Source organism: Gymnogyps californianus, chromosome 9, assembly GCF_018139145.2.
Source record: "Gymnogyps californianus isolate 813 chromosome 9, ASM1813914v2, whole genome shotgun sequence".
NCBI lineage: Eukaryota > Metazoa > Chordata > Aves > Accipitriformes > Cathartidae > Gymnogyps > Gymnogyps californianus.
This window is the reverse complement of record NC_059479.1, coordinates 11,194,519-11,330,540: the sequence shown is the minus strand read 5'-3', so window position 1 is coordinate 11,330,540 and position 136,022 is coordinate 11,194,519. Positions and strand designations below refer to the sequence as shown.

The 136,022-nt window shown below is 49.7% G+C and overlaps 10 protein-coding genes and 1 pseudogene across 18 annotated transcripts in view; 8 read left to right on the top strand and 3 right to left on the bottom strand.

Moving 5' to 3' along the window:
* MED12 (mediator complex subunit 12) overlaps positions 1 to 23,985 on the bottom strand; it is a 37,574-nt gene extending 13,589 nt beyond the window's left edge. For both annotated transcript variants that reach the window (XM_050901610.1, XM_050901611.1), the window contains exons 1-26: positions 23,887 to 23,985; positions 23,380 to 23,484; positions 22,353 to 22,544; positions 20,438 to 20,597; positions 18,955 to 19,130; positions 18,561 to 18,671; positions 17,733 to 17,987; positions 15,410 to 15,556; positions 15,018 to 15,117; positions 14,446 to 14,582; positions 13,472 to 13,603; positions 12,938 to 13,064; positions 12,057 to 12,286; positions 11,533 to 11,613; positions 10,451 to 10,624; positions 10,029 to 10,173; positions 8,950 to 9,068; positions 8,656 to 8,799; positions 7,698 to 7,861; positions 7,307 to 7,438; positions 4,827 to 5,054; positions 4,482 to 4,626; positions 4,071 to 4,191; positions 3,293 to 3,394; positions 2,460 to 2,573; positions 2,025 to 2,188 (exon numbers count right to left, since the gene is read on the bottom strand). In XM_050901610.1, coding sequence (XP_050757567.1) covers positions 2,025 to 2,188; positions 2,460 to 2,573; positions 3,293 to 3,394; positions 4,071 to 4,191; positions 4,482 to 4,626; positions 4,827 to 5,054; positions 7,307 to 7,438; positions 7,698 to 7,861; positions 8,656 to 8,799; positions 8,950 to 9,068; positions 10,029 to 10,173; positions 10,451 to 10,624; positions 11,533 to 11,613; positions 12,057 to 12,286; positions 12,938 to 13,064; positions 13,472 to 13,603; positions 14,446 to 14,582; positions 15,018 to 15,117; positions 15,410 to 15,556; positions 17,733 to 17,987; positions 18,561 to 18,671; positions 18,955 to 19,130; positions 20,438 to 20,597; positions 22,353 to 22,544; positions 23,380 to 23,484; positions 23,887 to 23,985 — 3,804 coding nt within the window. The remainder of the gene's footprint in view (positions 1 to 2,024; positions 2,189 to 2,459; positions 2,574 to 3,292; positions 3,395 to 4,070; positions 4,192 to 4,481; positions 4,627 to 4,826; positions 5,055 to 7,306; positions 7,439 to 7,697; positions 7,862 to 8,655; positions 8,800 to 8,949; positions 9,069 to 10,028; positions 10,174 to 10,450; positions 10,625 to 11,532; positions 11,614 to 12,056; positions 12,287 to 12,937; positions 13,065 to 13,471; positions 13,604 to 14,445; positions 14,583 to 15,017; positions 15,118 to 15,409; positions 15,557 to 17,732; positions 17,988 to 18,560; positions 18,672 to 18,954; positions 19,131 to 20,437; positions 20,598 to 22,352; positions 22,545 to 23,379; positions 23,485 to 23,886) is intronic.
* A 1,082-nt stretch (positions 23,986 to 25,067) lies between these two features.
* Positions 25,068 to 29,326, top strand: IL2RG (interleukin 2 receptor subunit gamma). The gene is made up of 8 exons (XM_050901749.1): positions 25,068 to 25,155; positions 27,066 to 27,156; positions 27,371 to 27,555; positions 27,692 to 27,834; positions 27,944 to 28,094; positions 28,554 to 28,662; positions 28,734 to 28,818; positions 28,922 to 29,326. The coding sequence occupies exons 1-8, from the start codon at positions 25,068 to 25,070 to the stop codon at positions 29,123 to 29,125; spliced, it is 1,056 nt and encodes a 351-aa protein (XP_050757706.1). The 3' UTR covers positions 29,126 to 29,326.
* A 1,268-nt stretch (positions 29,327 to 30,594) lies between these two features.
* C9HXorf65 (chromosome 9 CXorf65 homolog) lies at positions 30,595 to 33,222 on the top strand. Its single transcript, XM_050902018.1, has 6 exons — positions 30,595 to 30,610; positions 31,816 to 31,902; positions 32,081 to 32,215; positions 32,319 to 32,387; positions 32,473 to 32,591; positions 33,109 to 33,222. The coding sequence occupies exons 1-6, from the start codon at positions 30,595 to 30,597 to the stop codon at positions 33,220 to 33,222; spliced, it is 540 nt and encodes a 179-aa protein (XP_050757975.1).
* A 445-nt stretch (positions 33,223 to 33,667) lies between these two features.
* LOC127019735 (sestrin-3-like) lies at positions 33,668 to 41,500 on the top strand. 2 transcript variants are annotated; one of them, XM_050901922.1, is made up of 9 exons: positions 33,668 to 33,758; positions 36,841 to 37,044; positions 37,260 to 37,442; positions 37,565 to 37,801; positions 37,886 to 37,997; positions 38,253 to 38,371; positions 38,798 to 38,988; positions 39,311 to 39,455; positions 40,018 to 41,500. In XM_050901922.1, exons 1-9 carry the CDS (start codon positions 33,693 to 33,695, stop codon positions 40,105 to 40,107), a joined length of 1,347 nt encoding a protein of 448 aa, XP_050757879.1. In that variant the 5' UTR covers positions 33,668 to 33,692; the 3' UTR covers positions 40,108 to 41,500. The 2 variants fall into 2 exon arrangements, with proteins under 2 accessions (XP_050757879.1, XP_050757878.1); XM_050901921.1 differs by having other exon boundaries at positions 37,565 to 37,997; positions 38,235 to 38,371.
* Positions 41,501 to 47,398: 5,898 nt separating this feature from the next.
* Positions 47,399 to 68,818, bottom strand: FOXO4 (forkhead box O4). The gene is given in 4 exon segments (XM_050901601.1): positions 47,399 to 51,171; positions 56,068 to 57,309; positions 68,367 to 68,569; positions 68,572 to 68,818. Coding segments are annotated over 3 exon segments (1,620 nt in total). The 5' UTR covers positions 68,765 to 68,818; the 3' UTR covers positions 47,399 to 51,171; positions 56,068 to 56,085.
* A 974-nt stretch (positions 68,819 to 69,792) lies between these two features.
* SNX12 (sorting nexin 12) lies at positions 69,793 to 72,955 on the top strand. Of its 4 annotated transcripts, none has more exons than XM_050901924.1 (4): positions 69,793 to 69,909; positions 71,817 to 71,912; positions 72,126 to 72,250; positions 72,768 to 72,955. In XM_050901924.1, exons 1-4 carry the CDS (start codon positions 69,793 to 69,795, stop codon positions 72,868 to 72,870), a joined length of 441 nt encoding a protein of 146 aa, XP_050757881.1. In that variant the 3' UTR covers positions 72,871 to 72,955. The 4 variants fall into 4 exon arrangements, with proteins under 4 accessions (XP_050757881.1, XP_050757880.1, XP_050757882.1 ...); XM_050901923.1 differs by having other exon boundaries at positions 69,793 to 69,957; XM_050901925.1 differs by lacking the exon at positions 71,817 to 71,912 and having other exon boundaries at positions 69,793 to 69,957.
* Positions 72,956 to 74,832: 1,877 nt separating this feature from the next.
* LOC127019790 (translation initiation factor IF-2-like) lies at positions 74,833 to 78,947 on the top strand. The gene is made up of 6 exons (XM_050902017.1): positions 74,833 to 75,475; positions 75,552 to 75,665; positions 77,320 to 77,420; positions 78,222 to 78,294; positions 78,510 to 78,581; positions 78,762 to 78,947. Exons 1-6 carry the CDS (start codon positions 74,833 to 74,835, stop codon positions 78,815 to 78,817), a joined length of 1,059 nt encoding a protein of 352 aa, XP_050757974.1. The 3' UTR covers positions 78,818 to 78,947.
* Positions 78,948 to 83,517: 4,570 nt separating this feature from the next.
* Positions 83,518 to 90,433, top strand: SLC7A3 (solute carrier family 7 member 3). Of its 3 annotated transcripts, none has more exons than XM_050901543.1 (12): positions 83,518 to 83,591; positions 85,013 to 85,421; positions 85,627 to 85,785; positions 85,929 to 86,052; positions 86,154 to 86,266; positions 87,231 to 87,453; positions 87,645 to 87,784; positions 87,867 to 87,969; positions 88,274 to 88,485; positions 89,151 to 89,317; positions 89,598 to 89,706; positions 89,813 to 90,433. In XM_050901543.1, exons 2-12 carry the CDS (start codon positions 85,052 to 85,054, stop codon positions 89,944 to 89,946), a joined length of 1,854 nt encoding a protein of 617 aa, XP_050757500.1. In that variant the 5' UTR covers positions 83,518 to 83,591; positions 85,013 to 85,051; the 3' UTR covers positions 89,947 to 90,433. The 3 variants fall into 3 exon arrangements, with proteins under 3 accessions (XP_050757500.1, XP_050757499.1, XP_050757501.1); XM_050901542.1 differs by having other exon boundaries at positions 85,872 to 86,052; XM_050901544.1 differs by lacking the exon at positions 85,627 to 85,785 and having other exon boundaries at positions 85,872 to 86,052.
* Positions 90,434 to 91,455: 1,022 nt separating this feature from the next.
* On the top strand, positions 91,456 to 95,006 carry LOC127019789 (serine protease 23-like; annotated as a pseudogene).
* A 2,839-nt stretch (positions 95,007 to 97,845) lies between these two features.
* LOC127019610 (nuclear cap-binding protein subunit 2) lies at positions 97,846 to 100,841 on the bottom strand. 2 transcript variants are annotated; one of them, XM_050901746.1, is made up of 4 exons: positions 100,728 to 100,841; positions 100,295 to 100,476; positions 99,346 to 99,484; positions 97,846 to 98,662 (listed from the first exon to the last, which is right to left on the bottom strand). In XM_050901746.1, exons 1-4 carry the CDS (start codon positions 100,812 to 100,814, stop codon positions 98,564 to 98,566), a joined length of 507 nt encoding a protein of 168 aa, XP_050757703.1. In that variant the 5' UTR covers positions 100,815 to 100,841; the 3' UTR covers positions 97,846 to 98,563. The 2 variants fall into 2 exon arrangements, with proteins under 2 accessions (XP_050757703.1, XP_050757704.1); XM_050901747.1 differs by having other exon boundaries at positions 99,346 to 99,467; positions 100,437 to 100,476.
* Positions 100,842 to 101,118: 277 nt separating this feature from the next.
* Positions 101,119 to 134,814, top strand: TEX11 (testis expressed 11). Its single transcript, XM_050902050.1, has 29 exons — positions 101,119 to 101,176; positions 101,281 to 101,393; positions 103,566 to 103,650; positions 104,871 to 104,950; positions 105,415 to 105,495; positions 105,578 to 105,697; positions 108,288 to 108,368; positions 109,264 to 109,349; positions 110,841 to 110,898; positions 111,731 to 111,826; positions 113,409 to 113,490; positions 115,307 to 115,385; positions 116,137 to 116,288; positions 117,029 to 117,114; positions 118,292 to 118,429; positions 119,234 to 119,336; positions 120,448 to 120,572; positions 121,341 to 121,426; positions 122,072 to 122,125; positions 122,858 to 122,898; positions 124,124 to 124,210; positions 125,852 to 125,922; positions 126,480 to 126,596; positions 127,483 to 127,555; positions 129,061 to 129,210; positions 130,227 to 130,335; positions 131,346 to 131,466; positions 133,194 to 133,358; positions 134,395 to 134,814. Exons 1-29 carry the CDS (start codon positions 101,146 to 101,148, stop codon positions 134,467 to 134,469), a joined length of 2,745 nt encoding a protein of 914 aa, XP_050758007.1. The 5' UTR covers positions 101,119 to 101,145; the 3' UTR covers positions 134,470 to 134,814.
* The last annotated feature ends 1,208 nt before the right edge of the window (positions 134,815 to 136,022 follow it).

Genomic DNA, 136,022 nt, shown 5'->3' with positions numbered 1-136,022 from the left:
CTAGATCTTCAGCTTCATCCCAGATGAAGTTTCCACTTTGCCAATACACGTGATCTGGTGATTTCTGCAACGCCTATTGCATTTCTCCCTTTCCGTGTCACTACATCATAACCTCTTGAAACTTCTCTTCCTTGCATACATAATATGCATATCCTTGGAAAGACCCTTTTTGCCACTTGTTCAGCTTCCTACAAGAATCCAGACTTCGTCTCTGATCCACTTTATCAGTATAATCTCACAAATAAGTATGAAGTCAACTACCTTCTTCAACCCTGAGGGACTTCTAGCCTCTCTCTCTCTGCAACATTTCTTTACAAAAACAGCCACCATCTCAGGCTTCATATTACTGAAACAGAGCCCCTCATCTCCCTCTTCACAGGAGAGCACTATGAACATGTTTTCCAAGCACTATGGAAAACTCCACCATCCCAATCACCAGATTCAGGTTAGCACCTTTGACTCAAGCCTCCCTCTTGGTTCCCACTGTGGTTTATTACAGCTCTATGAAATTAACCTTTTAAAAAGGCCAGTCACAATTACATTTATTAATTTAAACAGGCTAAAGGGCAGACCACCAACTACGTCATAATCATTTGCACCTAAGAAACCTTTAACTTAATTCTATAATCTGCTCCTTTTCCCTACCCCCTCATGACAAAGTCTATTACAAAATATACACCTGAATATGCGATGCAACATTTTCTGAGTTTGAGAAATCACAACCTATAGTTTAAGGCATTCTATAGACATTTCAGAATTGATAGTGTGAGTTCTCTACTATCCACTGCTCACACTGGAGGTGCTAATATTAAGCACATCATTTTCCCAGCCCTTTACAGCTGCAGGAACCCTGCAGGAGCTCTGGCACAATTTGGTGGTACTCACTCCTACATAACCAGTGCTGCCAACAATTGGTATGAGTAGTGATACCTGACACTGCTACTCCCTCCTGTACACACACACACACACACTTTCTACCTATTATGAGTCCTTCCTACATAGACTGGGACCAGCAAGGGAATATCTACTTCTGTCAATGCTACAGTCAGGTTTCAGTAACACCAAGTATGTTGAATTTATGCTCATAAATAGGTGGCTCCAATTCTTCTTTGGTAGGCTGGTAACATTGCTACATAGCGAGTCAATTAATAAACAATAGCATCACAAAGCATGAGGACAAGACAGCACTAATGTGTTGTGTTTACACATTAGTAACATGGAATACAGGTTTCAAATTGTAACATGGAATACAGGTTTCAAATTGTAACATGGAATACAGGTTTCAAATTGTAACATGGAATACAGGTTTCAAATTGTAACATGGAATACAGGTTTCAAATTGTAACTCTGCATCTTTCTTTTGACAGAATAAATTTGCAACCAAGGCCAAGGACACCCTTCAACGCCCATTTTCATACAGTAGTGGTAACAGCCACTCCACTCTGCAACTAAGTACAGGTTTCAGTTCCTCCTTCAGTTTTATTAGCCAGGTTTCAGTTCCTCCAATGTCAATTTTCCACAAAGGAACAGAAATATTGGTGCTGTCAGATTAGGCTAAGCAAAAGATTTTTGGTTTTGTTCCTTTAATTAACTAAACAGGGCACTGCAAAGCCCAGCGATACATTAACAGCCTAGCTGCAAGCAACACTTAAGCTGCATTCTGAAAGGCACCATTTATCACTTCAACAAGCTGTCTTTCTCATGCTTATCTTCTTTGCCTCTAGCACACATCTCAGCAAATCACTCCCAGCACTCCCCTCCTTGGACATGAGCCCTGTGCTGTTGCCAAAGCAAAGGGGATGTGCAGTCCCTGCATACTGCAACACCTAATTCTTGACAACTGTTTGCCTCTATTTTTTTGCTAATGGTGAGCAATCCTTAGCGCCATCACGTGGCAGAACCATCCCAGGTTCTTTACTGATCTTTCAAAGAAATACCTGCCAAACCCAATCTGCAGAAAGTCACGTGGGATATATCTGTCTGCAGAAGGGATAAGGACAAACCTAGAGATGGGACAGACTCACCTGTTGACATATACTCCTTAGTACATACTTGGCATAAATATCCAAGCTAGCTGTTTCTACAGTTACTACCCGACCACCGGCCTTCCTGGTGCCCAGCTCATCATCCATGAGATCATCAACACCTCCAGGGTGGGAAAAGCCAGAGCCTTTCAGTTCTGCATCTCCTACAAGGAAAGCACAAGTGTCAGTTAATCACCAATGCTAAACGCAAAGCCTGACCCACAAAACATGCCGAGCTGTTGTAAACTCTCTCTGCAGCTAAGATATATGAAGCATGTTTACAGCTCAACCAAAGGGCTTCAGACAAGCCACATATCCACCAAAGCAGGTCTCCTCTGGACTTCTGTACAGCCAACACATGCAATACAGTGCCTTTCTCCCACCCCCACCCCCCAAAAAACATTCTTACAGGTTCAGGCTAACACAGGTACACACCCAGAACAAAGACTGCCTTCAGCACTGCAAAAACCGCTCCATCCACAATACGATTCTGGGAAGCTGCCAGTAAGTGACGGTCACAGGAAGAGCGGATTCCCACTGTGGGTTTGTCTGCAAAGAGGACAATGGGGAAGGGCAGTGCCCAGTAAGAGAGAAAGTCGCAGGCTCCAGAGCTGCCTGAATTACGTGCCAGCCAGTACTGTAGAATCCAGCTCAGAGAATCCTGAGGCTAGTCCTTTTCCCAACTGTAACATGGGGTCAATTCAATTAAGTTTCACAAAGCATAGGGCCAATCACGCTGTAACAACTGAACCATGAAATCCAAATGGGGAGCCATGCCTATGTCATGAACTCCAAGCTCCAACAGTACCCTAACCTAGAATACAGGCTGGGTTTAGAGATCTGAGCTATCAGGATACTGACGAGGAGCCAAGAACAGAGCTTCCTGGACTGTTTCCATCATCAGACAAAAAGGGAGTGCTGTAAAATAGCAGCTTCTAGCACCAAGTTAAGAGGCTACACAAAGCTCAAGACATAAAAAAAGAAGTGATCATTACTCTAATGACTTAAGTGACGGCAATGGTACCTCTACTGGCTGGTTTCCTGCCTCCAAGGGCCTCCTCCCCAACATGCCTGGCTACCATGGAGTGACATAAATGGAAGGATATTGTTCTTTGTCCTCTGCAGAAAGCAGTGTATCAGGCTTCGCCTGCTTTATTCAACGCAAGCAGGTCATGATCTCTAATCAGAGGGTCCAGTATCTCTTTTCTTGGGGTGCAAGAGCCTCAGTACTTTCACAATAAAGAAAGGCTCTACTTTCATTCACTTACTGCCATCTTGCTGGCATGGGTTCAGCTGCGGAGTCTTAAACAGATGGAGTAAAATCCGGCAGGTCAGACGTGCTCCTGGTTCTGAGTCCTGTTCACTGCAGGCTATGTAAAGAAAACAGTCAACTGAGATTTCTTAAGCACTGGGACAGCTGACTCTCAATCCAAAAGCTATTCACAGTGCACTGCCCTGGAGCAGCCAGTTGAGAAGCTGCAGCAGCCTTATTGTATTTACAAATATGGAGCATGTGTAGCAATTAACATGCAACTGAGCGAATCCATGAGTGTTATCCCCAATGACATGCACTGCATTCTGTTTGCTCCATCTTCCCAACTTCACCCTGTCAGAGTCTGGATGCTGCAATCCCCAGAGCAAAGCTAGGAAGACTGGTGGCAGAGTAAAGGCAGAGTGACCCAGGTGCTGTAGGCCCAGTTGGCTGCTCTAGCCAAAATGCTAAGCTGAACCATATCAGCAGTGGGAGGTGTACTGCTGGAGTGGAGCTGAGTACACTGGTCAGGTAGAGTGGCTGATAACATCTCTCCATGCTTATTGCAGCTTGCACACAAACTCCAGAGAGCAAAACATTGAAAAACCTTAGCACAACCAGTTTTTGATAGAAACCAAAAGGCCAGAAACTCTCTAAAGCAAAACGTTCAATTCTTAAGTACCATACTATAAAAGAAGTATTGGAGGCGTGTTTCACAACTATGGGGTTCACAAAGCACAGGCCTTTGGGCCAGAACCGAGACTAAGACCAGCTTTCTGCAGGGATGCACTTACCAGCATTGAGGAGTGAGGGGATAGCAGCACAGCGAATCAGGTCCTCCAGCAGCAAGCACTGCCGGGCAATGAGAATGGCAACAAAGGTGGCCAAGGAATCATGGAAAGATAAGTCACTGACCTGGAAGAGAGGAGATCAGCCAGTGATCACAACAGCCTCTGCCTCATTCCCTCTGTCAGCAATTCCTCAGCTTGCCTAGGAGCTGGGGGGTAGAAGGGCCCATAACCCAAGGTCAATGTCCATGATCAGCCCAGGCTGCAACAAACACCAAAAGGTAGCCCTGGTATTCAAAGCCTTTCCCCTGTCCTCAGAAGACAAAGCCTCCATCCCTTGCTCATTTCTGCCTTCTCCCAAGGGATCCCTCCACTCCTGCTTCAATTCCTTTTCCCCTTTTGAATGTTTGCACTTGCATCAACATTGCAGAGGAGATCATTGAAGCCACAGGTCCCGTTATTGGAGGAACAGCACAAAGCTTTGAGCACACCCAGCCACTCGGCACTTAGAGACTTGCAGTAGCCAGTTAGCTCGGCACACAGGATAGCAATGTCGTTCACCCTGTTAAATAAATAATGAAAAAAGCAGAGGGTCAACTTTGCTACTCATGCACGCCATCAGGTCAGTGATTCTCTAAGGGACCCCAGCCTTGGCTCCTTCTTCCTCACACCCCAAGACAGCCAAAGAATGGCTACTGGCTTTCTTACCCTCACCTAAAGATTTTACTATCTCAGTAGAACCATGAAAGTTCTGCCTCTCACCTGTCTGGATCGTGGTGTCCCACACACACATGCATAAGTGCATTACAGACGAAACTGTAGCGGTTGGCCGGGTTTTCATTGAGGCTCTTGCCCAGGTTGGTGTATGTAAAGTTATGTGCAGATGGATTTTCAATAGTGTCAATCATGAACTCTGGTTCCCATAGCATGTTGGAGTCAGATGGCTCAACATTGCAGTAGATTGTGTTCTTCACCTTGGAGCAGAAGTCACTAAACAGGACAGGAAAGAGAGATTAGGAACACAAAAAACTAAGCTTCTACTGAACTCTGATAAACAAAGCAATCCTGTGCAAGACAAGCCCTCCCTGGGCAAGAACACATGGAAACAAGATCACTGTGTACCAACACTGACTCTCCCAAAAGAGTCAAGCTGGTTCTTTGTTGTGGAAGCACCTGGAAGTTACCTGTGGGCTCAGTGAACATAGCATGGGAATGGCTATTCCAGGTCAGATCAGGGAAACACCGAGCTCAGCCCTTGGTGTCAGAACAGTTGATGCCCAGAGAAGAGTTTAAGAGCAAGGCACGCATGTGGCAATACTGCTCCAGCATCCTTCCCCACCCTGCTGCAACCCAGGGCTCAGAGGTTTTCAGAGTTAAAGATAATGCTCTCCTCAATAGATTTTCCTCCTGCAAATTTGTCCACCTACTTTTTGAATCCAGTAGATTTTTGATGCTCACAACATGGAATGAGTTCCATGTTAACTATGAGAACTATGAAGTTTATTCTTTTGTTCTGAACCTACCATTTGTTATTTTCTATTCATTCCTTTTTGTGCTTGTATTGTAAGACATATTGAACATTCAAACTTCTATCATTCCCCCTCAGTCGTCCTCTTCTGTGGGGATGAGATTCAGTTCCTCATAAGTAAGTCATTCCAAACCTCTGGTCATCTATCCACTCACTCTTCTTTGGGCCTGACTCCACTACATGCTTTTTGGAGTTTGTTGCCCCAAACCACAAGGCACAGTTGTACCATGACTTAAATGGTGGCCTAATGACGCTGTCTGGTCTGTTTTCCATTCCTTTCCAAAAAACACCTAACATTTAATTTGCTTTTTGACTGTTACTGAACACTATGATGACATTGTCAATTATTTATCTGTTACAGCTCAAAGATCCTTTATCCAACCGGTAGTATATATCCCTGTCACTACATACTGTTTAGAAGGGAACAAGGACAAACCTATGTGCATTATTTTATGTTTAACAACACTAAACTTCATCTGCCAGTTTATCACCTGGTCACCGTCACTGCACCCTACTACAACAACCTGCAGCCAACTTCTATTGTTATATGCAGTTACATGAAAAGTTTTGATATCATCACTCATACAACTTTCGATACGTAGAATACCACAGGCGCTAGTAGATTCCTCAGGGAGGGATAACCCTCAAAATACAAACTCTTTCCCACTCCTTGTCACCATCTCTAACCTATTGTTTGCCTACTAGAGGATATTCCCTTTTATCTGTGGGCATTTACTTTGAAGCCTTGCTGAACAGCTTTTGGGAATTTAGTTAGACTAATATCAGGTTTCTCATTTCCGTATGTGTGACGACTCCTTCAAAGAACTCCAATGCACCTGTGACCACAGCACTCCCTCTTGCTCTCAATTCAGTCCAGAGAGAGACTTAAAGGCTCTCAGCAGCCACAAGTTTAGCCAGCTGACACCAAGGCACAAGCCACTCTCACAGCCCCTCAATGGGGGGTAACACCAAGGGTTAGACGTCCCTACAGCACACCTGCACTGGCAACACTAACAGAGAGCAGGGGCTGCGAGAGAAGACAAAGTGAAGCACTGTACTGGGAAACAGGGCTGTCACGAGAATTACCCCTTCACAGGATCACGTAAACAAAAAAGCCAGGGAGATCTGTGCACTCCATCTCTGGGCTGCTAACGGAGGAGCTCCACAGGGAGCTGGTGGGGGGACAGTTCCAAGAGAAGAACCGCAAAGGGCAGAAGGCCACAGAGTAAAGTAAGCCCACAGGACAGAGCCTGGGGGCAACATCCGCAGAGCAGAACCTAAAGAGCCAACAGGGGTAGAACAAGGATAAGGAGTGCAAAGTAGCACAGGAACAAACCCAGAACCAAGCAGAGCAGGTTCAGAAGCAGTCCAAGGATTATTAGGGAGCTGAGCACAAGCAGAGAACAACCTTTAGGATGAACTGCTCAGAGTTTGGTAGCAACAGACCTCTCTACTTCTAGGAGTGGGGTAAGAACAGACCTGTGGAGGTGCAAAGGACTACTGAAGGCAATTTACCAAAACCAACTTGACGATCTAAGAGTGAAGATTACACGCTGGGTCATTACTGCCTGTAAAACAGGCACTACTCCCAAGACTTCAGTTCCCCATTGACAGGATCTCAGGAACAACCCCATCAAACAAGATCACAAGCAAAGTTTAAGCCAAAGTGCTATACTAGTCAGTACCCACTGCATCCCACCTGCCTCAGACTCACCTAAAGAGCTCCCCAAATTTACTTTTGAGGTGACTGCAGGAGGTATACAGGTCGTAGAGATAGGCCAGGATACAGCGCTCTGCTGAGGAGCCATCTGAGCGGTTCATGCCATGTTTCACCACCCCACACAGACTGTATAGAGACAAAAAAAATGCTGCAGCAACACGAAAAGAAAATCTGAAGGAATAACCTCATTACATAGATATCTTCCTGAGCTCACAGCAACAGTGCTCACTGGGTAACATATCCCGTCCCCCGCAAATTCCGTGAGCTGAACCCTCAGGCACAAAGTTGCTGCCTTTTAGGAAGGTCACAGGTATATCCTTGCCTCTTACAAGTCCCCAGAAGATATGTTGCTTCCGTCCACATAGTGAGGGGAAGATTCTCTTACCCTTCAAAGACCTGAGCCATCTGGTCCTGGTTCAGTATAAGGCAGGAGTGGTAGTGCCGCAGCACAGCCACGATGCACAGGCACAAGCTGGTGGTGTAGCTGCCAACAAGGTCGGAGGATTTCAACAGCAGTTCTGCCTCCACCACGCTCAGTTCATTCAGCAACTGCACCCAATGACAGAAAAACCCTTCAACAGCCACAGGGGTAAGGTATGGTCAGAAATGGAGCAGGCACACCACACCCACAGCCTATAGGACCTGCGAGGAAACGGACTGGCAGGCACTTTCTGCCTATAGATGTACCCCTGGAATAGTTAGCATCCCATACCTAGGCACAATTCCTCATTCAGGCAGTACAAGGGGCTGTCAGTGCTTGGGTATCAGAGGGCGACTGGGATATGGCCACACATAGTAGCAGGCAACTTGTTCGGTAATTCTGTCCTGCATAAGTGTTGCTTGGCTCCCTTTTTAAGGCTAACAGCCTCAATTCCATCAGCAACCATAGCAAGGCTTCAAGAGACACCTGGCACAGGCTGCAGTAACAGCAACAGGATTTTAGCAGGATCCAGAAGGCAGCCTGCACTGCCATGTGCCAAGGATCCTTCCAGGGGAGCGAGGTGGAAGAGCTGCCAGAGACAGACGATCCCCTTCTCACTTGGAACAAAGCCTTGCTGCAGCCAGGGACAGAGATGCAATGCAAGTCCTCTGGAGACAACCCTGAAGCCTCTGGAAGAATAATCCTCAGAACAGAACATGTAAGAGTACCTGCCACAAACAACCTATTCCTAACAGCTGCAGCCCAGGAGCACCACAATGACCACCCAATCTGACTACCTCCATGACACAGGTCAGAGGGTCACCAATGATCCCAGGAGCAGCCCAACTATCGCAGTACAGATCTGCTGCCTTTCAGGCTGATGAACCCCTCCCCAGGAAGCATTTGAGCACACTGCACTTACCTGGATGGCAAAGTCAATAAGACCACTGATATTGAGTGAATACTCCATCAAGTCAAATATGAACTGCACGTGCTGTACCAGAGGCAAGTGGTATGACATTCCCAAGGCAAAGCTGGTGATCTGTTCCAAGACATTGCGAGATACCTGCAAGTGCAAGACAACACACAATACTATTTCCCCTTGCAGAAGTCCCTCAGCAGGCCCATCTCCCTTTCCCTCCAGGAAGCTGCTCTCAGTAACGCAAAGGGACACAGTCAGGGCCCAAGAAGGACAGCAGTCTTGAAAGTTTCACACCTGAGACGTGACTTGGTGCTGATCAAAGTGAGAAAGGTGCTGGAACTTTGCAAAGATATCTTCAGCTGTTGGGAATGCTTCTGGCTTGCTCTTTTTTCTCTTCTGGCCTTCCTCTCCACCTACCAAAGTTGGAAGGATCAGAAAACAGTATTAGGCTACCTTCCTCATCAGAGGAGGACTAGATATCAGCCATCAGCACCTGCCAGTCCCTCAGTAAGACCAGCCCCTGCCATGCAGCACACCCAAAAAGCCTGAGTCCCAGACCTTAAGCTGATAAAAGACCATCCTGAATTCAAAACAATAAACTGCTGAGGAAGAAATTCCTAACCTGAGAATGACAGCAGGGTTAACATCTAGTTTATCCCAAGTGAAGGTACTCCTTGGAGGGGGAAAATACTTTCTCTCTCGATTTAGAGGTACACTGATTCCCTGATGAGAACAGACGTTCTGCATTGAAGATGTTCAGCCTCAAAATTTCTTTGTCAGAGCACCTCATCTTTTAAAGAAACATCTTTCTACCACATTCCAACTTGCCTTTCAGGAATCAGACTGAGAGAGAAAAAAAAATTGTAGCCAGATTCTCAGCTGATGAAAGTCAGAGGCTTTCTACTGATTTTGACACAGCTATCCAAATTTCCCATCCTATGCATTTAGCCTGTGCTAACGCCTGTGCCCCAAGCATAACGGCATGCTACATTTAATCAAGGTCTTTGCCAAATATGCATAGGCAAAGACCTCTTTGTTTCTTGTGCAAGGATCTAAATGCAAGAACTAAAGAAAATAAAATTTGAAAAGCCAAAGTTTTGGCCGGGGTCTCACTCTGAACCTGGTATGACTTAATTCTCGTCTCAGTAAAAGTTCAATCAAACAGATATTGTCAGCAGGAAACCTTGCCTTGTCTTACTTGCCGGTTACTATGTTTGGGAACAGAGCACCATTCCAGACTCTCAGTGACTGATACAGCTTACCAGGCACTGTAGATTATATAAAACCCTTTCACTGTGAGACTCCAGACAAAGGAGCCAGCCAACTGGAAAGATGCTCCTACTTCAGAAAGGAATGGCTCAAGCTCTACTAACCCGTCTCTGCAGTGCTCTTTCTGTTTAAGACTTTTAGAATGTCTTTGGTTATTTTCTTGATTGTATGCCGAGCATCATCCCGTTGTTTTCCAACCCCAAAAAGAACTACCAACCGCTGGTTACACTCGTGACTGCATGACTCCTCCTAGGGAACGAAAAGAGACAACTGCATTAGCAACTACGAGGCTGAACGCTTTATTCTTGTTTCACATCTGGATCTCTTAAAGGAAAGGGAAAGCTTCATCTCAGAAGTTGCTCTAGGAGTAAGCAAGGAGACATCTTGAGTAGACTACCTCCTGCAGCAGTGCAGGAAATCATGACTGCTCCTTACCCACCCACAGCAGTACCGCAGGGAAACGCAGCAGCCTCATGACCAGAGCACAAGGCAGCAACAAGGGAGCGGTTATGAGCAGGTCTCGTACCTGAGGAATAGGAAAGTGTGTTGCATACTGGATGTGCCGAGGCTGGTCATACAGGGATGCTAGCATTCCTTCTACAGACTTATCCTTCAGCAGAGGCTTTGCTTCTTTTTCAGGATCTGGTTTCTCAGGGGAAGGGCTGGCTTTAGATTCACAATGCATTGGAGGAGAAAACATCTAGGGAGACATAAGAATAAGAAAAGGTAGTTAGGGAACGTGGTCATGCAACAGTGAAGATTGCTGAAGGAAGGCCTGCTCAGGCCTAAAAAGGAACAGGAAGAGGGAGGGTTAGAGAAACATCCGGTTCTTAGGGCAATGACCAAGGCAATGTGCTAAGACACTATTCCCATTTCTGCTTCTGGTCCATGTTGTATATTGAGTTAAAAACAATAGGAAATAAATAACCATGACTTAGGATTTTGGGAACAACCACCTCCACAGAACAAGCGAGGATCCTGGGAAAGCCACAGGAAAGCCACATAGCTGTGCACATCATACCTGCCTAACATGTACCTGGAAAGGCCAGAAATGGCTGGAGGAATGTATGTACCTAGGCATTTTTCAACCACCACAAGTTATTTTTATTACTAAGTGCTTCAAAGCATTCTGCAACCATGCACTATGCCCACAAATATTATGAAGAACTGTAAAACTGAAGAAGTACGGAAGGCCACACAGTACAATGATAGCAGACCTGTGTCTTCTCCCAGGTGATGAAGAAAACCCCTGCCAACAGTAACTGGTCACTCCCAAACTCCTGGTGCTATCATGGTCATCCATTTCCCATTCAATTCCAAGCAGCCCACTTCCTACCCTGCCCAAACACTGGGCTGGCAGTGGCCAGAGTGTCAGAGATCCCAGGAATGACTGGGACTCACTCTGCTCTGATGGACCTCGACTTGCATAAACAGGTTATATGGACCTTTTTACAGTGTAAGTTGCCTTATGACCCAGCCACTTCCAGCATACTGGCTCTACAGTAGAGAGGGAATACTCACACAAAAGCGAGACACGTGCTGTCCCTGGTCCCACTACAACATACTGACCTACTTACTAAGTAGCAGGTAGAAAATGCAGGAACATACCGAAAAGTCTGTCTTTTCCATGTCATCAAAGAGCATGCTGGAGTTGTGGTCAATGTCCATGGGCTCAGAAAGACCTGTGTCCTGGGAACAGACAGAGCAGCTTTACATCTCAGTGATGCACCAGGGAACAAGAGAGTATTTGTTTACTACAGCTCTCGATGTCCATGTTGGACAGTGACAGCAATATGCCAACACACCCATTGTGCCTGGCAAGTTGGAGCCTAATACACTGCAAACATCATGGACAGGCCTCACACAGCACCTCATGATATGCTGCCCTGCTCTGAGCAGTGCAAGATTTTCCTGTCTACCCCTTTACATTCTGCAGGCCCTTTCCACCCACTTAGAACATAGCCTTCTACTTTTGAAACTGAAATGCTAAGGAAATAGGTTGGGGGAAGGAGAAGCAGGAGTCACTGGCACATCCTCCAGCAGGTAGTAGCAAGGAGGCTGCAAAGCTGGTAAAAACAGGCAAGCACAACACGGGGGTATGTACAGGAGGGCCACGGTGCTTGTGCTCTCACCTCTAGCTTGATGCCACTGTTTCCCTCAGTCTCCTTCCTGTCGTGCTCCTCAGCAGGGTCATCGAAGGGTGAGGGTGGGCGAGGCCCATGAGAATCCATGGCAAGATCACCCCGGGAGATGAGCGTGCACATGTAGATGTTGTGAGAGAAGACATCATGTCGGATTAGCTCACAGAACAGCAGCACCAGGTTAAAGAACTCCACCTTCTCATTTTCCTTCCCAGGATCAGCTGAAAGGACAGCACAGACAGTCAGGGCTATCAGAGTTCTTCTGCAACTCTCTGAGCAAAACCAGCCACCTAACCTATGGCTAGCAAAAGTGTTTCCAGAGATACCAACACAGTAAGTGACCGATACACAGTTCTGAGATTACAGCAGGGACTAAAAGCAGAAAGCCCAGTTTCAACAGGTGGCAATTAATTAAGTCAAAAGCTCTTCAGTTAGTCTCACAGACCAGAGGCATAGGACTTTAGCCTGGAAGTGCCATTCCCGGGCGTACAGTTGCCTGCATCATTCAGAGTTGTATCCTGTCCCTCTTAATCTGTTTGCAGTACTTGCACTGAGAGACTATTCCAGAGCTTTGTCACTTACTAGTTAGAAACCTCCCTCTAGTTCTCAGCCTGAATTAATTCCTGATTAGGCTATACTCATTTATTCTTGGCCAATGCTCTGTTAACAGAAAGCTTCTGCATTATCTTTCTGTCATCTGGCCCTCCAGGCTGCTTTTCCCTCCCTGTCCAAGGTATGCTCTGGATTGCAAGAAGCCAGAGAGAGAATTTAGGTACATCCAAGACCTACACACAAGAGAACAGCACACAAATTCAAAGTTTGCAGGAGAGGGAAAGCTAGAAACTGGGAGACCACAAGTTCTTATTACATACTTAGCATAGGAGCTTGAGTGTCAAGGAACTGCATAAGGACATCCTGAAAGACAGGAGCGCTGGCTGCTGAGAGAGAGCCCGAGGAGATGGAGCCCTTCTCATCCACAACTTCAGAGTCCCCACATCTCTGCAGAAACAGAAAAAAGTACCGACTGCTGTCACAGAGGAGAAACTCACTAATCATAAATTCAAAAAAAAAAAAAAAAGTCTTCAAGAGAATTTTCCTATCTTGCACTTATGGGAAAGCCACCACACAGGTTTCTGTAAGCTACTTCAGTCTCCAAATATGCCAGTATTTCCACACTGCAATCACCTGTCTTCAAATGTATCCAAGAAATGGGATACACACCATCCCACAGGCTCATTTATGACCTACTTTGGGTTAGACAGAGCAAATGCCATAATTAACAGCACCAGTGTTAACAGGCATTGTGCTGATCAGCCTTTGCCTTTCAGTGTAATAGTTAGATAATCATAGTTAGGTAACCTCTGCTCTCCTTTACCGCTGCTAACCTTCCAGGAATAAGGACTTACCTCAGCCTCTATCTCTGCTTGACGCTTCTCCAGGAGTTTGGCCACCACCATAGCCCTGTGGCGTCCAGAGCGTTTATAGCTGACAGCCCACTCACACAGCAAGGCCACCACTGCATCATCATCTGGGGAGATCTGTTGAGATATAAGCACTACAGTGAGAACCTCAGCCAAACAGAACAGGTAAGCAGTCCTAAGGCCTCAGGTTGGATATAACAGTGAGTCTACTTCTAGTAGAGTACAGCCTGAAGACTGCTACAATCCTCTCTTCCTAACATGGAGATGTGAAGCTAGAGCCCTCCTGCTTTGTCTCTGCTTTCACTCCACTTTGCAACATGAGGTGATTCACAGCCCTTGACAAATCCACAGGCTGGCTTTGCTTCAGAAAATCATCTCTCTTCCAGTAGCACATCTATGGAGTGCTAATCTTAGCACAGAGTGAAACACAGCTTCTCAACAGCATTATACAAAGTATGCAAACTACCAGTCCTGCAGCTCACTGCCAGGAACCAATGCACTATTGGTTGCACTATGGTCCTACACATCATAAGCATGTCGCCTCCCAGGCTAAGAGGTACTTGAACTGCGAACTCCCAGACTCCCAGGAAGCAGCTGCCAGCCCAGAATTTGACAAGGCTAGCATTTACTTCTCTGGGACACATAACGTGTCTTTATCATCAATCTGCTATCTGGACTGACGTCTTCCATCAGGAGACTCTCCTCAGTTAGCTGTGTGGATTCTCTCAAGCTTACACGTATTTGTTAGCATAGATTTTGTAGAGCACAGACCTCCCATTCTCACTTTAGTACCTCCCTAACTTAAGGCTGCATGAAATCCTTTTCAATGGAGATCGCATCTCTTGGCCAAAGGCCACTACCTAGTCAGCTCTCTGCAGACACAGGACAGTAACTGTGGACTACAAACAAGAACACAGCCACATCCAAGACCAGGGCCCAGCAGCAAAGTCCCAAGGCACCTCATGACTGTCTTTGGTTGGACCCAGCCCAAATATCCTGTTATACAAGGAATCCAAAGAGTTGCTGAAGTCAGATCTTTCAAAGCTGTGACTGTCCAGAACTTCTAAAGTGTGCAAGACACGGCCAATAGTGAAACCTGGAAGAGAACAGAGAAGAGAAATGCATATTTGGCAACTGGTACTCTGGAGCAAAAGCTTCTGTGAGCTCAGGAGACTGCCTAAGGAAAGCTGTACCAGTCAGGCAATGGTCCACCTAGCTTAGTATCCTGACTCTCACAGCAGCCAACAGCACATGTTAGGGGAAGGCATCAGAACATAGCACGTATACAAGAGTACACGTTTGGTACACATTTCCAGCTTCCAATAACAGAAACTCCCCCCATACCTGGGGAAACGGACCCATGCAAGATTTCGCACTGGAAAGAAAAAGAGCCATATGGTTTTTTTCAGGGCTGACAGTGTAAACACCAATGGCAGCAAATAGGAAAAATCAAAGAAAATAGCCAGACAGGAAGTTTCTCAGGGTAACACATGGAACAGGGGGAGAGAAACTTTAACCTACAGCAAGTTACCTGCTGTGGTTTCCTGGCACTTGTCAAATGACCAGCGAACCTCCACAGCCTGGCCACGTTCCTTTATCTGCTGCTCAATTTCACGCAGCTTTGCCCGAACCTAAAAGCAATGGACTTGCGTAAACATACAAAAGGATGCCTTAGAAGTCCTGTATACAAAATTATCAGAAAACAAAGAGCAATGACAGTAATTTTACTCAAGGTTAGATTCTGCTCGCCTTCCAAGGACATCACTGTCTTTCTTATAGCAGAATGGGAGCAGTTAATTCCTTGAGAGCGAGACAGCACCTCCAGCTCTGCTTATCACATAACATGAAAAGAAAATCCTGAAAGAGCTAAGATACAGCTATTATCCTGGACCACAAGAGCTCCCTTTTTTGAAGGCTGCTCACCTGCTGTGTAAAGGCTGAATTCCCTCCTGGCATGGGCAAGTTGGATGGGGCTATAGGAAGGTGGTCCAATGGAGAGCCTGTCTTTATCCTGCTATCAGTCAATGAGTAATGCCACACAAGGGCACTTGGGCAACACAAAATTATACTCTGCAACAGACAGAAGTATCAGTATCATTGAGCAAATGAAGGTCAAAACAATTAAGTTAGATTATTTTCTACAGAAATAACCATTCCTTTATCCTACTGCCAGGGCATTCATCATCCTGTATACATATTTACTATTTGGGGTTTTTTTTCTTCTAAGCTCTGAAAGAGCCTTTGGGCTAGAGACCATACTAGAGTAGAAAGGAGTAAACTAGTGTTTTTGCTGCACTGAGTTTCTTGCCCTAGGTATGCTTAGGAAGCCAAGACCAGAGTTCCACTTTACCCAAAAGCAGCAATATGTTGCCGCAGAGCTCCCTGCTGCTTCTAAACAGAACTTATTTTGTACAACTCACACGGTCAATGCACAATCCAACTCTCGTGGTCCAGGAGCAGCATTTACATTAGCGCCTTACAGCCCTCATCAAGAGTAAAGTGTGAGAAGAAATATGAGTCAACAGACCCAAACTCATTATACTGTATTATTTAATAACTACAAGTATGATTACAGTAATGATTATAACAATACTATTATATATGCATTTTCATTCTTTTATGATCTTGTACAGACACCCACACAAACACAGACAAAATTTCACTGAACGATTCCTAGGATACACCCCTACAGCTGCTGGCTCACAAGGAGCCAGACATTAAGACAGACAACCAAGGCTGTTTTAAACACTCAAACCAAAGAATCCATCATATGTCAAGAACATTTGAGCAAAGGTTAGTTATGTACACTGTTAGAAATGCATGTTTCCAGCCTGAATTTATCCAGCTCCAACTTCCAACCACTAGATCTTATTCTGCTCTAGCCTTATCTACTATCCGCAGATCAGAAGATCTGTAGATCTTCTATCAGAAGAGCTCTTCTGAGACATACTAAAAAAGATCAGATGATCATTAACCAGTTTGAACTTTTTAAGCAGGTTGTGTTCAAACTCCAAATCAGCCAAATCTTTGAGGTGTATATGCTCATATATTTTCCCTAAAGTAAGCTCCCCAAACAAAGGATTTCTATATTTAAAAAGACATGTTTTATCACACAGAAATGAGAAAAAAAAACCTAAACTTTTTTAACTGGGGTTATGTATAACTCCTGCATTGCTCTCTAGCCCTTGCAGACTGATCCTTACTTCTAGCCAACTGTACTCCAGGAATTTTCTTTCTACCCTGTCTGAGAGCTGGCTAGCTGCTTCTCGATCTTGTCAGGGCTCCCTGATCTCAAATTTTTCTATTGAGCTGCAGGTTCTCAAGCTCTGTGGTCTCTTCCTCTCCATCTCCTGCTCTATCCTGCACTCTCTGGAATCTCCTCTGCTTTAATGTGCTCCTTTCCTCCCCTGGAAGGGGCAATCTCCACGCCTTCTGCAGCGACCCACCCAACCTAGTCACTCTCTTCGTGAAGGAGAAAAACACAGCCATGACACACACACTGAACAAGAACTCACCTATCTCCCTCTGACACAAGGACAGTATGGACTGAGTCCCACAGTGATACAACAGCATTTGCCCTTCAAACATCTATCAATAAGGCTTCAGCAACCTTGCTCTTTTACCACAAGGTAAGGTTTAATCAATTCCCAGTATAAAGATTATGAGTTTAGAGTCATTCCTTTTCATAGCCTGCTGCCACTCCTGAGAAGAGTGGTCTGCCTAAACCATTAAAGCTCTTCCATAGAGAAGTGGGAGGGGTTGGTTTTTGTGTGTGCTGGTTGTTTGGGGTTTTTTTGTTGTTGTTCTATGGGGGTGGGTTTTTCTGATGAGGGGTTGTTTGCTTTTAAGAGCTCACAAAATTACAAAGCACTCTTTCATTTCTGGCGTAATTTCCTTTCCTAGATGACAACCTGTTACTGACATATGCAAGATGAAATAACCCTTTCTTTCTCATCCCCCCTTCTGCAAAGCTTTCCCAGCCATCTGAGGCACCTGTGAACAGAGCAGAAGGCTCTATTCCAACCCATTTTTCTTATGCAAGTCAGTCAAGGGCACTGCTACAGCACTGATGTCTGGTACAAAAGCTCTGTAACACATCAGCAAAGACCTACCCTTTGACAATCACGGTTTGATATTTCTGTACTCGGGAAGTTGCTGACTCAGACTGCAATGATTTTTCTGTGATGGCATACAATATAAACTGTCCCTGTTGACCCCACTATCACCAACCACTACTCAAACCTACCTGGAGGATGCAGCTGAGACCATATACCACTGGCCGGTGCTGGGGGCACAGCAGTAAGTCGCTGAAAGGGCTGGGAGGAGGATTCCCTGCAGCTGGCTGAGGGGTGGGAGTTGAAGGAAGAGCGTTCCCTGTCTGGGCAGACAGGATGTGGGGTGGGTGCCCGCCAGCACCATCCAGCTGCATAGCAAGCCTGCGCGTACAGAAGTAGGCCAGACGTCTGGACAGGTATGCAGACTGCACAAACTCTCCAGAGTACTGTAGGGAAGAGGGAGGGGGGAAAACATCCTCATTACAAGCAACACAAGAGAAACCCCTGACCCTCCCAAAGTAGTATACTGTGTGGCATTGCCTTGTAGAGACAGTCCCTTTTTACAGAGAGCTCCTTAGCATCATTGACCACCCACTGGCTACTAAGCATCAGAAAAACCCTTTAAATGCTCTATGGCAATGAGCCATGTATCAAAATGTACCCACACCCAGCCTTCCCAGGGCTTCAAAAGGTCTGCCTAGAATCTGTTGCAACAGAAAGAAAGAAAAGCAGTTTCCATGTAGTGGTGCACAATGAGTCCAACTATCACAGCTATGGGGTTTACCAAGGGATATACAAAGATTACCAAGTCCAGTGCAGGGAAACAGGGTAAAGGAGAAAGAAACAGAAGAGAGCAGGACTAAAAAGGTACCCTTGCATGAGCTAAGAAGGATGCTCAGAGGGACACTCCCTAGTGCTCTCAGTGCAAAATAGCTCACCATCCCTTATGCAATAGGAAGGGGACTGACAACAGTGAAAGTCAGCGCTCTCATGAAGCAAGCCGGGTACATATTTCTCACCCGCAGCAGCAGGGGTAGGAGCATTTTCAGAAATTCATCTTCTCCTGACCGTATCTTCTCAAAGCACTCGAGGACCCACGTCAGGAATTCATGGCGGTCCAGCATGCCATCCTGCACACAGATAAAGGCAGAGCAAACGGACAAAAGCTGAAGCAACATCCGCTAGGGAAAGGCAGAGGAGCAGCAGCTGCTGGCTTTCTAACAGTGGAAATAACTCTAGAAGTTTGCACAGTTCTGTACTACACCTGTTCTATTACTGAGCTCAAAACTGCATCCAGCCCTAACGGTCTATTCACAGAAAGAGAATATTCTGCAAAAATAAATCACTTTGCATCCACTTCCCCTAGCCCTCCTCTGCTACGCACCCACCCAGCAGCCCCCTCCAGTCCCTCACCTGGAACATGAACATAGCTAGTTTCTCATTGTAGTCCCACTGCTTCAAAGCTTGTTCCACCTCTTGGGGCATTGGCCCAGACGGTGAACCACAGCCTTGCCCTGGGAGCTGTCTATAGAACTCCGCAATTTTCTGCAGCTGCTCTGACAGGTACTTGGTGATGATCTGCGTCCATTCTGGAGAAGAGGAAACAGGTTAGCAACGAGTGCCGTGGTAAATAGAAGCAGGAAAGAACTAGGCTGGTGCACAGGTAGAAACCCAAAAAAGTTCCTGTCATTTGAAAAGGACAGAAAGACAAAGAAAGAAAAGTGCCACAATATTAGCTTTGCTTGTGGCCTAGGGGTGGTAGGGAGGAAGAGGTGTCCACAGAAAAGGGGAAAGACGTTTATGTTTGGGGGCAGGGTTACTTTGTACAAGAAAAGTTTGGAAGGAAGATTCCTCAACTGCAGTTATTGAGAATCAGCAGGTGGAGAGAAGAGGCTTTCCAGCAGGGAGCAGTGTTAGGGCAGCCTGGTTTAGCATCCTCAGACAGCAGAAATGCTGGAAACACTTCAACTCTGAACTTGTTCTTAATCTCTTTCAGATATCAGTGTAAAGCCACGATCAATGATTTTTTTTAAATAATTGTTTTTACTAAAACCTAACTGTATAAGAGACAAACTCAATACACGAAGTGACAGCATGATGACACTCCTCTGGGACAATGCAGATGGCAAAACCCAAGGCAAAATATGCAAGAACATGAAACAAACAACACGTACAGGGTCAGCAGTAGGACAAACACCCAAAGGAACAGGAAAGTAAATGGAATAAATATATCTAACAAATCAATCAACCTCCAGAAACAGAGCTAAGAAGCCTGTGTAATTTTTATACCAAAAGATAAAGAAAAAGGAAAAAAAAAAAAAAAAAAATCCATGGACTTCAGCTGCTAATGCTGCTTTTCAAAGGAGCGTAGTCAGGTCCTGTAGTCACAGCCATACAAACCAGAAAACAGCCAGAGGAGCTCTCCTAGACCACAGTAATCTGGAGCAGGCCAGGATGCAAAGGATGTTAGACATGGGATCCAGTAAGGCTTAATGAAATTGGAAACACAAACAGGGAGTAACATACCGGAATTCTCTGGGAAACGTTCTTACTCACTTGAGAAGAAGCTAATCAGTCATCACTAAATTATAACATTTACAGTCTTTGCAGGGTAAGAAAAAAACAGGTTATACAGCAGAGGAGCACAGTAGAACTTAACAGGGAGAAAGAAAAGGTAGGCTCTCAGGAAGTATTTGTGGCTAAGACTTATTTTTCAACAGTATACTCTCACAGGTGGGCCCTGTTGTTTTAGGCAGTTATGCATGTCAGAGCACTAGGACTTATCAGCAGGAAACAAGCTGACATGGATTTCCAGGCTACCTCTTACTATTCAAGAGCAGGCCGAGAAGGAAACAACTGGGACGGACAAAACCAGTGCTCCACACAAAGTGCTTACCAATGAAGGGATCAATGACATGACGCTTTTTCACCTTGGTTTCCGTGATGGCAGCATAATAAGCACAAGTCATTTTGATTAGCCAGGCTGCTCTCATTACTGGAACAGTGTATTTCGCCAAATAACCAAAGACCTCTTCCTTCTTGCTAAAGATGGGCACCTGTAACAGAATTGAGAGGGAGAATTGCAGCCAAGGACTTAGATGGGAACTATTCCAAAGCAACTACACACGCTGTAGGCGCTGCAAGCTGTGAAAAACAAAAAAAAGGAAAAGGTACTGTGTTGCTCTGTATTTCAAAAAACCTACTGCAAGAATTTACCGCTAGTCAGAAAGCAACAGTACCAGAGCTGCATTTCAGTATAAACAGAAACAAAACAAATTGGAAGAAGACAGAAAACATAATTACATCACTGTAAATCCACACCCTGAATCCTGCAAATAGCTTTGAGGATATTCTCCAGAGAGGATATAAACAACTACAAAAGGTACAGACTAAGGACTGAGTCAGAAACACAGAGTATCTACTATACAGACTGAAGACAGGACTCTTCATTTTGTAAACAAAACAGAGTGGTTACAGAAGTCTTGTAATATCATGAGTAGCCAACAGGGAACTGAGTACCATAGTAGGATGGAATTCATTAATCCAAGATTGAGAAATCAAGCTATAACATGGGACGATACCGGTGAAATCATCAGACTGCAGATCTATAAACCAGGAAGCAATAACACATCACGGGAAAAAGTACAGCTGTGGGGCTCATTTCCACAGGACACTATGGAAAGCAAAAGTATGTGTGTTCACAGAGGAATGAGACAAATTCACAGAGAATAGGTCCATTGGTAGGCATCTCAAAGCGCTCAAAACTAGCAACAATTCAATCACTTACTTGCTATGTTTCTTATATTCTTCTCAACTATTCTCTGACGCCTCAAAGACACAAAGACACAGGCTACTTGGCTACCGACAGTCGCCGCTTTCATGTCTGAGTCCATGAAAACTGATGGAGCCCATTGCAGGAAACTGGGGAAGGCCTTGAAAAGTTCAAGCTTTCACAATGACCTCAGGAAACTGACAGCCAACATGCAAAGAAGGACACAAGGACTAAGTTTATAGAGACAGATTCTGGGAAAATCTGATTACTTTATTTTCCCCCAAGAGTGACTCAGAACACCAAGGACCAGACAAACTCCAGCTTCTAAACTACGCCCTCTGCTACCATTTCACAACTGGGAGTTATGTTTTTCAACAATGCATACTGGATTCCCGAGTTCTTTGTTTATAGGCCCACGCTGACAGAGAGTTAGCTCCCCTTGCTATCGGGCCCCATAAAATGGCAGAGTAAGACCCCTCCTTCTTCTTTCATACTCTACAGAATTCAATGCTACCAGGGAAATATCTAGCCCTAGACCCCAGGGCACAGAAATGCCCTGGCTGAGACCAACCTATAATACACATACTCTTCTCGGCTTAAAACCAGAAACGTGTCACTGCAACAGAAGTCTGGGAAGCCACTCAGCTGATTATTTCCAGTAATTCTCACTATGACTTTTGAGAACTTCAAAAACCCTCCACAATAGGAACGGTCCTAATCTAAACAACAGACCAAAGGCAAGAGCGGCAGCTCTTCTGAAAAACATCCAAACCTTAAAATAAATCAGTCACATCATACAAGCCAAAAGGCAAAGCCGAACACAACGTCCAAACAACAGATGATGGACCAGTTCTTTGAGTGGGGATGACTACAGCCAGTGCACTACAAATCCTGAATATGCTCTTCAAGCTGAAAGCTTCAAGAGATGTAGAGAGAAGAAACTTCTCCAAATAGTAAAAACCTTCTACTATACAAACACTTAAGAAACAAGCACAGATTAAATGCTCTGCCCTGCCAGGCAGCCTCTCCTGTAACACACCTTCTTAGCGAGATGAGTGAGGGGCTTAGTTCCAGCCAGATCTGTGAACCAGTTGTTTATGGCACTCTGAGAACGTGCTGTCACCAGCCAAAAGTTATCCTTCTGATTCACCTGGGGTTTCCGTCTTCCCGTGTCAGGCAGTGTATTGCACCGCAGCTTTTCTGCGATAATACTGCTAAAATTTGAACTGATCTGGAAAAAAAGAAAAAAAAGATTAATTACATTTCACAGGTCAAAGATCTATTCTATGTGCTTAAAAATCGCATTTACCATTCCTACCAGAAATTTCACCAGTATCAACTTTTGAAACACAAAAAATCTGCCAATAATTTCCTGTGTTATACTGCAAAAAGGAATGCTTCTAGACAGCTCATACAATAACCAAGCAGGGACTCAAGTTGAGACAGACACAACTCTTTATAAATACTTGTCAAACCAGACAGAAGGCTTCTCAGACAGATGTCAGTGAAGGAAAACAAATATACTGTGCTTATTGATTGCCTTCCATCCCAGGTCATTACTAGTTCTCTTGTCGGCGAGGCCAGGAAGTTAACATCTTGATTTTAGAGACTGGAAAAAATTGAGTTGAAGCCTGTTATATAACTCCCATGTTTAAATTGCCAGATGTTTCAAGGAATCTTACTACTTTTCTACTATGGCCATAATGTAACCAAACCAATAAAAACAAGTTTCCTGCTTCTGGTATCCTAGTCTTCTGCTTTAATTGCAGAATATAAAGGTTCTAGATGCTGGTTTAACAGAGACTGCAGATACAGACCTGCCCCTAAGATGCATGGAGCAAGACCAGAACCTGCTCTCTCAGAGGTGGGACACAGTTCCAAAAGAATGCAGAACTTCGATTCTACAGGGACAGAGAACAGGTTCTAAAACACCCTTCCTAAAGGGAAGGGTCTCCTGGTTCTGAACACAGGGAAAGAATGAGACCCAGGACTGTCCAAGACCCAGCAGCCTGCCTGTACAAGCACCAGGCCCTGCCAAACCCCCACACCGTCCCAATGGCTCTCACCTTTGCTGGGTTGAAATTGACATTTTTGGCACTGCCGTGCTCATCCCCAGAGACCGCCGGCTGGTTATTGAAGCCTTGTTTGACGTTCAGAGCAGTCAGCTCATCCTGCAGGGGAAGGACGATCAGCAGGGCCCAGCAAGGCCCCTCCACGTCAAACGTCCGCAGCCTCTGTCCCCGCCACGGCAGCTCAGCCAGCGTGGGGACAGGGCAAGGTGAGGGCCCGGCGGGTCCCTGCCGGCCTCCTCCAGGCCCTCGCTGCCAGGCAGCGCCCCAGGCAAGTGCCGGGACACAGGAACCAAGAGTCCCTCAGCCAGGCCCCCCACCCACAACCGGGGGACCCGGCAGGACGGGCCCCTCACGCCCAGCCACCACGGGGACGCAGGGCTCCCTATCCCCACCCCAGGCCCTCCCCGGGGGGCTCCCAGCGCACCTCCGGGGCCTCCTGACGGCCAGCCCCGGCACGGCGGCCCCGCACCCCGGGTCCCCCCACGCTCCTGGCCCTCGCACCTCCTTCTGCTTGGGATCCTGCGGGTAGACGTCGGGCGGGCCGAGGCGTGGGCGCTTGAGCGGGCGGTGCTCGTAGCTGAGGACACCGAAGGCCGCCATCCCGGGCCGGCCGGCGGTCGGGCAGAGGCGGCCGGGCCACAACAAGAACCGCCGCGGCGGCCCGCGCCTGCGCCCTGCGCCGGGGCCGCCCGAGCGCCGCCGGAGAGGCCCGAGCGACGCGACGCTGTCACGGGCGTCACCGAGAGAAGCCGGAGCGTCCCGAAGTCTGGCCGAGGAAGGACGAAGAGTCCCGAGCGCCCCCGAGGCGGGCCCGAGTCTGTGCCGAGCAGAGGCGGAAAGTGTCGAAGACGGACGGGGCGGCCCGAGGGGCGCGCGGCGCCCCCTGGCAGAGGCGCTGCGCCGGCGGCGCGCCGGGCTGATGTCACGTGACCACCCCCTCCGGACCGTACCCCCTCAGGACCGTACCCCCCCCCGGCTACTTTCATCATTGCCCCCAGCACTGCCCCGCAGCCCACCGCCCCAGCTGCCCCCGCTGTCCGGGACACCTCTCCCTGCGGCCCCACGGCCACCGTCCCCCCGACCACACCCTCATCGCTGCACCCATGACCGTCCCCCCCGTCATTGCCCCCATCACTGGCACCATCACTAGCCCCCACGACCACCTCTCATAACTGCCCCCAACTCCCTACAGCTGCCCCCATGAGCCACTTCGTGACTGTCTCTCCATAGCTGCCCCCCAGGACTCCCCCAGTGTTTCCCAGTTCTGCCCAGTTCTCAGGGACCCAGCCCAGGACACCCATGGTCGGCCGTGGGTTGGGATTCCCACACCGGCCCTGCTCCTGGGGGCGAAGCCTGTGGGGGTGACCCCTGTGGCATGGCGAGGTAAGCTGTGGGAACACGGCGGGATGAAACGGAGGGTCCTGGTGGGGCAGGCCCGGAGGGGTGAGCTGTGGGGCCTGGGCAGGAAGGGTGGCGGGGCCCCAGTGCAATGAGCCATGGGGCCCCACTGGGGTCAGCCATGGGACCCCATTGGAGTGACCCGTGGGGTGCCGCGTGGGGTGGGCCCCTTGGCAGCAGGCGGTGCCGTGGGGCAGGAAGCGGCGCGGGTGCGGAAGCTGGCAGCCCTGCGCGGTGGGCTGTGCGCAGAGGCTGTTCGCATGCGCCCCACGGCTCGCCTCACCATGGCGGTGCCTGGCACCTTCCTTGCGCCCATCCTCCTCCTCCTCTGTGGGCTGGGTCCCTACCTTGCTGCTGCCCACAGCCCCCCAGGTAAGAGGGCACATGGGCCCCAGGGGGGGCGGGAGGCCACAGTGCCCCAAGGGTGGTGGGGCTGGGGGATGTCACTCACCAGTGATGGCGGGCGAGGAGGACAGGATGTGGGGCTGTGTGGGCCAGTGAGCCGTTGGGGCATGCGCCAGAGACCCCGCAACCCCCCAGTGCGCCCCGGGACCCCTGGCACCTACATGGCCCCTTGCAGTGAGGCTGCCGGGAGAGCCGGGCTGTGCCAGGGAGCCACGTTGGGTGTCCTTGCTCCCACCCTGGCACTGGAGCATCGCTGGCACCACTGGCCCCATGGCTACCGGCCCTGCAGCTCTCCTGGCTCCACAGCTCCTGGCCCCATGGCTCTACTGGCCCCACAGCTCCCAGCCCCGCAGCTCTGCTGGCTCTGGGGCTGCCAGCCCTGCAGGCAGCGCTGCCGGGAGGGACCGTGGCCATGGGGGTCCCCCGTGGCAGGCCAGGGTGGGGGGCAGCGGCAGGATGCGATGCGCAGATCCTGTCGGCCCTGTGCATCAGCCGGGCAGGGCAGCAGCTGGCGGATCTGCACCAGCCACCCTTTCCATCCTGGTCATGTCAGCGGTGCCGCGCACAGGCAGGGGACAGGGGACGGGGGACAGCGGCTCCTTTTTCCACCTAGCACCCTTGCCCCAGCTGTCATTTTCCAAGAAAAAATCAACTTCTTGTCTGGCTGTCAGTAAAACACTAGCTTTCTGTGGAAATGCAGCCCCTCCGTATCCCTGGACTTCCTGGGCTGCCGGGAAGTTACCCTCCATCTTCACATGTGGAAACAGCCGGAGCGCAGCCTGTTTGTTCCGTTGCATTACAACCCAGGAAAGCCCAGCTCTGGCTTTCTCCTGCCCCCGCAGTGCTGGCTGATGAGTTTGGACCTCGGAAGTGACCAGGTATCCCATTGCCTGATTTTTAGGGGGAAAAATCCCATTTTCTGGGAGCCTCCAGGACAGCTCTCAGCCGCCAGCAGCTGGTTTGGCACTTGCAAGGGCTCTGCGAGGCACCTCAGTCCATCGGAGGAGCTCGTCCCGCAGCGAGCCGTGCCCGCGGCCGCCAGAGCGGACTGCGGCATCATAACTGACGTGGGGACCGGCACCACCCCGGTGGCCCTGCAGCCCCCAGCCAGCCCAGGATGTGGCCTCTGGCTGCGTGGGCAGGATCGGGCTGGCACAGCGCAGCGGAAGGAGGGGGCAGAGGAGCTGGCGTGGGTGCCTGGAGCGGCTGCTTAGCCTCCTGGGGCTCGGCGGTGTTTCCTGCAGAGATCAAACCGCCAGGGCTCGGCCCCTGGCCCTGTGGTGGAGGGGCTGTGGTGGGAAGCACAGCCCAGCATAGCCCCCATCACCCAGACACAGGGACACATGGGCACCTGCAAGCACCCAAAAGGGTAACAGCAAGATGAATTTCGCCAGGATGGAGACATCAGGCACAAATCCTGGAAACCCTCTGATTTTCTCATGGGACAAGCAAAATGGGTTGGCAGGGAGCGGTTTCCATCCTGTCTCACAGTGCCAGGGGCTGCAAACAGCAGCCATGGGGTGACTAAGGGGAGTGGATGGAGGAATCAGGGTGAAACACCACATCCACAGCATGAGGAGCCAACAGGATGGATGCAGGAGGGACAGCTGCTTGGTCCTTTGGAGGAAGGTGTGGGGCTGCTGGCAGCCCAGACATCACTGGCACAGCATGTGTGAACGGGGTGGTGGGGGCCCGGCATTACAGGCAGGCTGCACTGCAGCTCCACTGGGAAGAGCTGGGCTTGTTTGGCTCACACAGAAGAAGGCTGACGGGGATGTGTAGGGACCCTTGGCATGTGGCGTGTCTCCCCAGTGCACCCCTGGGCCCTGGCACAGCCGCCCACCACCGTGGTCCCCAGTGGTGTCTGTCCCCTGCAGGGGTGGAGTGTGTCCTCTTCAACGAGGAGTACATGACCTGCACGTGGGGGAGCAGAGAGACGCTCACAGCCAACTACTCCCTCTACTACTGGTAGGTGCCCCTGCGCCATGGCCAGCCCCCCTGCACGGGAGGCTCCTGCCAGCATTGCTGGTCCCAGCATCAGCCTGCTCCTCTTCCCTGAGCTGAGGGTGGGAGAGGCTCTGTCTTGAGGGCAAGTGGGATGGGATGTGCTGGGGAGAGGGGTCCCAGGGAGGGCTGGGGCGTGCAGGGTCTCGGGGAGCCCCGGTAACCTGCTGCGGCACAGGTACGAGAACAGGTCCCCCGTGGTGGAGTGCAAGCACTACCTGCAGGACCGGGGTGTCAGCATTGGCTGCTACTTCAACCAGAGCGAGATCATCCAGTTCCAGCCTTTCCATGTCCTCGTCAATGCCAGCGTCGGCGGCAGGACCCTGGAGATCCCCAGTGAGCGTATGGAGCTGCAGGACCTGGGTACGGAGTGGTGGGGGGCACCCACTCTCCTCTGTGGGGCTGTGGGTCCCCAGGGCTGCCCCATCATGTCCCGGCTGGTGGTAGGGCCACCAGGGCATGGGGACGGCACTCACCGGGCATCACCTGTGCCTTGCAGTGAAACCGGAGGCGCCTGTCAACCTGACCATCCGCAACATGAGCAGCAACCAGCTGCAGCTGACCTGGAGCTCCCCGTACCCCAAAGCCCAGTGCCTGGAGCACGCCGTCAAGTACAAGAGCAACAAGGACACCAGCTGGACGGTGAGAGCCCCCTGGATGCGGCACCCTCACGGTTGTGCCTAGGGACGAGCCATGCACCAGTCTCCACAGCAGTGCTGGCCCTCATCGCATGGCCTACGTCTCTCTGCAGGAGCACCGGGTGAAAGGAGACGTCTTCTCCTTCCCCAGCGTGGACTATGAGAAGTACTACACCTTCTACGTCCGCAGCAAGATCAACAGCTACTGCGGCAGCACCCAGCTGTGGAGCGAGTGGAGTGTCCCCATAGTATGGGGCAGCAAGGGTAGGTCCTGGGGGCTGTGGTGGGATGGGATGGGCTGGGGCATGGTGGGGCTCAGCAGGCAACGGATGGCCAAACAAGTGGAAAACTGGCCCGAGGTAGCAGCTGTAGGGGCGAGACCCATCTGGGTGCCTGGGGCGCAGGCAGCGGCATTGGCCCCTGCATCCTTTGCACTTCTGGAAGCTGAACACCCCCAACCAGCGGGACCTGCTTACTTTTGCCAGGGGTTTCTTAGCCCTGGGGGGCTGCTCTGGCATGGCTGGTTCAGGACAGGGTCACCAGCCAGTTGTGGTGACAGCGCGGCAGGGCTTGGGGATGGGCCCTTTCTCCATCCTGCGCTTCCAGCTGAGCCATGGACAATGTCGAGCTCCCATGGCCACCCATGAAGGGCCACCAGTGTGTCTACCCCACTGCTGTGGCAGTGCACTGGCCGGAGGTCCGTGTAACCCTGGATCTTTCCAGGCGCGGCGGAGGAGCAGCTGCACTGGTTCTGGATCCACACGGTCTTGATCCCCATTGCCTTCTGCCTGCTCTTGCTGGTCCTTGTTGTCCTGCTGGTGCGCATGGAAAGGTGAGTGTGGGGGGCTGGTGGGGGGCAGCAGCGCTGCGGCTCTTCCCCTCCAACACATCTCTCCCACGCAGGGTGTGGGTCATCCTCATGCCCCAAATCCCCAACCCCAGCAAGAACTTTGATGAGCTCTTCATCACCCATAACGGCAACTTCCAGGTAAGGTGGCTGCGGGCAGCCCTGCCCCAGGCTCACCCCTTGCCTCGTGGGGTTGGGGCTGGGCTGGGTGGTGGCTCCTCTTACCCTGCTCTGCTCCCCGGAGGAATGGGCCGGAGTCCCCAAAGATGTTGTGGAGAGCTTCAAGTCCAACTACAGCGAGAACATCTGCTACGTGAATGAGCTGCCCCCCAAGGACAGCTACGAGCCCGTCTGGGAGGGCAGCAACCACCCACCATCTGTGATGCCCGGCGACCCAGCTGCCTCCCACGAGCACAGCCCCTACAAGAACAGCTACGTGGGAGTGTGACACACCCCTGCGCCCCTGCACCCCGCACGCTCTGCACCCCCGCTCCCCGAAACGTTGCTGCCTCACAGGCCTCACTCCCCACTCCCATCCTGCCTCCTCCAAATGCCCAGGAACCCCAGCCCTGCTCCCTGCCATGGCCACACTCAGCCCCCCGCAACACAGCGGCTATACTGCACTGCAGGGTGCTAGGTGAGCACAGTGTGCTGGGTGCACTGCACAGTGCACTGGGTGCACTGGGTGGTGCAATGGATGCACTGGGCGGTGCACGGGGTGCAGTGTGTAGCACCCTGGGTGTACTACTTGTTGCACCGGGTGCTCTGTGTGATGCATAGGGTGCACTGGGTACTGCTCTGGGTGCATTGCAGCACACTGGGCGCACCACACAGTGTGCCAGCACCTGCCCTGTCCTTGGGGCATGCAGGAGGGCAGGGTGACATCCCACCACAAGCCCTGCTGCGCGCAGGATCCCTCGCAGGGTTGCTGTGGCGGAGCAGAGCCATGGGAGGGCTGACGGGCTCCCACACTCCTCTCTCGTGGGCCCCCGTGCTGGGTGCGTTGTAGCTGCTGGGGGCTTGCCAAGCCCCCCTCCCTGCTCCCAGGTGCCTGCAAGCATACCCAAGGATGTGTCCCGGTGAGGGGGCAGCCCAGGGGCCCAACCCTAGCTGATGCCAAGCCCAGCTGCAGCCAAGCAGGCGGGAGCCACCGGCTGACCAATGGCGACACTGGGGCTGAGGAGCGCCAAGGGCCAGAGGGGCCAAATGTGGGAAAATAATGGAAGATTGGCGAGGATTGTAAACATGCTCAAGTGACTTGCAGCTGGGGTGTAGAAAAACACATATATCATACTAATTGTTGTTTAGCCTTGTGTGTTTGACAAGTAGAACATCTGTGTTTAGATAACATAGGCTTGTGATAGACTTAGAGGCACCCTATTGAACATGCTTGAGATTCCTGCCCTGTTGTAGGAAAGATCAAAACACAGTGGTAAACTCCGCCTGCACGAATCCCCGATAAACAGGCGAAAGCAGCAGGTTCGGCGATCCTCTAGCATGGACCGAGCTCCGCAGTGCCTGCATCCCTGCTTGTGTGCTTCTGCCCGGGCGCTGCTTGGGGGATCCCCTGGTCGGCGAGGTAAAGAAATTAAATTTACTCTTTGCATTTCATCCGTGGTTTTATGGTTGTTCCTGCGTCCTGCCTGTGCCGGCTCACACACCAAGCCACCATGTCACCCCCGGCCCCGAGGACCGCTGCCCCTGGGGCACGGGGCAAGCCTGGCTGTCCCTCCGGGGCCTCGCCGCTCCTTCGCCTGCGCCCCGGGTTTCTCGCCCTGCTGCGCTGGGGGCTCGCCCGGGCCCGGCTCGCAGGGTCCCGGGGAAGCGTCGGGGGAGCCCCGCGCCCCGCCCACCTCTGACCTCACAAACGCCGCGGGGCGGGCTCCAGCCCCGCCGGCCCGGGCTCGCAGCGGCGGCATGTTCATCTACAGCAGTGCGTTGGGTTTGCGTGGCAAGGTTTTGGTAGCGTGGGGGCTACAGGGGTAGCTTTTGTGAGAAGCTGCTAGAAGCTTCCCCTATGTCTGATAAAGTTAATGCCAGCAGGTTCCAAGACAGACCCGCCGCTGGCCAAGGCCGAGCCCATCAGCAACAGTGGTAGCGCCTCTGTGATAGGATATTTAAGAAAGGGAAAAGAAGTTACAGGGGAGTAGCAGTCGCAGCGAGAGAGAGGAGTGAGAATATGTGAGAGGAACAACTCTGCAGACACCAAGGTCAGTGAAGAAGGAGGGGGAGGAGGTGCTCCAGGCGCCGGAGCAGAGAGATTCCCCTGCAGCCCGTGGGGAAGACCATGGTGAGGCAGGCTGTCCCCCTGCAGCCCATGGACGTCCACGGTGGAGCAGATATCCACCTGCAGCCCATGGAGGACCCCACGCTGGAGCAGGTGGATGCCCGAAGGAGGCTGTGACCCCGTGGGAAGCCTACGCTGGAGCAGGCTCCTGGCAGGACCTGTGGCCTCATGGAGAGAGGAGCCCAGGCTGGAGCAGGTTTGCTGGCAGGACTTGTGACCCCGCGGGGGACCCGCGCTGGAGCAGTCTGTTCCTGAAGGACTGCACCCCGTGGAAGGGACACACGCTGGAGCAATTCGTGAAGAACTGTAGCCCATGGGAAGGACTCACTTTGGGGAAGTTCATGGAGGACTGTCTCCCATGGGAGGGACCCCACGCTGGAGCAGGGGAAGAGTGTGAGGAGTCCTCCCCCTTGAGGAGGAAGGAGCAGCAGAAACAACATGTGATGAACTGACCGCAACCCCCATTCCCATCCCCCTGCACTGCTGGGAGGGAGGAGGTAGAGAATTCGGGAGTAAAGTTAAGCCCGGGAAGAAGGGAGGGGTGGGGGGAAGGTGTTTTTAAGATTTGGTTTTATTTCTCATTATCCTACTCTGATTTGACTAGTAATAAATTAAATTAATTTTTCCCCAGGTCGAGTCTGTTTTGCCTGTGATGGTAATTGATGAATGATCTCTCCCTGTCCTTATCTCGACCCACGAGCCTTTCGTTTTATTTTCTCCCCCCGTCCAGTTGAGGAGGAGGAGCGACAGAGCGGCTTTGGTGGGCACCTGGCATCCAGCCAGGGTGAACCCACCACAAGCAGGCTGCCAGGGCCACCTGCTGCCCTCAGCCACCCTCGCTCTCCCTGCAGCTGACCAGAGCTTTCTGGCCAACACCAACTGCGCCATCCTGCGGCTGCTCTCCTACGTGAGGAGGATGGTGGGAATCCCAGGCACGGGTGAGCCCTGGCTGCCGGGCTGCAGCTCCCCCCCTGCCTTGGCAGCAGCACCAGCGCTTCATCCCATCTCCAGTGGGATGCCGCACAGGCTCCCCGTGGCGTGGGTGCAGCAGTGAGGCGGGGGGTCCCCGGCTTACCATGCCGGGAGCCCACCTCCTGCCTCCCCCAGCTTTTCCAGATGTCATTGACCTGTGTGACGAGCTGGGCACCCCCAAGCTGCTCTTCCAGGTGACCAGCCTGAGCAAGAGGGCCAGCAAGTTCCTCCAGGTGTGCGGGACCTACTGTGTGTACAGGGTGGAGTTCGAAGCACCTGGTAGGTGTCCAGGCAAGCGGAGCTTCCCTGTGCCTGGGGGTCCCAGCAGTGCATGGGGTGGTGGGGCGCAGCAGGCAGGAGCGACCACGAGGCCGTCCCACAGGGACCGAGGAGGAGCATGTGTGCTGGTCCTTCACGTCCCTCCTGGAGCACCCCAGCCCAGTGCTGACAGGTGGGCGAGGGGACAGGAGCAGCCGAGCAGGTGGGCACAGGTGTGGGGGCCCAGCGCTGGGGCCGGGGGGCATCTCTGGCAGCAGAGGCCCTGTGGCTGCAGGGCGAGCGCCTGCACAGGAGGCAGACTGTCGCCCCAAAGATGCTGGAGGAAAGGACGCTCGACACGGAGACACTGCCCTCCACAGTGCAAGGCCGAGGAGTGGTAAGGGGCTGCCGGTGGCCCCCAGGGTGGCCAGCGTGGCCTTGCCCACCTTCACCAAGGCTATCTTTGCCCTGGGGACAGAGGGACACTGTCAGCCACAGACCAGCCCTGCCCAGGGGACCTTCCCACCCCTGTGGCCTCCAGCACCTCGTGGGCATGCAGCTCACAGCAGGAGCTGTCCTAATCCCATGCCTGCTGTCCCCAGCCCCTGTCTCCTTTGTGCCCTGCTCTCCTGTCCCCATGTCTGCTGTCCCCACGCCCTGTCACCCTTGTGCCCTGCTGTCTGGTCCCGATGCCGTTGTCCCCACATGTCATCACCCTTATGGCCTACTTCCCTGTCCCCATCCCTGCTGTCCCCATGCCCCGTCACCCTCATGTCCCACTGCCCTGTCCTCCACCACCCTCAAACTCCATCCCCCTGCCCTGCCATCCCCGTGACCACATCCTCGTGCCCTGTTGTCCCCACGCCCCTCCACCCCACCCCCCGCAGCCCCCAACACCATGCCTCTCCATGCAGGGGAAGGCGTCGGGGCAAGGCCCAGGCAGAGCGGGGACGGAGGGGACCTGGCACAAGGTGGCCTCACCCTCCAGAGCATGGCCGGGGACAGGCCAGCGGGACAGGCGGCGCTGAGGCTCGATAAAGGCTGGGGCCATCCCCCCCACGCACTGCCCGGGGCTGTGGCCATCACTGGGGACGGGCGGGTGGCAGCCGAGGGAGGGGACGAGGACAGGGGGACGCGGGGACAGGCCTCCCCCCCCGGCCCCGCAGCGCCCCCAGCGGCGGGCAGATCCGGCCCCGCCCCCTGCCCGAGGTGGGCGGGGCCTCCGCGCTTGACGGACGGGTAAATTTCCACCCCTGCCCACGTGGTGCGCCGGGCTTCCGCCTCCTCTCGGCCGATTGGGGGCACGGCGCCGGCGGCTCCGCCCCCTCGCGGCGTGATTGGTGGAGGCGGAGCGGCGGGCACGCCCCCCACGGTTCGGGCTGCCGCGGTGCCCGGCTCAGCGCTGCCGGCGGCCGGGACGGGGCAGGCAGGGCCGGCGCCGGTCACCGGTACTGCGCACGGCACGGCACGGCACGGCACGGCACGGCACGGGCTCACCATGATCGTGTGTCCCCAGAGCGTGGAGCACCGCCGAGGAAGCCGGTGCCAGCGGCTGCCGGGGCAGGTAGGACCCGCCCCGCTGCCACCGGAGCCCGTACCGGAGCACCGAGCTCGGCCCTGCTCGCCGCCACCGGCCCGGGCTGGCTGCGGCACCAGCAGGCCAGGGCGTACCCGCCGCCCGCCGGCCGTGCGCGGGGCTGGGGGGGCCGCGCTCTCCCGATGCGGTGGCTGGCGGCCCGGTACCGGTGCCGGTGCGGCGGCGCCGTCCCCGTCCCCTTTGTGCGGGATGCAGGAGGCGCCGTGCCTCCATCACTGCCAATCAAACTTGTTTTTCTCTCTCCGCCTGCACTGCCCGCGCCGCGCACCGGGGGCGCTGCCGCTGCCGCCACCCGCACAATGGGGCCCCGGTTACCGGCCGCCGGCACCGGGCCCGGCACCGCCGTGGGGAACCCTGCCGCGGGCACTAGCACTTTCCCCGTCCCCTCGAGAACCGGGGCGGGGAGCCGAGCGAGAGGTGCCCGCCGCGGCCGCGTCCCCAGCGAGCATCACCGGCGGAGCCACCGGTACCGACGGAGCCGCGGTCTCGCTTCGCGGAGGGATGGAGCCCCGGGGGGTGGCGGGGTTCACACTGCGGAGTCTTGCCTGGCCAGGCGGGGGGCGAGGCGGGGTCCCGCGACCCCTCTCCCGCGGCTGCCGGCGCTGCCCGAGCTTGCTCCCCGTCGCAGGGTGCAGGACAGGCTGGGCTCCTCCATCCTCCTGCCTACTTTACATGCAAACTGCTGCCCGGAGATTGGCTGGCCGGGCAGCGCCGGGGCATCGTTCCCCCGGCAGCACCTGTCCGGGCAGGGAGGAGGTGAGGTTGGCAGTGGGTACGGGGTTGGGGTGCCTGTTGGGCTTCAGGGCGCTTGGACACATGAAAGCACCCCCAGGGAGGGAGGCGATGCTCCCACCGCCCAGGGCTGCGAGTGGGCGCAGGGGAGGAGGAGGAGGGTTACGGCCGGGGAGGGTGAGGAAGGTGGCACTGGAGGCAATGCGAGAGGCTGGGGAGGCAAGGCTGGGGGGACGTGGCTGGTGCTGGCAGGAGAGACCCTGGGCTGAGCCGGTGCCATGGGGAGCAGGCAGGAGAGCCCGGCTGAGGTGGGGGGCTGCTCTGCACGTTCCTTCATCCTCCCCTTCCTTCATCCTCCCCTTCCAACCCATGTCTGCCTGGTCCTTCGCTCCATCATCACCTGGACAAGCAGAGCGAGGAGAGCTGGCAGAGCTGGAGTCTGAGCTGTGGGCTGGTCACATGGCTCCTCGCTGGGGAGCACCTTCCCCTGAGGGGAGCGGAAGGGCCCCTGGCTCCTCCACCTCTGCCCACCAGAAGACCAGTGGCTGTAGCCCCATGGGTGTCCTCAGGGCAGCTCATTTCCCCGAGCAGAGGGACTTTGTGGGGCACTTTCGCAGGTCACTTCGGGTTTGCACATTCTCCCGTAGGACAGAGAAGCTGGTGCTGTTCATCCCTCCCCATTTTAATTTGAGTTTGGGGGGTTTTTTTGGACCCCTTTGGCCAAAAGTGAAGAGGAAGCTCCAAATGGCATCAAGTAAATCTCTTGACACCTGAGCGATGGTGTGTTCGTCAGAAGTGCAGGATGGCAGAAAACAGCCAGAACTGCTTCCTGCGCTGCCTCTGCAGGTGTGACTGCTCCATGCTGCTGCGTGGCTCAGCCCCGCTCTGCCTCCCCCTCACCCCACGGTGCTCCGCTCCATGCCCCGTGGCTTTGCCATCCCCACCAGTTCTGCCCCGACCCTCTGGGTTGCCTTGTGGCAGCACGCCGAGCTGCTGCAGAAACTAAGGCCTGATGTAGCTCTCTGATTGGCAAGATAGCTGCTGGCAAGGTGAGGTGCACGGGGCATCAGGGTTTCTGGTCGGGGCTCCAAGGGCTGTGCATGTGTCCTGGCCAGCAGTGGCAACCTGGGGTCATGGTGGAGCAGGGGCTGGTTTGCAGACATGCTCCTGGTTTGCTGCTGTGCCACTGTGGTCACCGTGCCCCGGTCACCAGCCTTCGGGTGACTACACCAGAGAGACAGGTCAGGGGAAGATGATGGTGGTGTCAGCAGGGCCAGTTGCTCCCAGAGGAGATTTTGGTTTGAGCCCGGGATGGGAGGTGCACCCTGAGGGTGCTGCCTGGGCTCCCGCACGCGAATGGGAGCTGTTACTTTCTGTGTGACAAGGGTTAGCACCTGCTGCGCCTGTGCCTTGGCACGGGCGGGCTGCGGGTGCAGACCCCGCTGTCAGGTGGGAGGTGTGGCAGTGGGGCCATTGGAGCGCAGCAGCTGCCCGGGCACCTTTTGCACATCCCCGCCCTCTGCTCCCACCACCCTCTCGGGAGGGGTGGGGGCGGTGTGGCTCGGGGCTGTGCTTGGCTGGGGCACCGGCTCAGGGCTGGGGCGGGTGCTGCTGCGGATGTATGGACCCCCCTCGCTGAGTTGCCCATCTGTGTTTTCACCGGTGGGTGCACCTGGTGCCAGCTGTGCCACGCACCCATGTGCTGCGGGATCAGCTCCCACACTGTCTCCTTGGGCAGCGCGTGGGGAGACCTCTGAGCCCATCTGTGTGCTCCGGATTGCGTGACAGGTGCCAGGACATCGCTTGCCCCTTGGCTTGCCAGGGCAGGAACCTGGGAGCAGCTCAGCTGGCTTCACAGCTCTCCCCTCATCCCAGTCCTGGGCGGGAGGGCTCGGTGCTGGCAGTGCAGGTGCCTGGTGGTAAGGCTGATGGGCCGCTCCATTCTGGGAGGTCTTTCATCTGTCACGTTTCTCCTGCTCCAGCCTTGCATTTGCCTCTAAGGCTGCAAGGAAACATCACTCCTAGTTTCCCCTTTGCTTCTGCTCACCAGGCAATGCCCTCTCCCAGGCAGAGACCAACCTGTGTTTCTTGCAGCCTGTCCTTCTGCTAGCAGTGACCCCACTGAGCAGTGCCCTGCCCAGCTCCCTGACCTGAGCCCGAGCACTCTGCAGTGGCCTCTGACCTGATGGCGTCCCTTCTGGGAGCACCAAGCTGGGAGAGGGGATCCCAGCCCCTCACAGAGCGTGGGCTTGGCTGGGGTGGGCTGCTGCAGTGGGGGCTGCTCTGGGGAGAACTAAGCAGAGTGCATTCCCCACAGGTAGTGAAGATGTCTGGTGGCGACCCTGAGCGCCCCCAGTTCCTCTTCGTGAAGGTGCTGGCGAGCTGGGGGCGGCTGGAGGCGGTGACCCAGCAGATGGGCTACCACCCACAGTACCTCGACAGCTTCCTCAAGACGCAGCACTACCTGATGCACATGGACGGCCCGCTGCCCTTCGACTGCCGGCATTACATCGCCATCATGGTGAGCCCCGCTGGGAGCTGGCAGAGGGGACGGGGGGCTCTGCTTCAGCCCTGTGAGGCTCCCCGCTCTCCATCCAGCAGACAGCCTGTGCCACAGGCTTCTCTGCAGCAGCCAAAATCATGATGTCCTGGAGTTTGGGCGAGAGGTGGGCGCAGGGTCCCAGGACACCTGTCCTGCCGGCGTGGCACAGGGATGCTGACGTGCTGCTCTTGCAGGCAGCCGCCCGGCACCAGTGCCGGTACCTGGTGAACCTGCATGTGCTGCAGTTCCTGCAGGCAGGGGGTGATCCCCAGTGGCTGCGCGGCCTCGACTTCATCCCCCCCAAACTTCGCAACCTCAACGAGATCAACAAGATCCTGGCACACCGACCATGGCTCATCACCAAGGAGCACATTGAGGTATTGTTGGGGGGCTATCAGCCAGGGACCAGGGTGGTGGCGGGGACACCACCATCCCCAGGGGGTGCCGGCACCCTGCCTGCCTGCCTGCGTTGCATTGCTGGTCTGTCTGTGTCCTGCAGAAGCTGCTGAAAATCAGTGAGTGGAGCTGGTCGCTGGCGGAGCTGGTACATGCTGTCGTCCTCTTGGCGCACTGCCACGCACTCGCCAGCTTTGTCTTCGGCTGTGGCTGTGAGCAGGATGAGGGGCCGGGGGGCCGAGGCTCGCTGAAGCCCTTGTCACCCGGGAACCAGTGCTTCTGCGAAGCCACCGCCGGCAACGGCTGCAGCCAGGAGCTGCTGTGCATCAACCGCAAGCGGGTGAGCCCCCGAGGGTGGGCCCACTGGGGGATGGGGGGTGCGGCTGGGACCGCTGCCCTCACCCCTGAGCCTGTGTCTGCACAGTCCCTGGACTCCTGCATGGAGCTGGATTCCCTCCGGGAACGCATGCAGCGGATCCACGTGGGGACCGAGGGCAGGGAGGAGATGAGGCTGGTGCAGCAGGACCGAGAGGAAGGTGAGGGGCAGGGAGCGGAGGTGGCTGTGCAGGATGGGAGTTCATATGGCATATGTGGGTGTTGCTCTCCCATGTCTATAGTTACATTTTCTGTGATGTACGGTTTGGAGAGGGGCTCCTGGGATGCTGGTGCGGGGAGAAGAAGGCAGTGGTGCTTCCCAAAGAGGCACAGCAAGGCCCGGCTTTCGACACCTGCTGGGAACAGGGCAGCTGAGCATTGCTCTGACCCATCTGCAGGGCTCTCCCCGCTCACAGATACCGACGGAGAAGTCACCGGTGCCACCAATCTTGCATGTTACATGCAGGACCCTGACTTTGGATACCAGGACTTTGCCCGGCGTGACGACGATCAGACGCAGGTATTCAGAGTCCAGGTGAGGTTCCTGCTCTCTCGGCGGGCAGCAGCCCGGGCTGCCGCCTCTCCTCTCTGCTCCTGGTGGGGAGCAGACGGTCGCGGGGGTGCCCATGCAGCCTGGATCTGGTGCAGCTGCTTTTGCAAAATGCCCAAGTGGGGAAGCTCAGCTCTGAGAGGGGACCTGCCCCACTAGGGTTGGGGAGAGGGAGGTGACCGGTGAATTTTGTCCCCAAGGGCTGCTGATTTCTTCACATTGCCCTCATGGAGGCAAGGGTCAAAATCATTCAAAAGCTGCCTGATGAGGGATGTTGTGGTTTGTGGCAGAGCCACCCCCAGAGCAAACCTATTGAATTCTGCTGCGTCCCGAGGTCTCCAGCCCTTCTTCCTGGGAACATGCCCTGAGCTCCTTTTTGCAGTTGCGAAAGCCTCTTGCTGTGCTCAACAGGATTACTCCTGGGAAGACCATGGCTTCTCGCTGGTCAACCGGCTCTACTCTGACATTGGGCATCTCCTGGATGAGAAGTTTCGGATGGTGGATGGTCTGCAAAGCAGTGCCATGGCCAAGCGGCAGGGCTGTGAACCCTCTGTCTTCAAGCGGGGCATCTGGAACTACATCCACTGCATGTTTGGCATTAGGTAGGGAAACCAACCTCGTGGTCCAGGGGAGAAAACCGAGCTTACCCAGGCGGGAGGAGGGTAGGGCACTTAGGCTGTCTTGCAGATGGGCTTGGAAAAGAGACAGAGGTGAATCACCTGCCTGGACGTTGGGCCAGGCAGGGAAGAGATGCTCAGCTTCTCTGGCCAGGGCAGGGCGCTTTGGGGATGGGGCTTCAGTGCCTGGTGGCTACTGCTGTGTGTCCCCCTGCCCTGCGGCTGTGCCATGCCCTGGGCAGACTATGGGTGAGTTGCTCTGTAGGGACACGATGCTGGCTGTGACTCGTCCCTGTGCTCCCCACAGGTACGATGACTATGACTACGCAGAAGTGAATCAGCTCCTGGAGCGAATGCTCAAAGTTTACATTAAAACTGTAACCTGCTACCCAGAGAAGACAAACTCAGAAATGTTTGATAGGTTCTGGAAGCAGTTCAAGCACAGTGAAAAGGTGGGACAGCTGGCCCTTGGCTCTAGACCAGCTGCGGTGGGGCCGGGAGCAGGCAGGGGCTGCAGGCTGGGCTGCTTCAGGGGGTGTACGGGAAACCTTTAAGCCACCACACCAGTCCGAGGCAGGTGGGCGGGAAATGGAAACTGGCTGTTTGTAAGGAGTTGCACTTAGCGTGGCATGGGGCTGCCCACAGTGTGATGAGCACAGGGGCCACTGGCAGCGCAGGGATCTCCAAGGCCATTACCCCATCGGTGAGTGCCTCCAGGTGAGCCCTCAGTCCAGCCATAACTCTCAGGAGCAGCTGCTGTGGGTGGCAGGGACCATGCCAGTGCCAGCCCACCATGCTGGTGCCTAGTGTGCCAGGGACTCCCCAGCATGCAGCTCGGGGAGGCAGCCACAGCCTGCAGGACTGGGAGGAGGGGGAAAGGGCAGCTGCCTGTGCTGGAAAAATTGGTGGCATTTTGTCCCATGCCAAAAGACTCAATAGCCCAGGTGGGTGCTTGCTTGCACCGCTGCCCGCAGCACACTGTGGCTGCCTGAACCTCTCTTGCTTCTCCCTTAGGTCCACGTGAACCTGCTCATCCTGGAAGCCCGAATGCAGGCAGAGCTGCTGTACGCATTGCAGGCCATCACCCAGTACATGATCTCCTAGATGGTGGGGAAGCTACGCTGCGGCAGGGCCGGGCAGCATCCTTTCTCCCTGGACTCGTGCGTGACCTGTCACGCTGGGACGGATGGCGAGGGATTACTCAATTTAGTTTACTTGACTGTCTTGTTCCTCCCTGCCCCCCCCCCGCCCCAGCTCCGACCCCTCGTGGGGCTTGCTGAGTGGCCCTGTTATGTGCAATTACCAAACTGTGAGGCAAGTCCGTGCTGCTGAGATGTCGGTGTGATGCTGGAGACTTGAATATGTCCAGGGAGGACTGCCAAAGATGTTGGGGGAGAGGGAGGCAGGAGGGGACTGGGGCCAGTTTAGAGGGATGCTCCCTCACAAGCAGAAGCTCCTTGCCTGGGCGCTGCAGGAGCCTTGGCTGCCACAGGGTGGGCAGAGGGGAGAGCTGGCTTCCTTCCCTGTGCTGCAGTGGCTGCCCTGCTTGCAAGCCACCCTTCAGCGCCTGGCCTCATTGGGGTGATGCATCTCACTTGGGAACAGCGCGGGCAGCTCACAAGTGCGTTGCAATGTCCTGAGTTGCGTGGTCAGGCAGGGAGGAGCACAGGCTCTGAGCAAGGGCCCTTACCCAGCCCGGGATGGGAAGGGAATGCGCTTGCTGCCTACGTGTCCTGCCCTTTGGGTCTATGTGCCAAACCCCTCTGGGATGGACAAGCGATGATCTAGGTGAACTCCAAACTGTGAAGCTCTTGCTGGCAGGGTGCCCTAGTGCTCTGCCTTCTCTGACAGCGGGGTGAGAAGGTCTCTGACAGTGTTCAGGCTCTGGAGGTTTCTGCAGGGGACTTTAGGCAGTCCTCAAGGAGCTTGCCCCAAAGCCCCTCCTCTGCCTCCCATCAGCGGAGGGGCAGGAGGAACAAGGGAGGCTTCCTGAGTTAATGTGGCCTGTATCTTCTTACCACCATGAGAGGGCTGAGGTCCTGTGCCCAGTCACTTGCTGCTTAACAGCATGGTGGAGGAGCCTGTGGTCAGCACAGGCAAGCTACAGGAAGCTTCTCCTTGAACCTGGGCTGGGGGGACTCCCTGGGCTGTCCCGTTTGAACAGAGGCAGCCTGTGCACCAGCCTTGCCCTCTGCCCAGCGGGCAGGAGCATGCACCACTGCTCCCCCCTGTCCCAGGGCTGCTCCCTGCCCATGCCGCAGCCCCTGGCTGGGGAGGTACGAGTGATCCGGCGCAGGCTCCGGAGAGCAGCCATGAAAGGAGAATGAGGCCACCCATGATAAGTGGGAGCCTGAAGCAAGGGCAGCTGTCAAGTCAGCCCAGCGCACGCTGCTTCAGTTGACCTGTTTACTGCGTAAATGTATGGGGAGAAAACCTTGTGTATGGAAGCTACAGAAAAAGCCTATTTTTGCTATAAATATATTATGTTTGACATGGATGCATGCTTTCTTTCTGCCAGATGTTGGGAAGGGGATCCAAACATACATGGCTGCTCTGAAGGCAGAACAGCAGTGCCTGGCTGACCACAGCCCCGAGATGGCTCCAGCTCCAGGAAACCCAACGTTTCCAGATGTGGCGGGGTCCTGCGCTGACAGCTCTGGTCCAGGGCCAGCAGCTGGTCACTGAGGCTGGACCTGTCCTGTTCAGCTCAGCTATGCTCAGATGAGCAATTCCCACAGCGTTGCATGTTCAATAGGAAAAGAGGGAAGGTTTTCAAGGGGCTGCGGTGCTCCAGCAAGGAGGAGGGTGCCAGAGGAAGGAGCTGGCTTCTCCCCTGCCAAGTACCTTGCTACAGCTGGGTGAGGTGTGGGTGCTGCTTCTGCAGCTAAGGAAGAAGCATTTTGCTCGCACTCACAAGCAGGTGCTTGGTGAGCAAGGCCAGAAACCAGGACCAGCTCTTTCCCCAGCCACACTGCAGGTGCCCTCCCTGCAGCATGAGCTGGAGGAACCTGTGCTGGGGCTGGGCCGGCTTGTGCTGGGGCTGGGCCGGCTTGTACTGGGCCAAGCTGGTGCCCGGGCAGTAAAATGCTAGGACAAATGATGCTGGGCAGTACTGGCTGAGTCAGTACTGGTGCCAGGACAGTGGCACCAGTGCCAGGATGACTGGTGCTAGGACAGGGGCCACAAGGCTTGGCTCAACAGGACTGGGACAGGCACTGCTGTACCATCATTTAGCCCCAGCAAGGGCTGGGCATAGATCGGGGCAGCTGGGTGTCCTGCTCACCGTCAGGCGTAACACTCTGATTAACCGTAGCAGCCTGGCTGCCTGCCAGCTGTTTTGCCAGCCTTTCCCCTGGCCCCGCAAAAGCAGCTCTGTCCCCTGCAGGGCTGGGACAAGCCGCAGCAGCCAGTTCTCCACAGGGCTCACTGCTCCCGAAGCAAGGAGCGCATCCGCAGCTCCGCACAGCCTGGGGCTGCCTCCCAGCGTGCTGCCAGCAGCAGCATCCTCACCAACCGCCATTACCCCATGCTGCTGGGGAGAGAGGAGGGAGAAGGCAGTAACAGCACGGCACTGGCTGGGGGCGAAGGGCTGCCCGTCCCCAGGAGTACACGAAGCAGGTTCCCTTTTGCCCACCGCCCCTGTTTGTGCACAAAGGGCTGGCCTTGCAGGAGCCAGGGAAGCTGCCGCTTGCTCCGGCTCACAGAACAAGCACCAGTCACAGCAGCAAGATGAAGGGCTCCATGGGCTGTCAACCCTGACCAGAAATGCGCACAGCTGCCGGCAAGGCCAGGGGAGACTGCTAGCCTCAGCTCCCCAACAAGAAGAAAACATCCCCACGTGATCTCAGAGCTAGAAAGCAAGAGATGAAGCAATCATCTACTCCCATCCCCACAGAGCCAGCAAAGTTACCATGTCCCAAGTAGGTCTTGTAGCAGATAACTCAAGTATGGGGGATTGTGTCACTGGAGAAGCCTGTAAGGGTCTTGTTGACCAGACACTTCAGGGCCATTCTACACCCACACCAGTAACTACAGCTTAGCTTTTGAAACCCATGAGCTGGTTCTTCACCTTATCAACCCCCTCTGCTCCCCTCCTGTGCCCGGCCAGGCTGTGAAGCTGTTGCACTCACTGAGGCCCAGGCTTTGAGGCTTCCTGGGAAGGGCAGTGCAGGCATTCAAGGTAAGCAGATGACTCTAAGCCACATGGCACACCATGAGTCTGGCAACTTCAATGCTTGGGACCCTGCCCTGGTGCCCCCTGCACCCTTCATCTGCTCAGACTAGGATATTCCTCTCTATTGCTCTGTGGCTGGAAGGAAGAAAGCTGCCAGAGCCCGAGGTACCTCTTCTCTGCAGGAACCCTCCAGGATGTCCAGCACACCCGCATGGGAGCCAGGCCACTGTGACCTTACCTGGAATTACTGAGGGGAGGATGTAGGCACACGTCCAAAGCAGTCACTGAGTTTCTTGCAACAGCCTGTAGCAGAAAGGTGTGCTGGCAGATGCAGCCAGGACTGCTTTTGTAACAGCTGAGTTGTCCCCAAGCCGCGTGGTGGGAGGAATGGTGTGTCCTACCCTGCAGAGAACAGCAAGCCGCACTGCAGCAATGGTTACTGTCACAGCTCCTACAACCCACCCATTAAAAGCCAGGCCTATGGCTGCTGGTCTTACCACAGCAGTTGGGGGGGGGAAAAATAGTACATGGGAGCTGGGGACAGACTGTCCTGCCAGGGCAGCTTTGGACGAGGCAGCATGCCCCCCACCATCTCCCCATTCCCCAGCCTGCCTTCCCCATGCACCAGCTACTCCACCACAAAAGCCACGTGAAGTAGGGCAACAGACTTCCCCACTGTGCTTTCACATGTGGTCCCATCACTGGCGGCACAGGAGAAGTGCTCATCAACCAGCAAGCAGGTCTCTAGCCAGAAACTAAGCTGAGCGGAAAGGCTGGTGAAGTTGTTGCACTGGCTTCAGATACTGCTGCTCTGCAGGCAACTACTCCATAGGCCAAAATGCTTATGGTGACAACTTGGGAGAGCTACGAGGTCTCCAAGACAGCAAGAAAGGCTGACCTACTGCAAACAAGATGCACTGAACCCTTGTAGCTGTTAGGACAGAACACAGCACGACTCTTGGTGACTACTGCAGACAGCATCACACACATCAAAAGTGACCCTGAGCCAAGGCATCCAGGACCCAGCCTGGCATCTATTCCGCACTTTGCTCTCCTTGGCAATGCTTAAGTGTCACAGGTCAATGCTCAAATTGGCATAAAAAGTGTTAATGGCTACTGGGGGGAATGCATGGTCCCCTGTTCTATGCCAAGTTTTGAATGCATCCTCGCTGATCTGATCAACAACTGCAAAATCTACCCTCGGCATTTTGCTTCTCCAACAGCACGTACCGTTATGTGCTTGCAGGAAGCCCTAAGAAGTGCCCAAGGAACAGATGAGGGACAGACAGTTCCCCTAAGGATCTCCTCCTAATCCCTCATTTTTGGAGATTGGCTTAAATCTTGAAGCAGGAGCCTTAAGATCCATTCCAGAGTTATTTGCATTAACCATTTTAACACTATTATTTTTCAATGGTATTCTTTATCAGATATTATTGAATATTGAGTATCCAAGGCTTTGAATGCAAGTTTTCTGGCCATACACATACTGTGCAATTTCATGAATGAGACTTTCTCCTCGGTAGTTTTAAAAACATCCCTGACTTGCCCTCCATGTCTCTAACCAGGCCAGTGGAATCTGTGCTCTAGACTTCTTCCCTCATTTCTCTCTGATCTCCTTACCTGCCTCCACTCCAAAGCAACATGACCAAGCCTCTGAACCAGTCCCGTCTTCTGCAAGACCTCTCCTGAGCTGTGGTGCACAGAGCACCCCCAGGGCAGAGGGGGACAGCACATCCTCCAGCCTCATCCCAGCTGCAAGAAGGCATACCTGCTGGAATGACATGTTGTTTTGATTCAAGGGCTCCACCACGTTCCTCGCAAGCTGCTTCACTGGCTCAGACTGTATCTGCATTCCTACTTGCCTTATGTCAAGGAAGGACCCCTTAAGATACCTAGCTGAAGCCTTCTCCTGCCCAGAGAGGCCTCTTACCCACTTGCACACCTCTGAGTAGTCCCAAGGAATGACCAGCTCCTGGCTTCCACTTTGACATTCATGTCCCCTTTGATGGGCAGCTCCAAGCCATTATCTTCTAATATCAAAAATGCTCCCCACCTGTAGTAACCTTCCTTTTTCTGATAGAGGATTTGAGGTATGCAAGCAAAGATAAAAGCTCACTCACATGCTCATCTGTCCTAATTGTCAGCATCTGCTTGTGGATGGGGTGGCTGAAAGAAGAGAGTAGCAGCAAATCCATCTCTATTCCTGGAGATAACTGGTAGAGTTGCTGACACTCAAAGATGTTTGAATGTAGCTATATAAAATGAACGGAGTCATCTTCTGCACTCAGGTCTACAAGGGCAAGGAACGAAGGGGCTAGGATGACTCTAGACTAGGCCTGCAGAAGTTAAAACTCCCTAGGGTCAGCTTTAGGGCTTCGCAACCCCATGGGTTACCGTGCACTGCCAGCAAGTTGTAACGAGGGGCTGCACAGACTGCAGAGCACACTGGAGCTCTTGTGGGCTGTCACACTGCGACCCTTCCACCTCTGGCCAGCTAAGGGGCATTTCACCAAGGGGTTGCCCTAACAGGCGAGGAGGGCAGAGGAAAGAAGCCAAGGGCAAGGAAAAAATAAGTGGTCCTCACCAGGGAAACAGAACAAACCGCATGAGACACAGAGCAGAGGATTACAGGTTTTTATTTGTCAAACATTCCCCCCTAGTCTAGCACATTCTACTGTCTTGCTAGCACAGATGGTAACAAAGAGCCTGTAATGGTTCAGAAGTTACACTGCTACAGAGAGCAAACAAAAGCAGAGATTATGTAAAAAAATTTATTGTGAGAAATGGGTGAAAGAGTGCAGAGGGTATGGGGTGGAAACTATGTCAGCTAGTGGTGCCTGCCCTGTGTGCAGCAGACGTCTGTGCTAGCAATGCAGAAACCCTTCCTGGGATTGCACCACATGAAGAGTCCACTGTGCTGGAAGCATCATTTCACAGAACCATCCCCATTGCCTTATAAAGAAGGCTCCTTTCAGGAGAAGTGACCTATCTTCTACGTAGCCAAACCTCTCAAGATACCTTGGGGAGCACCACAGGGTAGCACCACACTGAGCACCACGGCACCAGCTGCGAACATTCCCTTCTACCACACACACACCGTAATGCTGCCTTACCCAGAAAACCATATATGCAACACCACCAGCTCTTTCACCTTCAGCTTCTGCTGCCTCTTCTCCCTGCTTTACACCATGATATTAGATGCAATTTTGATTCCATCAGAGATTGTTTTCCATCAACTACAGACACATCAGGGTGCGGGGTGAGACATAAAGGCTACTGAAGAGAGGGGGTCCCTTTCTTGAAGGGCGAGCAACTGTGGTGATGGGTTACCACATGCTAACAAGCTTTCACATGGACAGATCTTTCAGGCTTCACGCAGTCACCTCTTACTTGCTTTTCCCCGCATTAATTGGAACGTGTTTTTCATTAGACATGCAACTGAGGCAAGCCCTAAGCTATCCCTGTTCATGCTCATGTCCTGAAGTTGATTGATTTGTTGTGTTTTTTTGATAATGGGTCCAAACTTGCACTTTATTTTGGTGACGATCCAGGACACCACCCCCAAAACACTCCTGCCCGTGGCACCAGACACAGGTTTCTCATCCCTGGAGCAAGACTAGCCCTGAAGCATTTCAGTGTGGCTATAAATCAGCAACTAAGTAAGAAAATTAACAAATTATGATCTACATAAAAGCTTTCTAGGCATTTCCTTTGGAAAAGCTGATTAGTGCTACTTGCGTCTAGTATGAGCCTCGTTTATGAATACACTCAGGCTCTGGAACACTCCCACTGCTTTCATTCCTCTCACTTACCAGGATGACTCGACTGCTGTTTTTAAAGCAGCACAGGGTAGGGGATGACATGTTTTTAGACACACCAACAAGGAAAATTAAGGGCTCCAACAAGCTTTCAATATTCCAAGCTCTCACAGGAAGCTAGGAATATAGTAAAATATGCTTAAGTTATAAAGAAGGCTCAAGCAATTTGCTAAACCCAGGTGTAAATAAAAGCAACAAGTCTGCCTCCTACTAGGCTCCATGGGCCTAGTTACCCGAATCCTTCACGGCGCAGAGCTGCGTGGTGGCTTCACGCTGTGAAAGACAGCATTTGATCCTCTGGAGATGAAGAAACTTGTTACCCAAGCTCAGTGAGGACAAAGAAACACACAGCACAACGTAAGGCTTCATGCCAAGAGTCCCCTGCCCACTCCCCTCAGGCACTTACGGAGGAGCATCACTCCCCATGTCACGGGCCCCTCCCCACCCAGCTCACAGCTGCTCTCGAAATCCCAGCCCAATCCTTCATTAGAGCAAAAACTAGCCCACAAGTGCAGGGCCTGCAGTACTAACGCAGAACAAAGACCCACCAAGACACTATCCTGAATCCAGCAGCAGTCAGTAGCAAACACTTTGGGCAAGAACACAAAAAACTGGACAAGTATTGAGCAACCCTCTGCCAGGTACAGCCTTTCAGCAAGCAGCAGTTTAGGAACTTTAAAGTCTCCTGTGTCCTATGAGGAAATATCCCAGGCTAGAAAAGCTCAAGGTTTATGAAAAGGAAGTTATTTGAGAAGGGGCTGGAGAACTCCTGAATTCTCTGCATCCCTGCCCTCTGTGCCCATGATCCAAGCTATCCTGCTACACATACAAACCAGAAGCTAAGTTGCCTGCCTGAGCCTGCAACATTACATTCATGGTTTATTGAGCACTCCCAGAGCACCGTTAGTCTTCTGAATGCCATCCTCAGCCCTAGCATGCTCTCAGGCTTCGTCAACCACTGCCAGCTCCCATTGTGCTGAGGAGACAGAGAGCACCTGCACGGACCGCCGCAAGACAGACATCACTGTCAGCACACTGGTACGGCAGGACTCCCGCCAGACGTGCTTCTGTCTCCAGTGCTGTCCCCAGGACAGGCGATTCCCCAGGAGTCTGACCTGGGAGTATGGAAAAAAACCCAGAAATAGATAGGTGCTCTGTTCCTTAATAAAAGGACAGGGTCTCTTATGAACTCACACTGTAGGGCACCAACAGGCCTTGGTGTACCTGGGCTGCAGCTCCTTCAGCTGGAACATGTTGAGGACATGTACTAGCTGAGATAATGTCAGATCCCCCCAGGGCGCTACCTAAGTGCTCAGGGCCAGGTTCTCTGCAGCTAGAGATCACGCCAGGTCCCCAGTGCTGTCACACCTAGGGGACACCTTGGAACAGCCTGAAGACAGCACTTCTTCCCCACAGACCAACCCAGCCAGAAACGGCTCACCATGGATTTGCAAGTCTGAAGCACTGTTTACTAATATTGTCCATCCTATTGCTTTGGGCTCCATTTTCATGAGAAATGAGCTATAGATTCACATGTAACATGACTACACATACCAGTGTCTTGTCCTTTGATACATGGCTGTGAAGCATGGGCAGCCAGTCAACTTGCTCTGGAGATCATGGGATTCATTTCCCCTCAGGTCCCAAGTTGACAAAGTGACATATTACGTGCCAAATAACACAAATCCTGCCAGATCTATTAGCTGCAGCCTAGAACAGCCGATTCTTATGTGCGGCACATGCCTTCAGGTGTTCGTGGAAAGAGTATCTATCCATTTGTGTAATGAACTAACTGCAATGAGAATGTACATCCATGACTCAAGTCTGCAAGATCTGGGATCTCAGCTTAGGATCTGCCTTTTTGTTTGTTTGTTACAACAAGGTGTGGCCAGACATGCGGATCGTAGGTAAATTTGAAACATATCACCATGAGGTCTGCCATGAAGCAAAGGTTATCAAACTATTGAAAGGCTCTGATGGCAGAGCATGCTAAAGATAAGACTGTTGAAGACTCCTTGTTACAGGTAACCAGACAAACCACTCCTGTTCCAATCTCCACTCAAATGAAAATGAAATGAAACCCATGAAAACAGAGGAGACAAGGTGGTAAAACAGTATGGCTCATCGCACTGCATGATACAAACCTTCTGAACAGAAGCCAGTGCCACCTTCAGAAAGGATTGGAGAGGCTTTCTGCCGGACCAAGCCTACCAGAACACCATGAAAGCACCATGCCTCCCACATATCCTGCCACTGCAAACACCAAAAAGGTGACAGGAACATGCCAGCTAATGCTCTGAACTAACCTCTTGACTCCTAGCTTCTGTCCTGCAAGAACAAAGAGACAGGGCAGGATCCTAGGCACATCCCCAAGTGTGTGCCTACAGGGTTCAAGTTCCCCAGCAGTAGCAGAAACTTCAGCAAGAAAACAAAAACCTCTGGAAACCAAAAAGCGAGCTACCAAATACAACTGATCATGTGTCCTCCATAAGGGCTACCTAGAGTGTCAGCAGATCTAGCATGATCCAGTCCACACCATCTTCTTAGCAGACTAGGGAATCTGTCCTATGTATCAGCTGTAGTCCAGCTACTTAAGGGATTAGCTGAGAATGAGCGTGCTGTTAATGATTAGCATTCCCTAACATCATGCTCTTGGCTTGGCCGGAGCGCCCAGTTGAGGAAAGAGACTGAGTAGCTGTGGCTGAATGCCATGCCACACAGGCACCTTCCACCTGTTCTGGGGAGAGCAGCCATTCCCCAGTTACACTGTGGTGCCCTTCCCACTTTTCCAATGACATTTTCAGCTTCTTGGCCCAAAATGCCTTAGGCCTGTCCCCTCCCATACTGTAGTGTTATCTGGTATCAAGGGGACAGATGCAGCAAATGTGGGGGGTTTTTAATCCAATAATCTCATTTTCAATTAAAATATATAATATATATTTAAAAAGGTTTAGAAAAGCTTCTATGTAATTTGCAGCTACTTTTACATATAGATTACAATAATGTACAACTCTTCCCCAAGGTGGTTTGAAACCACAAGGACCTGCCAATTCTTTCCCCTCAATCATATACATTATCAAACATCAAATGCATTTGTTCCTAATACAGCTCTGAAAGAAGTCTGTCACTGGTACCTTCTCAGAGGGAGATATGCCTAATACGCCTCATGGGGACACACTTAACATTGGCTTCATATTTACTGTAGAAAGTTCCCAGATTAGTAAAAAAATATTTCATCTATAGAAAATGCCCTTCTGAAAAGCAACCAGGGCTCTGTTAAGGCCACACCCAGGCTTTCCATTTCTCTGCTGTAGCAAGACAGATCAGAAACAAACCCAAAAGGATGTTTTTATGTCCCAGAAACAGCTATTAGCACCTGTGCTTATTTTACAGCAGCCTGGTGTATCAGGAAAGTGCTGAGAAAAGCATAGGGACTTCTTGAAATATGCTTCTGATTCAATGGGGCTCAGTTGGCACAGTGAAAAACTCAATGTCCTCCTGTTCCACTCAGATAGACATGAGGAAGCCTTCTACACCACGACCACCACACCTCCCTGCAGAACGATGATGGCTGCTCCAGAGACGGGCACACTGAAACCACTGAAACCAACCCCAATATAGCACACCCTTTTCCCACAGGGCTTCCACCAACAAGCTCCTTCCAATTCCTCTGCGAGTCTGTGGGATACCAAGTGCGCATCTGGTGGCTTAATGAAAACGTCCAACTACTTAGTCCCAGAGGGCAAACCAAGTGAGAGCAGAGCCAGCCCTCTGCCAGTCCAAGGCACTGGGAGACTTTCTGCCATAGCAGAGAGAGGATAGCCATTGAGAGATTCCTCCAACAACTCTTCACATGGGAAAACGCTATAGCCTCGCACAGAGTCTTCGGGCTGAGGTTTTTACCAGGGCTCCTCTTTGGACATGTACAGCCCAGGGTTTCTCCAGATGGTCCAAGGCAGGGTCAGGTTTGTAGGAAGAGCCATGGCACATAACAGGATTATTATTTTTAAACTCTTCCTGTTGCAGCCAGATGCAGGTTGCCCCTTCTTCCCAGGTGGGCAGCCACTTCTGCCCAAGGCGTGGTGTGCAGGGAAACCGAATCCAACGTGCTCCATTCCTTTCTCTGCCAGGGGTGCAAAATGAAGTCAGAACCCGATGTTCAAAACCTGAAGGACACTAGGAAGAAAAAAAATAGAGTGAATGGTTAGATCTCAGCTTCAGTGGGAATCCTGGATGCACAGATAAGGAGTTAATTACTATCAATCAGCCCCTGCTGCTCAAAGGATGCCAACTTCCGGCAAGGAACAAACACAGATCACAAGAGGCCTTGATCAACGGAGAGTCAAGTGGAGGATGCAACTGCTCAGCTCCAAGCTTCGGAGTACGATTGAGACAGAAAGACAAAACAAAAGCACAAAGGTCAAAAGTAAGCACTCCTCCTGTAAGCTGACAGCACCAACAAAGCTCTGCAAGATAAGGAGGTTTAAAAAAGGACTTGGCTAACACCAGAGGCATTGCAGGAAAGCAGCAAGGAAGAGGAAAATTACTCTTCACCTTAAGCAACCACAAATACCAATTGGTAGGGAAAAGACTAAAAAAGGGATTTTTAGAGATATCACACTAAAACTGTTTATGCTCACCCACTTAAAGAAATCCTTTATCTACCTACAAATAATTAAACATTTCTAGGTATCTCATTTCCCTGCAAGTCTAAAGATCCCTTCTCAGGTCTTCTGCCTCACCTCAACAAAGCTGCCACAACTTGTTCAAACAAGCCCTGGAATAGGTCTAAGCAGACTTAAGACATAAAACCTCCACCATAGGCCTATGATCCACTTTGGAAGGCAGAATAGCAAGATAAATACAGGGCATCCCATCAGTTGCATTCAGTAATAGTGAGCATGAAATGAACTTGTGGAATGGGAAAGAAGCTACAAGAGGGAATCAGCCCTGAACAAGAAAAGACAGTAACTTAAAACAGAAGCCAGAGCAACAGGCTACTTTGGGAAACTGCAAGTTGATTGGGGCTTTATTTATTTGTTAATGTTGTGGTAGATAAAAATACAGTGTTTGGACCAAAGGGAATTAGATGGAGCACAGTAGGAAAACCACGAGTCCAGACCAAGCTGGGCAAGGGATAAAGAGTTCTCCAGGCTATGAAGCTATAGGGAGTCTAACTGAACAACTAAAGATCATTAACTAATGTCCACCGGAAGAGTGGATGGACTTTACACTCGTCAATGAGGCACAAACTGTACCACTGTAAAAAAGAGGCAATTCTATTCCCAGGTATTCCTCCTATTGGCTTGCAGAAATACATAACATAGAGGTAGATGAGCAAGCCCAAAGTCCCTGAGCTGCTCAGAGCCAGCCAGGTGGCCACCCACACTTCCCACAACCGGAATGGAAGACACTTGCATCAAGTGCTGAAGGCAAGACTGGTTGCCCATGATGGAGCACCTGCATGCCACAATCTCATTCCAGCTGTGGCTACCCTTTTTCCATGACCTTTGCTCGCTAAGGTTCCTATAAATCACTCTGTATGGTTTGCACATCCAGTGTCTTAACCAGTGAATGGCAGGTTTACAACCAAGTGAGCTGCAGCTACCAGACAACAGCAGCAGAAATTGTAGAATTTATATTTTTCCTAGTCAAGGAAAGTATTCACACACTGACTTTCTTCCTCTGTGGCTAATAGCTAGGTTTGTGGGTGTTACATCACTGCTGGGCAGAGGCAAAGTTTCAATGTTTGATCTCTAATCTCCAAGAGACACAGGGTTCAAACAGACTTCTGGTGAAGCTGTGGACAAGCTCTTTAGCATTTAACTTGCAAGAAGGGGATAAAGTCATGTCAGCTTTGAGCACCACGGGTAACATCAACCAGCTTGTGTCTTCCCAAGTGCTGCAGAGAGACTAAGTACTTATTCCTAAAGATCTTCTTTTGCCTGCAAAGAGAAATATTTCCCCAGCTCCAGTTTCATTCTGGCTGTTGAAATCAGAGTGTGATCACTGGCATTTATTGATGAACAGTTTTTGCTTGGCGTTACACCCATAACTGACCCAGAAGGCTACAGGTTAAGCCCACAGTAACTACTCAGAAGGACAGCTTTAGGTTAGCAATCACTTAGAGCAGCTTTTGCCAATGTGAATTTAACATGGAAAAAACCACATTCATAGAAAGGATATGAGAGGAAAAAAGCCTGGCACACAGGAACAATATATAGTGGCAATCATGCTTTCCCTAAACAGTGATTTCCAAACAGGGACCCTAACAACTCACTGCAGTAACAGATTCAGAGAAGGGAGAGATTACACAATCTTGACCTCCTCACAGACACTGATGTCTGCAGCTCACATGGTTTTGGAACTTGTAAATTTGAAAAAACATTCTGCCTTCTTTTCCCAGGGTCCTTCCTGGCCTCCAGGAACACTCTTATTTCTCTCCATGCACGCCCTGTTCCCCCTTTCTTAGAAACCCAACCCACCTCTCTGTCTCGGTAGCATTTTACACAATACTTGCTCTCCTTCGGGGAAAAAGCTCCCCTTCATCCCACTTCATGGATTCCAGGATACAGGCAAAACTGAAAAGCCTTGCAAAGCTCAGAAAAAGCAAACATAATCTAAGGACAGAATAAAAGGCTTGAAACAAAGCATGCTGAACAGGGTGTCACTTCTCCTCCAAGTGCTGTACTGCTGTTAAGAATTGTTCACCAAGAGACATGTAGGAGCTACTCTTTCTGCTGAAACATGATACTGGTTCAGAACTTGTTCCAGATCTCACTCCTTTCTTAGTGAGTATGTGTCCAACATATTTCCCAGAAAGTATCTCTTCAACTTCACACATGGAACAAAGCAAATCCAGGGTTTTTAACATCAGATAGCTCCTCTGTTTTGATTAAGCAATTCACATGCTAAGTATGGAATAATATGGAAAAAGAACATAACCATGCTGTTAAGAGCTCATGTTCTCCCTCTTAAGCATTTAATTATACCCACATCTTCACCAGTACTAGACCCTACCCTTTGATAAACATTCCCTCAGCTTCTCTGCTTTACGTTCTTAAAAAAAATAATCTATGCCTGGTATTCTGTAGACAGAGGTCTTGTCTATCCAGCCCAGGTAATTAATGCACCCAGGACTGCAGGACAGCTTGCATAAGTTTTGAAAACACTCCTGTGAAAAACATTTCACCCCTGCAAAGTCAATGTTTTCCCCAAATACGATGGCCTGCCCTAGCATGGCATGAAAAAAACCAATCACAAAAGCTCAGAACAATATCCAGTGGAAACACTGCTCAAAAGGCCACAGCCTCTGTCACTAACTTGTAAACAGTCCTAACTCTGATGAAGGACGCTAATGTTTTGTGAACCAAATTTGTCTTTGAAATCAAAACTGAGTTTCCATGTTCCACCTGGAATTAGTATATTCAATTTAAGACAGCCACTCAGTAATTCAGCAAGAGCACAGTTAACAAATGCACAAGACTATAAAAAGCCCCATAACGAAACAGAAAAGCTTGATTGATCCTCCCTCTCTCTACAGTAGAGAGATCTGTTAAGTACAGACAGAAGAACATTACTAATAAATGAAATCCTAAGCAGTGTAGTGGAACTTGGAATAAGAGGGAGTTAAATTGTGTTTAAAAAGTCAATATATAGTGCTGTATCAACGTGTTCACAGGGTTTAAGTACCACCAGCTCAAAGGACAGCATTTCACTTTGTCTAGACCCAAGACACTCGTCTAGAATGGCTGTACTGGGGCAGAGCAGAAAAATATTTAACTTAATATCTGGTCTCCAGCATGAACAGCAGCAGATATCACCAGAAAATTTAGATTGAAATGGGCCTCCAGAGGTCACCCAGTCCAAACTACCTCCAGGTTACTCAGGTGCCTAGGAAAGAGTATTAAGGTCAAGTACATGATAATTTCACTTAGTCTCCATCATTTTGAAGCTCAAGGGCTCCCCACAACTGAAGCAGTATCTGCAATTTGCCCTTACTTCTGCCTGCTCAGCTGGCCAGTACTAAGGGTTGAATTTGCAACACTAACAAATACCATATCTGCCTCCTAAACAGGAAATATTCTTGGCGAGGCTTCCACTTCCCAACCAATATCCAGCCTATGCTCCAGTCCATAGAACAAACTGCCCATTTTCTGTTAGCTAACTCCAAGTGTAATGTATGCCTTCGGCTCCATTTCTCTAATTCAACTGCCTCAGCTGTTAAAGAGCTTCAAATTAGCATGTCACACCCTCAGAGACTAAGACATTTTTAATTCTTGTTCTCATATACACTATTTGCCAAACTGACTCTAGAATTTTTTTTTCAAATATGAAAGATGGCTGAAGAGGCAGCTTTGCTGTGCGTGGGATAGCACTAACACATCCTTCCTCCTTCCATCTCCATCCACACTGCATACTCCTGTTTCCCATTCCCATTCCAATAATGGGTACCTAAGCAATTCAGTAGTTAATGCTGATGAACCAGCTTACCAGACTTTACAGATACTATCCCAGATAAGGGAAGGGCAGAAGGTCTGATAACTGAGAGTGATTGTGTCCTGCTACACACAAGGGCAAAGCAGGCAGTCATGACACAGACACGCTTTGCAACTATACATACTAGAAAATTTTGCAAGGATAATAATAACTTGGATAGAAACACAGCATGCGCTTGGCTCAGTTCAACCACTCTGTATATATAGGATCATGTCTTTATTTATGGAATCAGCATATGCTCTCAGGTCAACTTCAGAGCTATAGGCATTGCATGGCAGAGACCGATGTCCTGTAACGCAGTCATCTTTGGGAACGAGAGACAACAGGAGTTTCATTCAGGTTGCTGCTCTACTCCATAAAGGAGTTTACTACCTGGTAAGTTAAATCTACCTACCTCTACACAGCTTTTTTTCCTTCTAAAAGGGAATGCGGTTCTCCCAGAAGCTTTTTACTCAAAGAGCACCTGCGCTTCCAAAGAGGTATCTTTAACTGCTGCAGAGTTGGGCAGAGGAACCATCCCAGACAGGGATGTTGCCACTATAGAGCTGTAACATTTTACATAACTACACCTACCTTTTAGTGCTCCTGAAGTTAACTTGGTACCCAGGTATGGTTGGAGGCCTGTGAGGTGCTGGGATAGCTGGGAGTAGACAGAATAGGTTCAAAATTAAAGTCCAGTCCTTCTCCATCCATGAGTTCACTGTTGATTATGTAATCCATATCACATTCAAGGTTCTCCATGTACATGTCAATGTCCAGGTCAATGGGCAGCCTGTCCTGGTTCAATCCCAAGGGAGCAGGGCTAGCAGAAGAAAGAAGCAGTGGACTGCCCAGCTGGACCGACTGGGCAGTTGTTGCAGAAACTGGAGCCTTCAAACTGGTGATGCTGGCAGTGTTTTGAGGAGATGTTACCATGGGAAGTGTTGATGGCAGAACACTGGCACCAACTGGCTCTGCCTGCTGCTCTGTAGGCTTTCCTCGTGGATTGCCTGAGCTCATCTTACTCTGGGCAGCTTGTCCACCTAGAAGCAGAAGAGTTCGGCTGCTCATCCTGCTACCAGTCTGCGGGAGAACTGGATCCACCTGAGTCATCATAACATCCCTCGGAGGCGGAGAGCTGGGTGTTAGAAGAGCTTCCAAGGTCTGAGGGGCAGAGAAATGGCTGACAGAACTTTGCAGCGAGATATCAACACGGTTAAACAGGGAATTGCCAAAAGTAGCGGTCTGACCAGCTGCATTCGGGCCTTGCAAGGAAAAGCTGGAATCTCTCTGGATCTGACCACTCGAGGCAGATTGCTGGGTAGATAACACAGATGAGCTGGGAGACATCAAATTTAACCCATCGATGAGCTCAAGCTCCTCAGTCACAGTTGGTGGTACATTGCTGGATGCACTGGAGTACACTAGAGAAGGAAGCAGCTCTTCATCGTGGAGGTCATCCTGCTCTGTCAGGATAGGGGAAAGCCTGGCACTAATGGTGCTTGCATTGGAACTGGTTCGAGGCCGGAAGGTGTTCCACACGTCAGAGTCCTCATTGCTTCTTGAGGACGGGCTCCCAGGCCACTTAGGGAATTGGGAGCCAGGACTGTCAGCAGTTGATTCTGAAGCAGACTGGAGAGGAGGCTTCTTTTTGGATGCTTTACCTCTGACTTTTGCGAGTTTGCTGCTGTTGTCCATGGAGGCAGCTCTTCTTCTTGGTGCTTTTCCACTTTTACCACCCTCAGGATTGAGCATCCACCAAGAGCTCTTCCCTGTGGCTTCATTATGGACTTTAATAAACTTGCTGTGCAGGGACAGGTTATGTCTAATAGAGTTCTGGAAAAAAAAAAACCAAAACCCACAAGATATAAGAACCTGACAGTTGACACACCTCCCAAGCATAAATGCATTCAGACAGTATCCAGAGAAGAAAGTTATAACAAAGACCTACCCATAAAAAACTGCTATTTCTGCTTGAACATGCTTGACAGCACTAGCAAGCAGTGCCATGTCTCACTGCAGCACCAAGTGTGAAACTACCATGACAACTAGCAGCTTCCAACTAGCGAAATACTAACACAAAAGAACTTTTCAAGACCATACAGAATCTGCAAAAACTACGCATACCACAGAGCAAGTAAGCAAATTCCCAAATACAGCTTGCAACTTCATCATGAGCCTAACTGAATTTGAGCTAATGCTGCTCCCACCCTTCTGCCAACCCCATTAGCCAGCATAAGCCTGGCTGAAGTTTTTAATTTTTATATGGCTAGCTTTCAGATGGATTTGAGCACAGCACAGCAGCAAATCAAATAGACTGGGTGAAGAGAAATGGCAAAACACTTCTAATTCAGTACGCCCATTATCATCTTCATCCCAAAACCAGAGAAACGAGAGAAACTTTGTGGAACAAGAGTCCTACTAATCCTGGAGCCTGCCAGCCTCACTCTGCAAGAAGGCAGCACGCTTTCCTCTGTGTGTGTTTCTAATGGAGTAAGATGTTCAGCGGATAGTGCACTCCCACACAGTACATGCCAGTTTTAACCTCTCCCATCTTTGCATTTGGCAAGGCACACATTCTTTGCCTCTCCCAACTCCTTTCTTTTGGTTTAGCTTTGATGGAAACTGCAAGCTAACATATCTGTACACCATCATCAAACTGAATTTTTATCCTGTAACTGATAAACTCCCCGGTATTTTAGAATCAGCAAGTAATAATCTCATTGTTTGAGCAGATCCTCCATAAACTCCTCTTGAGGCCTGTGTCATGCATTTGCTCAATATTTGCATTTAATTTGTTCAGATGGTCAAATTACACATCACTAAAAGGGGCAGCACTGGTAGCATAACAGCAGTCCAAGAGCAACATCTTTTTCATATAAACTAAAAGGTATATAGCAGCCTTCAGCTTTCATGCATGCTCTCTTAATTCTGAACAAAGTTAACTGTGCTTTTATCATCCTTTCCCACCACCTCTGAACACAGTTCTTTCCTGCCTGCTGCTGCTTTCCCTCTCCCCACCCTTTTCCTCTCGGACAAGTCCTCACCATGCTAATTTTGGCCACCTCACCAAAAGTACTATCCTAGAACAAAGCAGATGTAGATTAAAAATACAGGCAAAATGGAAAGTTTTCATGGAGAGGGAAGGAGATGTGAGAATCATTCTGTGTTAGCTTTCATTTTAACCTTTGGTTGTTGAGGACTTGGAGAAGACCGGCTTCTTGTTGTGATCGGTATCAAAGGATACATATGCTCTTACTCGCAGAGCACCCCAAGGGTTACTGCAGAGCCAGGGCCTGACAGAACATGTGTCAGTCAATGCTCTTACATAGTTCTATTATTTGAGTTGTTCACACTTATAGCTATACAACACTCCTGCCTGGCATCTTCTCTAAATAAAGCTTTCTTTTCCTTCAAGTCTTGAAAAAAGTAATTCAGACTGGTACCCTGTCTCCTGGAAGGCTGCTGCTTTCATTTCCAAAGAATTCCCCGCCTTTTCCAAGGTAAATGTGCATGACTTTGAATGCACACTGCTGCAGCAATAAGAACCACGAGGTTGTCACTAATTCTTCATTTATTCTCCTGAAAGTAATCTGTGAACTCATGATGACACCCAGTCCTGTCAGGAATGACCCAGTAGCTTGTACACATTGTATACATTTGGAGTCTCATAACCACCCGTTTTTTAGATCCATTTACTAAAATGGAACTTTAAACCAATAGGTTCACAATTTCAAAATTTCACAACTAACTATATTCTGTTTTGTTCTCATGCATGGCTACAGCCAGGTTTTAATTCCTGTGTCAGCAAAAGCACACTGCACTGGTGCAACTGTTTCTGCACTGGTGCAAGTGTTTCAGCAACACTGAAACCTCAACACAATTAGCACCACTTCGGGTATCATAAATGACAGTTTTACTAACTAGCTTTCTAGTTTTTTGGCTTAAAAGCAGCTTGAAATAAGACATCTTGGAATAAGACTAGGATTCACATGAACACAGATATGTGAAGCCTGGTGCCTTTTATGAAACAGTCTCAAAGTGCTTTTACATGTTACTGCTAAACTGACATAACGGCTAATAGCTGTAGAAACAGATAATTGCTGTACCACTCCTTCCTTCCTCATCTTCAAACTCTCCTCCTCCTGTAACACAAGCATCTGTGACCCTATGAGCTGGTTCAGAGAGCTAACCCAACCGAAAAGCAGCCCTATCCCTCCTTGAAAATTACTTTTCCTGCCTCTTTTATCTCTGCCTGTTTTTTGAACTACCTCACCGTAGGGGTCAAGCACTGAAAACTACGGAAGAGAACAGAATGTGTGGTTGGAGGCAGAGGAAAAAAACCTGAACACTTCTTACATTAGGGTTAACTGCTGTCAAAACTGCAATGCCTAAATTATCACTTTCGCACCTCTCCTGCAGAGTTTGCGAGGCAGCTCACCGCCACAGCACCCAGAGCCGTAACACACCTGCATGACTGAGCTCGCCTGCATAATGGAGACTCAAGTCCAGAGAGTCCCAAAATACAACTGAACCAATGCAGCTACCAGCCTGGGTGCTGTGAGACAGCACAAGAGATTCACACTTGCATACCACACGCTCCCCAGCACAACAATGCATCTGTTAGAATGATTTAATACACCTAACATATGGAGGGCACCCTCAAATCTCATTGAGAAAGTGAGGGACAAATCAATTACGCCAAAATAATCACAGAACTCCAGGTCAAACCTGACAGGAGAAGAAATGACAGAGTTCAGTCACCCAGGCAACCCTGACGTATTTCCTTTCTCGATGTTAAGCAACTCAAACCAGAAACACATAGATGACATTAACTTTTTAGACGCTCAACTTCAGCAGTGTGGGAGGATCCCAGTTGGTCTGAGCACCTGCAATCCACACAAGGTCTTGGCTCTGCAACATCTTTGACCATAAGGAAGCACAACCTGAAGGAAGAGGCACAGGCAGGAGTCCTTCAAATCCTTAGGGACCTCTTCAACAACTAGTTAGGGGTGGTTATTGCTGTTTACTCAGATATCTTATAGAGGTTCTTACGGCTGTATGTTAAGTACTGCGGTGAAAAAAATGCCAGTCTGTGTCTCTAATCCATCACAGATCAAAGATGATTCCTGTAAACCACATTCAGACAAAACCATGCTGAAATTAATGACAGATACTATGCAAAAAATTAAAGTTTGGCTAGAGACATTTATTGTACACTGAAGGGTGAACCATTCACTAGGTCCCAACCACTGTGTGTACAAGCTAGGATATATGGACCAGCCATAGAAGTGTGGCCAGCAGCATACACAAACTATTTCCTAAATCTCAGCTACCACAACATTAAATCTTATTAAATAAAATCTCCTAGCACTATTTAAAGGACAGGAGCACTCCTCACCATCGTACCAGGCCTGCCCCTACACCAGCATCAGTGCTGCTGTGGACCATACCCAGCACCAAACAGTGCTTTGGTCTCAGGATTGGGGAATTAGCCACGGGAGCTGGCAGCACAACCAAGCAATTATCCCGCCTGGTCAGCCTTCTGGAGAACTGCCATAGACACCAAGATACTATGAAAAATGCACAAGTGGATCATACAGAAGACAGAATGCCAGTGATAGCCTTTCCAGGGGACTATACGGCTTTATAGGTAAGGCCGACGTTATCTACTATAAAACTGAAGTTTTACTCAGAGCAGGTCAGAGCATTAAGGATGGTTTGCTCAGACTTTAAGGTTCCTCACACTAAAAACAAGCTTAAACTCACCTCCTGTGATATATGTTCTTCTAGGCACCATGTGACAGAAGCAGAAGGAGGCTCTTGTGCGCTGCCTGGAAGAGCTTGTCCATGCAGCGGTGCACGAACTGTGCTAGCAGAGCGCTTGAGGCCAAGCACAAGCTATGCTGAGAAAGACACAAGAAACAGTAGCTATCCTTGAAAATTCTGTGCTTGCCCACATTTGCCTGATTTTCAATCACTGCTCCCTATCACCAGGGCCATTCTCCCAGAAAATGTCAAGTTTCTACTACAAACCACAGAGGCATTAGATTTCTCAACAAAAAGTCTCTCTCAAGAATGAGTGACAAAAAAAAAAAAAAGATATGCAATCACTGCAGCTGCCTGTAATACACTCTCACTGCCTTGGAGGCATACAAAGAACATGGTCACATCCCAGCGCAGGCCATGTTCTAAAGCCAGGCCTATAATTGTGCCGAATTATCATTTGCCATGGCATTCTTGGGAGGCTGCAAGGGGAGAATGCCCCGCCTGCTGCATTTGTCAGTGCCTGTCTCAGCACTCACCCAGCCACTTGGCTCCAAAGGCTTCAGGAAAAAGTCTTCGTTGCAGAGATTTGCAAAGTTACACTCCAGCAAGTAAACAACTGCTCCAGAGCCAGGGAGCTAAAACATTTACCCAGCAATCCCCTTCCAGAAGGCACACGTGAGCACAGACACCAAGCTTGGCAGACAGGGAGCTGTATCTTAGGAAGAACATTTTCCTTTCTGTAATCTTTCAGTGGGAGCCAGAAGAAGAAAATCCTAGCCCTCTAAAAAGCAAAGACCGAGGCGATTTACAAGTTAACCAAGACAGGCAGGCATATACAACAAAAGCTGCTCAGGATTAGATAGAGCAGAAGAAACTTGTTGGAACAAGTAATACCAGCAGCCCAGGAGCAGCCTTCTCTGAGGACTGCCTGGAAAATTAAGCCGTGCTGCAAGGAATAATCTTTCAGCAAAGCAGCTTTCCAGAACAAACTGGCAGGGAGCAGTAAAGAGTAGCTGCAAAATCTTCAGGTAATTTGGCATTGCATGGGGCAGATGGACTTTCAACAAAAGATGATCTCTCCTTCACTTTTGAGGGGGATAACTACACTCTATAAGGCTTCAAATGAAAAAAATAAATCTTGCACTGCCATACTTACTCAGACATTACACCTTGTTTGGGAGAAGGGGCTGTTAATGTCACTTTAACGAGGGCTAAGTGTATGTCGCTACACTGTGATGGTGGGCCCTCACCACGGTTGACCACTCATCAATGAGGTTTATCCCACCTGAAAAATAGGACACGTGGTGACCCCACACTCGCACCATCATCCTACTCCTATGCACTGCCACTGGCCTCATTTTCTACACCCAGCACTTCACCATCCTCCCGTCCACAACACCCTGCAATGCCCAGCTGCCTTCCTCCCTCCTCACCAGGTCCTCACCTCAGCCAGACTACTTGCTGTGGCCAGACCATTTAAGGACTAACGGGATTAAAAGGTAGAAGATCCTGTTAAAAGAAAGACTGATGGACAAAAGCGACCCATGCTCCCCAGGTTTCCATGCTAGACTCTTCACTACAGCCTCTGAACAACGGTTGTTCAGCTTCTGTCTGTTATTTTCCCTCCTGCTTTAAGGAAACCCAGCTAGGTTGTCAGCAGCTGGGACAGAGAACATCTCCCTGCTGCCAGGGCTAAGCACATTGCTAACACCACATGAATGCATTTAGGGCCATATGAGGTAATGGCAAGAGTCCAGCAGTCTCCACCCACCCCCAGCTACTCTGGATTTGAACAGCCAGACCCTCCCTCCCATTACAGGGCAGCAACTTCCAAGAAACCAAAATCATCCCAACTTAATAGAAAGTAGCACCTACAACACCACTAAAGATTAACTGGACTTAAATTAAGTACCAATGATGAGAGCAATGACATCACTATTCTGATTCAATTTAGAATGCGCAATTCTTCATTGTTAGTGTCAGAAGGTTTAACGGGGAATTGTATAATTTCAGGCATGTGAACTTAGGAGCAAACACTACGGGCTTTCTCAGCACTGTCAACAGAAAGCAGCCTTCTTTCTTCACAGACTGAGGTCGACGGCTCAGAGACCCAGAGACTCAGAGAGAGACCCACACTCTAAACTGAGTATCCCCTATGCACAAATCTGCACCAGGCTGAAGGTCAGGCAGAATTATGCTTTGCTCAGAGCTACGATGCTGAGTTTAAGTTTTATGTTTTCTTTTGCTTTATGGCATCAAGTCAGTTATGTCTTAGTGAGCAAAGACAGGGAAATATTTTGAATGTCTTCTCAAACTATCATCTTGAAATTATCATTACCAAAAGTCAAAAGCAAGCCTGTGTAAAGCGTTCCCACCAGACGTTCCTTTCCAGATAAAGGGTTTCTTTGTGAAATTAAAGAAAGCTCTCCTGATAGTGATTTGGGCCCTTACTTGTCCATGTTAAGAAGCTATGATTCTGACAAGTCTGAGCCAAAAAATCTTCACGGATACAGGCACACTCCAGCACAGTCCAGATGGATATAAGCAAACAGCTAATGTGACTATTTTAGGAACTGACCATTGCTTTTTTGTAGATCTGACTACAGAAAAAACCCAAAAGCTGGGCTGAACAGTAGTCGACATGCCAACAAACTATAAACTTTTCATCTTTACCAAAACAAGTGTTCACCTAATTCTGCATCCACTGAACTGGAATTCATTTGCAAGGCATAAGGATAACCTGGCAGAACCTACCAGCTGCAGCACAGCAGAAATAGTCCAGAAGACAGACAGGCTTGCTTTTGTCTGCTGGCCTTTTACTCTTTCATGGAGGAGCTTCAGAGGGCCACAGGATGAGCAACCGCTCCAACGTGAGGGAGCTCTGCGCATGCTCTGCCAGGAGGTCAGACATCCTCAGCTCTGGGAGAGGCTGGGGACCTTCAGAGCCAGCACTATGGCACTGGAAGTCAGTGAAGTCACCCTATCATCACAAACTGAATTGCAGGGTACATGCAAGGAAGCACCTGAGAGCCCTCAGCCAGGTCTCCTGATCCATCTGGTCAACAGTTAATATCAACTACGGGCAATACGCATATAACACAAGCATGGAATGGAAGGGTTTAAAGTAAAATGCTGCCCACTGTAATAAAGATTAAGAGCTAGCTGAGTTTCCAGACGGATGACACCTTCTGTTTCAGACAAGCAGAATGCTTGGTAATTTTTAATTCGTAATACAGCTACTTGAGTTGTTGCACATATATATGCTTATATACATGTACACATTTGAATCAAAGTGTATGTGAAGTACCAGAATGCAGAGGTGTGACTTCAGTGTCCTGTAACTAATGCAATACTGCAGCATCATTTGTTCTTTCCTTGACATTGCATGCATAGGAAACGTCTGATTTTTGCTTCAGTGAAGCGTCTTTGGAGGGTGAAAAGGATGGTTTTAAAGTTCATTCTGTTCCTACAAAGGGAAAGACAACAGCTTTGGGAGAATACACAGAATGTTTCCCTGAGAAAGACTGGTTCTTAACATTGCTCCTCACTGTGTCAAACTTGCTCATACTCACGGATGCGGGAAACGCAACAACCAGTGCAAACTGCTTCAGCAGGGTTTAATGCACTTCTACTTTATTCAAAACCCTCAACACCTGCCTCCTCCAAGTAATCTCAAAGCCAGAAGGAATCATCCTTTTAGCCACAGAGCAGCTTGCAGAGCACTGAGGGGAGGATTACAAAGAAGCCCCGCGACACACCCCTGGCAAGGACACTTCTGCCTTTCAGGCTGGTTAATTCTTAACTTCAGCTGAATTACTGCAGAGGAAGGACAGACTGCACATCCAGCAAATCTGTCCTTTACAAAGCGGTTGAAGCAGTTCAAGAACAGCAAACACCACCTTCCTCGAAAACACAGGTTCTTCCGGAATTCACAGAGGTTACACCCTGGCAGTCTGTAACAGCTGTATTTCCCCCAATTGTATAGTGGAGTAGGACAGCTGTAAAGTAATTACGAAGCAACAATGAGTTCATGGGGTTTGTATTAACTAAAGTAGATTTAAAAAGAAAATTTTTAAAGACACATTTCTTTTAATTTCCCATTTAAAATTCTCTATTAGAACTACACTACATACAAATAGGACATATCATCAGTATGGGTCTGCCCAAACAACACAGAAATACCACAACTCTAGGAGCTGTAGATCTTAACAGGCATCAAAATGCTACATCAGCATTTAGCAGCAGCTCCACATTAATTTCCTTTATCCAAACTCATTTGGTTCAAAACTGAGAAATCAATAAAGCTAAGACAACTCAAGAAGTTTTTCTTTTACTTTACAAATTATAAAAAGATGCAAGCAAAGCTTCACACCTCTAAAAATAACAAGGAACAGTGAAAACAAAAAAACAGGCAGGTCCATTCCTCAACTGAAGAGACATCTTTTGTTTATTCAGTTTGTCTCAAATATAACACACGCAGCTATTAAATTTACTCTAAGTCCACAAAATCAAATTGATTTGATTGATTCCACATCTTTAAAACTGTAAATGTCTAACCTGCCTTCATCTAATGCACCTTGATGCAAATAGACTAAAGTAAAACAAAAAAACCTCCTGCAAATCTATATAATTGTATGTTAATATAAAGCAAGACTAGAAGTCAGAGTTCTGTGGTCATACATGATGGGGCACGCATCCTGTCAAGCCCTGCCAACAGGATTTGAGAGTGTGAACAGGGAAGAAAATGGAGCAGAGGGAATATACTACAGCCCCCTTTGCCTCTCCTGGGCACGTAAGATCAACCACATACCCCCTACATACCAACCCAAACTTTGACAATATTTGTTAAAAATGAAAACAAGTTTTTATGAGAATTTCCCCTGGCATTTAAACAGTTTCAACCTTATTTCTATCATGGTTTTCTGTTTGCTGGTTAAAGTCAAGGGTTTTAAACTGCCCTAATCATAAGGCAGGCTGATTCCCACTACAGCCGCTGTTGTTCTGCCCTCCCTCATCTTTCCTGGCAAGAAGTTTCTGTCCTCTTCCCCTACTAAAGCCAGCCTGAGTTAGTCCATTCCCAGGCTGAAAAACTACAAATGAATTTCACACTGAAAAATCATCACAGAACAACTACAGCAACAGTGTCTGAGCAGGGACCTCAACCCTCGTATATGCACAAATTCTCATCTCTGCCTTTCTGCAAGATAAATCCAACTGTACGTTTCCCAAAAGTGATACATGATTAAAACACAGAGTAAAACCAAAGACTGACGGTTCCATTACATATGAATGAATAACAAAGGAACAGCCATACTGAATCAAGCCAGAAGTCTACCTATTCCAGCATCCAGTCTGGCACGACACTTCACTATATTCCACCTTCCCCACAACATGTGGGGATACATTTCAGAAGCCACACTGAACTTTAGTCTCAAGCACTACTGCCAAACAGATCCACACATTCCTGAAGAGAAAATGCACCAGTTCCATAACCGTCTGCCAAAATAATGTGAGTCCACACAGCAGCAGCAGGACCAGGACAGCACGCCTAGCCTGACGAAGCAAGAACTATCCTCCAGTGAGACCACCGAATCCTCTGAAAAGAAAATGCACCCAAGCACTGTCCCAAATCAGAATTTAATAAGGAAGATTCAACCTGTACAAAGGAGGAAAAAAAGAAAAAGTCCATTTTAGTCAAACTATGTGCACTCACCAGGAACCGTCAGTGAGCCAGATAAATGGGAAAGGTGAAAAATTTTGTATTGACCTGTGCCAGCTAAGCTGTGACAGCTGCATCCCTCTCACCACGTTCCTATGCTCTCTCGAGCAAACATTTGCACTTATGCAACCACATGGTGTGCCACTTCAGAGAGCTGAGCCAGCTCAAAGCTAACCTACCAGAAAAAGCTATCCTTTTTTTTTTTTTTTCCTTCAAAATTAACTCTCTGTGCTGACTTACTGCTCGGTCACACAAGCAGAAGAACGCATGGCTGGAGTCACGGAAGCCCCAAACCACACTGGCTCAAGCTGCCGCAGAACTGCAGCATGGACAAACTGCGAACGAACACTGCAAACAAAAAGGTACGCTGCAAACAAGAGTGTGGCGTTAAGTGTAATTCCAGTCTGCAGTGAGAGCAATAGATCACACTCTTTAGACTCCAGTCACGATGGCATCCACTGCGATATATGAGGACAGCCTGAGGGACTATTTCGCAAGCCAGCTCTCAGATCTCTCCTTCTCTTTGCTGGAGTTCGTTTGACTAAAGAGAACTGGAACACCAGGCTGCCACCTGCAGAGGACAGAAACGGAGTTTAGCTCTTCTACAGAACTATTTCCAGAGTGAGAGGAGAAGACAACATTAAGACTTATGAGCAGTATATTGCTTTTCCCTTTCCGAACTCCAGCACAGGTCCCCAGTCCCTGCATGGCCGCAGCACCAGCACTGCTCTGGGACACAGCACCCTTTTTAAAGGGGGCCTCTCGAAAGCCAAGAATGCCTGCTATGAAACAGTTATTTATATTGAGCTTTAGCACAGTCAGGTGACAAAGAACCGCAGCCTTGTATTTAAAAACCCATCAACTGATGCTTTGTCTTGCACAGAAGCTTAGCTACAGCCTTTTAACTGACCCTCACTCCTCTCCTGGAAAACTTTACAAACACAAAGGGTGCAAGGAGCAGCCTTACACAGCCATGCCGTAACCACCCACCCAGAGAAGCCTGCTCCTCTCTGCTCCAGCTGCACAGAGCTGGAGCTTGGGCTGGGTCTGAGAAGACCCTACCCAGCACTCACAGGCGGACAAACCTGTGCCAGCCAAGTGGCTTTCGCCAGAGCTGAACCCCAGGCCACCGCGCTGCAGCGTGGGGATTAGGCGTTGGCAGCAGCGTCGAGTGCGCAGAGCCTAGCTGGGGACGAGTAGCAACAGGTGAGCACGGGGCTGCGCGGCGGGGAGGGCGGCCGGCCGGGGCAAGCGGCAGCACCAGCTCGGCAGCAGGGCAGCGGGAAGGCGCCGCGGGCAGCCGCTCCTCGCCTGGCCGCACAGCCCGCCCCGGCCCCGGCACACCGCGGGCGTCCTGCCGAAGGCCAGGCCCGTCCCTCCCGCCCCGTCCCGGCCCATCGCGCACCTTCCAGCCGGCGGAGCTGTTGCTGTCGCCCTTGTCCTTGAAGTAGGGAACGGAGCGGACCATCCACTCGTAGATCTGCGCCAGCGTGAGCCGCTTCTCGGGGGCGCTCTCGATAGCCTGGCTGATGAGCTCGGCGTAGGACTGGTTGCCCCAGGCGTTGCGCCGGGAGCCGCCCTTCCGCGCCGCCGCGCCGCCCGCCCGCGCCCCTCGGCCCGCCCGGGCCCTGCCGCCGCGCCACCTGCGCCCTCCTCCGCCGCGCCCGCCGCGCCACCCGCCTCCGCCGGCGCCGCCGGCAGCTCAGGCCGCGGCAGCGGCCAGGTGCAGGAGCGCGGCCGGCTCTGCGGCTCGAAGTCGGGGTCGATGTCCGGCGCCGCCGCAGCGCCACCCGCCTCCGCCATGGGCGCCCGCCTCAGCGCCACCGCCACCAGGTCTGAGCCGCTCCGCCGCCGCGCATCGGCCCGGCCCGCTACCCCTTTGTGAGACCCAGGCCCCGCCGCCGCCGCGCCGCTCTGTTTACCAGGGAGCAGCGCCGCGCCCTGCGCCTGCGCGCGCGGGGCACGCCGGGAACAGTAGTCGCTGCAGGGAGACGGCAGGCGGCCTGGCCCAGCCGAAGGACTACAATACCCAGCGTCCCGCGCGCGGAGGGGCGGGGGGAGGGGCGGGGCCCCGACGGGTGAGCGTGGCAGGCGGTGCGCCCGCGCGACTACAGCTCCCAGCGGGCACTGCGGCGGCCGCGCTTACATAACCCGCCGCGGCGGTCTGCGAATCTGGTGACCCTGGAGCCCCCACGGAGGGCACCGCTCCTCCGCCCGCACGGGAGCGCGCTCCGGTACTCTGGGGCGTGCGGGCCCGGGAGTGCTGCTTCCTCGCGCCGTCCCGTCACGGACGGGAGCCTGTTTCCGGGGCACGCCCCAGCGCAAGGCGTGACGGGCCCGCGTCCCGGTCCCGGTCCCGGTCCATTCGTCAGAGCCGCAGCAACCAGGTTCCGGGGCCCCGGCACTCCCCGCGCCATACAGCGCCCGGGGCCGGCCTCGCCCAGGACACTGTATGGCGCAGACATATCTACGTTTTTCGGCCCCGCGCCCGGGTTCCCAGCCCAGGCGCCCAGGGCAGCCGACTCGGCCTCGGGGTCTGCACCGCCCCGCGGGGGCCCGGCTGCGGCGGCCCAGGCGGCGCGGGGCAGGGTCGAGCGCGAGCCCGGCTTGCAGGTTCCGGGGCCGCGCCGTGGCCTACCCGGCACCCTGAATACCCACTCTACTTATGCAGGCGGCGGGGCGGACGTGCGCGGGCGGGGCGGCGGCTGAGGGGCCCCGAACCCTGGGTACCCGCCGCGTTATGCTGGCGGCGGGCGGGCGACGTCGCGTCGTGCGCGGGCGGGGCGGGCTGCGGCAGCGGGCGGGCCGGGCGGGGCGGTGGCGGCACCACCATGTCGGAGGCGGCGGTGGCGGACACCCGGCGCCTGAACGCCAAGCCGCAGGACCTGACGGACGCGTACGGGCCGCCCAGCAACTTCCTCGAGATCGACATCTTCAACCCGCAGACCGTGGGCATGGGCCGCGCCAGATACACTAGCTACGAGCTCCGGATGAGGGTGCGGCCCCGTGGGGCCTGTGGGCCCGGGGCGGGCGGGGGGGGGGGGGGGGGGGACGGACACAGGCCTCGGGGCCCGCCGTGGCCCGGGGAGCCCCATGTGGGCCCGGGCGGGGCTGCCGGGTGGCCGGGTGTACGGCCCGGGGAGGGGCGGCAGCGCTTGGTGCGGGGTGCTGGGGTGGCCAGGGCAGGGCGGCCGGGGCGGGGGAGGGCCGAGGTGGTCTCGCTGCTCTGGCCGAGCGGGGCCTGCGCGGTCGGGACGGGGAGCGGCGGTGCGTGCGTAGGGAGCGTGGCCGGGGCGGCCCCGTGCAGCCCGGGCGTAGCTCCTGGGGCTCGGAGTAGCCAGGCAGGGGCTGTGCTTGTTTGCGGCGGTGGGGGCTGAGGCGGTGAGCCCCGGCCCTGCAAGCCGGGCAGTGCTGGGCTGGGGCTAGCAGCTTGCCTGCTGCTCTCCGGCGGGCCGGGGTTCAAGGTCAGAGCGCTCGCAGCTCGTGGGTTTGCCAGGGTGCTTCGGCATCCAGCGAGGGCTGGTACACACAAGGACAAGGAGGGTGCTGCCTCAGCAGGCTCCTGCTCCTGTCCCCTCTCTAGAGCCCCAGGCCTGGCACTTGGGCACTGTTGGGTGGTTACTGAGCAGGGCATGACTACATGCAGCTGGTTATCTCAAGCAGGGGCGGAAAGCTAGCTAGCAGTATCTTGGGACCTGATCACAGTGCAGTCTAGCTACCCCTTCTGAGTCAGCTTGATCATTTTACAAAGAGCCCGTGATCCAGGAGTGTGCGTAACAGACTGAGTGCTTCTTGCAGGGTTCTCTTCACTGGGTCTTAACAAAGCCGAACTGGGGACCTCTTCACAGCTCTGCATCTGATAGCTGGAGGAAGTAAAATTGAGCTTCCCCTGAAACAAGCTACCTTTAGCATATGTTATGGTGCTGGTGTTGACTTCTGTCCATAGCGTGATTTAACTGCTAAGTCTCCACTGCCTTTCAGAAGAATAGGGTATTTGCTTTTTTTCTGTTCTGACGCTTGGTTTCCATCAGCCTGCCAAAGGGTGCCTGGCAGGTGGCAATGAGAACCTCTTAGTCCCACTGAAACTAGCTCTTGCAGAGATGCTTTGAAAGCAGCTGGTTTTATTTTGCACACCTCATAAGAATACAGTTAAACATGTTGCAGCAATACCTGTGTTCTGGGTGCTGCTTGTCACAAGGTTTTGCTACCTCAGTTCCTTGAACATTTCAGGCTGCCTTGATAGCGTAAAGGTGAAGCTACTGGAGCTGTCGGTCTTTAGACTGTAGTGGCGGTGGAGAAGGGTGGGGAATTGCTACATGTTTCTCCAGTGACACAAGCCAGATATGAAAAAGCTGCTTGCCTCTCAGGGTAGGCGATCTGTTCTGAGAGATTGTAGCACGAGGTTTGGCCTTGAACAGTTGCTGGGACAAGATTTCCTCCCTTAGTTCTTCCATGGAAACGCCAGTGTTGGGTTGGAGGTTCTTTTCTTCTGCAGGCTGCTGTGAAGCTCTCTTGTAGATCACTTCAAAATGGATTGAACTCGGGAAGAAAAATCAGCCTTCTCTGTATTGTGAGCCCTGGTTCCAGCATGTGCCCCTGGGAGGGGGTGTGTTCCTGAAATAGTCACTTGAGGGGGAGGGAATGGCTGGCTCTGAGTAGCCTGGCAAGTGCTTGCTTGATTCTGAAGGGCTTCAGTGCTTGTGCTGTGTCCTGAATAAAGAAGCTGGGTGTTCCCATGGTGCCTCCTTCTCAGGGGGCTTGGTTTTCTAAACACAGCTTCAGGTTTCAATTATGTGTTGAAATACTATCTGGCTTCCAAAGCAACCTGCAAATTAACTACTTCTCTTTGTTACAGACAAACCTCCCAATCTTCAAATTGAAGGAGTCATGTGTGAGGAGACGATACAGTGACTTTGAATGGCTGAAGAATGAGCTGGAACGAGACAGTAAGGTGAGGCCTGGCTCAGACCTGCCTGTTCCTGAAACCAGGACATATGGGAACAGTTGTAGCGATAATCTTGAGCTGCCCAGAAGAGAGGCTGTGGTGGTGGGCAGCTGTTGGGGCTTCATCTCTGTCCATGTAATGGGGCTGGAGGTGTCAAATGGATAAGGATATCCGCCTGCAGGTGGCTGTTCTGCTGACAGGGTGATTCTGTGCTTTCAGATTGTAGTGCCCCCACTGCCTGGAAAAGCTTTGAAACGACAGCTTCCCTTCCGAGGAGACGAAGGCATCTTTGAGGAGTCCTTCATTGAAGAGCGGAGACAGGGACTAGAACAGTTTATTAACAAGTAAGCTTGATGTCCTGGGTTTGCTGTGTGCTGCCTTTCTGGCTACTGCTGGTAGAAGAGGGCTGTGGGTTGACCGGGAAGGAGTCTTGATCTGCTGCACACAGGTGCCGTGCTAAAGGATGGTGCCCGCAGCCGGGTAATGAAACCATGGTTCTGAAACCATGGTTCTGAAGCATGTCCTGCCTTGAGTGTGGGTTGTGTTCAGCGCTCTCTTCTGAGAGTGAAGCAAATACTAGCAGAATAGCTGTGCTGCAGAGACCCACCGACAGGGTAGCATTGGTTCAGGATGCTCATGCCCTGCTGCAGGGCATGGTCTGGGAGGGAACACCCTGTGCTCAAGCACCTCTTGCTGGCCCTGTTGCGCACCGATCTGGTGACCTTGGCCTGAGCCCGCTGTGAGTGTGCTTGGAGCTGGCTGCCCGTTAGCGAGGAAGTCTGCCTTACTCCCTACAGAGAGCGGAGGTGTGGGGGGTCTTGGCGGTGGCTGTGCTAACCTCCACATCTGATTTTCTTCCAGAATTGCTGGACACCCACTGGCACAGAACGAGCGCTGCTTACATATGTTCCTGCAAGAGGAGACTATTGATAGGAATTACGTCCCAGGGAAAGTGCGCCAGTAGGAGCACATGGCACTGTCTTCCTCCATTCCACCCTCCCTCCTGCAAAAATGACATTTATTTTTACACTAAATCTGTCTTCTCTGAACCAGCTTTTCCTCTCTTGAACCTCCCGATTTGTTCAGTATTTTCCTCTTTTGTAACTGGCAGCAGCTTGTTCTACTGGGCTGTGGTCTTGGCCTAAAGGTATGAAAATTTATGCAAGTGAGCGTGTTGTCCCGCACCTAGGGGCAGATGTGAATAGGTGTGGAGCAGGAACTTGCTTATGGCGTTATGGTGTAGGAGCTGCCTCTCCCCCTGTACAGGAAGGTATGAGATGACCTTCACTCCCCTGTCCATGCAGCCCCAAGCATCTCTGCAGGAGACTCTGAAGAATAGCAGTTGTCATGTTGGTCAGTGATCGCATCAGGTATTAGAGTTTTAGTAAGGCTTATCCAAAACAGTGAGTAGGTGCCTGGGTGTGTTGGTCTCTCGTCCACCCCATTCACCCTGCATGAAACCCCCATTCCTCACTGTCTGGAAGTGCTGAGACCCAAGACCTACTCAAATCCTGCTCTCAGCCTCCTACATTACAGACCCGTTTGGTGTATTCGTGTTACTCCCCCTCCTTTCTAACGTGCTGCTGGCAGCTCGAGGGGTTTCCATGACGTGTGCTCTCATGATGCTCTGCGTGGGCAGTTTGGCATGTGGAAGCTGGGATAGTCTGGGCTGTAGCAGTGTGTGCTGCGATGCCTTGGCCCAGGGTTTAAAAAACGCCACAGCTTGCTCTGCCGTGGGCTGGTGTGGTGGTGTTTCCAGCAGTGCCCTGCTCAGCTGAGCCGTGGTGACCTTATCCTGTGCCCCAGCTGCAGAGGGGAGGAGACGAGTCTGGCTGAGGAGGAGCAGGAGAGGGCTGGTGTGGGGGCCGTTGTAGTGTGCGGCTGTGATGGCTGCCACAGGAGGAGCCCAGCAGTGAGGCCTGGGGTGAGGCCACCGCTCCAGAAAGGGACAGCAGAAAATGGTTGGTCAGTCCTGGGTTAGATGGTTGCTTACGAAGCAGGAGAAGTAACAGTGGCTTTTTGTGTGTTCTCCCCTGTTCTGCAGTGAGCTAGGCAGTTACATGTGTGGAAGCAAGGACAGAAGACTGGTCAGGGGAGCATTCAGAGCTTGAGGGGGACCACGAGGCTGTGACTTGCTGCAGCAGAGCTGTCCTTTGGAGGCTCTTCCAGCTGCCACAGCTGCAATGAGTGAGGTGGGGCCTCAGCTCGGGGCCTCCTCAGGTCGGGGCTGGCTGTTTATAAGCGCTTGATCACTTTGTGGTGGCACAGTTGAGCCTTTCTTGGAGCATAGGCCTGCAGTGACTGCCCTCCCGTTCCTGCCAAGCACGTCCCCGAAGGCCTCCCTAACGTCTCCTGGGTTTTCTGGTGAGGAACTGGCACTGCTGGGCGAGAGGTGGCTCTCGGGGAGGAGGAGAAGTCACTGAAACCGGGAGGGAACTGCTCTGGGGGCCAGCTCGGCCCGGGAAGGGCTGTGGGGCAAGCACGGAGGCTGGTGCCTGTGGAGGCAGCTGTGCCCGCAGCGGGGCTCAGCCCCCGTCCCCCTGCCGCTGCCGGCCCCTGCTTGGGGCGGCCCCTTCCTCCTGCCTGTCCTGCCGCGGGGCTGCCATCCACCCAGCTGTCTCCGCCCTGTCCAGTGTAACGTCCCGGTTCCGTTCGCATTAAACCACTGTGAAGCCAAGTCTCTGCCTCGTCCTGGGGGCTGCCGGGGCGCGGCTGGGGAAGCACCGGGAGGGGGGCACCGGCGGGGCGGCTGGGCGCGCACCTCCCGCGGCAGGGGGCGCTGCGCGGAGGCGCTGAGGTGGGAAGGGTGCGGGTGGCCCTCCCCGTCGGCAGGGGGCGCTGCGCGGAGGCAGGAGGGGTGCCGGTGGGCCTCCCCGCTGGCAGGGGGCGCTGAGGCGGGAGCGGTTGGCGGCGGCGCTGAGGCGGGATGTGGCGGTCAGAGCAGGCGCCGGCGGGCTCCGGCTCGCCGGGCTGCCCCGACCTGCTGCGGCACGTAGGCGGCCCGCGCTTGCCGCTTTCCCCGCTCTACCTCAGCTTCTTCGAGGAGGAGTGCCGCGCGATCGCCACCCGCCTGCGCCTCGGCGCCGCCGCCGCGGCGGAGCCCTCGCCGGGCCCGGGAGAGGGCAGCGCCCTGTGGCCCGACGCCGCCGGGCCTGTCACCTCCACGCCGCTGCGCGCCTCGCAGCCCCTCGACGAGGGGGCCCCGGACAGCGCCACGCCCGCCGCCTGCCCGAGCACGGGTGGCTGTGAGGCCGCCGCCGCCCCGGGCCCGGCCCGCGGGGAGCCCCGGCGCCTCCCGCAGCCCGCTGCCGGCGGTTGCCCCGGCACAGCGCGGCCCGGCTCCCGCCTCGCCCGCCCGCAGGCCCTGTCCCGTAAGGCAGCACGGCGCGGTGCCGGACAGCCCCCCTGCGGCGGGCCGGGCCCCGCGGGCCGCCCCCCCGCCCGGTCCCCGGGCCGTGGCGGTGGGGGCAGGCTCTCCCTCTCCAGGGTACGGGCCTCTCTGGGTCTGGAGCTCCCCAAGGCCAGCAAGGGGCTCGGTGCCCCGGGAACGAGGCTTCCCCAGCCCCCAGGTGAGCCGGGTCGCTGGAGAGAGCTCCAGCACAGTGACCACTTCCCCGGGACTGCAAAACCCTCTTTCTTCCCCAGGTACCAAGCTGAAGCTGATGCTGGCTGCCAAGTCCATGCTTCACCATCCCAGCAGGGCTTTGCAGCTGGCAAAGTGGGTTCCCAAACCCGCCCCTCGGGACACAGAGACGGAAAGTAATTCTGCACCTGCCAGTTGCCTCATGCAAAGCAGGGGAGCCTGTGGGGACTGATGCTGCAGCTAGAAGGGAGAAGGGGGAAGGCATGGGCTGCAGCATGGGACAGGGACAGGGTGTGGGGCGTGGGGAGTCCCTGGAAGCGGTGCAGATAGGAGCCCAGGAAATGCACTCATGCCCCAAGTGCTGTATTAATTAGCACTATGTGGCCTCCCGCCAATGTGGGCTAGCAGCCTATTGGCTTGGAGCCCTCACCCCATGGTCTTCTGGGGTTGCAGGGGTGCTGGTGCCGGTGGGCCTGGGATGGGCAGCCTGGCTGAGCCCTGGGCTGCCCTAGGAGAGGTGCAGCGTAGTTGTTTTGGAGTGGCAGCCTGTGCCAAATGTTTGTGAACTATAGCTGCTGTCAAGGTTGGGGGTCGCAGACAGCCTTCCCAGAGGCTCTCTACAGCAATTCCTACCGTGGCGTCTTGCTCCCGACTGCGACTGCCGGGAAAAGTGGCTTCCCCCAAGTGCTTTTGCGTGGGTAAGGGTGAATCTGGGCAGAAGCCCCGGAGGCTCCGGTGTCGAGGGAGGGGGGAGCTGCTGCCCTGGGGAGAACATTCAGGTCTTGGCTGCAGAGTCAAGGCTGATCCCGGGGGGAGGACAGGAGGGGGCAGCGTGTGCTCAGGCTCGGAGGAGGGGAAGTGAAACTCGGAGCAGTAAGGCTAAGCGAAGTCCCTTTCCCTGGAGAGGCACCCAGCGAAGAGCCTGAACAAATCTGGTGCTCTAGCTCATCCATAGGACAGGGAGCGGCCCTGGTCAGCGAATGTTGCTGTCAGGGCACTGAGCAGGGCTTGATGCTCTTCGCTTTCATTTCCTGGACCCCACTTCAGTATCGACTACACAGGAACTGATGTGCAATAGGACCCAAGAGCTGAAGGAAAATGGTGAGAGCAAAGAACACCTGGTTGTGGCAGGGACTGTCTTGGGAGCAGGTGGGCAGTATGGAGGTGTGGTCTCATGCTGGAGTGGGGAGCTGGAGCTTGTTCCCCTGTAGAGAGGAGCCCCTCTGGAGCTTTCCTGGCTCCTGACTGCCAAAGGCCTGCTGAAAACCAAGTGTCCTGTGAATGTACCACGGTGAGGAGAGTCTGCATTTCTGCGTTGAGCTATGGTGGATTCTCACCTTGGGGTGAGCATGGGGAAATGTGGGCAGCTGCCTACGGCAGCTGGCAGCTGCTTGTTGGGCAGTGCCACTCCCCAGCAGGGTCCTAGCTGAACAGGCATGCCTGGGGGTGCTCCAGCCTGGTCTGCAAGCAGGGTGCGCTGCCTTCCCCAAGAACCGCAGCTGGGCAGCCTGCAGTCCTGGGCCCTGCAGAGGAAGCGAGGAGGCTGTCCCCACTCTGCTGGGACAGCCCTGCCCTGCCCAGGGCAGCTGTCTGCCCTCCCTGGGTGAGCAGACTGAGCAGGAGCCCAGAGTTGCTGGGAGCTAGGCCGTGCAGGAGCACTTTCTCCCAGCAGCACCCATACAGGCCACACCAGCAGCAGCTGTTGGGCTGGAGGGGCTTGAAGACCTTTGGCTCCACTCCCACGGACAGGTTCTGCCCCTGGTCTGGAGCAGCTCTGTGGCCTGGTTGAAGAGGGGATGGGGATGGCAGTGGCGACACTTCTCTTCACAGGTAAGGCTGACCAAACGTGGGTGTGTGGGGGGTCCTCTTTTTCCAGCGAGTTGGCCCCTGACCTGACTCCAGGGTGTGGGGATGCAGTCCCTGCTGAGCAGGTAAGAGCCTACTGTGTCCTGGCACCGTGGAGCACCGTTAAGCTGGTGGCTTGGGCCAGCTGTGCCAGAGGTGGGAGGTGATGGGATCTGGGGCTGCCAATTTCTGGGCTGGCACCTGAGCTGTTTTAGCCTTTCCCTGGGGTTTACACAAGACCTTGTGCATTTGCTGCATGGCTTTACCACCTCTCCGGTGCTCAGGGGACTGCAGGCTTCTGTCTAGTTAATTTTATTTTAAGGGGCTTTTGAAAGACACACACCCCCTGTGGCATGTGGTGTCACTTTTATACCTCCTGACATGTTGGACATGTCCCCAGGATGGGGTGAGCAGAGCCTGCAGCAAGGTGTGGCTCCAAGGTGTGAAGTCTCCTACCTGCAAAATATGTGCATTTGCCAGCAGTTTTAGGGCTCTTCGCTATGTGGCTGTAGCCTGCCAAAGGGATCTTTGTGACCCACGGGTGCTGGCAGTTGCTTGCTGACAAGCGAACAGTGGCTTCTTTGCCAGGCACTGCTGCTGCAATGAACACACCCTGGCAGTGGTCCCATGGGTGCTAGGCTTGGGGTGTTGGTTGGGCTGCACAGCAACAGTGCCAGGCTCCTGAAGCAGGGGTGAATGTCAAAACGGGGCCCTGCTCTGACAAGCTGAGGGGGGGAACAGGGCTCCCCAAGCCCAAGAACCGCTGGTGTGCGTGTGCTGCCTGCAGAGATGCTCCTCCACAGGAAGGGCTTTGCTGGGGCTGGGCTGTGGGTCACTGTGTGGGGGTGACCACCCCCTGCATCACACTTATACCCTGCCCTTGCCAGTCTGCAGGTGATCAGCTGTCCCAGGAGCTGAAGCGTGTAAAGAACGAGCTGGAGCGAGTGAAGGGCGAGCTTGGTATGTGGGGCTGGCTGTTTTGGGGGCTCTGGGACACCCACAATCCAGATGACATCCCCTGCACTTGTACCTGGAGGCCAGGTCTGCAGCTCCATGGAGATGGGGCTGGCTTCTTGTCTGGGGGTAGAGCAGGATCCCAGCCGCCACCCCAGAGGGTCTGGGGGTGAGGTGTTCAGGATGGGCTGAGCACACACCTACTTGCCTCCTGCCTGCAGCTGACAAGACTGCCCAGTGTGAAGCCTATCACCAGATGATCTCCTCCTTGCAGGCTCAGCTCAGAGCAGCAGGTATGTTCCCTCGCTGGGGTGAGCCCTTGCCCCTGCGTGGGCTGCAGGGACCTTCCGGTGATCCCTTGCCGGTGTAACTGAGGGCTGCCAGGTGGAAGGGACACAGCTCATGGCCTTAGCCGTGGGGCAGGTGCTGAGTGCCGGGAGCAGGAGTGCTTTGATGCTGCTGTTGCTCCCCAGGAATCTGTCCGGAAGATGCAGCAGTGGAGGAGAGTGGTGACTCGGGGGGAGACTGACAGCCAGCATGTGGGGACAGACTCACAACAGCCACTTGTTTGGCCGCCTGAGCTGCTGGGCCAGTGATATTTGTGGAGCTCTTGAATGAATGAATTTTTTAACTCCTTGTATTTAAAATAAAGGTGTCTTTTCCCAGTGATGCTTGCTGTCTGCTGGGGTAGGGCCAGTGCCCGGTGCTGCCTGCTGTTCTCCAAAGGGCTGCGCAGAAGGGGCAGGTCTGTGTCCGGCTGTGGCTGGTTCTGCTCGGCCAGAGACTTGAGGTCTGCTGTGTGGAGGAGGTGGGTGCTGGTGGATGGAGGCACAGCATGGCTCTGGGGAAGCCTTTCTGGACAAACCTGGTGCTTCCAGGCAGGATGCTTGGATGTGTGGTGGTGGCAGGCAGCTGTATGGGCAGGTTTCTGCCTTAAACTACCTTCACGCTGGACGTGGGAAGAGCCAGTGTTGGCTGATGGCACGTTGGGCTTCTGCAGCCGTTAGCTGCTAATTACCATTTTATTAGCTGGTGGCTTGTGTCAGTGTCTAGGGGCAGGTGCTGGGGAAGCAGTGCTTGGGACTCAGTCCCTCACTGTTCCTGCTTGCCAGCGGTGGAAGCCCTGACCTGCTGCCTTCTCTCTGTGGTAGGTTGACACAGGCACCTTGTCGTGCTGCCTCATGTCTAGGTGAGGCTCTGGAGAGTCCTGCTGTCTGGTGCTGGCAGAGCCCTGAGGCTGGGCCGGGAAGGCTGGCCTGCTCCCACTCCCCTGTTATCTCCGGCTGGTGTTCCTGGCTGTCCTGCAGTGCCACAGGCAGCCTGCACCCCTTCCTGCAGGGGTGGCTGCACTGGGATGCTCCATCTGCTATCTCCCACCCCTGCTCAGCACTCAGTCACTGAGGCAAGCAGCTCCAGTGCCGGCACGATTTGCAGCGGAGCGCTCTAGCGCTGTGTACGGGGGGTTCCCTGTACATGCATGTTGAAGATAACTTCTTCGTGCAGGTACTGAGGGAGCTGACTAGGAAAGGTGCCCTGCTAGATTTATTGTTTGTAAACAGAAAGGGACTCGTGGGCAAAGTGGTGATTGGTGGCTGTCTTGGTCACGGTGACCACAAAGTAGTTGAGTTTCAAATCGTTGGTGATAGGAGAAAAAGTGCCAGCAAAACTTTGACCCTGGGTATGGGGAGAGCCGACTTCGGGCTGCTGAAGGAGCTAGTTAGTAAGGTCCCCTAGGCATCTGTTTTTGAAGGTATTGAGGTCCATGAATGCTGGTTACTTTTTAAGAGCCATCTCTTAAGAGCACAGGAGCAGGCAATTCCAAAGTGTCAGAAGTCAAGCAAGTGGGGCAGAAGACCAGCTTGGCTGAGCAGGGTGGTTCTTCTAGAACTTAGGCGGAAAAGGAAAGTGTATGGACATTGGAAGCAAGGACAGGCAACACAGGAGGACTACAGAGATGCTGTCTGCCACTGTAGGGAGAAAATTAGTGTGGCCAAAGCTCGATTAGAGTTCAAGCTGGCCAGCACTCTGAAGGAAGCCTCCCTTTTTAAACAAAAAGGGCTTTTTAAAATATGTTAATAGCAAAAGGAGAATCAGAGGTAACATTGGTCTGTTGCTTGATGAGTCGGTCACCTCACAAATAGGGATGTAGACAAAGCAGAGACATTTAATGCCTTCTTTACCTCTGTCTTCAACACCGATGATGGGCCCTGGGACCCCCGGAGCCCTGTGTTGGAAGACCATCACTGGGGGGATGATAAACTCCCAGCTGACCCTGAACTTGTTCGAGACTTGCTGCTCCGGCTGGATGTGTATAAATCTATGGGGCTTGATGGGATTCATCCCAGGGTACTGAAAGAGCTGGCAGATGTCATTGGGGGACCTCTCTCTGTTATTTTTCAATGGTCCTGGGAGTCTGGAGAGGTCCCAATCAACTGGAAGCTGGCAAATGTTGTCCCAATTTTCAGGAAGGGTAAGAAGGAAGACCCTGGTAATTAGAGGCCTGTCAGTCTCACTTCAGTGCCTGGTAAAATTATGGAGAAGGTTCTTTTGGGAGTTATTGAAAAACACTTGAGAGACAACGGAGTCATTGGTCACAGCCAGCATGAGTTCATGAGGGGAAAGTCCTGCTTAACCAACTTAATTTCCTTTTATGAAAAGGTCACCCATCTGGTTGATGAAGGGAAGCCAGTAGATGTGGTGTTCTTGGATTTTAGCAAAGCTTTTGACACTGTCTCTCACGGTATCCTGGATACAGCTAGACAAGTCCATAATACATTGGGTGAGCAATTGGCTGACAGGTCGGGCTCAAAGGGTTATAGTAAATGGGGTTACATCAGGCTGGCAGCCAGTCACCAGTGGGCTTCCCCAGGGCTCAGTTTTAGGGCCAGTGCTATTCAATGTTTTTATAAATTATCTGGATGCAGGAATGGAATGTACATTAAGTAAGTTTGCCAACGATACTAAACTAGGAGGAGCTGTGGACTCCCTTAAGGGCAGAGAGGCCTTACAGAGAGATCTGGATAGACTAGAGAGCTGGGCAATCGCCAACCATATGGAATTTAACAAGACCAAGAGCCGGATTCTCCACCTGGGACAGGGTAATCCTGGTTGTATATACAAACTGGGGGACGAGAGGCTGGAGAGCAGCCCCGCAGAAAGAGATCTGGGGATTTGGGTTGATGGCAGGTTGAGTGTGAGTCAACAGCGTGCCCTGGCAGCCAAAAGGGCCAGCCGTGTCCTGGAGTGCATCAAGCACAGCATAGCTAGCCAGTCGAGGGAGGTGATTGTCCCACTCTACGCTGCACTGGTGCGGCCCCACCTCGAGTACTGTGTGCAGTTTTGGGCACCTCACTGTGAGAAGGACATCAGACTATTAGAGTGTGTCCAGAGGAGGGTGACCAAGATGGTAGAAGGCCTCAAGGGCAAGACTTAGGAGGAGCGGCTGAGGTCACTTGGTTTGTTCAGCTTGGAGAAGAGAAGGCTGAGGGGCGACCTCATCGCAGTCTACAACTACTTCAAGGGGGGCAGCGCAGGGGGAGCTGCTCATCTCCTCTCTCTGGTGACCAGTAATAGGACACGAGGAAATGGAGTGAAGCTGCATCCGGGGAAGTTCAGATTGGACATTAGGAAAACGCTCTTCACTGAGAGGGTGGTCGGTCACTGGAACAGGCTCCCCAGGGAAGTGGTCACAGCACCAAGCCTGTCAGAGTTCCAGGAGCGTCTGGACAATGCTCTTAGTCATATAGTTTATTTTTAGGTAGTCCTGCGAGGAGCAGGGAGCTGGACTCAATCCTTATGGGTCCCTTCCAACTTGAGATATTCTATGATTCTATGCTCCAGTCATGGAAGGTGATGGGGCTCCAAGGGCTGATTCGGATCTGCTTCTGCAGGGCTTTTGGCCCCCTTTCCGGGCTGGAGCCACCTCCTGCCCTCCTTGGCGCCAGCTATGCACGCCCTGCCACTGTCTTCCTGCTGCTTCTGTTGGGACGTGCGCTTGGCTCACTCCATGCCTCTGCCTGCTCCTGGCCCTTGGCCTGTGCTGCTGGATCAGGGCCCTGAATGGCAGGGAGGGGGGGAGAGCAGCAGACTGGGAGGTAAGGATGGGGCACTGGGAAGATGGATGTTGAGCTGCGTGTGAGGTCTGGGAGCTGGAGCCGTGTTCGGTGCCCTGGTGCTGCTCCCTGCCCGAAATTGCCTCCCAACGGCTGCTGTCTGAGAGGGTTTCTGGGAATAGGCGAGTCTTGGTATCATCCCCCCCTCGCCGCTCTGGGTATTCAGCCTCTGCTTGGCTGGGCAGGGGCATCCCCCCATGGAGCCCTGCTGTGCCCGCGGTGCTGCCAGTCCTGCCCAAGAGCACCCTCAGCAATGGTGCTGCCCGCGGCACTGCTGGCAGCAGGGCCATGGCCCAGCTGGGTCCCTGCCTGCTGCAGGCAGCCCGAGAAGGAGCAAGAAATGCTGGCATGCTGGAGAGAAGGGTACTGGTTCCCGCCTTGCTCCTGGCCCGACTGCCAAGCAGTTCTCCCGAGACTGGTGTTTCCCATCACTTAGAGCTGCCTGTTGCTCCCGGAGTTGAGAAGACTGTAGCGGAGCAGCGTGGGTGCTGGCTGGGACTCACTCCTTCATGGGGGTCGGGGCAGAGCCCCCTTCCATGCCTCGGGCTGAGCTCTGGCCGCACTCCCTGTGGCAGGGCTGGCCTCGCCACTGTGCCCCAGCCCTCGCCTCGCTCCCAGCCCCGGCGGGACAGGGCCGGGGCAGGCTCTGTCCTCCGGGCACATCTGGGCTCCAGGGACCCTCAGCCGCCCCCTCCGTGGCGTCTCCTGGGGGAGCACGGCTGATGCTGCCGGCCGCACGGTCCCTTGCCCTGGGCTCGGCGTTGCAGCCCGCAGCAGCCGCACTCCCGGGGGCCGAGCCGTGCCTGGCCCCCGCCCCGGTGCCATTTATGACTTGAATTTATATTTTTTTAAAAATCTGTGACCTGGGGGGCGGCAGGGTGGCAGGGCACGGGGAACCGGGCACGGGTGGGGCTGGGAGGGAACGGGCTTCCGGCCGCGGGGCGGGTCCCGCCTATCGCTACCCCTAGGGCGGCGCGGCGGGGAGCGGCGGGGGGCCGCCCTGTTTCCGGGGCCGGGCTCGGCTCGGGGCGGTGCGCTCCGGCATCCGGCGGGCGGAGCCGGTCTGCCATTCAACCCCCTTCGGTGGCGGCGGCGGCGGCGGCGCAGTGACAGTCTCGAGGCGAGCGGAGCGGAGCGGAGCTGAAGAGGACGGCCCCGGAGCAAGCTGAGCCGAGCCAAGCCACGCCGCCGGTGAGTCGCGGCGGGCGCCGCCGCCGGGCCGGGGGGGGCGGCCTGGCGCAACCGGTGCCGCGCTTGCATCAGCCGCCGCCCGCACGTGGGGCCGGCGTGGGCGGCGGCCAGAACCTGCCGCGACGCCCCGTCCCGGTCCTGCCGGTCCCGCCGTCCCCGGGGCAGCACTGGGCTCCCCAGCGGGACGGAGCTTGGCTGGCAGCTCCCCGGGGCTGGAGATGCCCCCGCGGGGGCTGGGGTGAGGGTCCCGAGCGGGGTCTGACGGACCCCGTCACCTGCCCCGAGCCGCGGCGGGATGCGGCGGGCAGCGGGAGGCTCCTGCCGGCGAGAGCTGTCGCCCGACGCGTTGCTTCTCCTCTCCTCTGCGCGCCCGTAGCTCGCTGCATGCTCTCCATCTCGGGCGCCAGCGTGACAGCATGGCGGGTGCTGGTGAGGGTCTCGGTGCTTAATGTGTTCCTTTCACCGGGCACAGTGAATCCTCATGTGTACTTACACTGATCCATACAACACGGTGTCAGTGCTGCCCTGGGTGCCTGGCTGGAGCGTTTCGTTTCCCAATGAAGGGAGCAGCCAGCAGGGAGAAGGCACTGGTGGGCGGATGGTCCTGTGCTGGACATGGGGTGCCAGCTGCGGCCGTGGGCATTGGGAGCTGCTTTCCTTGCGGCTCCTCTCACCCTGTACTGGCTGCCTGCTCCACAGGGTGCTCGTCTCCCAGAGCTTTTTGGGGATGGGTGGCTGCTGTGAGCAAGGGGAGTGGGAGTGTTGCACGTTTAGGGCAATTGCAGCTGCGGCTGCTCGGCAAGTGCCGTTGGCACACGAGGGATGTGCGCCGAGCGCCCCTGTGCTGTATATGTGGCCGCACATCCCTGCTGAGGCTGTAGTGCAGACGCTGGGAGCAAAGGAGGAATGGCCACGTCCCAGTGAGTCAGCCCAGCCTGCCAAATCTCTGCTGGAGGAATGCTTTGTCTCCCTGCCATCACCGCTGTACACACCCATGCACCAGGCCAGAGGGATGTGCCAGCAGTCAAGTTTGGGCTGGGGGATCTCCAGGCTGCCAAATCAGTGGGGAGTTGCTGGGAGACAGTGGGCAAGCTCTGGGATGTGCCCAGGGGCCCCGTGGTGGGGACCACACAGGGCTTGTGCAATGAGCCTGTTTCCCACCATGCACTTGCTGGGTTCATCCCTGGCTCCCTCTCCTGGCACAGGGGCTGCACAGGTGGGGTATACACAGCCCCCCAGTGCCTTGGAGGAAGCCAGCACGGTCTCTGCCCCACCAGCGTGGTGGGGGCTTGGTGCTGACAGGTCGGCCAGGAGCAGGCATGGCTCCTGTGGGTATCGCTGCCTGCCCTGCTCCCCACAGTATGGGTCCTGCTGCCTGCAGGACACTGAGCTTCGTGCTCCTACGGTCCCTTCTCTTGCAGGGGTTTTGAGCAGCTGAGCACCACCCACGAGAGGACAAGATGTTTGGGGGAAAAATGACCAGCGTTGGGAAGAAGCTAATCCGCCGGCGCGTGGTGGATCTGAGCTCCGAGGACACGCGTTTCACTCGCTGTCTCTCCACGCTGGACCTCATAGCCCTGGGGGTGGGCAGCACGCTGGGGGCCGGTGTGTACGTGCTGGCCGGGGAGGTGGCCAAGGAGATGGCTGGGCCTTCCATTGTCCTCTGCTTCCTGGTGGCTGCTCTCTCATCGGTACTGGCTGGACTCTGCTACGCAGAGTTTGGGGCCCGCGTCCCCAAGACCGGCTCTGCCTACCTCTATAGCTACGTCACTGTCGGCGAGATCTGGGCTTTCACAACTGGCTGGAACCTCATCCTCTCCTACGTGATAGGTACGGTGTCAGGCAGGGTGCTGGCATGTGTGCCCGGGCTCCTTCCAGCACCGCACTGGCAGCATGGGGGCTTGTGGGGGCAGCGTGTGGTGCTGCAGGAGCAGGGTGTGGGGTGGGATCAGCAGGGAGGTGGGTGCTGGGGTGGGGGTGGCTGGTGATGCTCTGCCCTGGGCTCAGACTGATGCACAGATTTGCCATCGACCAGGCACGGCCAGTGTGGCTCGAGCCTGGAGCGCGGCATTTGACAACATCATCGGCAACCACATCTCCACTTTCTTCATGAATAAGACCACAGTGCACCTGCCGGGGCTGCTGGCTGAGCACCCGGACTTCTTCGCCCTGATCCTGATTGGGCTGCTCACCAGTGAGTGCGTAGGAGCGGCTCCGTGGCACCGCGGGTGGTGACATGGGAGCCTGGCGGGTCCCCACTCACTCCTTCCGTCCCCGCAGCACTGCTGGCTTTTGGCGTCAGCGAATCTGCCCTCGTGAACAAAATCTTCACGGCAGTGAACCTGGTGGTGCTGAGCTTCGTCATCATCGCTGGCTTCGTGAAGGGAGACATCAAGAACTGGCAGCTCTCGGAGGAGGACTACATCAACCGCTCGTACCTGGACCTGCTGGATGACATCAGGTGAGGAGAGCAACCATGCCAGGCCAGGGTCCGGCGCAGTGCTGGCACCGGCTCTGCTGTCCGTGCACCCCACGGCAGCTGCCCTCCTCCCTCCTTTCCAGCAAAAAAGCCTTTGGCTCTGGCGGGTTTGTCCCCTTTGGACTGGAAGGGATCCTGACCGGTGCTGCCACCTGTTTCTACGCGTTTGTGGGCTTTGACTGCATCGCCACCACAGGTACTGCCTTGGGCGAGGGTGGCGTGCATTTCCCCAGCGCAGCTGGCGGCTGGCTGGGACGCACTGGGGAGGATGCTCCGTGGCGTGGGAAACAGCTCGTCCCACTGCTTCTGGGAGGTTTCCCTGCAGTGGCTCTGTCCCCAGCTGGGCCAGCACAAAAGGGCTCACAGCCTGCCCTGCCCCAGGAAAAGCGGCTCCCCACACCACGCAGTGGGAGTGGGGCTGCACCCTGCCTGCACAGGCAGCTCCCGCGGCAGCAGGGAGCCTTTCCGCTGCCGAGTCGAGGCTGCGACAGTGCTGGGAATTGCTAGTGCCTCCTGGTTATTTCCCAGCCTCAAGCAACATTTTTCTAAATGACTGAGTTCATGCAGAACCGCCGCTCTCTGGAGCACAGGGACCGCTCTTAATTTCCTCTCATTCCCCCAGGAATCTACTTAGTGGGTGGCTGGTACAGGCTGTTCTGCCTGACCTCCCAGCCTGTGCCTTCCCGCCCCCAGGGACTGCCCAGCAGCCGCCTCCTACGTTGGCCACCGAGCCCCTTGCTGGGGAGCGTGGTGCAGCGGGAGAGCACACCTTTGCAAAGGCCGGGGGGCAGAGGGCACGGTGGCTGCGTCGCTGTGCCCACGCACACAGAGGACCTGCATTGAGCGGGCTTTGCGGGGAGTGGGTGCTGCTGGTGGGGGCAGAGGGCCAGCACGGCTGGGGGGGCTGCGAGCCCAGCTGCTGGGCAGCTGCATGCCTTGAAGCCAGGGCTGCAGCCACATGCCTCTGCTCTTGGCAGTGCCGAAGCCTCTGTCAGTGCAGCAGCATGGCCAGGGACCCCTCCTCTCCAACAGCCCCTGCCTGCTGCTGCCCAGCCCCACGCTGCCATGGAAAGTCCCTGCTGTGGCTCGTCCCCCAGGGCCAGCTGCCCTGTGCTGTGCCGCAGAGCGGGGATGGACGCTGCCTCTTGTACTCTGCACAGGGGAGGAAGCCAGGAACCCACAGCGCTCGATCCCCATTGGCATCATTGTGTCCCTCCTCATCTGCTTCGTGGCTTATTTCGGGGTCTCCGCGGCCCTGACCCTCATGGTGCCCTACTTCCTCCTGAACAAGGACAGCCCCCTGCCTGAGGCTTTCAAGGCAGTGGGCTGGGAGCCCGCCCGTTATGCCGTTGCCGTTGGCTCGCTCTGTGCCCTCTCCACCAGGTAGGACTGGCTCCATCCCTGGCACTGCCTGGCAAGGCACGGGCACCAGCAGCACGTGTCCCGGCTGGGCTGGGAGTTTGTCCCGTCCGGCTGCTGTCCTGCTCCCGGCACAGAGCCGGTCCCGTCCCTGTCTGTGTGGTGGGTGTGGATGGCTTGCCTGGCAGGCCCTGAGCCATCTCTCCCCATGGCAGCTTGCTGGGCTCCATGTTCCCCATGCCCCGCGTGATCTATGCCATGGCAGAGGACGGGCTGCTCTTCAAGTTCCTCTCCAGCATCAACAGCCGCACGAAGACCCCTCTGTCAGCCACCATCACCTCGGGGCTCCTCGCAGGTAAGGAGCTCCCCAGCTGCCGCCTCACGCTTGGCCCCGCGATGGTCCGGAGCTGTGCTCATGCCGCATGTCCTCGTTGCAGCGGTGATGGCCTTCCTGCTTGACCTGAAGGACCTGGTGGACCTCATGTCGATCGGCACGCTGCTGGCCTACTCCCTGGTGGCAGTGTGCGTGCTCATCCTCCGGTGGGTGCTTCCTCTCACATGGCGGTGCCCGGGGTGGATGTGCCTTGTGTCGAGCCTGGGGCTTGTGGCCGCAGCTTTTTCCCGGAGGGATGCAGCCTGGGGAACCATCAAGCCCTGAAGATGGAGGCTGCTCACAAGAGCCTGCATGGTGTCTCCGGGCACATCCGTGGGGTGGCCATTGCAGGACCCCTGCTGGAGCAGCACTTGGGGCTGGAGGAGTGGGATGGATATGAGGGTGCTGCCCACTGTCCCCCTGGGCTGGGAAGTTCCTTGGGCTCTGCTGCAGCTTGTCCCATCTGCTCAGGTACCAGTCCAGGCAGCTGAACTCCCCAAAGACCATGGAAATGCTGGAGCTAAACGGGAACGAGGAGGAGAGGGTGATCATGAACCCGACGATCACCGCTGCCAGTGCCCAGCAGAAAGAGACACTGTCCCTGGCAATGCTCTTCAGCCCACCGACAGACACCCCCACTGCGCTCTCGGGGCGCATTGTCTACATCTGTGTCTCGGTCATTGGTGAGTGAGCGGGAGCTGGCAGCCAGTGTCCCCTCCTGCCAGGGGCTGGAGCATTTTGGTGCACCTCCACAGAGCTGGGAAGGGATGGTGGGCATGCTGGGCGGAGGAGAGGGGCCGGGCAGCACAGGCTGCCAGCCACTGTTGGCAGCACCAGCGGGCGCTGGACCCACTCGGCACCCTGCTCAGGGCAAAGCGCAGGGCACGGTGGGGGTTTGGGGTGCATGGGGGCTGATGGAGGACATGGGCGCTAAGCCAGGCACATGCAGGTGGTCACAGGAGCTCCCTGTGATGAGCCTGGCCCAGGCTGGCCACCCAGCGAGGGTGGTCCCCAGCCCCCTGAGAGCACTCGGGCTCGGCCAGCGAGATTTGATCCGTCCATCAATGGCTTCATTGTGCAGCCAGAATGGGGCAGCTCAGCCAGGTTTGGGTAAGCGTCAGAGCTGAGTTTGAGCTCAGCCAAGTGCAGGCTCCCCTTGGCTTGCCCAGCTGGCGAGTTCCCCTGGCAAAGTGCTTTCCTGAGGCTTTGGGGTGGGTGTTGGAGACAGCATGTTCTGGACCAATACTTGACGGAGAGGAGTGGGTTCCTCAGCTCAGCTGTTGGCGAGGCTCGGGGTCCCAGGGAGGCCATGTGCTGTGCAGCCCCCCGACTGTCCCCTCTCTTGCAGCCACACTGATTACTGTCATCTGCGTGGTCCTGACCCTCAAGGTGACCGCACTGAAGGACGCCAGCGTGGGCTGGATTGCGGCCCTGGTGCTGCTCCTTGTGGCTCTGCTCATTCCCACCATCATCGTTTGGAGGCAGCCGCAGAGCAATGCGCGGTTGAACTTCAAAGTGAGTACAGCCCCCAGCAGCTCAGCATCTGCACCCCCGCAGACCCCTGGCAGGGTCTGGGCCATTGCATGGTCTGCCAGGGCTCACTGCCGGGCAGTCACTGTCCAGGAAAGCCCAGGGCCCCGAGATGCAGCTCTCCAAGGTGCAGTCCCCAGCGTGAAAGTGCCTGGGTGCTCTCTGGGCTGTGGCAGGAGTGGGATCCCTCTGTGGCCAGGAGCATCCTCGAGCCTGGCCGGGTCCCTGAAGGCACAGCTGACATGGCACCTCTTGTCCCTTGCAGGTACCTTTCCTCCCACTCCTGCCGATCTTCAGCATCTTCATTAATATCCTGCTGATGGTACAGCTGAGTGCCGGCACCTGGGTGCGGTTTGCCATCTGGATGGCCGTGGGTAGGTGTCCTGTGGAGGAGAGTGCAGTGCCCGCAGGGTCTCCCCGGGGGGGCTGTTATGCTGGCAGCCTGCTGCTGCGCATTTCATTGTGGAAACTGTCCTGCAGGTTTTATGATTTACTTTGGCTACGGGATTCGGAACAGCGTGGAAGGGAAAAACGTAGAGGAACCCTGTGCCACAGTAGAAAAGCCTCTGCACCACCCTGCACTGGACCTTGGCCCTGGGGCTGCTGCAGTCTGAGGGACCGGGCACTGGCACTCCGTGGACCTCTGCCAGTATTCCTGCTCGGGGACAAGATCATGATCCACACGGTACCTCCATCCCCTCTCCCACAGGGAGCGAGTCCCAGAGTCAGGACCGTGGAGCCGGGCCGTGCGCTGCCCTTTCCCCTCGCAGAGCAGAGGTCACAGAGGTGAGTCCCCGGACTTGGTGGGACCGCTGGTGGCCTGGGGCTGGTCTCTGCCATCCCCCCAACCCTGCCGAGGGGTAGTGACACCGGCACGGTCCTCCTGCCATGGAAGCTGCTGTCAGAAATGCTGCTTTCCCTGTGCACGGGAGGCCCCACGTGATGATGCAGCTGTATTCATTCTGTCTGTCCATGTGGCTGTGGTCACCACCTCCTCTCCGTGCTTTCCAAGCACTGGGCATGTACATGGCAGCCACGGCTGGAGCCGTGTGACAGAGCTTGGGGCAGCTCGTTCTGGTACTGCCAGCAGTCCGGTGCTCCCGCAGCACGGGCTCAGCTGCCAACCCTCTCTGCCTGGATTGCATCCCCGCTGGCCCCGTGCTGCCCCAGCCATGCTGCTTGGTGTCAGCGTCTAGCTCAGGTGTCCGTGAAGATGTCCACAGTGTAGCTGTACCAGTGTCCAACCTTGTATGCCTTTGTATAATTGGTGTTTTAATGTCGACTTTTATACCTATTAAACTAAATGTTTTTTAAGTGCTTGGCTCTGTTGGTCCTGCTGCATCTCGCGTTAATGCCCTGTGGTCATGGGCCCCCGAGCAGGACCCCATGTGCTACCAGGCCGGGTGTCAGGCTGGTGCCAGCACAGAGCAGGGCTTGGCCACAGCCAGCTGTGCTGGGTGAGCTCCCTGCCTGAAACCTGCCAGCTGGAGCCACCAGCCCTTGCACTGTCTCCTGGGACTGTGAGCCAGGAACCATGGAGCAGTGCTCCAGGCCAGCTCAACCCAGAGCTGCTGGTACCTGTGGGCAGGACACCAGCCTGCCGTGGTCCCGCCCTGCAGTCCCTGTGCTGCTTGGGCGTGTGTCACCAGGTCTCAGGGCAGCTGCTGCAGTAAAGACCTTGGAAATATCTCCTGGAGGCTCCAGCAATGGCCTGCAGAGCTGGGCTGCATCCATGTGAGAAGATGATGATTTCCCAGATTCTGGTCTGGTCTAAATCAGCCCTGACAGATTATTTTGCAAAATAAACTAATTTAGGGCAGATGGATCTTGCATGGTTTTGGCATCGCTCCCTGTTTACTGGTAGTGGAGCAGGGTCACTGCACGGTCAGTAGCGAGGGCCCCTCACCATCAGCTCTGCTTGGCCCCTGGGCTGGAGCTGTGAGCCCTGCCCCGGGCTGTGTCTGGAGTAAAAGCAGCTGCGGCACCTGCTCTGGCCCCACGCCGGGCACTGCCTGCCCTACTGCCCTGGGCCGAGGTATCCTGCCAGAGCCTCAGGCTCCAGCGCTCAGGCACAGCTGACTCCTGGCGCTGGCTCCTCGCAGGTGCTTCCAGCTCTCCCGGTCATGCTGGTGCCTTGGTGTGCCATGCTGGATTCCACCACCCGACCTGGTGGGTATCTTCTGGCCAGGGGCAGCACATGGGGCCCTGCTGAGCCCTGAGCCTGCAGTCCCCCCAGCACCCATGCACCTGGGTTTGGGTGCTGTTGCCCAAGCCTAGCAGGCAATGGGCCTGTGATACGGCTGCAGCCCCCCATGCCTTTGTTCATGCACGTGTCCCCATGCATGTGTGCGCATCCACGCCCATGGCCGTGTGTGGGTCTGTTTGTGCCCACAGACATGTCTGTGCCTGGCTCCAGGCTATCCCACTGAGCACCGGCATCCCATTCTGGGTACTCACTGGGACTGGCTCCGGACATGGTGCGGGGTGCTGGAAGCCCTGGGCAGCTCCCACCATGGCAGCCTAGCAAGGAAGCAGCTGTCTGGCAGCCGTCAGTCCGTGCCAATGCAGTGTGGTGGGTTGGTGCCATCCTGCCACGGGCGCAGGTGCTGGCAGGAGCACAGCAGCCCTGTCCACCCCCGGGCCCCATGGCAGGTGCCCTGCCCTTGGCTGCCTGCCTGGGGGGGCCACCCCAGCCCTGGGCGCCCACTCTGGGGGGACTCTGCCTCCCTCTGCCCACCGCCTCCTTCCGCCCCATCCAGGCTAGCAGAGCTGCCAGGGATGGCACCGCATCGTCTGCCGGGCAGTGCCTCTGCCTTTCCCGGGCCCTGCTGGCATTACTGTACATCTCAGCGCATCAGCTGGTGGGTGAATAACACCCAGCCGGAGCCCCAGCATGTTGTTGGCACAAGGCTGCTCCCACAACTTTAACTGCTGCTGCACCAGCCTGCATGTGGCCTGCTGAGATGCTCTGATAGCAACCTGGGGCTCCATTGTGCAGAGAGGGGCCAGGAGGGAAGCATGTTCCTGGGTGAAGGCTGTCAGGTGTTGGGGGCTGCAGGGTGGGCCAGTATGGAAGGGGACATTTTCTGGTTTGAGAAAGTGCAGCAAAAAGCAGAGTCTGGCTTTGCTGCTGAGAGGCCTGGTCCCCAGCCTTGCACACAGCTGCCTGTGGTTTGCCCCATCAGCTGGGGAGTTTCCACCCAGATTCGCAGCACAGGCCGTGTTCCTGCCTGCTGCCTGGCTGTGGGCCTCCCCAGGGCGGCTCCAGCCCCTGCAGAGCGCCTGGCAGAGCCCTGGAGGGAACCAAACAAGCCTGAAGCTGCTTCCCTGCCCGTGCCTCTGCTGCTGCATGGGTGCCAGGCAGCCTGGGCACAAGCGTGGGCAGGAGCATGGGCAGGGGAGGTAGGGCTGGCTCCTGTTTCAGCGCTATCTTGCTAGCTGTAGTGCCAGAGGGGTCACTCAGGCAGGCCCCCCTGGGAGCTACAGCCAGGGCTTGGTTTGTGATCTCCCTGTTGCCGTCCCCCCTGGATTTAAAGGGGAGCTCGAGGGTTGTTGGCTCCAGCTGCGTTTGGCCCAAGCAATGCTGAGGGGGCAGGCAGTTGGGGCAGCATTGCAGCGGAGGCCTGGCTGTGGCCACCAGCTGACGGCGACATGCTCTGGCCATGGGCCATGCCAGGGATGCAGCACTGGTGGGTCAGGGTGCAGGGGTGCAGAGAGCTGGTGGCGCTCAGCCTCCCTCCCTGCCTGGCTCCACCCCATCCCCTGCGGCTTTCATAACCGCACGCACTGCCACGTGTGCAGTGCAGACCCAGGCTGCCTTTGGGGGGACACAGGGCTTTCCCAGCGGAGGCGTCGGAGCAGCTCTCTCCGCACACTAGCTGCTTGCTGAGGAAGAGCCTTCGGAGGGGCTGCCGAGAGGAGTCCGTGTGGGTACGCAGGCTCAGGGCAGGATGGAGACTGAGGGCTGTGCCGCTGAGCCATTGGAGGGAGAGCTGGCACTGCAGAGCCTGCCCCCCGCACTGCTCCCCTGCCAGAACAGGGCTGGCCCTGGCACGTGGAGATGTAGCAGCAGATTAAATTTTAAATTGGGTACAATGATCCATTTGGGAGTTAAAATAGGCTGGCTGGTCCGCACTGCTCTGTGACACCAAATACTTGAACCCTGAGGAGTTAATGTGCCGCCTTCTTCCCTGTAGGACCAGTGAGCAGGTACCCTCAGATCCTCCTCCGCACAGGTGACCAACTGGTGGAGCAGAGCTGCAGTGGCTGCTGGGTGGGACGCAGCCATCAGTGGGGTGCGAAGCCCTGGGAGCCAGGGAATCCACCCCGGTGCAGACAGGGTTACTGGCACGACAGAGCAAACTCCTCAGCTCGTGATATTTCTGCAGCGGCGCTGGGTTGCGCTGCAGGGCCTCACGGTCCAGAAGAGCTCCAGAAGATCAAAGCCAGTGCTGGGTGAGATTCCTATCACTCCTTACTCACCCGGCTCCAGGCAGGTCCCAACCCTTCTGCTTTCTGTGGTAACAGCTTAAGCATGCATGACCCAGTAGCTGGCATGGGGCTGCGTGCATCTGATAAACCTCCCGGCCCCGAGCCGCGGCAGGTGGCCGGCTCTTTAATCATGCAGGCTTAATGCTCTCCCTGCTTTGCCTTTGCAGGTCTGGCACGATGACTTGCTGCCAGGTGGTTGCTCTTCTCTTGCTCTCCTTTCTTCCCAGTGCTGCAGCTGGTGACCCGGTTCCCGCTCTTATTCCCCAATCCACACTGCAACTAACCAAAGGGCAGTTCTTGTCACAGCCCATCCCAGAGCTGACAACATGCTGCGACGACGCCTGCACCTGGTGGGAGGTCGCCCTGGTCCCTCAGGACTTCCAGGAGTACCTCTCTTACGAGACAGTGTATCTTAATGGCACCTGCATCCTCACCACAGTGGAAATGGGCCCCTGAGCAAGTGGTGCAGAGAGGAGATGGCAGAGGCAGCGTGTGCGACGCAAGTGGCAGATTTATGGTGCAGACAGGCGGTTTTCCATCAGCGGGAACCACTTCCTGATGAACTACCCCTTCTCTGCGACTGTCAAGATCTCCACAGGCTGCACGGGCATGCTGGTGTCCGAGCAGCACGTCCTCACCGCTGCCCACTGCATTCATGACAGCGAAGACTGTGTGAAGGGGGCCAAGAAGATCAAGGTGGGTTTCCTGATGCTGGCGCAGAGTGCTGGCAACGGGACAGGGACGGGGACACTGTCAGCATGGACTACGACTACGCCCTTTTGGAGCTGCGCAGCCACACAGGTGCCCGCACATGAAGCTGATGGCAGCTCCGGCAGCGGAGGAGATGGCTGGGAGGAGGAGTCATTTCTTGGGGTTTGACAGTGACAGGCCGGGCGACCTAGTCTGCCGTTTCTGTGGGGTGGAAGACAAGATGGTCCACCTCGTCTACCAGCACTGCAATGCCAGGCCTGGTGCATCCGGCTCTGGGGTGTATGGCAAAGTGTGGGATCCTGTATGACACAAATGGGCGAGGAAAGTGATCAGGGTCTTCTCAGGGCACCAGTGGCTGGAAGTGGCTGGGGAGCACCACAACTATAGTGTTGCCGTTCGCCTGACCACTCTAAAGTTTGCTCAGATTTGTTACTGGATCAAAGGGGACTCTAAAAGCTGTCACACTGAATGAGAACCACAGCCTGCCTCTTCCCCTCCCCAGTGCAGATGGCTTTGAGTGTGGTGTTCCTGAGTGAGAGTGCGGCCAAGGAGCCTGAGGAGGAGCAGCGTTTCCTGGCAAAACTGCTCCAAACTGTTCTGTATCGTGGAGGAAGAGGGTCTCCACAGATCACAAGGGATCCAGCAGAAACTCACTGGAGTCCAAGTCCTGATTCCCCAGGAAGCCTGAAGGGTGGTTTAAGCTCCTTTGGTTGGTGCTGGCATGAACTCAGCATCGGGGTTCTTTACAGAAAGAGCTCAGCTGTTGGCCTCTGCTTCCAGCACGTTACCTGCTCATGACTTGGAGAGGCAGCCACATGCTTGCTGCTAAGCTGTACCCGGTTTCTCTGGGGTCTCATCAGGTCTCTCAGTCTGTTGGCTGCACTGCCAAGCTTGGCGCTGCCCCAGCAATATGAGAACAAAGGGTTTTTTCTCCTAAAAGGACCTTTGTGTACTGATGAAAGGTGTCTGAAAGGCAGCCCTGGAGCCTGAGTCTTCTGGGCACAGAGCATGCTATGGCCAGGAGCCCGGCCAGGGCAGGAGGGGCTGCTCCAGGACCCTGGCAGCCCCCGTGCTTGGGAACACTCTTGGCAAGGACACCTCTTCTGACTGATGCAGCATGGTGCCACGTGGGTACCTACATGTGGCAGCACGAGCCGAGAGTTGGGAGGACTTACTGACTTGTAAACTTTCTCATCTCTCTTTGGTTCTGTCTGGGATTGCTGTAGAAGGAAGGGATCCTGACATTTACTGCAGCTGTAGTATTTGAGGTGGATTCTTTTAGGCAAATACATGTATTTGAATAAAAGTCAGCACAAATCTCTTTGCAAGGGTTATGTTGAAAGAGGAATGGTGCATAGATCACTAGCCCTGGTTTGGGACTTGCTGAAGGAGACACTATTGCTCCAGACCGAAGTGAGCAGGACAGGGAGATCTGTGTGGAGTTGAAATCACAGTATCTTGCAAAAATAGGGACTGATGCCTTCTGCAGTCATAAAGCAGCCCAGGCACCTGACTGAATAGAGTTCTGCATGTTCTGTCACATACATAGGACTGATGTGTCCAACAGGCCATACCAGGCTCTTCCAGCAGCAAACTGAAAGCTTGCCTTATGTTTCCCTACCTCATACACAAAAGATTCCTTTGCTAATCCTAGAGTTTCATGCCTGATACCTCTCCCCATCTTCCTTAAGTTTTCCCGTTTCCCTGCTGTGTTTGCCCAGGCAATTATTCCCTCTGTAACTCGTATTCTCTACAAGGGACCTCACGCTGATGCTGCTTTGCCAGGCTGGACAGATGACTGCTTGTATTTTTTGCTCTTAAGTCAATGTCCTGCTCCTTATCACTGCATCTCAGAAGCAGCCCGCATTGCAGCTTTCTCAGTGCTGTCATTGCTTAAACCTGCTGAAGACTAAACATGCAGTTCCTTCAAGACCTGTGACAGCTGTACGGGCGCAGCAACCTGACTTGCAAAACAAACAGGTAGTAAACATTCCAACAAACTAAATGTAACACCCCCTCCCACCCAGTTATCAAGACTTTGGGGTAATGTGAGTGTTAAACTTAATTTAAATTGTATGCCTGGTCTGCAGATGGGTGTGCAACAGTTCCTATTATCTTGGATGAGATAATGCATGAAAAATCATGATTACACATTACTGGGCAGGGAGCAGCTGCTATTATTTACATAATACAAACCCAATTTACAGACAGAATTTAACTTGTTCAATGGAATTACTTGCCCTAGCTGAGAGGTTCTTGGGGACAGATCAGAAAGGGTTTTCATCTCCTCTGGTCCCTTGTTTGGACCTTAGGAACAGGTTAGAGAGTGTCAGGCATGCTCTTCTTAAAATGGGAAGAAAGCCTGTCATAAACACAGGGAAGGCAGTTCCTGGTTCCTTCCTCTCTGAAGTGCACACTGGGCCTTTGTTTTGCTTTATACACTCCTCCGATTGTGGAACAGGTAACAGGATAGGGAAAGTTCTCCTAGAACCTGCTGATGTGAAACATAAGGACTTGTCTTATTCAGAGCAGCCGTACACTTTATAAGCAACTTCCTTCTGACATCAGCCATCAGCTATTGCAAAATAGAAGAGGAGGAAAAGCCAGCACCAAGATGGAAGCCAAGAGAAACACAGCGAGACTCGTGCCCCCTTTTAGTGTCCATCTTTGTGTTTGCAAGTGACAGCAGATTTAAGACACCAACAGATGTTCCCCCCCAGTTCGTGTCATAGAGCGAGTGGTTTTGATGCACAAACTGCAACAGGTACAGGACTCACTGTTGTAGTGGGTTTGACCTTGGCTGGATGCCAGGTGCCCACCAAGCCGCTCTATCACTCCCCTCCTCAGCAGGACGGGGGGGAGGAAATAAGATGGAAAAGAACTCGTGGGTCAAGATAAAGGCAGTTTAATAAAGCAAAAGCAAGGCTGTGCGCGGAAGCAAAGGAAAACAAAAGATTTATTCTCTATTTCCCTTCAGCAGGTGATGTCTGGACACTTCCTGGGAAGTAGGGCTTCAGTAGGCACAGCAGTTGCTCCAGAAGACAAACGTTGTAATAACGAATGTTGTGTCCCATCCCCCCCTGCCCTTAGCTTTTATTGCTGAGCAGATGTCATATGGTATGGAATATCCCTTTGGTCAGTTTCGGGCAGCTGTCCTGGCTCTGCCCCCTCCCAAGATGTTGTCCACCCCCAGCCTCCTGGGTGAGGCGAGGAAACGGAGAGACAGCCTTGATGCTCTGGGAGCACTGCTCAGCGATAACCAAAACACTGGTGTGTTACCAACACCTTTCTAGCTACCAATACAAAGCACAGCACTATGAGGGCTGCTAGGGGGAAAATTAACTCCATCTCAGCCAGACCCAATACAACGGTTTGTTTATTTAAAAAATTAAAAGAAACTTTTAACAAAATCACACCGAACAGTGAGGATCTGAAAAGCCAGGCAGCACTGGGGGCATCATAAAGAGAAATGCTCTGCAGGTCCTGACCAACCCAAGGGCTAGACGTGCAGACAAGCACCTCCAAGTGGATGGTAAGTCCTTGTTCCACTTCTCTCATCCAAACAGTGATACTGCTTTGTAAGCAGATGAGGTTGTAAATTAGAAACCTGAATCTCTTGTGCATCCCCGCAAGGTGCCCAGGCATCTGGAGGGCTCCGATGGTGGTAAGCTTTTAAGAAGTTCCATTTGAGAGCAACCATGGCTGCAGTCACAGCTTGGAGGAAGCCACCTGCTTAGCTGCAACGTGAAGAGTATGTCATAGCACAAGGTGTGTGTGACATGCTGCATTTCTTCTTACCCAGAATCCTGCAGAGCTGTCCATTTTTTTTCCCCCTTGTTGCCCTGTATCAGCACAGAACATCCTCTCTAGCCCAGAAGGAAGGGGGAATGAATACATGTATATCCACAGTCTAAGGAGGGTCACCTTTTGCTGGAACTTGGATCTCACTCCCTACCCCAATCCAAAATGCGAGAACAGGGCTAGCTCTGGAAGGACAGAGCCCTCTATGAGCTAGGACCCACAAGGCAATTAATAGATCGCAGGCTGATGATTTGCCTTCTGCATCTGAATGATCTTGCCAAAGCCACCTCTTCCCACATCGTAGTCTGTCCGGTACTCATCTCGCACCTGGGGCACAGCAGTAACACAGATATTAGTACCCTGCACTGCCTGTCTCCTGCTAGACTTCAGAATCATCATCCCCTCCTTGCTCAGTTGGTGGGGAACTGAAGTTCAGGTTAGAAGCACTTTGACTCGTTTGAAATCTCTTCAAATAATCCACCAAAAAGGTAGTAATGGTGGTGAAAATGACAAATGAGGATATATTTGATGGCTGAGGTCTTTTTAGACAAGAAGCAAAGACGACCCCAAAATATTTTCATTCAGCTTTGCAGTCCAGCTCTCTGAATTGCCAGGCTTGGCCTCCAGAACATTTTCGCCCCTCCATCCTGGAAATCTCCAAAGGAACCTCAGCTTTGCACTGGGGCAAACTGCTGCGTTATGAGATTGGCCTAGCAGCTACGCTGTCCCCCTCCATTCAAATTCTGCATCATTTTAAGAGTATTAGCTTGGATTAGGGAACATTCTGCTTGCATTGCAGGAAGTTTGGAGTCCTAGACAGAAATGGCCTTAAGTTCTATTTCTAGCTTTTAACACCAGGCATCAGTTACCAAAACAACCTGGGAGTGGCTAAAGTTCATTATCAGGTCTTTACAGATGTGTAGACATTGTTCTGCATGAGACAAAACTAGCAAAGCGGTAGACAGTCTTAGGTGGATCAAATTCAAGGTATGAACTGGTATTGTCTTTACCTGTCCTCCAGTCTTTCCTCTTCCATACTGTCGCCCCTCCTTAAACCCTGCATCCCAGTCAGTTCGAATGATTCGGTCATCTAGTCGTGTGCCGTTGATAAATCGCATTGCGTGTTCAGCATCTGCTCTTGTGTAGTATCTGAAGCATACTATAAGGAGAACTAAGCATGCTATTTTGTTGGGTACAGGGAAAATATAGAAGAGAACTATTGTATTTGATAGGCAGAAAAACCCTGCCTTCCAGACTTTTCTCTGTGGGATCAAAAACTGCGCTTATAAATCCAAGCTAAAACCAGCTCCCACTCAGAACGGATTCTGAACTTTAATGTTAGTACCTGCACAGACAAGAAGTAGCTTTGGATCACTTATTTCACAAGTAGATGAAACAAACATGTTAAAGCCCTGCTAAAGGCAAGAAATCTGTAATACGCCTTTTTATACTACGTGCAACTTGACTGAATTTGAACAAGAGGGGCAGGCTTCACAGGAGAGCTTTGCAAAGACAGCTCACGGTACAACTTGTACAAGCGTGTACCCTGTGCTTGGGAATACCGCCATGGCTTATTCTGCTACTTCATTCAGGTGTAAAGTTAAGGTGAGAAAGTGAACATGTGCTCTGGCCACGCAAGAGCTCAGACTGATGACTGTAACAGTTCTCATTTTGGCCCTAAAATCATTAAAGAAATTAACAAATTAAAGGAGCTCTCTGCCACCTCCAGAAAGTACAGCAGCGGTAGCACTTTTCACCTACAGCACCGCTGTACAGTCTCTCAATTAAGGTGGTGGTGGGGAAGTAGCAATGTTGGAAGGGAAGCACCTGGTAGAAAGCACTTGAATATCACTCCTTTTCAGGTTTTGCACAGCAGTACAGCTAAGCTGGCTGTGCAGAGAGGAACTAAAGGTGGCAACCACACACAGGCTGACAGTAGCAGGGAACTAGAAAGGATACTCAACGAAACAGAAACCACAGGGGGTTTTCTTGATCTTGTCCAGCCCCATGACAATCCTCTTGACATCTCCGCACTTGGAGAAGAGCTCCTGGATCTGCTCCTCGGTGGTGTAGAAGGACAAGTTGCCAACATACAGCGTAGAGGAAATTTTCAGGGATTTCTCCTGCAGCTGCCTGCTACCCTGAGGGCAAAGGGGAGCACGCAGCGGGGTGAGCACGCCTGCCGCCCCGCTCCCGACGCCAGGCCCCGGCGGGCACCTCCCGCCGCCCCGGAGATGCGGTGCCCTCCCGCTCGCCGACTCCTCGCACGGCCTTGCCCCGGCAACAGCCCTCCCCCTCAGGTGCTGCTCCACCCCCTCGCCCTGGCCGGGCCCCACCGCCTCGGGCCCCGCCGCCCCCACCCCCGCGGCTCAGGCCCGGCCGCCGGGCGCACCCGGAAGTGCTGGTCCCGGTACTGGCTGATCTCGCAGTAGGAGTCGCTGTTGAGCCCGCTCAGCGTGGTGTGGAGCAGCCCCGACATCTCGCCTGCGCCCGGCCGGGCCCTGCTCCCGGGATTCTTCCAGAACCGCCGCGGCGCCCACCGGACGGCAAGCGGGGGAGACGGTCCGCCGCGCCGTCCGATTGGCCCCGGTGCCTGTCGCTCGGGGCGGGGAGGCGGGGCGGTAGCGCCGGACAGCCAATCGGCGCGCGGAGCTACCGGGAGCGCTGGGTTCGGGGCGGCCGCGGTGCCGGGCCCGGCATGCTCCGCGGCGGTCGCCGCGCGGGGCGAGTGGCGCGCATGCGCGGCGGCGGCTTTCCCTCCCCTCGGGTCTCCTCACAGTGCGCGGGTGGTGTTGTGGGTGCCTGCGGCTATGGCGGGAGCGCGGCTGGCGGCGGTGGAAGGTACTGCTTGCTGTGCGGCGAGGGCTCTCTTCCTGATAAGCGCCTGGGAGCCGCCGCCTATTGTTGGGCTGTGTCTCATGCCCCCCTCTTGTCCTGTCTCACAGGGCTGGTACGGGAGCTGCTGAGGGAGGAGGCCCCGTCCCGCATCGCCGCCCTCACCGAGGAGCTCTTCCAGGCAGCGGGGAGCATCTCTGAGGAGGATGGGAGCGCGGCTGAGGTAGAGCCCCGGCCTCCCGGCCCGGTGCCCCTCTCCAGCCCACCTAAAGAAATGGGGGTTTCATGGGCTTCACACCACACAGCAGCGCTCGCCCAGGTTGGTGGCTGCAGTTCCTGCAGCTCTGCGAGCACGTGCTCTTGCTTGTCATCTTTTGCAGTGAAGATAAGCGTTTAGCGCTATTGGAATGTAAACAAAACGGTTTATTTTTTCATCTTTTAACTCAATAGTGTGGAAGTCCAAAATAAAGTGGAAAATGTTACATTTAAAAAGTCCATGCAAAATGTTGATCCTAAATATAAAAGTGTGCATCATAATTGGAAATGTTACTGGTATCTTAGTGATGTTAAGGTTCTTATTATTTCAATTTTCTAGTAGTATCTAATTGTAATTTCAAGTAAAAATGCAAGCAGAGGGTGCTGATGCATTAAGAGTTTGGTACTGGGTCAGAGGAGAGGTCCTTCTCATCCTGTACGTGGATTCTGATAATGATAGCAGATACTTGAGGAACAAGAAAACAAGCAAGCATGTTTTAACTGCCTGGTAAACCCAGTACATAATACTAGACTGGGAAGTACTCATTTTCATACATTATAAAAGTGAATTAGGTTGTCGTTTATAATGTTTTTCTTTTTTTTTTCCTTCAGTGTATTTTTTCTTCTAGAGGAGTACTTATAAAGTAGTAAACATCTACTTTAAAAGGCCTTTTTCAAAAAAAAGTCTGAGTAATACATGAATCTGAAATAAAAACAAGACCAGCTGAGATAATTGTCCAACCTTTCCTCCAAAATTATAAAGAGAGGTTTAACTCATAGCGATTATCATCTAAGGAAGACTGATTTTCAAAGTCCTAAATTTGTGACAAGGAGCAAGATAGGTTAGCAAGTGTCACAACAGAAAGTATGCTTAGTGTGGAATGTAAAGAAATACAGGAGCATAAAACTGGTATCCTTCAGTTCTTCTTGAATCGGTTGGGTTACATTATTTTTAAAGAAAGAAGAAATCATTAATTTGTAATCTGATCTCTTCAATAAAAGGGGCCATAAAATATCTCCTAGTTAGGCAAGAGCGTATTTGTAGGCAAGATCTGCCATGGAAACTAGGATTTGAAGTGATGGAAAGTTCAACCCTTCAAGGTGCATTGTTAAAAGAACTTACTGCCTTTATGTAGGACTGCATCATCTTTTTAACAAGAGTATATAGTCAGTAGCCTTTGTTCTTTGTGTGCTAATATCAGAAGTTTCCCGATGTAGGTATTTAAAATAATTAAACTACTTAGTTTTCTTTTTGATAGGCAAAAGAGGTGAAGCCTTACTATAGATATGTTTTCAAACCTGATACAATTCTTACAGCTCTTTTCCAATCCCCGAGGCCAGTGAATCAGTTGTATTTTGGACATGGTGATGTGCTATTGCACAAATTTTGTATCTATGAGTGTTTGTGAGAAAACTTCATCTCAGATGGATAGGGTAAGTGAGGTCATGTTTTGCTAAGTTTGGAAAAGGACTTGATAGAAACATAGGTTAGGACATTTCAGTAATATGACAGATTAATGGGCTTTGTTTAGGAACATATTTGAATGTTTCTGAAGTCCACCACTTCACTTACAGAATTCGCTATTGTGCATAATTTCAAATTGGAGCTGAAGGCACTGATGGATGATGTGACATGTGCTATCGGTCATATGATTAATTAGTTCTTTTTAGTTTCAGGTCGTGTCAGCCTTGGATTTGCACAGTCATGTTCTTTCTTACCTTGCTTCATCTTAGAAGTGCTCTCATGTTTTTAGAAGATGTGAAATAGTCTTTTATAAGACTGAATATATCTTATGAAATATACTTATGAAAAGAGTATGTTCTTCTTGCCAGCTGCTTATAATTCTTCTGAAATGATGGATCTATAGAAAAGAATGATCCATACTTTTAGCTGAAGAAATGCTATGTGGTCCATTCAGCATGCCCGTTTTCAGGTCACTATTCCAGATCTCCCTGTGGGATCATGTAACAGTTTAATGGAAAACTCACACCTTTGACTCCAACATAAAAGGAAGTTGCACAAATATGTGGACGGGTCATTACTGTGATACACATGAAAGATGGTTCCTTTTCCAGTAGTAAATTTCAATGTGACCCAAATCCAGGACAAAATTAAATCTAATGGAATTCTCCTACTCAGGTTGAAGAGGGTGCAATAAGCCTGTGGAACTGGGCTGTGACCAAACATACGGGTTCTGTTGTCAATGATGAGCAAAGAGCTAAACGTACGTATGTGTTCTAATACCTTCCTAAATGTATTTTGTGTGCTGTAGCACAAAAAGGAAAAACTCTCTGCTGACAGGCATATATGTAGTGCTGTAGATTTGTTTGGATCTTTGCAGATAGGGTGTAGACACAGGAAAGTATACAGCTGGGCTTGTATAAACAGTTCAGGAAGGAGCATCCTGGTGTAATAGTGATCTCCTTGTGACACAGAATCAGTGTAGGCATTCTTATCACTCCTCCTTTCCATGCCAGAGCATCAGTAAAGAGGTGATGTGACCAAAGGAAGCTGTAATTTGCTTTATAATGCTATGGTTTTAATCTAAAAATGTATGGAAATAACATAGATGTAAATTTTAGACTGTTGGCCACTTAATTTATATCAAGTGAGATTGTTTCTTTAATGTAACTCTCTCATCAATGTTTACATACAGAAGAACTCTAAATCCTCTTTTTCCTTCCCTGCTTTAGCCAGGTACGTAGCTGATGGGTTTGCTTGGAGCTAGGAGCAGGGCTGGGGGAAAGCAGAAGTGAGCTTTTGGTCTTTTCCCTCAACTTGTTCTTTATGTGGTTCTGCAGGATTACATTATCTGGCCTACATTTTTGTCTTGAGGGATTGTAGTCAAAATTATGTATAATCTGCATCATATAAATTATGTCAGGTAAAGGGAAAAGGGTGAGTTTACACAAAATAAGTAGTAATTGTGGAGCATAATGTTCTCAGCTTGTATCACAGCTGAAGGGCCAGGGAGAGGCTATTTTAAATACATTAAGTGGTGTCTTTTCCATCCCTGATGTATAAGGAAGGCCTGAAAATATTTTTGCTTTTTACTTTGAAAATGTAAAATTAAACTTCATTTCCCTATTTTGCTGAAGGCTATTTTGAGGCTCTCAAGACATGTATGTTACTGTAAGCACCTGCAATGTAATTAAGTCTTTGAATACCATGTATTTAACTTAAACTCTCTCTAAAGTGTTTAATAGGTATTTTGATGAGAGTATCTTTTTTTTTTTTCTTACTGCCTAAAAAGCAGTTTTAAGCAGCTTGGCTAAAATTCAGACTGCTTTGACTCCTGAAGCTTTCAAATTTTTCTCTCTTGTAATTTAAAATGGCAAGCAGTCTTTCAGATATGGCAGGGGCTGACTTTCTTAAAAAAAAAAAAAACAAACACAAAAAAAAGAGAAAATGGAACTTATGAATGTCTGCACTGTTTTCTTGCAGTACGGTTTGTTGCTTGCAGACTGGTGTGCCTTTGTGAAGGCAGTGATCCTCCGGAGGGAACTATTCGAAGACAGATTTTGGTAAGGCTAATGGTGGGTGAGCAATGACGTACAGCTGATCACCAAGGGAAACCTTCAAACCCTATTACGGTTGCTTTGGAAAGGGAGTGAAAAATACCTGTAGTTCTGGGGAATATACACGCTGAAGAAGGACTTATATTATCACAGGGATACCTTGTTGAGCCAGTGCAGTTAGGAATTTCTGGACAGTGCAGTTAGCATCACATCTTTGTCATATGGTAAAATGTTATATAAGCAGCACACTTATTTATTTCAGTATCTTATAATATTGTCTAGTAGGGCACCATAAGTCTTATGCTGCATCTAAGCATTAAGGACTTCATTCAAATGTGAGAGGTTCTTGTCAGAAATTGAAGAGCTGAAATACCTCTCTCCTACATTAGATATGTGTATCAATGAGATGAGATCTAACATTGCCTTTCTTGAAAGTGACTATATTTTCACAAAGCACTTATCATATTCAGATGTCTATGAAAACTGGGAAAGGATGGATAGATATTGGAAAAGCTGATCTTGCTGACGAATTTCTAGAGATTGCCATGAGTGTAAGTTCTTTTCCACTTCTAATTTCTTATAAACGCACCTATTTCTAAGTTCCACGGGTGATGCCTATGCTTTGTTTTCCAGAGTATAGAAAAACTGTATGCAAAGTTACTTAAGGGGAGCGATGGTGAAGCAGATACTTCTGTGCACAAAGCTGATGTGGAGAAGAACCTCTTCAAAGTACTCTCTTATCAGGCTGAATCAGTATGTGTTCTTCCCAGTTTTCCTTATAAGTCACTAGGGGTATAAAGGGAAACTCTGACCCAGTTATTAGATGTATGAATACTTGGCATTGAAGACTTGCTGAGGGATATATTTCCTTCACTTAGATGTAAGATAGCACGTCTTGTGTTTACATTCAGTATTGCAATTATTTAATTATTTTTAATTTGCCTAATTTATCGCAGTCATTTCTGCTGTGGTGTTTATATCTTCTAGTTCAGATTTGTTGCTCTATGATTTGGCTAGAATGGCTGTTTATAAAACAAACAGCTGCCTTGCTGAATCATAAATGTGTCAGTTCCAAAGGTGTCCTGTGCTTGACTGAAGAAGGGGGATAGGACTGGTGTAGAGCCTGGGTCCCCGAAACTGCATTTGTGTAACATGTACACAGTAACACTAGTCACTTTGGAATGCTCATCATACTGTGCTAGTATTTGCAGCCAGGCTGATTGAAAGCATATGAAGGTAGTATTCATCATGGCTGCAGATAGCCAAGGTTCGTATCTAACAAGTAGATATTACAAGCCACATGTTCAAAGTCTTCTGGAACTGTCATGGTTTAAGCCCAGCCAGCAACAAAGCACCACGCAGCCGCTCGCTCACTCCTCCCCCCCGGCGGGATGGGGAGGAGAAAATGCAGCAAAAAAGCTCGAGACAAGGACAGGGAGGGATCACTCACCGCTTATGGTCACAGGCAAAACAGACTCGATTTGGGGGAAAAATAAACCAATTTCATTTGTTAACAACCAAATCAGAGTAGAATGATGAGAAATAGAACCATGTCTTAGAAACACACCTTCCCCCCGCCCCTCCCTTCTTCCCGGGCTCAGCTTTGCTCCCATTCCTCTACCTCCTCCCCTCCAGCGGCACAGGGGGGCGGGAATGGGGGTTGCGGTCAGTTCATCACACATTGTCTCTGCTGCTCCTTCCACAGGGGGAGAGCTCCTCACACTCCTCCCCTGCTCCAGTGCGGGGTCCCTCTCACGGGGGTCAGCCCTCCACGAGTTTCTCCAACTCAAGTCCTTTTCCACACACTGCAGTCCTCCGTAAACTGCTCCAGCGTGGGCTTTCCCATGGAGTCGCGGCCTTTTCCGGGCCCAGCCACCTGCTCCACCGTGGGGTCCTCCCGGGCTGCAGGGGAATCTCTGCTCTGCCGTTAACCTCCATGGGCTGCAGGGGGACAGCCTGCCATCTCATCACGGGCTGCAGGGGATCTCTGCTCCGGCGCACCTCCTCCCTCCTCCATCTTCACTGACCTCGGTGTCTGCATGGTTCTTTCTCTCACATCCCGCTCCTCACTGGAGCTCCTCCTCTTCTGCCATCTTCTTCTTCCTCTCCTGCTCTCTTTACTGTAGCAGCTGCCACTGCTGCTGCTCTTCCTCTTCCTCTTCCTCCTCTTCTTCTTCTTCTTCTTCTCCGCCTTCTTCCTCCTCCTCCATCTTACCCGCACACCCCGGCAGGAGTTTTTCTTCCCCTTCTTAAATATGCTATCACAGAGGCGCTACCACCGTTGCTGATGGGCTCGGCCTTGGCCAGAGGCGGGTGGGGGTTGGAGCCAGGGAAGCTTCTAGCAGCTTCTCACAGGAGCCACCCCTGTAGCCCCTCCCTCGCTACACAAACCCAACACAGTAACTTAAAACTTTCATGACTCTGCAAACTTATGAACATCATCAAAGCTGTTAATATTACATGCCATCAGACAGAGATCTTTCTATACATGGATACCCTCTCTTCCATGACCTCATACATGCTGCTTTCCACATATAAAGCCTTTAAACAATGGGAGAATCAGTATAAAATTATAAGATCTGGAAATAGTGAGTTCCATGACATTTGATGTTTTCTTTGAAGTCTCACCCTCTGGCATCATACAATGAGGCTTATAAGAATCATGGTGATAATTATTAAAAAAAAAAAAAGCCTAGTGCAATATGAGAAAAGTCTGAAAAAGTGCTAAAGGTTTTCTAGGGGGTCAACAACACAAATTACAGTAATTCGAGGTAAGTAATTTAGAAATTCTAAGTTTTGTGAGGCATTGTGCCTGACTGAAGTTTCTGAGTACTTTATCAATGCCATAGAGTATTACAGACATATGAGTGTAAATATGAGAAAATGTAGTTGCCTGCATTTGTTGATAACACCACTGACCTCAGTAACTAGAAGGAGAGTACTATCTCCAGAATTCTCAAGAGCTTCCCTAAACAGGCCAAAGCAGTGGCCAAAATTTTTAATTTGATCATGGAGACAAAAGAGGACCTTAAATTATTGGAGAGGTGGTTTAAGAGTTGCTGAACTATTGTATCATCTTAACATCTGAATGAACTTGTCCCATGCATCTGGCCTTTTCACACTACCTAAGGACTGCAGTGTTTTTCTGGATGTCTTTATCATCTGGCAATATGTAGAAATATACAGAATTACTGTAGCACTGTAAGGACAGATATCTAATCCCAAACCTAGCTTTACTGAATGTGAAAAATCCAAGTCCTATTTTAGAGAATCAGTCTTTCAATGGATTTTAACGACAAGTTGCTCACTAACAGTTTGTTGGCATGCTTTACTGCTTTCTTAGGCAGTTGCTCAAGGGGATTTTCAGAAAGCGGTGATGTGCGTGCAGCGCTGCAAAGATATGTTGATGAAATTGCCAAAAGAGGTAAGTGCAATCATCCCTTCTTTATCATTCCAAACTTTGAAAATCTACTTTCCTCTCTATATGTTAAAGAATGACGTATACCATATAACATTTTGAAAAGTGCTCTGAACTGCGTATCTCTTCTGTGGTTGGTTGCTTCTTTGAGATTTTCTTACTAAAAATTTTGCATGAAAACAGCAGGTTTTTTCTTTGTCATGGTTTTAACCCCAGCCAGCAACTAAGCACCATACAGCTGTTCGCTCACTCCTCCCCCCTCCCAGTGGGATGGGGAGGAGAATCGGGGAAAAAAGTAAAACTCGTGGGTTGAGATAAGAACAGTTTAATAACTAAAGTAAAAAAAAAAAAAAATTAAAAAAATTAATAATAACAATAACAATACAAATATAACAACAACAACAATAATAATTGTAATGAAAAGAAATGTAACAAAAAGAGAGAAATTAGACCCAAGAAAAGACAAGTGATGCACAATGCAATTGCTTACCACCTGCTGACCGATGCCCAAGCAGCGATCCGCCCCTCCTGGCCAGCTCCCTCCAGTTTATATACTGAGCATGACGTTCTATGGTATGGAATATCTCATTGGCAAGTTTGGGTCAGCTGTCCTGGCCATGCTCCATCCCAGCTTCTTGTACACCTGCTTGCTGGCAGAGCATGGGAAACTGAAAAGTCCTTAACTTAGGATAAGCGCTACTTAGCAACAACTAAAACATCAGTGTGTTTTCAACATTATTCTCACACTAATTTTAGTGTGTTCAGTATCCCCTTGTATAAGGTCAGAAGTATCTTTAAAGTAAAATGCATTTTAAAGAACCTGAGACTGGAGTGCTGTAGATCTAATGATCTAATGATGTTTCTACAAGAACGTTACAGAAGCAGCAGTCTTTTATTGCAGGCCTGTTACCTGTCAATCCTCTGTTACAATTTTGGAGTGGAAACCTATGAATGGAAGAGGTATGAACAGAGCTCCTTCTGGCTCAGGTAATGTGCAAAGGCAAAAAAAATAAAATCCTGCTTTTGAGATGTAAAAATATGTGTGAAGGAGACTGGGGAGCAAGCGAAAGTAGAGGTTTAATTAAAAATGTAAGAATACAAGATTTTAGCTGAACCAAATGACCTGAGCAGATTCTTAATGACTGTCTTACCCTGTTGCCTAACATTTATGTCTTCTTTCCACATTGATTTTCATGTCATTAGAATTAAAGTTGTCTTTCCATGGTGCTTGTCAATTCTCTCCCTAACACTTCTTACAAAGAGATTATTTTTATGAAGAGGCCTTTCCCAGTTCTTGTGCCATTCATAAATGATAGTGAAAGGATTTGAAAACTTTGGAAGAGAATAGATGAATTCTTCTGACTGGTTTTAAATGGATTTGTTTTAGACAATATTTGAATGTCTCATAAAGGAGGTGCTTCGTAGAGAGCAAGTCCTTGACTGATGAAAGACACAAACATCAAGGTGAAAAAGGAATAATTAGAGATGGTTTGGGTAGGATCCAAATAAGTAATGTGGTACTGCTAAGGAACAAAAAATATAGGCTATTGGGAAGAGTATCCTCATGTCAAGGCCACAGCCTCAACTGAGAAAATTTGTTTTTGTTTCTTCTTGTTGTTTTTCTTTTACATAGAAGAAAATGAATGGCAACATATCGAATTCAAAATAGTTATGGTCACATATGTTGTCAAAGAGGATTTGTAGAAATGCTTAGCATTAATTACTGCTGGTGTTTTGGAGATTATTTTATATTTTATTCTTGTGGAAAATTAAATACCAAGTCCGATGACAAAATTTGAGGAGGAAATAAACCTTTGCAAAGTGCAAATGATTATCTGGAGAAAGAGATCTAGCTCCATCTAGTGGGTTAAGATTTCCCTGTACTGAGAATATATTAGATTAGGAAACAAATGCCCAGTTATTGGTTTTTCTTTCTAACAGTTCTTCATTCATAGCATTTGCAATTGAATCTGGTTTTGTGGAATTACCACTGCGTTTTCTCCTGGGTGGTCCTTTGTGCTGTCATTTAACTTTTAGAAAAAGAATTGGGAATCATGACTCCCAGGTTATGTTTCTGTCTCTGCTATTGATTTGCTGTGATCTTGAGACCAGGTCATGTATAGCTTTTGTGTATGACTATATTGTATATCAGGTGAGAATGAGAACACTTGCTCCTTCAGAACCCCTATGGTTAAAACTGATAAAACCTACTGAAATGTTTGAATAGAAGATATTACAGAAGGTGGTGCAACAGGTTGAAGAAAGTGATTGAGTACAATTTCTAACGTGAGGATTTAGAAAGAAAACAAAATTTTTTGTTCTCCAGTAAGAGTGAGTAATGAGATTAGTTTGTGTGATTTATGTGGTTTCTAACTGGTTAAGAAGTGGGAAAGGATAGGAATGTTGCGCGTATCAGAAGACTGTCTGAATTTATCTCTGTCATCCCATTTAATTCTAACTTTCACTTACCATTGATAGCCAGAGTTACGACATTGGGAAGATGGACGTGAATTATTCTGTTGGCAAAGAAATGCAGGTAAGAAATAGAGAAATTGCTGTTTCCAAGTAGGAGGATTTTGTTAACCTGACTCCACTGTATCTTCTGCCTCTGCTGTACCAAACCTGAGCAGTGGTTCTTTGGCCTCCTCTTTAGTATTGTCTGCTATGAAGTTTGGCAGAGTTGCAAGTTCAGTTGCTATGAGCGTCAGTCTGAGAGTTCGGTCACTGATGGGTGCCCTTAAATCACATTTGAATCTACTATTTCACAGAAATCAAATTGTAGAAAGTAAGGCTGAAGTAGACCCTGAAAGGCCATGTCTTCTTCCCTTCCCCCTCTTCTTTCAAGGCATCATCAGTTACATCTGTGTCATTTGTGATAGATGTTCATCTGTCTCATTCATAAGGCTGTTACTCCCTTTACTACCCACAGTGGATATGGAGAAGATTTTAATCTCTTCCTTTTTATATAAATCATTTATATATTTGAAGGCCATTATCATGTATGTCTTTGTGTTGGTTTTTTTTTTTTTTCCTCTCAGTGAAGTGTGTACCTCCTGTTCCTTCAGTTTCTTCTTTCATTCTGTTTTTTCCAGGTCTCTGATTTTCCTTGTTACGCTTCTGTTCTCCTCTGAACTCCAGTTGACTAATGTCCTGTGTAAATTGCAGTGCTGAAGACTGGATGTGCTTCAGAACTGAGCAATCACTTTATATGTCTGATACCAGGCAGGCATTCTTTTGACTCAAAGAGCTTTTATTTTTCATGACCTTAAATTTTAAGTCTTTTGTATTCATATGTATGTTCATGTGTGGCTATTTTTTTTTCTGCTCTTCAGATGGCATTTAAACTTCCCATTTGTTTTTCTTTCCAGGCTAAAGTGCTGCGATTGTTAGCTACAGCCTATTTTGAGTGGGATTGCAATCTGTATCTTGACAAGGCATTGAAAGCTATAAGCTTGGCAAATCAGGTAGTAATATGTTACTGTATTTATGGTGTGCAATAGTCAAAACTCAAGCATTTATTAACATCATAATATGGACCACATTAATCACTGGTGTGTTATCCTTGACATCAGACAGAGGTGTTTTTTCTTTGCTTTGGTTTTCATACTCATAGGTACGTTTTGGTGTTCCCAGCTTTTTTATAGAGATGTAGATGTAGAGCTGTCTTGCTGCCTCATATCTGTTAATAGTGAGGTCCTTTGATAATGATATGACCAAAATTTCTCTGGCACATATTCATGAAAACTGCAAACAGAATAAACTACAGTGTGGTCCACCTGAGATTTATAGCAGCTGGCTTTTTATGGACCAGACCTTTTGTCTTGCTTTGGGTTATAATGGATATGTCCATACTACATTTTGAGTCCTCATCTCATTATCTGTACAAATATTTGAGCAAGTGCCAAACAGAGTTCAGTTTTGAAAGCGGTGTAGCCATGCTACATCAGTCTTATTTCAAACAGTTAATTTAGCTATTGCACTTTACTAACATGACTGTATTTCTTCTGGAACCTGAAAAAAGAGCTGTATAAACATACCAGCTACCCTGAAGAAAGTTCATATATCTCTAAGCAGTCACTACAGTGAGGTCTCTTGCTCTTGTACAAATTCCGTTTCCCATGTAAAGACTTTAATTTTGTGCTTCTATCTTTTCAGGTTAGTTAGTGTAACTTAAATTTGAAAAATGTATATTTGTCTTTGGTTGACCATTTTAAAATTTCCATTATCTGTTTCATACAAAACAAGTTTTAAGTATAAAATCCTGTTTTAAATGAAAGCTCAAATTCCATTTTCTGCATGCTGTTAAAACTTCCAGACAGATGATGATGCATGTGCTTGTGAGATCAGGATAAAAGGCAATGTATTTCAATCATTCAAATAACATGCTACTACAGTATCTAAGCCCTTTGCAGTTTTTATTGTATTGACTTTCACAAAACCTTTTGAGGTGGAAAGTCTTTTTATCATCATTTTTGATAATGTATGTTTTGATATTGTATGAGGGTATGGACAACTAGCAGAAAATTTTCATTCTAGAGTCTGAAATGTGCAGTGTTTTAGTGAGAGCTGTAGTATACGGTCTTCATTATTTCCATTTGCTCCCATTGTTGTTCTCTCCTAAATTTCATATTATTATAACCTACTTTGAATTCTGGTCATATTAATTCTAGAGTAATACAGCCAATTCACACATAGAAAAGCAGGAAATGTTTCTGTTGTTCAGTATTGTTCAGCTTCTATTTAAAAGTATCCGAAATGGGCCACAGCAAAACAAGAATCGTGTATCTCTTGCTTTCATTGTCCTCATGGTCTTTTGGCAGTATAAGAATAAATAATAAAGATGCACATTGCATTTAAGAAGAAAATATTACCATTATTGCATTTAAGAAGAAAATATTATTGCTTCAGTCATTAAAATGGAACTGAAGAATACAGTGGAGTGTACATGATTTCCTGATATTTGTCTGTTATGAATGTGCTAGACTCTCACAGGACCTGTATTCTACAAACAGCTGTCCAAGTAATGTATTGTTTTTCATTGTGCAGGAGAATTTGCATCCAGCAGGGTTTTTTTTGAAAGTTAAAATTCTTCTTAAAAGCGGAGCATCAGATGAAGATATCAACTCAGGTATCACAGCTCTGCGTAGGTTTCATAGTAAGGTCATACTACTCCATATCGAAGAAGACGGCCTGAGTTGTAGATAGAAAAGAAAAAAAAAAAAATCCCTTTTTTGTGTGTTTTAGAGGAATCTTCATTAGCTAAATGTTGTTTTGGTTTTGGAATGTGAGACAGTAGTCAGTGTTCGCAGAGGAGTTATCCAGGTGCTAATGTAAGTTTGAATTAAGCAGGATTTTATTTTTGTTGAGAATTTAAATAGACTTGCTGGAAATAGGGAAGGGGGAAGACTCTGAAGCCTGTTAGAATGAAGACAGTGAAAATATAGCAATGTAAAGGTATGGTTTATTTTAGACATATGCCTAAGGTTACTCAAAAAGACTGAAGGTGGATTGTCTCTTAGGCAGTCAGCATAGAAGAGAGACTTGTGAAACATTGCTATTCTCTGTGTGTGATTTTGCAGATTTTGGCCAAGAGACATCAAGTGCTGATCAGTGTGGTGGTGTAAACCTGTGTTACCAGAGTTTATTTAGTTTATCTAGGGCATATAAACTCTTTTCTCCTTATTTCTCAAACTTGTAATTTGAAGAGAACTGATTTTTCTGTTGGCGTGAGAAGAGAAGAAAGTTTTTGGGGGGACTTTAATATAGAAAGGCTAATGTATCAGGAGAAATTTTATGTCCATAAATAATGAAATCGTAAGGAAGAGAGGCTTTGTACTTTTCATGGTTGTAAAGCATCAGATGCGTAATGAACGCTCTGAGAAATAAATGTATGATGAGATGAGGAATTTCTTGCAGAGAGCTGAATGGTTTGAATGCTACCAGACTAGCAGGAATGGAAACTCCACTTCAGATTGCTCCTGGGGAATTTCAGCCAGCTTTCAAGTGGACAGTTATTAAAAAATTACCATTGCAATAGTTGGCCTCTGTTCTGCAGTTTGAATTGTGAAGCCATAGTGTTCCCTATCAAAACGCATTCTGCTTATATTTAGTAGCATTAAGACTCCAGTCAGTTTTTCAAGCAAGTTTATTAATGAGTGAGCGTCTGTCTTCTCTTGTATGGCTGGCAGAAAAGAGTATTGTGTCCATGCACTGCAACTTCTCTGTCTTTTGAGTGAAGGTTCCTGCTAAGTTTTAGGCATTTGACTAAAATCTTGTATTGTGCACTTGTACACAGGTGCCTTAGAAATGCTTCCTTTAACAACTGTTACAGTTATGTCCCTATGGGTTCCTTCTCTGATCTCATCCAAGCTACAAATGTATAAATCTTGCTATTAACCATCCAGCACAGTCTAGCAATTTTTAAACTTTATCTGAGTGGTCTAAAACTGGTACTTACTTATCAGCACCAGTCAACTCAACAGCTAATGCTAAAGGCATTAGGCTTAAGTAGTTTCCATTGCAATGTGATACCACCACACAGCCTGAGCACTGGCCTCAGTCTTAAGTGGTTTCTGCTGGATAAGGATGAGACATTTTGATGGAAAGCAGCTTCAGGCAAAAGTTTGTGCTACTAATGCCTATGCTGTTCCTGTTTAAAGAGACAGAGGGCTAGAATTCCAAGGGCTATCAGTCTGTCACCTTTCTGTAGTACTACATTAATTGTATAATGAAAGGAAAGTCGAAGCACAGTAGACATGTTTTATTCTTCCTTTTGTTTTAGAACTATTATATTGGGGTTTTTTGGTTTTGGTTGGTCCTGTCCTGCCCTCCCCCCCCCCCCCCCCGCCCCGCCCCCCGAAGAAGCCTTAAGAGGTAAATGGCAAACTGAGGAGTTAAGTGTCTAAGTTGATTAAATAATCTCAACTGCTTTGTGTCCTGTCTAGCTGTTGCAGAATTCCTGCACCATGAGATGTCTTTAGACTTTTGTTTGAATACTGCCAAACTGCTGCTGGAGCATGGAAGGTATGAAAGCATCACGAAGTGGGGTGAACACTGTATTTGGGCTTTGTAGGTGTTCTGTTATAAGCAAAGAACATCTATTATACAGTGATGCTTTATTTTAAATAAAAACTCACAGAGGTAGATAAACAGTTTTAAGAGGGAGCCTGTCTTTTCTATAGCAAGGTGATACAGATTGTGGCAGCAGCAGAACAGGGTGTGAAATAATGTTGAGTGGCAATTTGCAATGCTGTAGCCTTACTTTGGAATGATTAAGATTCTCCCTATGAAGTTTTAATATATATCTGGAATAATACATATGTGAGTCTGGAATTATCTGACTGAAATCTTTCTTCCATATTAACTAACCAACCTTCAGAATGAAAGAGCTTAGACTCCTAGAATCATTCTTGTGAAAAACAGTATAAGGATGAACAAGTTACTGCAAAATAAATTGAGGCATGAAATTTAGCACTGTTGAATGCTCCATCATGATTACCTATGTATATGCTTCTATCTTGCAGTAAATTCTTACTCTTTCATTGTGAGGAGTAAAATCTCTTGTGAATGCTGTGAAACAAGCATGTGCTAATAGGAAGTTACTACTGAATAGATGAACTGCAGTAAATTCATACCTTGACTTGCTCTGTCAGTGTGATTGTGTGCCAGTAGTATTAATGAGAAGCATGCTGTACGGTGTGATATGTTATTCTTTAGAATGGAAAATTAACAGCTCTTCTTGTGCAGCCTCTTAAAAATGCTTCTGTATGAATAGGGAATCAGTTGGTTTTGATTTTCTGAAATCTGTTCCTGAACGATTTGAATCTTCACCTGACCTTGGAAAATTTACCCTGCTCCACATCGAGTTCCTGTTGCAGAATAAGAAGGAGCTGCTTGCTAAGCAAAAGGTTGAAGAAATTATTATAGGTCTGTATCCATCTTTTGCTGCTGTTTACTGAAAGCCGGATTTAGTTGGCTAAAGTCTTGAATTCTGGTTTTCACTTTTTTGCTTATTCTCATCTTTCTTTCTATTTGTATCTGTTTTCCCTTATGTTTTTTTTTTGCATGGCAACTCTCAACTTCCATAACGAATGAGAGTCATGATAAAGCGCAGGGTTAAATTCACTGGCTAGAATAATTCCTTCTTCTTAGTGTAGACTGTGTGTGACTGATACATGTGGGATTAGAAACATTTATCAGAAGTTCTGTGTGATGTTAATACTTTGTCCATCCAGCCCAATGTGGTTTTGTTTGTCAGTATTAAAACAGGTTGCATATCCTTGTTTGAGCAGCTGAGTAACAGTTTCTTTTTCAGGTCTGTTGCATCTGTAGCACTATAGTATTTTTTGACTGTTAGATCTGCTGGAAATCAGACCATATTTTACGTAGCATCGAGCTAGGTGCAAGACCCACATGTACATTGTTCAAGCATGAAAATATTTCTTCTCTTACCCACGGCTTTTTGGGGGTTTTGTTTGGTTGGTTTTTGTTTGGGTTTTTTTTTTCTCAGAAGCAGGGTATGAAACACTGGGTCCAGGCTGACACTATTGCTGTGCCAGTGGTTTTTGATGTAGGCTATGGGACAGTCTTTCTCAGATAGTTCTTAGGAGCTTCTCTGTGTGCTTCTTAAAGTTCTTGTAAAGTGATGATTTGCAGTATCTTTTCAGGTCATTATACTGGGAAACAGCTGTTGCCTGAAGCCTTGAACCAGCTGCACATCATCTTGTGGGACAGAGCTGCCAAACACTATGAGGTTTGGGACCAAACAGTAGTAGTGTTATTTGTATCAGTGAAAGTGAAGATCTGCTTTTTCTGACCTCTTTGGTGTGTCTGTTTTTGGTTAGAGTGCAATCTGTTACTAAGATCACTGTTCTAGTTGGCACTGGTTTTATTTTCATCCAGCTGGGTGCTGTTTTCCATTACAACATCAAGTTTCAGGTAAGCCTCATCTCAAGGTTTGTACATGGGAACAGTTATGGCCAGAACTGATCAGCCAAGGAACCTGTGCAGCCCATCATTCTGATTCTGTCCTGGGAAGGGTACAAAAAACTGAAAATATTCTTTACATTGAGCTGTCTATTTTACAGTTCCTACTCTCTGATGGTCAGTTGTTGCTTTAAGAAACACAAAGTGTTATAATTTTTACATTGATTTTCTTTTTAGCCTATATAAAGTAGCTTTGGATGCTTACATTGTATCTTAGTTCATATACATTTGTACTGTGAGCATATGTAAGTTCAGTTATTCAAAACCAGATACCTTCGTATTCTTTCAGTATTTGGAGAAGATGAGCTCATGTTCTACTCTTGTATTTCTGTCATACACTGGTTTTCTTGAATATATAAAGAAAAACATGCCATTTTATTACCTCTCACCTGTGTAGTCAAGAAGGAATTTTGCTCATAACACAGGTTCCTTCCTCCTCATTTTAAAATAAATTCTCCGTCCAAATTGGAACTATAGTTGGGGGGAGCAGCTTCAGCATAGTATCATCAGGGTTCACAGTCTAAATGGGATAAACACTTTGTCTTTTTCTCTCTGTTTCGGTTGCTTTGTATCATGAAGAGAGAGGTTTTTTGAAGTAATATTTCTGGTTTGTATTTAGTCATAAGAATGTCCTTTCTGGGTCAGATGAATGACCCATCTAGTCCAGTGTCCTGTCTTTGATAATGGCCATAAGAATAAAGGAAGAGTAGGAATAGGTAAAGTGTCAGTTCTCCTAATGAATATTACCTGTGTTGTGGGACCAATGATCGCTCTTCTGGAGGAAAGGTTACACTAGAATATACTTGATTATCTAAATCTTTCATTTCCTATGACTTTTTTTTTTAAATTTGGGAAAACATAGGCAGTTTAATTACCCAAATAAGGATTTGGGATTTTTTGTTGGGGGTTTTTTTTGGTTTGTTTTTTTCTTTTTAATTTCCTAGGCAAAAAGCTATTCGGAAGCTCTTCACTGGTACAATTATTCTGTCAGCTTCTACATACCTGGGCAGATAGATCAGAACTTGGCTAAGCTGCAGAGGAACATGGCTTCTTGCTATCTTCATCTGAAACAAGTTGACAAGGTATATATAATATATATGTATACATATTTATTTGTTTGTTTATTTGCATTGCTTTTATTTTTGTAGCTATGTCATTGGGACTTAATTTACATCTTTGTTACTGTACCTCTTTTGCTTTGAGAGAGGGAACTGTCTTTGCCTATCTTGCATCATCCAGCAGAGATTTTGTTTGTCATCTTAGCTGCTATGGCATCATCCGGCAGAGAGATGTTGTTGATCATCTTAGCTGCTGTGGTGGCCTCTTGTATCACCTATCATTCTAATGGGGGAAACAGTCCACAAGTTGTGTGGCCATGCCTCAGTATATCAGGTTTCTTCTCAGATTAGAGGTCCTCCTCTCTTCGAGACAGATGAGCCCTGGCAGGAAAAACGTTTGACATGTCTCACTAGAACTTCCCACAACAGTGTGTTAGCCCTCACCTTTGCAGAGAAGTGCACCTGCTTTGCCTATCTAGGCCTTCTGGTTTGGGGGTGTTAAACTTCACAGTTCAAAGTGACAGAAGGGAGTTTAATTTTTCAGCATTCTCAGGGCTTCTCTTGGTTTCTGACTCTGTAGCTCTAATTTTGAGGAATTGGCTTTTTCCTCAGTCTGGTCATTGTCAGCATTTGGTGCCATCTTCTGCTCTTGTCACTTTTCTTTCCAGGGAGGATGTTGCCAAACCAAACTTCTTGAGTAATTATGTAAATATCAACAATATAACCATTAATGTTTTGTGTATCTTTTTAGCTCTTTTCTATTGCAAATTATATTACTGATTTCAAGATGTCATTGTACTGATTTCCTTTAATCTCTTCTGTGAATAGGCTAAAGAGGCAGTTAAAGAAGCAGAGAGGTGTGATCCAAACAGCATCTTTACTAAATTCAGTGTCTATAAGATTGCAGTGATGGAGAAAGATACTAATAAAGGTAGAACTTCAAAGCTAAAGGGTCCACTACAAGGAGCAGAAGTGCCGAATATATTGGAAAATACTAAGCAGATTTGGACTGTTGATCTTGAGAAAGACACAATAGAGGGTAGCTAGAAGAAGGGTCTATAAAGGCATTGAAACTGTCAGGCTGTAGATTTAAACTGTCAGAGTGGGATGCTTTTTGCACACAGTATGTAAGATGTGGAGTCCATTGCCATATCTGATATTGTCTGGATGGATCCTCTGGCTAGGAAGTCTCTAATCTTCTCATGGGCAGAAGCTATAGTAGCATCCCAGGGTGAGAATCACTGTGTACTTACTGTTTCTAATATTCTTTTGTATGCATGTACAAGATAAAAAAAGGATACTGAGCTAAATGAACCTTAACAGAACCATTATTGCTGCTCTTAATTTCTGTGGACAAGTAAAGCTTGAAGTTACCAGAAAATACATGAATTACTGAGATGACTTACAGAATGACATATCTCTGTAGACACTTTCTTCTTTATAATGAGTTCTGCCATTTCATATTTTAACGAGAATCTTAGCTCAAGTAATGAAAATTGAGAAACACAGTCTATACTTACTTAGAATACAGAGTAACATGCAGAGCTTATTTTCCGATGAGTTCTGTGCCAATAATTGTTCTCTCTACATCTTTTTAATGACAGCATAATTTGTTCACATAATATAGAGCGGGAACCACAGCACAGTGTGAACATAAAAGCAGCAGCACGCTTAGCATAAGCCAAGATGTGGGAACTTGGAATCACGCCCAGACAATGTATTGGAGAAAGTGTTCTGTCTTTGGTGGCAAACAGTTATTTAGCAGAACAAAATTAAGGATGTGAGATAGAGTTTCATTTGTATGGCATCCTTGTTTCCTTAGATTAGTAGCTTGGAAAGCCTTTTGACACCTCTCTAGGAAGAAATGCATAATTGTGGAGAAGTGCTTGTATAGTCAGATTTTCTTGTCTTGGTTTTTCATATTAAAAAAAAAATTATAGCCTTTCATAAGTTATTTCTAAAGCCTCATTAAACCAGTAGAATTTTCCACCTTCCAATTGCTTCTATAAAAAACCTGTGATTTTTCCCTATGTATATTTCAGCTGTGGAAGCAGTTATTGAAATGGGAAAGCTAGCAGAAAAGCCATCTCAACATGAAGACAAGCTGAGAGTGGATGAAAATATAGGCACTAACCTCCTGAGTTTAGCTGCCCAAATTGCTTTAGAGGTAGAGCAGATAACGTTGTCTTTACTTTGCTTTATTGATATAAGTAGGACAGCTATAACCTCTGTAACCTGACCTACTTTTAATATTTCTATGTATTTTGTGCATTTCTAAGTATTTCATGCTTCTGTGACCAAGGTCTCACTCAAATGTGTTCTGTAATGCAAAGCAGAAATTGATTTTACATATAAAGAAATTGTATTTTTAAATATTTCTTCAGGAAAATAAAGGATTCTGAGTTATAAACGTTGGTATCTGGAAACGAGATGGTGTGTTTCTGTAAAATTCTCCTTAGCAAAATGTTACGTCTTTTTCTGCCTCCGGGATTTGATCTTTGACGTGCTAGGGGGAACCTGTGTACAAAATACACATAAGTCAACAATGAAAGACTGAAAAGTCAATTGTCCCTCCTGTTTGCCTCTTGGATGCTGACTTGAGTAATGCCTGAACTGGCTGATTGCATTGGCATAATTAGAAGAGGCTTTTTCGTTGCCTTTTAGGGCTTTCTTCATAGCATTGTAAGGCATGATAGCCTTGCCAACTTGTACTGATCCTGTTCTTGCCATAGGCTCTTTGTGCACGGAATCGTATGATCTCTCCTTATGGTTTTCTCTTGACTCTGAGGCTCTTCTGTGCAGAGTCCTTTGTTCTTTTTCCTGCTAGTAGACTGCACAGACTTTTGGAATACGCTATTGCTTTGGGTTTTGGTTTTTTTTTGGTGGTAACTGAGGTAGTGCAGTTTATACAAAACATGTTTTAATTTCTTTTCAGAACGAACAACAAGTTGTGGCTATCAAGGCTTTGGAGTATTTGTCTGAACATTTACAAGACTGCCGACAATTATTTGCAGCTTTAAAGTGAGAATTCAAGATATTTACAAGGAAAGAGAAATTTTTCTGGTTTCTTTTTCAAAAAGGATTTATTATATTGAGGAAGGTGGAAAACAGAGTAGATGAAAGATTAGTTAGCAGTGGTTTTGGTGCTGCAGATGTACCTCAAGCCTGAACTCTTAGTATCTACAGGTGTTCTAAGTCTCTCCCAAGCAAATCATATTAGTTGCTCTGAATTTTATGATTACACTGTGATTTGAACAGATGACCAACAGTGACTCTAATGAGATTGCAACAAGGTATTTGGTGAAAATAATGGTTCGTTTGTATCCTCTGATGAAGCGGTATCTTCTTATTGAAATATTCTATCATGTTTATAAAAACAAATATTGTGAGACAGATGTATTTATTCCAATGTTTGCTTAAAGCCTTTGTTGAAGTACATTTATTTACTTACTATTACATGATTTAACGAAGTGATATACAAAATAAGGCAATAGGGTGGGAGATAATATAATCTTATTCTCAGTTTGACGCTTTGAATTCTTCTGTGAGTTCCATGGGCTGATAGCATAAGGAAGAAAAGTGGGATACTTTCTGGAAAATTAGGACAAAGTACACTGTTGGAAAAAAAATTCTTGTTTCTTCATTGCTTGTTTTTCTCATATTTAGATGTTTGGTTCGTCTTATGTTGTCAAAGTTCATGGCAGAAAATGAAGAGAAAAGGTGAGTCCATTTGCAAAACCATTTTCTTGTTGCGGATATGTTGTACAAATGGTGTAGTATTTTCTTGCTGGGCTTATCTTCTTGCAGAGTAATCCAGAGAGTAGTTTTTATGCTGGTAAGAAGTCTGCCCAGATGACTTCCCAACTTGACCTAATGACATCACATAGGAACATCTTTTCTACTTGTATAGCCTTTCCTTTAAATATTTGCTCTTTGCCTTCCTCTTTTATTAATGCGTAAGACTGTCAGGTATTTTTGATGGGGAATGTGAGCTAAGCAACCTCTTTAACTTTGACACTAGGATGTGATATCTTTCAGAAGTTCTGAGTGAGAACTTCACAGTGGGACCTCCCTTGCTGAAGACTAGCCACTTTGCAAATGGTGTGTTGGCTTAGAAGTAGGAGAACTGTACTGCTGGATTTTGACTGTCAAGAGAACAGCGTAGTGTCAGTGGGTTTGAAGTTTAACCTGCAGCACCAACAACTGAGAAAATCTCCTGCTGCACTTCTACAACGACCTTCACTGCTGCAGATCAGTAAAACTTTTTGCAGGCCTTCAGTACTCCTTCTGCATCTTCAGATGCTAGAAGTTTCTAATGCCTGAGATGTTCGTCAGGGGAAGAATGATTATATCCATAGTTACGGAGATGTTGTATTCCAACATAAATAATGTGTTCTGTTGTTAGAAAGTTAACCAAACATTTTCTAAAACTTACTTTTTCCTCCATTCTAGAGGTGAAGATATCAACTCAATGCTGACTTACTTGACCTTGGGTATGCTTTTGTTTTATTTACATTTTCTGTAGTTCTTTCATCTGTGAATGTTTTATGATATGATTAGGTCCAACCAAATGTTTAGACTCCTTATTTCAGTCTAGGTTCCCAACTTCCCACTGAAATCAGTGAAAATTGAAACTGGAGATTCAACAGTGTTGTGAAGCTGGATCTCAGTGCTACCAGTTTTTGCTATGGAAAGCTTGCAGGCTAGTGTTGAAAAAACTGTTTCTGGTAAAGCCTGTACTTGGGAGCTTCTCTCAGACAAAGGGGTGGTTTCTTCTAGGCAGTTTCCCTTTAATCCTTCCTAAGGCCATGCGTGCAAACAACAGATATTTGGGTACAAGCCACAGCCTGGGTGGCCTCAAGTGACAGTCTCCTACTCTGACTGCATTGGCAGGAACAAAGTTAGTATCTTTAGTAGCAGGGCTACCACAAAAGGAAGAAGTTTGGTTTTGTAAACTGAATTAACAGCATAACTTTCTACTGGCATTAATTAAATGCCAATGGTGGTCTTTGCTGTTCTAGCTGTTTAAAAGGGAGCATTTTTAAAATTAAGTTAATGCTATATTTTTTTGCCCTGGAAGGCTTAGAAAACTGCAAGGAATAATATAAAATTGCTGAAAGATGGGAGAGGCTTGTCAAAATTGGTTCCCACTTTTAAGTTGTCTTGTTTGCATTGGAAAAGGTACAGGAGTTTTACAGAGGACTTTTCTCCATCAGAAGAAATACTTATTTTCACTAAATCTTTTTTGCCCCTCTCTTCCTATCTTGGACAAGAAAGTTAATGAGATTGTAGAACTTCTTCTACACTAGCCATTCTTACTGCAACTAGGAGAAGAGAATAAAGACTAGAATTAAATTAATTAAAGGTTCCTTGAAGAAAGGCCTCAAACCTGTTATTAAATTTAAAAACCCTCAACTTTTGGTGAAATTAAGTATAACTCCTGTGCATTAGACTTCAGTGTCAGTAAACTTTGAAGAGGCAGTACTTGTTGGCAGCCTTATATATCTTATCTAAAATGCTGTTTGAGGCACCTTTTGATGTTTTTTATAAGCCTCTCTGGTCCAGCATATTAGATTTAAGTTGTGAGAATAACTCTTCATCAGGAATTATGTGGGAGTTTTGGAAACCTCTTTTTTGTATTGTAGTTATTAGACTTGGAAATGTTTTTATTCTGCTCGGAAAGCATCACTTATGTATTGAACAACACATTTTCTGCAGCTCACAAGAGACTTGCTGAGTCTTTCACAGAAGAGAAATTTACAGGGGACATGAGGATCCTTGAAGCTCACTGGTTTAGAAAAGTTGGTAGGTAGCACTCTCAAAATCTAAACTGAATCCCTTCCACCTCCACTTAGCCAGACCTTAAGGAAGAAAGAAGTGTTTAAAGATGTAGTAGATTTATAAAACTTGTCACCTTTGGCAGTCACTGCCTTAACTAGTCTTTAAGTTCTCCTGCTGCATTTTCTGTCTTCTGAAACTATCTGATATGGCTCCCGTTTTAAGTCAGTTGTCAAGACAAATACTCACAGAAGGTCTATTTGACTGATGGGATAGCTGATACATTATTCCCTTCACCACAGGAATTGTTGTATGTGTCCATGATACAACTCTTCAGAGTTCACCATTTTTCTCTTAGTTAGCCCTTCACTACGAAGACTGTTACAGAAGTAAAATTTAAAATCAGGCAAATAGGAAGAATAATGGTTTTCTTCAGTGTCTGGAAAAAAATGCTGCTAAGAGCAATAAAAAAAACTTACTGCCGATCCTGAGTATGCATATTCTCATGTAGGCAAGGTAAGAATTTGGGAGTTCAGATGAGTGTACTGGTGTGATTGGTGCAGGATGAGCTTACCTCTGCCACCAGACAGACTGTCTTCATTAGTCCCTTAAATCAGCAGTCCTGGAGTTTGCCTGGAACTACACTATATGAAATCTAAACAGCAAACATTATCACAGATAAAGTGTTTCCTAGTGGGAAATGCAGCTCTCATGGAGCTGTCCTAAGCACTATCCATAGCGCATCTCTGGATCCTCATTTAGTAGTCTTTGTTACACTGTTTTGGTAAAGGAGTCAGTGCATTTGCTGTCTAAAAATATAAACGTAGGGTAATGGGTTGAAGCAATTTTTCAGATTCTTGCTTCTGCCAGAGCATACAGGAGAGAAAATAGTTGAGATCAGTAACAGAAGACATCTGCCATGATGAGCTTTTGCGCATGTCCTCACAACGTAGCCATGCTCCAATAAAGAGTAGCAAAGGAGGGAGAGAAGCAGCAGAGGTCAAATACAGTAACATGAGTGTGAATCGAATCTGTGGTGACCATGACCTTTCCAAGGCAGCATTCTCACTCACAGAATAAACAATTCAGAGACTACAAAAGCATGTTCTCAGGAATAAATTAACATGAAAATTAGAATCTGAAAAATCACTGTAGAATCTAAACATTTAATTGGGTCAGATTCTCATACATAAATAATTTGATTGTCTTTAGATGGCTCATCCATTTACCAATCAGAATTGTGTATTTAATTGCATGTACTTGACCCTGCTGGGATAAAATGGAGAATGTTTCAGAATGTTGTGGGGTTTTTCCCTTTTTTTTTATTTGTGTCGGGAATATTGTTCAACGCTTTTATTCAGATACTAGTTTTGTTTACTAACATAAGAAAATGCTTCTTCCAGTTCATGCTGTTGTGGGTAGGGTATGTGGTAGAATGGATACTTGGTTATGATGAAATTATTAAGACAAAATTTGAAAGCATGAATAAGCTATTTTAACAAATCACTAGTAACGATATTTCTTGCTGTTGTTAAATGAGCTGTTGATGATATTTTGATGAAGAAATTGAATTGTAGAACGTGAACTGCCTATTACCAGAGATTAGATGGGCATACCTGTAACATTGAAGGTTTTTATTCTAGTCTTCGTTTTTTATGTCTTTGTTAGCTTGGAACTTAGCTGTACAGTTCAGGGTCTGCCCTGAAAAGATGAGGGATTTTTTCCTACTGTCTTTCAAGGTACGTGCTCGTGCTAATAGTATCTCTGATTGAGGAATATTGTCATCTGTCTAGTTCTGTTAGAAGTTAAATCCATGTATCAGGTATCTCCTTGGAGACATGCTTGTATGCTCTGAAGATGGAGCACTTTTGTCAGAACGAGATTGACTTGTAATACAAAATGTAAGCATTATTGTCATGCTTTACATTCTGTTGCTTAAAAATGTCATAAGAAACTTAGACTTCAATGAGAACTTTCTAAAATAAATGGATTCTGATGTTTGGAAACTCTATCATAAATACAAACATGTTAAGTACTTGAGTCCTAATCTCCATACAGAACTTCTACCAACAGTGTGAGTTTTGTATGTGTTTGTAGAGAGGGGATTCCAACACTGCTTTACACTTTTAAAATAATCTTCTTGTGTAATTGTACAAGTAAAATTGCAATATGAATATATACTATTCATGACTGATTACTAAAAGTGTCATAGAGGAGACTCAGCAATCATCTGTTCATGAGGAAATTGCTTTATATGGGCAGAATTCTCATTACCTTTTCCTAATTTTGGTGTCAGTTGTCCCAGTTTTGTCCTTCTGACAAAGCTGTTCTAATTGCTCAGAAGACATGCCTGTTGATGGCAGCTGCAGTTGATCTGGAAATGGGGAGACAACAAGTAACACCTTCTGAACAGGTAGGGCATTGCTCTGTTAACTGATTCTGTATGTATCAGTGTAGCATTTTTTCTTTTGATTTTGAGGTCTTAGTTTTTTCACTCAGAACAGGATATTGAGAATGTAAGCATGGGAACCTTCCATAGTTAATTGGAATCAGTGCACCTAGTGCTTTCCAGACAATTGTAAATGTTGGATTTCTGTAAATTAGTTCTGTTGACTTCAGTGGATTTGAACAGATTTATATCAGCAGGGTCATGGCAGTACCTTCTCTTAGAGGAATTTCAGTCTACCTTATATATTATGTAAGGAGTCTGCTGCTAAACATTGGTTAGTCAGGCAGATTACTGCATCTTTAGGATTATGCCGTTGCTGGAAGTAGTTACCAGTTTGGTGGTGATAAAGCTCACAATTGTTTTTGTTTTTTATGCATACATCCTTTTTTTGGGGTGTTGTACTTACTGTGGTAAGAAGATTAAGGAAAATGTACAGTGGTTATGAAGGAAGTACGGAAGTCTGCTGTACAGTGATTGTTGTAGAAACTTACTTTTGTGGAGAGCAATGCACAGCAATTTGTGTTGTGGGATTCAGTGGTTTGTCAGTCTCAATAGCACTATTTTATGCTTGGGAGCTAAAATAAATGATGTCCCATAGGAACCCATATGGTTCTTTCTGGACCAATGGAATGTTCAGTGTGAAGAGGCTTTGTCTGAGATGTGGAGGTCTTTTTCAAAGAGAGAGGAAAAAAAAAACCCCAAAACAGTAACTGGTGTAGATGATGTACTAATTAGGCTGATTCTTAATTTATTTTATAGTTAGGTATAAAGATCCTGTTAGTTGTGACATGTATATTCCTTTTGCTTTTAAAACTATGACAAAAATAACTTCTTAAATTTTGTAAAATAGGCGGAGCTTTTGACTCAGGCCCTTCAACATCTACAGGCATGCAAGGAGATATGGAAAGTTCTGAAATTAACAGGTAAGCTACAAAGTGTGTCTGTTCAGCACATGTAACTCTTAGACTTAGTCACTGTATTAATGAAAAATGCAGGGCGTATGGAATTGCTGTCTCAGCTGAAGAGTGTTGAAGCAGATACATGGCAATATGATATGGCATGTATGATATATGATTGGCAAAGCCGACTACTTTTTTTTGTATGTCATTGCAGGCTTTTTATTCTGTAGGTGCTGTGAAGTGTGGAACAATCTTTCAGAGTGAAGTTGGGTTGACTGTTCTTTCTTAAATGTTAAGAAACTCTAAGCTTTTTCCTCTAGAGTGGCGTCACGCTTGCACTGTTTTAGTAGTTTTACTAGCCTCTTCCCATATAAGGCATTTCAGAATACAGAAAGTCCTGCTACCATACTTCGAAGTGCCAAAACCCATCCTCTGTTCCCTGACTATTCCATGTCAATTTAGATCTGATATTACTGGAGACTGGCGTGCTTTCAGCTGACAGCTGAGATGCTGAGTGACTGTTAGCCTAGAGGATGCATGCTTCAGTTTTTTGGTAGTGTATTGGTAGAAAAATTCCATTAGGCATTCCTTGTCTGGCCTGTGGTCTGGTTTCTTTTCGGTTACAGGTTTGGGACACTGGAGTTTCCATTGTAAGATGCATTAGTATTTAACTTTTGTCAAGAAATTTACTTGCTGGGTTTTTTTCCCCTTAAAATTTCAGAATGAGAGGTTCATTATATGGCCTGGATTTCAGCTTCTCTTTGCCCTTTTGCACTGAAGGCAAGATAACTCAGGAAGACTTCTTCCCTTTTAATTTTCCATCCTTAAAATCCCAATGGGTTGATTATCTCAGGACAGGGACATATTGCAGTTTCTCCTGCCGAGGTTTGTGGAATGGTAGCCTGGTGCTTCCTTCACTTCTTCACTAGACCTTAGCCAACGTGTGGACAAGTCTGTTGCCCTAAAGGAAGCTGAGAATGTCTTTTAGATGTAAAAACAAAGGTCTTTGTGATAGTTCAGTAAAGGATTGTTTGGCATTTGTATCAGGTTTATACCTTCCTAGCAGTTCTACTGTTCTCCCACCCTTCTTCTGTGTTTAAGGATTTCTTGAGGGCTTTTCTGCCAGAAAGGGGACAAGTCCAATAGAAAAATTTGAAGCTGATGATAACTTCTTTCATAAGCTGACCTTCTGAGCTGGTGGCCTTCTGTTATCTCTTTTACCTGTCTATGAAAATGGCTTCCCTAGTAGCTATTACCTTGCCTAGGAGGGTTGCGTGAATTTAGCCAATTACAGACAATCCAGATTTTTTGGGGGGGATGGGGGGGAGGCATGGTGGTTGATGGGGTTGTGCTTTGGACATCTGAGGTTTCTGTCCAAGACTGCTTCAGCGTTCCACTTGCTCTGCTGTTAAATCTGAGTACCTTAACGGTTTCCCTGCCTGTTGGAAGCAAAATTTCTACCTTCTGGTACACCATGTGGCTTTAAGAAAATGAATCATTACATACAGGCAATTCTGTCTCTTCTGTAGGAGATTTTGCTGAAGACCCAACAGACACCTTGTTGCTGCTTTATGAATTTGAAGCAAGATCCAAACTGAATGATCCAACACTCCACAACCTTATGGAGTCAGTGTGGGAGCAACCACAAATAGAGGTCAAGACACTAGAAATCATTGCATGTAAGGACTGCATTTGTACTTTCATAGTTCTTCAAGTCATGAAAAACAGCTTTTGGTGCTCTTTCCTGTTCATTTGGGGTGACCAGGATTATCATGTATTGTGCAGCATGCAGAAAATGAGTCTAACCATATATATTTTGTCCTGAAGCAAAGATGTGTAGGATCTCAGCAACATCACGAGATCTGTATTTTGAAATACTGTATTACGTGGATGATGAACCAGAAATTTGCGACATCCTTCCATTTCTAGACCCTGAGACATTTGTATAGGTTGTGAGTCTGGAAAAGATTATTCAGATAAACTTTTACAAGCTCCAAACTGGCAAAGGCCAGAGAATGACCCTAGCTGATTCATGCCCCAATACAGAAGTTTTAGGATGTGGACTTCGGGATAGATATGCAGTTTCAAGTTAAAGTTAGTGTAGTTAATTTGTAAATAGCATTTCTCTATACTGTACCATACTTTCATCACAAAGTTCTAGTCATGCCTCCCTGAGGATCTAAAGTCCTTGAGGATCCAAGGAAGATGAGTAAAATTTAGAGCTACTGTGGCAAATCTTTGGAGGGGATTCTGTAGGATTGCATAAACACCTACTTATCTCCTTTGTCTTGAGGGAGTACACACCTGGGCTTGGAAACACCATACTGACATCCTGCTCCTGCCTGATTTTGCCATCTAGATATTCATGTTCGAGGAGACAAAACAATACTCTCTACTTTAGACCCCCCCCAATATTTTTGGGTTACTGCACCGGAAGTAAACAGCAGTGAGACTACTTGTAAATTAGGAAATCTACTGTGCTTCTGCCTTGCAGTCCTCATTGAGGATGCAAACAGTAAGAAAGTAGTAGAGAAGCACTAGATTGTGACAGCCCAGGCAGTAAGCAAATCTCTTTTCAGTTTTTTATCACAAGGGATCTGGCAACATGCTGTAGTTTATTTTAGTGACCAATGAGATTAAAGTCTGGCTTCAGTCATTTCTTTCTTCTTCTTCTCTATTTTCTTTTGCTTTTAAGCATTAGCAATGGAATCTCCAGCTCGGTATCCTGTACTGTGTAAGAAAGCTCTCAAGAGTGCACTAAACCTTCACAGAACACAGACTGTCATTGATGCTGTGAAATTTAGGTTAGTGTTATCACATAGCTTTGCCATGAGCCTGTGACTGGAAATGCTGACAGGGAATAAAGCCTGCAATTTGAAAAAAGTGGATTTTAGTTTATGTGCAAGGTTCCACTTCTTGCTGGCCAACCAACTTACCTCTCAAGTATGACTGTCTAATAGATGTGTTAACTGCAATTTTTTTACTTGACATATTTTCTGAAACAGTCGTATTTCCAATAAATGAATCTATTGAGGAAGGAAAATGAAAATTGGATCCAGAAGAGGTCTCTGGCTGTTTCTTGTGAGGAAGGTGTTCATGTCAAATGTTACCCTGCAGTAGTGAACTAGGTGTTTCAAAGACAATGAAGTGAAAAGAAATTAAGGGCTGAGAAGAATTAGGCCATAAATTGTAAGTTAGTGATATGATGCCATAGCACATATGTGATTTATTTTGCTGAGTAACTGGCTCTCTAACAGCTGTACCTTATGAAATCTGAAAAACAACCTGGTGTGTGTCCTTCTCTCTCACTTATATCCCATAAAGGATTTTCTTCCTCCTTTCCAAGTTCCTTGCAGTAACCACTGGGCAAAGGCAGCTGTTAATATTGCCTTTCTCACTTCACACTGAGAAAGAAAGACCTGTTTTCAGAAACCATGTATTTGTTACTGATTTTCTGAGGATGCCGACTACTTAGTTCTTGTTGGTGAAGTTAGAAAAGGTACTTTTTCCTCGCTGTCATGTGTAGCACCCTAGAAAATATGCCTTTCCTTCTTTGTTACTTTAAAGCCCAGCAATGAAAATAATGAAATACTTGCTGCTCTTGGCTCTTTTTTTGCTTAGTTTATATGAATGAGATCTGATACTACGAAAATGTATGTTTCTGCTGTAAGAATGTGAGTGTAGTAAGCACCAAGGTGGACATGTCTGTCTGACAATCATAGAGACATAAGTTAGTGTGCTGCTGATACTAAAAAGTAGCTGTTTGTGCACATGGTATTTAATGTTTCCTCTTTTGCTCTGTTTCACTTGTCAGCAAATGCTTACATAGTTTGATTAATCTTTCTTTGCCGACTGGATTAACGGACTTGGATGCCTGTGTACTGCAGGAGGTGTGGGACTACTTTGAAGATGCTCTGAGTGTAGTCAGCAGCACAGTAAGTTGAACAGGAAAACAAGAGATTGGGAGATGATCTTGAGCACATTTTAAAAAAATTATCATCAGACTGAGAATAATTAGTAGACTGAACATTATATAGTGTTATATGTGGAGCAGCTAAGACTTCAGTAAAAGATACACTGAAATTACCTCAAAAGAAATGCCTCTTGGATATTTATGACTGAATTACAAATTTCCCTGGATTTTGTAAGGGATTTTTTAGAGACATTTAAGGCCAAATTTTCAGTGCCTATTTGAGAAGCATCTTGAGCTAGAACATCCATCTTTCCTCCTCTTGCTTTCTACATTCTTATGCTGAATATGTTTTTTTTAAATGCAGATTACTTTTCCAGATCAGTTTAAAGCTGGCTAAAATTTGGATACCAGTCTTGCTTTTTTCTCAGCTCTGTTTTGTTAAATGTGTTTGGGAACTTACTATGTTACTATTTTTTCCAAATGACCTAGAACTAGTTTACTGTGCTGTCAGTACTTGTGGCACCAGGTGCCTTGTTTCTGTGAGGACAGGTATATGGAGAGTAAAATCTTTCTTTCAGTAAGCATTTCTGCTGCTCCTTTCAGGCCTGAAGCATAATGCTGTACAGTGAAGGCAGTTGTACTGAGGAAGTCAGACATTTCTACTTAAAATTTCATAGGTAAAAATCAGTTAAGGAGTATTCCTGTTAGGACTAATGAAACGAATACTATGTTTCATAGCTTCATTCCATTGCATGGCCATTTCTTTAGTCAGGTTTGAATGTCTCTTCTTTTATAAAAGTGGCATACAGATACGCTGTTCCTGACTTCCCCAAAAAAGAATGTGTCCACGTTCATGCCTGCCTTTCACCAAAGTTCTCATCTATAACTTTGATAATGTTCTTGTTGAGGGATACGAATGAAATGTTAATATGGACTGATACTCACAACAGCAAAATTTCACAGGACTAGAAGGCCTTCTTTTGCAGTCTTGCTCATGGCAGCAGGTACTAATTGGTACCAAGGATATTGGGGCATCACATCAGTACATTATCAGTTAGAAAGCTGGTACACCACTCATGATTTATACCTCCTATTCAGAAATGGATGCTGCAGTTCAGAAATTCAATCTGGGCCATCTTACTTAGGATGAGACATATCTATCAAAGAGGGAAAAGAAGTCCATCCAGCCTCCCCTTAAGGATTTGCATTGCAAATAAATAATTGCTTGTCCTTCCCTTCCCCAACTGAATCAGTTCCCCACCAGGTTCAAAGTATTGGATACTCTGGTTTCTGTTCTGCAGTTACAAGGGCAGCTTTCACTCTGGCAAGCCATTGCCACAGTGCATAGAGAAATTCTGAAGACATAAGAACTGCTGCTTCTAATCTGTAGTCAGCAAGTATGTCCTGCTATTCAGTACTGTTTGGATAAACTGGAAAGTACGGCAGCAGCAAGTTCAGCCTGTCTGCAGATAGGCTGTTGGAAAGCATACTTCCATTCTAGCGTCATTCCCAGTCCCACAGAATTGTATTTTCTGACCTTACCCATGTTGGAAACAAGCTGTTTGACAGTAGTGCAGATGAACTGTGAAGTACAGGATGGATCTGAAGGAATTGCCCTTTGCTTAGGAGAAACAAAACAACCAACTGTTTTCCCACTCTAAAACTAAACTCTAATGCACTCTAGACTTGTCAGGTTTAAAGTGAAGGTCTATTTTCTGAGGAGCTGCTGCTTCTTGTTTGCTACTCCAGGATGGTTACCCAGAGATGGAGGTCCTTTGGTTGATGACAAGAGCCTGGAATACAGGAATATTTCAGTATACTGTTGGTAAATATAAGGAAGCTGAGCAGTGGTGTGGATTAGGAATGCGTTTCCTCAATCACTTAGGATCTCTGAAGAAAAGCTATGAAGGCCATGTAAGTGTAAGCAGATGGATTTGAGGATGTGGGATTGGATGTCTGGCCTGAATTTGAGATACGGAGCTGGGTAAAGAAACCACTACAGATGATCTTTAAAGAGTTTCAGGAGAAGCATAGTACCTAAATATTTTGGGGGAGCTTGATGCTAAAAGATTTTTTCAAAGTGAGGCCAGAAAAGTTTTGATAGACAATAGAAACAGTAATGTAGTGTTCTTTTACTGGAAGGATCATGTAAATGGCTGACTGGAAATAAACTTTGTGGCATATTTGTGGCCATGGGAGAACCCTTGTACCTTGCCTGCTTTCACTAAAGTCAAGGTGCTGTACCAGTTTACTTAAATCAGCTGTTGTATGAATACTTTCAAGCTTGGTTTCTAGTATAATCTGGTGTCTTATAAATAGGGTTTAAGCTGATGTGAATAAAATCATTAAAGCTCATCTTTTCAGGTGTAGCTTAGCCACTTCCTGTGAGGGAGAAATTTCAGGGCTAGTACCTCTGTAGAAGGCAACAACACTTTTTACTACTCTGTCCACGAGTAAGCTTCTCTCTACAGTTTTTGGCTGGTGCTCCTACCTTGATTGCAACACAGTGCGGCCTGGCTGGTGTATGCAGTCATCATTCATTCTCTTATGCACAAGCTGGGTGATCGAGCTGGTTCCAACTTTTATACCATTTTAAGTACATCGGTTAAGACAATAAGAATTGAGATCACTCCCTTCCAACCTCAACCATTCTGTGATTCGGTGAATAGGTTTATTCACTGATGTAAGATTCAGCTATAAACTATGCTTTATGTCAGTATAAATAAAACGACCTTTGTTAGCTTGCACTGATTTAACTTTTTTCCTTAAACCACTGTATTTAAATCTGTGCCAAAGTCTTTACATCAATCTGAAATTTTAGCTTTAGAAGCTAGTGGAAGTCTCCCACCTACTCCCTTGCTTCTGTTCCCTGTCACTTTGTTGTATTATGTAGTTGAATGATACAACTTCATCCATCCTTGTTGACAACTATGGTGCTTATATTCTCCAGATGATTGGTCTTTATAGTGAGGTTCTGGACAAATTGGACAGAGCAAAAGGGTTTCTTCCAAATGGAGAAGAATAATGACAGCCACAACTGCAAAAAAGGAAGACAGCAGTCTCTCTTGGAAATATTCTGCTGAATGAAAGGCCGTTAGCTCTGCGAAGGCATGGGGTCATGGGAGCAGTGGAAAAGAAACCAGGATCTCCTTCTTGTTGGCAATTGTTATGTACTTTTTAGGAAGTGTTTATTGAATAAAAGTAATTGTTTTTCTCTACGGAATAATATTCGTTTTCTGGAGCTATATAACAGTTAGTAATAAATACTTAACTTTTTCATGAGATGCGTCTGTTGTGTGTAACAGGTTGGTTTAAATACCTGATTTTAGTAGTAAGTGGCAATGAGAACAATAAAAGTATTCCAAGATCAGCCGTCTCCTCTGCATGTCATAGCTGCCTTGCTACATAAATATTTATCAAATTGTTTAGTTTTCAGTCCATTTCAGTATGGACAAGAATTCAGAGCTGTTTGCCAGTTTCACAATTTAGTTAGAATAAAAAAGAGCAGGTACTATTAGCTCACAGAAAAAGCTAAAGCTTTGATTAGGTACTGCTGTTTATAGACTACTGTGACGGATGCACTCCTCCTGTTTGAACTAACTGAACTTTGGTCCATGCAGATGCTCAGCAAGTAGGCTTAATCAAAGTTAATCCTATTGTGTGAGGCTATCAGTGAGAACTCAGCACCAAACCCAAAAAAACCGGTTTGGCTGGAGACTGGGCTGATAAGCGGCTGAAACTGCATTAACACAGCAGAAACTCTGACTACAAATCAACCACTTTACACTATAAATATATGCAGCCATCAGGGCCCGTTGAGCCCTCCCTCCATAGCAGCTGGCTGTGCAGCAGTGATGTCCCCTTGAGCAGGGACGCTTCTCAAGGTTACCCCTCAAGGCTGCGAGATCCCTTACCCAACACCAGACATCGATGGGTTGGTAAGTGACAGTTTTTGCATGCATGTAACATTTAAGATACGTATAGTAAGCTTAAGTGATAATCTTTGTATCCCATACTAACTCTAAGTGTAGTAGACTCTTGACTGCCAGCTCATCTGTACTTATTAAATATTTTACATACCTAAATTTACTGATTAGAACCCAGTAAACTAACTAGATCAGATCTGTCTGAGTGATCTCTGACTCTTCTCGTGTGACAACTACTAACTGTAACACACCAGTCACAGTTCAGCATGAAATCCCCCCAAATCCACATAAAAACACAGGATTTTACTGCACCTGGACTGAAGAGATATCTCGCACGTGAAATTCAGTGTCGGTAGTGAGGAGTGTGGAGAGGTGGAGTGGGGTTAAGAAACATAATTAGGTCTATACAGCTGTTGCTGTTTCACCGGCAGGTTCAGAAGTCAGAAAAAACATGGACTGAGTGTTGTGTTCTGTACTGTAGCACAGATGTGCTCCATGACACCTCTTGGTGTCCTCACTCTGGGGGACAAATTGTGGTCGCATTCTACCTGCATATGAGCACAAGGCCGTGCATCTTACAATGTGCCCAGCCCTTCTCTGGAAGGAAATAAAGGTGACTGGAGTGGGAGGGAGCAACAGTGCACTCCAGTAA

Bases quoted from the DNA above. Each gene is read 5' to 3' on its own strand.
- SNX12 (XM_050901923.1), top strand. From the start codon at position 69,793: ATGTCGGAGGCGGCGGTGGCGGACACCCGGCGCCTGAACGCCAAGCCG. The intron at 69,958-71,816 runs GTGCGGCCCCGT...TCTTTGTTACAG, and splicing joins GCTACGAGCTCCGGATGAGG to ACAAACCTCCCAATCTTCAA. The intron at 71,913-72,125 runs GTGAGGCCTGGC...CTGTGCTTTCAG, and splicing joins AGCTGGAACGAGACAGTAAG to ATTGTAGTGCCCCCACTGCC.
- TEX11 (XM_050902050.1), top strand. From the start codon at position 101,146: ATGGCGGGAGCGCGGCTGGCGGCGGTGGAAG. The intron at 118,430-119,233 runs GTATATATAATA...TTCTGTGAATAG, and splicing joins ATCTGAAACAAGTTGACAAG to GCTAAAGAGGCAGTTAAAGA. The intron at 126,597-127,482 runs GTAGGGCATTGC...TTTGTAAAATAG, and splicing joins AAGTAACACCTTCTGAACAG to GCGGAGCTTTTGACTCAGGC.
- LOC127019735 (XM_050901921.1), top strand. From the start codon at position 33,693: ATGATCGTGTGTCCCCAGAGCGTGGAGCACCGCCGAGGAAGCCGGTGC. The intron at 37,998-38,234 runs GTGAGGGGCAGG...ACCCATCTGCAG, and splicing joins GCAGCAGGACCGAGAGGAAG to GGCTCTCCCCGCTCACAGAT. The intron at 39,456-40,017 runs GTGGGACAGCTG...CTTCTCCCTTAG, and splicing joins AGTTCAAGCACAGTGAAAAG to GTCCACGTGAACCTGCTCAT.
- C9HXorf65 (XM_050902018.1), top strand. The intron at 32,216-32,318 runs GTAGGTGTCCAG...GCCGTCCCACAG, and splicing joins GGTGGAGTTCGAAGCACCTG to GGACCGAGGAGGAGCATGTG. The intron at 32,388-32,472 runs GTGGGCGAGGGG...CTCTGGCAGCAG, and splicing joins CCCCAGCCCAGTGCTGACAG to AGGCCCTGTGGCTGCAGGGC.
- SLC7A3 (XM_050901542.1), top strand. From the start codon at position 85,052: ATGTTTGGGGGAAAAATGACCAGCGTTGGGAAGAAGCTAATCCGCCGG. The intron at 87,785-87,866 runs GTAAGGAGCTCC...TCCTCGTTGCAG, and splicing joins CACCTCGGGGCTCCTCGCAG to CGGTGATGGCCTTCCTGCTT. The intron at 89,318-89,597 runs GTGAGTACAGCC...TGTCCCTTGCAG, and splicing joins ATGCGCGGTTGAACTTCAAA to GTACCTTTCCTCCCACTCCT.
- IL2RG (XM_050901749.1), top strand. From the start codon at position 25,068: ATGGCGGTGCCTGGCACCTTCCTTGCGCCCATCCTCCTCCTCCTCTGT. The intron at 27,556-27,691 runs GTACGGAGTGGT...TGTGCCTTGCAG, and splicing joins TATGGAGCTGCAGGACCTGG to TGAAACCGGAGGCGCCTGTC. The intron at 28,095-28,553 runs GTAGGTCCTGGG...GGATCTTTCCAG, and splicing joins CATAGTATGGGGCAGCAAGG to GCGCGGCGGAGGAGCAGCTG.
- LOC127019610 (XM_050901746.1), bottom strand. From the start codon at position 100,814: ATGTCGGGGCTGCTCCACACCACGCTGAGCGGGCTCAACAGCGACTCC. The intron at 100,477-100,727 runs GTGCGCCCGGCG...CTTTGCCCTCAG, and splicing joins ACCGGGACCAGCACTTCCGG to GGTAGCAGGCAGCTGCAGGA. The intron at 99,485-100,294 runs GTATCCTTTCTA...AGTATGCTTCAG, and splicing joins TGTGGTTTCTGTTTCGTTGA to ATACTACACAAGAGCAGATG.
- LOC127019790 (XM_050902017.1), top strand. From the start codon at position 74,833: ATGTGGCGGTCAGAGCAGGCGCCGGCGGGCTCCGGCTCGCCGGGCTGC. The intron at 75,476-75,551 runs GTGAGCCGGGTC...TTTCTTCCCCAG, and splicing joins GAGGCTTCCCCAGCCCCCAG to GTACCAAGCTGAAGCTGATG. The intron at 77,421-78,221 runs GTAAGAGCCTAC...TGCCCTTGCCAG, and splicing joins ATGCAGTCCCTGCTGAGCAG to TCTGCAGGTGATCAGCTGTC.